The 117,601-nt window shown below is 32.3% G+C and overlaps 5 protein-coding genes across 15 annotated transcripts; 2 read left to right on the top strand and 3 right to left on the bottom strand.

Annotated features, from left to right (window-relative positions):
* The first annotated feature begins 10,554 nt into the window (after positions 1–10,554).
* Positions 10,555–34,341, top strand: NRPC2 (nuclear RNA polymerase C2). Of its 8 annotated transcripts, none has more exons than XM_020377118.3 (39): positions 10,555–10,713; positions 11,240–11,338; positions 11,425–11,542; positions 11,650–11,771; positions 11,997–12,089; positions 12,337–12,409; positions 12,490–12,580; positions 12,744–12,796; positions 13,117–13,181; positions 15,174–15,279; positions 15,379–15,489; positions 15,684–15,743; positions 17,258–17,296; positions 17,432–17,482; positions 17,697–17,795; positions 19,936–19,995; positions 20,104–20,196; positions 22,168–22,275; positions 22,424–22,534; positions 22,761–22,877; positions 24,918–25,034; positions 25,133–25,213; positions 25,507–25,611; positions 25,684–25,764; positions 25,864–25,995; positions 26,102–26,146; positions 27,783–27,860; positions 27,928–28,067; positions 28,172–28,262; positions 29,841–29,968; positions 30,075–30,204; positions 30,288–30,418; positions 30,984–31,109; positions 31,190–31,245; positions 31,874–31,944; positions 32,352–32,436; positions 32,705–32,808; positions 33,418–33,546; positions 34,050–34,341. In XM_020377118.3, exons 2-39 carry the CDS (start codon positions 11,313–11,315, stop codon positions 34,098–34,100), a joined length of 3,477 nt encoding a protein of 1,158 aa, XP_020232707.1. In that variant the 5' UTR covers positions 10,555–10,713; positions 11,240–11,312; the 3' UTR covers positions 34,101–34,341. The 8 variants fall into 8 exon arrangements, with proteins under 8 accessions (XP_020232707.1, XP_020232702.1, XP_029130145.1 ...); XM_020377113.3 differs by having other exon boundaries at positions 11,419–11,542; XM_029274312.2 differs by having other exon boundaries at positions 10,556–10,713; positions 11,256–11,338.
* Positions 34,342–43,966: 9,625 nt separating this feature from the next.
* On the bottom strand, positions 43,967–51,200 carry LOC109813016 (vacuolar protein sorting-associated protein 9A). Of its 2 annotated transcripts, XM_020377120.3 has the most exons (6): positions 51,034–51,200; positions 49,255–49,402; positions 46,753–46,923; positions 45,878–46,054; positions 45,011–45,311; positions 43,967–44,357 (listed from the first exon to the last, which is right to left on the bottom strand). In XM_020377120.3, the coding sequence occupies exons 1-6, from the start codon at positions 51,129–51,131 to the stop codon at positions 44,086–44,088; spliced, it is 1,167 nt and encodes a 388-aa protein (XP_020232709.1). In that variant the 5' UTR covers positions 51,132–51,200; the 3' UTR covers positions 43,967–44,085. The 2 variants fall into 2 exon arrangements, with proteins under 2 accessions (XP_020232709.1, XP_082921760.1); XM_083065634.1 differs by lacking the exon at positions 45,878–46,054.
* Positions 51,201–66,000: 14,800 nt separating this feature from the next.
* On the bottom strand, positions 66,001–85,896 carry LOC109813038 (Zincin-like metalloproteases family protein). 3 transcript variants are annotated; one of them, XM_020377144.3, is made up of 17 exons: positions 85,666–85,896; positions 85,513–85,594; positions 85,388–85,440; positions 84,026–84,080; positions 82,743–82,881; positions 82,585–82,639; positions 78,905–79,127; positions 78,303–78,398; positions 76,666–76,785; positions 76,434–76,559; positions 76,189–76,344; positions 73,012–73,128; positions 70,375–70,500; positions 68,366–68,433; positions 67,293–67,428; positions 67,021–67,186; positions 66,001–66,599 (listed from the first exon to the last, which is right to left on the bottom strand). In XM_020377144.3, the coding sequence occupies exons 1-17, from the start codon at positions 85,863–85,865 to the stop codon at positions 66,328–66,330; spliced, it is 2,190 nt and encodes a 729-aa protein (XP_020232733.2). In that variant the 5' UTR covers positions 85,866–85,896; the 3' UTR covers positions 66,001–66,327. The 3 variants fall into 3 exon arrangements, with proteins under 3 accessions (XP_020232733.2, XP_082921094.1, XP_020232734.1); XM_083064968.1 differs by having other exon boundaries at positions 85,388–85,405; positions 85,666–85,895; XM_020377145.3 differs by lacking the exons at positions 85,388–85,440; positions 85,513–85,594; positions 85,666–85,896 and adding an exon at positions 85,223–85,378.
* A 17,444-nt stretch (positions 85,897–103,340) lies between these two features.
* On the bottom strand, positions 103,341–105,717 carry LOC109813034 (GDSL esterase/lipase At5g45910). The gene is made up of 5 exons (XM_083065748.1): positions 105,263–105,717; positions 104,880–105,098; positions 104,650–104,795; positions 104,275–104,548; positions 103,341–104,164 (listed from the first exon to the last, which is right to left on the bottom strand). Exons 1-5 carry the CDS (start codon positions 105,462–105,464, stop codon positions 103,923–103,925), a joined length of 1,083 nt encoding a protein of 360 aa, XP_082921874.1. The 5' UTR covers positions 105,465–105,717; the 3' UTR covers positions 103,341–103,922.
* Positions 105,718–108,010: 2,293 nt separating this feature from the next.
* Positions 108,011–113,328, top strand: LOC109813014 (GDSL esterase/lipase At5g45910). Its single transcript, XM_083065689.1, has 5 exons — positions 108,011–109,507; positions 109,638–109,856; positions 109,941–110,086; positions 110,191–110,471; positions 110,537–113,328. The coding sequence occupies exons 1-5, from the start codon at positions 109,270–109,272 to the stop codon at positions 110,814–110,816; spliced, it is 1,164 nt and encodes a 387-aa protein (XP_082921815.1). The 5' UTR covers positions 108,011–109,269; the 3' UTR covers positions 110,817–113,328.
* The last annotated feature ends 4,273 nt before the right edge of the window (positions 113,329–117,601 follow it).

Raw genomic sequence — 117,601 nt, 5'->3', positions numbered from 1 at the left:
ACCAATACCCTCTCAAATAAGATGGGTACCATAGAATTTCTCAATGTTATGATTCAATTGCAAAATATGAAATTGAGTCTTACATCAGCAATATGATAATATGAAAGGCTTAAAGTATATTTTTGTTTCTTGTAAAATAAGTAAGTTTGAGTTTTGATCAATGTAAAAAAAAAAATTTCATTCTTCTAAAAATTAGAACAATGTTATGAATATTTAATAGTTATCTATTGTTATCGTTTATATTTCATTTTAATACTATTATCTTATATGTAATTATTTATGTCTATAAATAAACTATCTTATTATTGGATATAATACAAGAAATTCTTCATTCTCTCTATTGTTTTTTCTATTTTTTCTCTCCTTTCTCTTCATAGCTTCCATATTATAGTTTATATCTCTATGCTAATTTTTATAATACGTTATCAACACAATCTGGCCTTTTAACCTTTATAAATAATAAAAAAAATTAATTATTAAAATATTTTTTTTAAATAATTTATCAAAATAAATTGTTTTCGTCACATAGATAGCGACATAAATGAATAAAAGGAAAACGTTAGGAAAAATGATATTTTGTGGGGTGGCAAAATTTACATAGAAGTCGTCATGGGGTTGATGTCTTCTATATAAAATTTTTTACATAAAAAATGTTAAAATAGTTGACATTTTGTATAAAAATAATATGTTAAATAGGTTTGGTATTATTATTCAAAATTGTTTATTAATTCTTAGTAGGCTTAATAATTATATGGTCAGTTTCTCTCCTAAGTAAGCAAACTTAGTTGCTTACAATTTAGTTAAAGTGATTGAATTTTAAGTTGGCCTTGTTGACTTTGGCTTGATAGTTGACGTTTTATGTAAAAATAATTTGTTAATGTTTTTTTACTTGCGTTTTGAATATTTCCACTAATGGCTGCTGAAATGATTCGAGTATAAAATATATTTGAGAATAAAATAATTTTCACATTTTTATATTTTTATTTTTAAAAATAGAGTATGCAAATTTTCGTGATGTGTCTAAAATTATAATTTTTTATTCATTTTAACTTTTTTTTCAGTCACTTTCATAAAAATATTTTCATCATTAACCAAACATTTTTCAGTTCACGGGGCCGGTATAGAAGAAGTCAGATACCCTAACATTTTTCTGTGCTACGGGACGTTACAGAAGGCGTCAATGGTTTTGAGGTCTTTTGGCCATAATAAATAAATAAATATTGAAATAAATTAATTAAAAGATATTTTATAAAAAATAAATTATTTTGGACACATAAGATTACAGAAAGTGAAGAAAATGTCACACATTCAATACATGGATATAAACAACTTGAAAACGTCAAAATATTTGACGTTTTATGCATAGATTTTCAAAACTAAAAACGTCATTGTGGTTAACGTTTTCTTTATGATTTTACACTATGATTAGTAGATAAAAAAGGACAATGCACAAGTAAAAATCACTTGTAAAAAAGGATTAAAATCAGAATGGTTTAACACATATGGGTGTCAAAAAGATAAAATAAGTCAAGAAATGACATTACCTTCTCGATCAAAATGAATGTGGAGTAGGTGTCACCAAATAAATTTTGATACCAAATTATCTTCCCAAATTGTAAATCGAAAATGAAAAAGGTTAATCTCAAATCCTAAAACAAATTTGAAGAAGGTGGAATAGGAAGCGACAAAAAAAAATCCAAAAATGCGATTATCTTGTCAAACACTCAACTAGAATTGAAGAAGGTGGACTAGGTGACGGCAAAGAGATCCAAAACCACGATTATCTTTTTGAGTGCTAGCTTGACCAAAATAAAGAAGGTAGAGTAAGAGACAATAAAAGAAATTCAAAAATGCAAATTTATTAGATAATTTTATATTTTTATGATATTTTTTTTTGTAATAAGTACTTGGAAAAAAATTAGGTATTTTTATTATAATTATTTATATATTTTATTTTAATTATAATTGTGTTAGGAGAAATGTATTTATTTTATATAGTATATATTTGTTAATTATTAATTATTGTATTCTGTTATAATTATTTGGGTTAAAGGAAATATGTTTATTTGATATGTTAATTATTTATAAGTTTTAATATTTGAGGGAAAGGAAAAAAAGAACTATGGTTAAAATGTTTTACTAAAGGTAAAACGTGGGTTGAAAAGTTTTTAAAAGAGATGTTTTAAGAGTAGAGAGACGTCGATTTACATTTTACGCTCCTCATTTCCTCTTTATGCTTCATGCTCTAAAGAACAATAGGTCGTTAGAGATCACTCTAGAGACTGATGCCCTTCGCCTAACCTTCATCGTGATAAGGGAAAGTTAGTAATCTCACTTTGGACATGAGATATATGTGGGGTAGTAGGATTGATCCTCAATCTTGTCTTTGTTATCTATTTTATATGTGAAGGGTTTTCCCAAAACTTTGTTTTTGTCTTCTTTGTGATTCTTTAGTGCTCTATTTGATGTCATTGTTATGAATATGTATTGAATTTAGTATTTGATTTGACAATTGTGAATCTTGGGTTGTTTGTGGGGTCCTGCGGGAATCCTAAGGAAATGTATTTTGGTATTTGTATGAGTAAAGGGTATGAACACATGTAATTGATGGGTTAATAACGTGATTTTAGGATTTTAATCTATGATTCTATCTATTGATGATCAATTTTGATGATGAGATGAGTTATGGAGTTCAAGAATCAAAATTCATACATGTCATATTTCATCACGGGTGTGATCAGAGAGTCATGGCTATGACTGGTCAATTACGGGTGTGATCGATGTCATAAGCATGACCGATGAGTCATGACTGTGACATGTTCAAAATTTGGTCTCCTTTTGGTTTGTCGAGCCAATTACAAACGCGATCGACAAGTCACGGGCATGATCAAAGTCACAACTATGATTTGTGAGTCACATTTGTGACTCATGTTGATGCTCTATTTTCTCTCTTTTTGTTTCTTCCCTTCATCACGTCTATTGCTTAAGATGAGTTATACTTATGAGTTTAAGATAACTTGAGGATAAGATCTAGTAAGTATAAGGAAGTAATTGAGTTAATGTTCAAAAGATGCAAAGGTGAAGAATGTTCTTATAATAATTATAATAGGAATGCTTTAGTAGTGTGGCTCAAGATTATGATTCATAGTGTTAGTATGGAAGGGTTTACCCCTAGGTGTTTGATCTTACGAATGCTTTGAGGTATCTATATTAGTGCTTAGGAAAGAGAAATAATAAGAAGGGACAATTGGGAATAAGTTACGATATCAGATAATTTTTGACAACTTGAAATGTTTTGGTGATAACAATGCTTAAGGACTTAATGTGTGATAGTAATAAAGTTAAATTAGTTTAGCCATTGATTTAAGCTCTTAGTGACATTAATCTTTTAGTGACTATAGTCGAGTTGTTAACATATGATTAAACGATCTCATAATGATTTTTTCCTAAGGTGTATCAGATGATGATGTGTAATCATTATACTACTTAATATTGATAACTAGTTACAATATGTGAGTATGCCATTGATATGATATATTGTGAGTTATGTATGAATTGATTGATGTGCCTTGACATTTATACAATTGATGTGTATAGATCTTGCGAAGGCCATATGATGAGAAGTCTAAGCAAGGCTTAGCCATGATATGATATGATAAGACATGTGATATGTCAATTAATGAAATCATGTGAAATGTTATGCATAGCTCGAGTCTATTTGACATGTATCATATGCATAAAAGTGTTTTTAAGGACACAATATGAAATATACTGCTAGGAAAGGTCCCTTTGTATAAAAGATTAGGGATCACTCCTTGAGGATAATTTGGTTTGAAAGTCCTAGTCTCGCCATTTATGTGCATGAGATGTATCTTATGTGGCTCAATTATGCTGACTAGACTCTGATAGTATGTCCTCTTAGTGAGAGTATGTAGAGGGTGTTACTCGAAATGTACTCGTAGACTATTCTACATGTATTATTAACGATAATGCACAATGTAACATAGTAAGTTGGTTCAGGATTTAGGGGATGCTAGAGGGAAGAGTATATAAGACTTTCTTTGAGAATAGAGCCTCATAAGCTCATTCTTAGAGGAATTATAGAGAGAAGTTTTAGAGAGAAAGGCTCTAGGTTCGTGAGCTCATTTCTCTCCCAAATTCCTTTGTTTGATTCTTTTTCTTCTCTAGATCACTAATCCCTTCTATCTTTTCTTGGAATTCAGGCTAGGAAGCTAGTTTTTGGAGGATTGGAGTCTGCAGGTCAAGCTCCGGGAAATTTCTTCTTCTTCTCATTTCTTGGCTGTTCTGAGTCAACTTTTAGGTGAAGGAAGCTAGAATGTAGGTTATTTGGTTGCATGTGAGTTTAAAAACTCAATTAATGCATGAATTTTGAGAATCAATGGTTGAATTGAAGTAATTGCTTATTTTGGGGTTTTGGGCAAAAATGAGGTTTTTGGTGATTTTGAAGCATTGGGTGAGTGCTTGTTGACTCTGAGAATTTTTTTGAATTGTATGAAGTCTATGTATTTCATTTTATGGATTGCATATGGTTGGGATTTCCTGATTTTCAGGTTTTGATGCGATTTTTTAGGTTTTGGAGGTTGTTGTATGAATTTGCGTCGGCAACATGTTCTTGGCGCTAGGCGTGTATTCATCAGAGGCAGCCATTTCCTAATCACGCCAGGCGCAATTTGAGATGGGAGTCTCTGGATGTGTCATGCCGAGCGTAAGAAGAACCACGTCGGGCACGATATCAGATAGTTGCTTTGTTTGACATTTTACTAATATGGCACCGGGCGCAAGATGGGTGCGCCGGGCGTGGAGACCTTTGAAGGTCTTTGTTTGAATGACACCGGGCGTGGTAATTCCACGTTAGGCGTGGGAGAGTCTTAGAGCTCTCGGGTTGGGTTTAGGCCGGACGCAAACTGACTTGCGCCAGACGTGAGTGTGCTTGGCGTTATGTTTGAAAATGATGCTTTTGCATGTTTAAAGTTGAAGTTGGACCATATATGTATGATATATGATGTGTTGTGATGTATGATTCATATGTATGCTTGGTGATGATATATATATATGTGTGTGTGTGTGTGTGTGTGTGTGTGTGTGTGAATGTTTAACATGATTTGGCATGTATTTTCATATGAGAATGATATTGATCATGATGGTGGATTGACCATGTATGATGTATGATGTATGCTGCATTACTGCATGTGATGTCTTATGGCATGTGTCTAGCTTAGGACTTGAGGAGAGGGAAAATATTTTTGAACTGGAAAAGCTCACATAGAGTCTCTTGAGTGTGGTGCTTGGATAAGCTGCTAGTTTTGGGTGAGAGTGGTGCTTGGATAAGCCATTGGTTTGGGTGAGTCTCCTCTAAGTCCGTAGCTAGTCAGTGGGCGAACTCCACAAGTGATTTGGTGATGCATGCCAAGGTTGTGGTAAGCTTGTACCCAACTGTGCTATACCTGACGGTGGAACCAGACTTCCAAGTGTGTAAGTGACATCATCTGAGTAAATTCAAGTGGGGATTTGTATCTCGGTTAGCCTGTGACCGAGTAAGCGCATTGGATGTGAAAACGGTTGGGGTGATTACGGTAGGATGAGATGTTACTTATACTGCTCTATTGTTAGGGAGATCTCCTAGGTGAATGCGTGACGATGCATTAGATGGTTGATAAGCATTGATATTTGTCATGAGTTGCATTTATTGCATGATTGCTATTATGATGAAGTATATGGTGTTTGACTTCATGATTGATAGGTTGATGATTGATAGAGATGGAAGTCCCTTGGGACATGATTGGATAATTTTGTAGTATAGATTATTATTCTATACTTGTATGGTTATTTATTGAACTCTAGATTACCTTTCTGTTTCCATGTGGATGGATTGCGATGATCATACTATGTATGGGAGCATGTCAGGGTTAGGTTGGAGCTAGTTGCTGTGATCGCTGTGAGACGTGGAGTTTTGTCCTTATGTTAGAGTTATCATTTTGGGTAACTGTTTTGTCTGTGCTTGACCAGTACTAGGGCAATATTATTTTGGATGACTTTAAATACATAGTACTATATTTCGTATATAAATATTTGATTCCTTTTATCACTTCCTTTATGTATATACTCTGTTATCCAGCTTAATATTTTATCTTAGTTGATTAGTATCGTTAGCACGATTCCTCTAAGTGTAAGAACCATGACGGGTCATTACACACAAGTGTGATGTTTTACTAGTACCACGTGCAGGATAACATGTAGTTTGCATCCGTTGCATAATGTATCTTAATGTTATGTGGTATTTAGTTGTTACATTGTGAATGAATAGAATATGCTATATGATCAATATGCTTAAGTTATGTTGTTGATATATGTCTTGTTTGTGTTTGGCTGTTCGGCTACATCTTACGCCATGAATTAGAGTAATATGTTTCTCACTTCCCTTGTTTTGTGTTGTTCTTCTTGTATGTCATTGTAGGTAATCTTTAACATGATGTTGAGAATGTTGGTGATGATGCTTAGTCCTCATAGAAGGATTATGCTCTAATAAAATGTGACATCGAGACTTAGTTAGGGATTCTTTTTTTTTTGTCATGTTTTGAGTTAATTGTTAGTTTTCTTGTAATAGATTTTATTGGGATTTCAATTGGTTTTGTCTTGTAAAAAATGTGATACCTTCTATGTTGAACACATTAAATTTTTTTTTATGAAAGACTTTTTTATTCAATTTTATTTATTCGTGTATTTTGGTATGTAGGATAGGAGTTTTTTACTCAAATAATACTATTTAAAATTTTTTTTTTACCCAAATAGCAACTGTACAAATTTATTTTTCCAACTAGCACCATTTATTGTTCACGTTCGGAACGGGCCGTTCTGAAACCAGAACGGGCCGTTCTGGATTCAAAATTAGCACATAAAAAGTGGAACCAGAACGGGCCGTTATGAATCTGGAATGGGCCATTCTGGCCTATAAATAAATATTTTTTGTTTGATTTTCACTTATCAAATACAAAAACTCAGAAACTAACATCAAATAATTAAATTTATTGAATATTAACATTATAAATATAACTAAATAAATTTATTAAAATTCATTACAACAATAAAAATCAATAGTGGAGGAAACTGAATTCATTACCAATATTTGGGTATGTCTTCCTAGTGTGACCAGGGGTGTGACAATAGGAACAAATTTTTACACGATTATGTTGTTCTCTAATGTTCATCTTTGTTCTAATCTTGCTGGACTTTGGCCGACCCTTGAAAGTTCTCTTGAGTTATGGATTTGGCCACAAAGTTGAAAGAAATGCAACATCCGAGAGAAGTTTGACTTGTTCGGAGATTTACAGTAAGGTTAAATGAAATGTGGTATGATTGCGGCAAGTTCTAGAAAGTTCATATCTCTTGCTCGCATGACCCGCTGAGAGATTTACAATAAAGCTAAATGAAATGTAGTATGATGATGGCAAGTTCTAAAAAGTTCATATCCCTTACTCGCATGACCCGTTGAGAGATTTATAGTAAGACTAAATGTAATGTGGTGTGATTGCGGCAAGTTTCAGAAAGTTCATATCCCTTCGCATGGTCACACCCCTGATCACACTAGGAAGACATATTCAAATATTGGTCATGAATTCAGTTTCAGCCACCATTGATCTTTATTGTTGTATTAAATTTTAATAAATTTATTTAGTTATATTTATAATGTTAATATTCAATAAATTTAATTATTTGATGTTAGTTTCTGAGTTTTGGTATTTGATAAGTGAAAATCGAACAAAATTTTTTTTTTATAGGTCAGAACGGCCCGTTCCAGATTCAGAACGACCTGTTCTGGTTCCACTTTTTATGTACTAATTTTGAATCCGGAATGACCCATTCTAATCCATTCGTCATGTGTTATTTTTTAATCTGGAACGGCCCGTTCTGGTTTCAGAACGACCCATTCTGAACGTGAACAGTAAATAGTGCTAGTTGAGGAAATAAATTTATACAGTTGTTATTTGGGTAAATTTTTTTTAAAATAATATTATTTGAGTAAAAAACTTGCAGGATAGAGGGTGTCACTTGGAATGAGATGGATTAGCTAACCATTCTAGTTGTACCACATAACTAAAATGAAAGTGCAATAGAATTTGTCATAAGGTTTACCTTTCAACTCGATTCTTCTTTACCAATATGCTATATGAAAAAGTCAATTGGATTGGAAAATGTAATGACAAGGGAGTGTGGTTACAATAACAACTCTATTGTCCTGGTTTATCTAAATTTAAGGTGACCGTGTATAGTCTTTATTTTCACTTTCTTGTGACATCAAGCAAGTTGAAGAAGATGATTAATAATAGGGAATAAGAAAAATTAGGCTTTGAAATATTTTCCCATTCTTTTCTCATATTATTGTCACTTTTATGATATTGTGGTTTCTAAATTTTTCTTGTGCATTAAAGCATGCAAAAGTAATAGAGGTAAAGTGATAAAAATGTCATTTCATCATTATTCCGTGGTGATGTTATTAGCTTGTTCTTGTTTGCAATTTATATCATTTCACTCAGACTTTTTTAGCTTGGCCTTAATAGTGAACAATCGATTGATAGCTATTGACAACCTATTGACATGAATCAAATATAACATTTCTAATTATGACAACCTAGGGATGGCAAAATGAGCCGTGGCCCGCGGGCTGACCCGCTGGCCCGCAAAAAATTGGCAGGCAGGGCCCATTATTTCAGCCCGCCAACCCGCCAAGCCCGCCTTGTCAAGCCCGCCAACCCGGCGGGCCAAATAGCAGGCTGGCCCGTCCCAACCCGCCAAGCCTGCATAGGTGATTTACTGATTTAGTGATTGGGCTAGTATAAATAATAGGCTTAATATAAAAAAAAAAAAATCAGGCTTAATAGAGCCCATTTCCAGCCACCGAAGAGCCAAAAAAATCAGGCCCAACAGAGCCCATTTCACTACTTCCTGACCCCAATGTTATTTTGATGATTACCGTTAATTCACTAGTTGTCATTTTTAACATTTTTCTTAAGTAAATGAAATTAATATTGGTACATGTTGGTGAATGCATAAAATTAACTGTAGAATGCGGGCCACGTTGCACAACTAGATGCTCAAAGACACAGTACAAGAAACCGTGCTTGTTCTTCTGCAAAAAGTGTTGTGCCAAGTGCTTATGTGTGCCTCCCGGTACTTATGGTAACAAGCAATGATTCCTTTTTTTATAATTTTTTTCCATTTTTTTTTATTTAAACATAATATATATATATATATTTTTTTCATTTTTTTGCAAAATATTTTTTGGGTATACGGGCTGGCCTGCCGGCCCACCAACCCATCCTTAGGCGGGACGGGCCAACATTTTCAGCCCGTTTTTTATTGACGGGCCAGCTTAGCCCGGCCCGTTTTTGGCGGGCCATTAGCGGGGTGGGCCAAAACGGGGCGGGCTGGCCCGTTTTGCCACCCCTATGACAACTTATAGGTTTTATTTTATATCTAACATTTTAGCCTCTATGATATATAGGTTAAATATATATTATTATATAACTAAACATTATAACAAATTATATACACAAATAAATACTATGATATGATATGATTTGTAAAGCTATTTATACATCATATGATATAATTCGTAATATTCTTATACATATATTTTAGCACGTATATTTCACAAATTAAATATTTATTATATATAACTAAAATTTATAATAAATTATATATATATATATATAAATATTATGTTTAAATGTATAATACATATTTAAAATTTATATAAATAAATATTTTAAAGATATAAATTATATTTTAGATTTAAGATAAATAATTTATATTATAATATAAAATTATTTTTAATCATTGATAATTTATTTTAAGAATGTTATTCATAAATAATATGATAAGTAAAAAAGTTAAATTTTATAAGAAGTTAAAAAATTTTCTAAAAACGTTATTAGAATATCCTTTAAAAATATTATCGTTAGTATATAGGAGTTATTATGATATGATATGATTTGTATATGATATAATATGAAATAATCTTATCTAATTTTTATCATTTATAGTTACCTTTTTAATAATGATATTATATTATAAAAATATAATAATAATATTGTGATAATTAGTTGTGTATATTTTAAATATTTTTATTTTTTTAAAAATATTTATGATATTTATTGTAATATTATTTTACTATTTTTATTATTTATAATTCTCGTTTTTAAAATTGATAATTTTAAATTAAATACTAAGGCATTTTTTAGACATAGTTTTCTTTAAAATAGTTCTTTTGAAAGTATTGTTGGTACTTTCATATAGTAAAATAGTTCTTTTTATTATCATATTCGTATAATAAAATAGTTCTTTCATTATAATGTTGTTAACTCAAGGTGAAATTATTCAAAAAGTATTTGAATTTAATTTTCAGCGAATTTTTTATTATCAAATTTTACGTATCTTTATCTTATTAAATCAGATTAATTTAAAGATAAATCTTAAGATAAACAGTAACAAAAAAAAAGGTCGAAATAATATTTGTTTTATACGTTTATTTTGATACTTTGCATAAACCCTGACTGAAACGGTAAGTGAGGTGCAAAAACAAAAACCCTCGTGTAGTTTGCTCTTCGCTCACACCACTCTGTGTTCTTCGTCTTCGTGCATCACTTTATAGTTAGAGTCGGTTAACAATTTTGCCACAGCTGCATAATCATCAAGGTGCGTCTCATCTTCCTATGTGTTTTCCCTTTCTGTGTTTTTATGTGTAATTCCATTCCTGTACCTTATTCGCTCTTTTCCTGTTCGATCACTGCACACAACGTGTTTGTTCAAGTGCGTATGAAACACATTTGTCATTGTAATGGAATTTTCACGTTCGTTCAATTTGCTGTCATTGGACAAGTTCTCATGGACTTTGAGACACTAAGGGCCTGTTTGATTCCCTTGTTGCTTTTTGATTTTAAAAACTGTTTTTCTTTTTTTAAAACAATTTCACACTACTCAATATCAAGTTCATGATTATTTTGATGGAATGTGCCCCTGGCTGCTGCACTATTCTATTGCGGTGTTGCACCGGTGACGTAGAAATAATACCACTAAATTCTCATTGATCCTGAAGGTTTTCTGATTAGAGGCTTCAACATCTATATATTTCTGCTCTGTTATCATACTTGACTCATGGCAATGTGTTGGTTGTTTGCAATATCACTTAGGCATGAATCATGTTTAATTTCTTTTAGTTTAGCTATTATTTCTGATAGGTACTGACTCATCAGCGAGGTTTAGCATTGTGTGCAGAGTGCTACAACAGACCCATCATGGTTGTGGGTCTCAAACACGATCAGTGAGTACTTCTTTCTTCGTTTCTCTTACCAATGTTCTTAAAACCGGACCAAGGTTTAATTTTGGTTTTTATGACCTAAGGTTCAGTGGGGGCAACAAGGTACAGAGTGACCCTTTGGATGACTCTGGCTTTGACCAAAGGATCCTAACTGCTCCTATAAAATCTGCTGTTGACAAGTTCCAGCTTCTTCCCGAGTTCCTCAAGGTAACTCAATGTGTAGTATGAATTACAATTATATGATGGTTTGTTAGATAATAAAGCAATGAGTGATTGATGAAGCAATAACTTCTTGACACTTTGGAATTTGGTAGGTTAGGGGATTGGTGAAGCAACATTTGGATTCCTTTAACTATTTTGTTAGGACTGGGATAAGGAAAATTGTTCGGGCTAACAATCTTATGGTGGCAAGTAGGTACCAGCATATATATGTAAGGTACAGATGATTCTTTGCTTAGATCTTGTCTGATTTGGTATTCTGTATTTTTTTTATGCTATGAATTAAATTAAAGTATTCAAATGTGGGGTGGGTGGGGAATTGAGGAATGGGGTCAAGTTAATTCTGATAATTGATGGTGGTTAATTTGAAACATGTATTCTATGGTTCTTTAGTCCTTTCAAGCTTTACTGATTAGTGGATGTACAATGATCTGTTCTGCAGGTTTTCAAATGTCAGAATTGGTAAACCATCAAGAACAGTTGAGGGTATTACTGAGGAACTTACTCCACAAATGTGCCGCTTAAGTGACCAAACGTGAGATTCATTACCCTCAAAACATGTTCTATTTTTTTTAATGGATATTGCTTAAATACTGATAGAGTTTTGATTATTATGGAAATGTATTCTCTTAAATCAATTAAGTTCATTGCAATACAAATATTTTTTGGAGTACTTATAATTATTGAATGTTTTAGTTAGATCAAATGTGATACATTTTTTTGCTGTGCTGAATTTATGAATTATGATTTCTTTTTTTTTCTTTTGGTTGTCTAATAAAAAGGTATGCGGCTCCAATATATGTTGATGTTGAGTACACACAAGGAAGTCACGATAACCCAACAAAAGAAAGAAGGGTACTTGAACACAACTGTAATCTGAATTTGACAAAGATCTGTGTTGTTAACTAACTTTGGCTTTGTTTTTCTTTTCACAGCCTGGTGTTGTTATTGGAAGTATGCCTATTATGCTGCGGAGTTGTTGTTGTGTCTTGTATGGGAGAGATGAAGCTGAACTTGCTAAACTCGGTTCGTATGAATTTATATTTATATGGTTATATACCTAGACAGATATATATGTTTGTATTGTTCATTTTTCTCATTATCCCTCCCCCCTCCCCCCTCCCCCATTTTTTATTTTTTATTTTTTATACCTACAAAGTCTTACCTCCTTTATTTTTGCTTTCATTAGGTGAGTGCCCCCTTGATCCTGGAGGATATTTTGTAATCAAAGGGACTGAGAAGGTGATATTCTGACTTTATTTTCTCATTTGTCCAAGTTAGAGGCGCTGCCAATCATATAATCTTTTTGGTTGAGAGAATTAATTGTGTCGTTAAAGAAAGAGTGAAAAAATGAAAAAATTGATATTTTTACAAGGATAAATGGTTAAGCATTTTAAATTGACATATCCAACAAACTTGTCAGTTGTTTTAATTCTGGATCCTTGACAACAACTTTCATATTTTTTAAAAAAATAATCTCATCCAAACACATCTCCTTTTATTTCATCATGATGGTTTTTTGTTTTCTTTTAACAAATTATGATCTCACCAATCAATTTCAGGTGATTTTGATACAAGAGCAACTGTCAAAGAATAGAATAATTATAGACACTGACAAGAAAAAAAAGTAAGCAATTGTTCTTGGTACTTTGTGCCATTTTATTTGCCTTTTCATATGCAAGCATGTGTACCTGTCACTTGCGGCCACCTATTTTCCCATTTTTATCCTATTTGGTTGCCTTATTTTGCCTTTTCATATTTGCCTCTGCTTATACATGCAAGCATGTCTCCATGTCACTTGTGGCCATCTCATTCCTCATTTTTATCCTATTTGGTAGCCTTATAGTACAAATGCTCTTTAATTGAAATGTTTAATTACATACCAGGTAATTTGGTGTTGCCAAAGTGATAACAAGGTCTGATGAATGTTGTTTAATATAATTAGCCTCCTAAAGTTAGACACTTGCTGTATGCAAATCATTTGACTTTAATTCACTTAGTTATAATCCCTGTGATCAAAGGATATGATTGCAATTGTTTGTGTATAAAAATATACATCTAATATGACTTGTCCTTCAAGCAATTAATCTGCAAACAGTGTCCATGTTTTTTCAAGTAGGTTTATTCCTCTGGTATTCTACTCATCCTTTTAATTGACTTCAGCTCTAGGTTTGGGAGAATGTCCAGCCTGTTAGAAAATAATGAGATGGAGAATGGGTTAACTTTAGTCTCTTGTCAAAATCTATACTTATATATAAAGGGGATACATTAGTTTGTAATGGTTTTTTGTCTCCACATTTTTTGATGAGCTTACCCTCTAAATCTTTAGATAATTAAAAATAACATTGAAATTTATTTCTATTCTCACCAAAATTTATCACCTGTAACCACTCAAATCCCCAAATTGTTAACCACCTATTTTATCACTTAGCTTCAATTTTTTTATATTTTATTTTTAAATTCTTAAATAAAATATAGAGAGGCACGAAGTGTTTCGATTCTACTAGTCATCGTTTATGTTTCTGATTTTATTCACAATCTGAGACTATATGGTTAGTATTCTTATTTTGATAAAAACATGTCAGTCAAATGAATTCTATTAAGCACCCTAGTCCATATAAAAGGCTAGTCCTTAGAGGGGGCTTTGGATTCCAAAAGGGTTTTGTCATGAAGTGAAGTAGCTCTCCTTGAGCAAGTTGCGAGGAATTACAAAAAAGTTTTTTGCATGAAAATCCTCTACCAGTCTGTAAATGTGAAATCATATTGTATGCTTTATAGCATGAATCAATTGAAAGTATGAAGCTTTGGTGTACAAAAAATTTGATGGTAAATGCAGAATTTCTTAATTGAGATTTCTTTTGGCTAATTTTATCTTCCTGTATTTTATTCTCGGTGGATTTCTTCTTTCTTGTGCTTGGTGATCCATTCTATCTCTATGAGTTCGCTTCTTTTATCACCAAAAGAGAAGAATAGGTTTGACAAATAGTGGCATCTGTCAACTTGTTCATGTTCTCTGTTAAATTCATTTTTATGGGAGTTATAATAATTTTATATCCTTGTTTCTAGATTGAAACTGATTTTTTTCTTTAGGGTAAGGTCATAAGGCTTGGTTGTTGTTGGATGTTATCTGTTAGGCCTCACAAATTAGCTGGCTCGGTCCAACTCAGCCATGGGCCATGGGTCTGAAGTCATACAGCAGGAGGAATAAAAAATAATAGAAGTAGAAGGGTAAAGGGGAAATTATGCAGTGAGAGACGGGAAGTTAGTTATGCTTTTGTGTAATCCCATTTAGGGAGAGAGAAGGAATGGGAGTTGTAGGCAGTTTTGAGGAATTTTGTTAGTAGTGGGTCAGGAGCTGTGCTCTGTGAGTATTGCAGATTTTATCTCTGTAATACATTTCATCTTCTTCTATAATACAGTATCTTTCATTTCTTTTGGTTGGTCTGACATTATCTTATGCTTCCCCTAGCTGTATTTATTCTCTTTTTCCTTTGATGAGTTTTCTTTTGTTTATGAAAAACATAATTTTGTACGTTCATATCCTCTATATAGATTACCAATGATTCTGTTTTATGTTGTTTTAACTTTTAAAGTGTTTGGTTCCTATTTTGGCTTTCAGCATTACTGCATCTGTTACATGCAGCACGGAGAAAATAAAAACAAAAACTGTTATTGTGATGGAAAATGAGAAGCTGTGGTTACAATTGAATCAATTTCCTAAGAAGGTTTTACTTTTTGCTCATTTTAAATATGGATAATTTACCTTTAGCTCTCTCTTTCCATCAATTAGGCTTTTGTAATTTTCTTTTCCTGTAATACTATAGGTTCCTCTTATGGTAGTTATGAAAGCTATGGGGATGGAGAGTGATCAAGAAGTTATACAGATGGTTGGAAGAGATCCTCGTTACAGTTTGCTACTGTTGCCCTCTATTGAGGTAATTAATATCCATACTTGTTATGTCAAATGCGATGATGCTTCTATCAACAATAAATTATAAGAAATCGGAGAAACAAGGGACTTCTGTGATACATTACATGCTTTCTTGTTCATTCTTAGTTTATGTACAGTAAATTATATTATTACTTTTGCTATTAATTAACTGTGAAATATGTTGTGCCCCATAATCAGGAATGTACAAAATGTAAGGTATATACGCAAGAGCAAGCATTAGAATACCTTGATTCAAAGGTTTGTTTTTCTTTCTTATTTTTGTCTAATTGTCATTATTTGTTTCTTGTGTTGAGGTGGACCACTGATGTTAAATCATCAAGTTACATTTTGAAATTTGAACATCATTTTACTTTGTATTGATGCCACCAAAGACACCAAACTTTGTTTTTTCTTATTAATTTTTTTTATTATTATATTGTAGTCAATTAGATAATTTAGTTTCTCATCAGAAACAGTTAGTTTTATTGTACATCTCAAATTCTGTGGCTTTTGTATTATATTTTATTCGAACTTAGGAGGATAGACATAAATTCTTTTGGTGATGGTTCCCTGATATGAATGCGTTATTGTGGAATTGATCTTCCTTAAGTATATTTGTAGATATTCTTCCTTCCTTTATCCTTATTCCAGTTTTGTTTGAATTTTGTGTTGTCTTGGAAATTAATAGTGTGAGAGGGAGAATCTAAATGTAATACTTGATCTTTATTAGATGTCATTTTTTCTGTTAGAGATTGCTTTTCCACGGATGAAATATTTATTTTATGTAATCTCCTTTTGCTTGGACAGTTTTCTCTTCTAACTTTTAGTACATCATTTAAATTTTGATTACTAAAAAGATATTGCTGATCTGTCTATAGCAAACAATAGGAGAATACATAAAAAATATATTTCTTTTATATTTAGAAACTACAAACGTGTTAACTTTTATATTTTTCTGTCTTTTCATTCTAATGTCATCTAGAAATATGTATTTTATCGAGAAAATGCCAGAGGAAACTCCAAAATGGCAAATATGTATATGTTGTGATTTATTTTGTGCAATTCTAAGTTCTTTTTAAGAAGAGAAAAAGAGAGAATGAGGGAATCCCAGTGTTAGAGTTACATAATGGAGGCTCTATCATATAAACTTAACATAATTACAGGACTTGAATATTAGGAGATTTTGTTTTAGGGAAAAAAATCAGTGTATATTGTTATCTCCACTGATCTCTCTCTCTCTCTCTCTATATATATATATTTATATATATATATATATATATATATATATATATATATTAAATCTGAACAAAAGGAAATCAGATACAAAAGGAGCCTTTACTTGAAGGTCTATTTTTTAAATTTATGGAGGTCTATCTTTGTCATATGGAGCTAGTCTCTCCATTTACTTGAAGTTCAAGATATTTGTTTCAGTACCTTCCCTGGACAGGGAATGTTGGTTCCAATAGATTTATAAGAAATTGGAGATCTCTTTTTGAGCTAATGTTCCCGTTTATTTTTTTCTTCTAGGAGGATGGACTATATTATGGATTGTCTTCTTTCTCTTAGTGAATTATTCTCTTATGAAATAATAGATAAAAGCTGTTAAATACTCTTCAGAACAATTCATGCAGATACTTATTGAGTAATATAAGAAAAAGGACAATTTAACCGCAGTTTCTGATTTTGATTTATACACCTTTTTCAGCTTTTCTTATTTTAGATACATGCAAATAATAATTTTTTTTTCTGTATTTATTGATGATTCGCATCAGGTAAAACGTCCCATGTATTCAAACAATTCAGCTGAAAAGGTTTCATCTATCTCTGTCTCTCTTGCAAGGTTTTTTTTTTTTTTTTTTTACATTGTCATGCTTTGGATAAAATATTATATTAATCTCTGTTTTTCCTCTTCAATTTTGTGGTTGTCATTTGAACCTTTTACATAGGAAGGAAGAGCTTTTTCTGTCCTAAGAGATGTATTTCTTGCAAATGTGCCTGTAAGATTTCTTTGAATCTTAAGCATCTTTTGAATTTTTTTTTTTTTTGGGCAACTTGATTTCATTGTATTCAGTTCATGAGATTTAAGAGAAAGTACAAAAGAAATGAGACAAATTATTCTGAATATGCTTTAGTTCACTGTGTACTCATCAGAATTCATGTAATTTGCTTTGTGTTTGGTTTGGTCTGAGTTGCTTCCTCTGTTATCATTAGGTGGATCAAGATAATTTTCGGCAGAAATGTATATATGTTGCTGTTATGATGAGACGCATACTGGATGCAATTTTAAATCAAGATGCTATGGATGACAAGGTAGTATCTATTTCTCTCATTATTTTCTTTTATGAACAAAGAATTTATTATTAATTTTGAAGATAGAAGATAAATATACTAATGCAAGATGATAAAAGATTCACAAGAACTAACCAAAAAACCAAGATTATGAAAAAACATGCAACACGACTGTATTGATTTATGACACCCCCTAAAACAGTCATAAGCAGAGATGCATAATAGATGCAATTTTAAATAAAGATGCAATGAATAACAAAGTAGTATATTTCTTTCTTATTTTTTGTTTAATAAACATAGAATTAATCATTAATATAGAAGAGAAAGATACAAATGAAAGATGATAAGAAATTCCCAAGAACTAAGAAAAAAACTAAAAAAAGAATAGCATGCAACAACTAAAAACATCATAAGCAGAGCACCGCAAGGAAGCTAGAGAGACTACTCAATTGAGTCAAATTCCGAATGAACTCAATAGAGTACCATCACCCATAAAAGATTCTAGCATTTTATTTCAACCAAATACAACTGAGAACAACACCAAAGTTTTTTGGTCTCTATTATGAAAATCAATAAAGGAAGGCGGCACAAGCAAAGTAGTTTAAAAGTGTGGAAACCCCTTAAAATGTGAGACCTGCAATGGCAAGGGTCATGAAGAACAAGCTGCGCTGATTATAAAGTGTTTGCATCACCTGTAAAAGGGCATGAGAGTGTTATGGTTAGCAATTAAACAATCAAGCTTACCAAGGTAGGTTTGCATATCCATGCTTTCCAATTTGGTGTTTATCAAGCTATTGATGACACTGTAGAGACAGTGGACATCACTGGGTTAGACCTTCTTTGCTTTAGTTCGCACCTCATAGAAAGATGGATATGCCTGAAACTGCGCTTGGAGGTTGGGAGTAAGAGAAAACCATATAACACTACACAAAGAAGCATCAGCTTGCTGCCAACAAACTCGAACCATGGCAGGGACATCCTTGGTTTGGGTGGTCAAGTGAGTTGCATGACCTTGGCCTTGGAACCACAACTGGACAGTAGTGGCCCAAGTCTCGTTGTTGGCTGTCAATCAACTTTTCACATGGAATCAATGAAATTGTGGTAAAAGTTACAGCAGATCCACAATTGGAAGTGGACACAAAACAGCAGCAAAAAACAGTTGTGAAGGGTTGCCAGGATGGTGGAAGGCCAAAGAAAGGAGTACCAACCGTGCAAAAAATGCACGTTTGCGTTGGGTGTGTGAACAGTACACCAGAGACTGAAAAACAGTGGCAAAGGGGTCGTGGTCGTGGCTACTATTCATGCCTAGCCACTGGAGCAAAAAACAAAACCAGAAAAATAAAACCTTTATACTATTGATACCATGTAGAAATGCTGAGAAAATGCATGTACATTACCACACATGTAATCCTCTATTTATAATGAATAAGGATAATAAATAAGGAAATATGGAAATAAAAGATAATGGGTAATAATGAGTAGAATCCGTAATTTTTTCTATACAAGTTTCCCTAATTACAAAAGAATCAATCATATCAGATCATATATTTAACAAAAAGAATTGACTGGATACAAGAAAGTAACATTGTATATTCTAGAGTCATGTTTAGAGTGATTCCTCAACTTTATGTCCCTGTTTTTTTGTTTCTTTTTTTTTTTGGTGTCATTTAACACTTTCATGTTTTGTTAAATGATGAGATTGAGGGTTTTCTGGTGGTGGTGGAGGAGGATGGGTTGGAATTGGAGAGGCATGAATTGGTGGTGGTTGAGGAGGAGAGTTGAAGAAAGAGGGAGTTTCTTCAGTCATTGATCTTTAATCTCTTGATACCATGTTAATAAACTGGAGTAGAGGAAGAACACAAGTGCTCTGAACAACAGAAACCTAACTGTAAAAATCACTAACTGATATTAACTGGCAGTAACAAAGAACTAACTTGCTAGGTTAGGTCCATTAGGATACAGTGTCATGCACTGCATTGCAGTACATACAGCAGCAAGATCTTGTATCTCTAACATAGGTGTTTCCACTATATGACTTGGTATTAGCTTTGGATATTCACAATGAAGGAGAAGTGTTAGTGATCATCTGCTAATTTGCTTTTAATTTCTATAATGAAGGAGAAGAGTTAGTGATCATCTGCTATGTGCTTTTAACTTGTAGGATTATGTGGGAAACAAGCGGTTGGAGTTATCTGGCCAGTTAATATCTCTGCTTTTTGAGGTACTATCTTGTTTAATTTGATATTTTACTTTCTGGAGTTACCTCACTTCTTCAGATATATCTGCACATTTTTCATTGTATTAATTGATATTTTACTTTCTGTTGTAGGATCTCTTTAAGTCAATGACAACCGAGCTTAAGAATTTGACTGACAAATTGTTAGATAAACCAGACAAGGCTAAGAACATCGACATAAGTAAGGTACCAAAGAATCTCATCACCCAAAATGGGAAAGAAAAAACTGTATTATTCACTATCTGGACCAGAGACCCTGGTAGCATCCTTTAGAACATCAACAATGCTAATACCTTATGAGTATCTTATGTTTACACAACCGTGTCTTATTATTTAGTTTTTTCCATTGGAGTTGGCTTTCTTAACACAGAGTATCTTAAATTTAAGCTCTGTATCTTATATAAGATATTGTAGCTTATGGATAAAAAATTTATTTTTACACCATCAAACTGAGATAAAGAGAGAAAAAACTGGTAAATCTTACCTTGAAAAAGGTTTTGCTTAAAATTTTACCATTAGAGAAAAAATGTAGTGAGTTACGTATTGGTTGCTTAAATGATGTGACTCACCACATATAAATAGATATTTTTGAACATTAAATTATATTTTAGATTTATGATAGATAATTTATATTGTAGCACAAAATTATGCTTAATTATTGATAATTTATTTTCAAAGTATTAAAATTTAATTCAGAAATAAATATGTAAAATAAAAATTAAATTAGATAAGAAGTTAAAAAAGCTCCTGAAATTTCCCTCGTTGAAGAAGAGTCCCTAAAAATGCATTGGTTACGGAGAAGTCCCTAAAAACATCCTCATGCAAAATTGCTGTTTATGTTTAATACACTGGGGTAAGTTCCAGCCCTAGCAACCCACTCATGTGACTCACCACTTCTCTCCCTATATACCATGCCTAACTGCCTTAGTAGGTTATTCCACTAAGCAGTCAGTGCCTCTGTGGCTCTGCCACACCCTTTTTCTTTCCTAGATGTGATCTGATGCTTTGCACCCCTTCTTGTTGTGGTACACATTGAATTTTGGGCTTCTCTCTATTAAGGGCCATGAAGACATGTAAGGACTCTTTGATATGTTGAATCAAGCATCATGTGAATGGAATTAAACATTCTTGAATCAAACCGAATCTTGCTAAATCTTTCTTGAATCCTCTGGCTTGTCTTTAAAAAAATTGCTTTTATACAGTTCCCTATCCTCTTCCACTCTCTTAGCCATTGGCTTAGTGATGGGTCTCACATGAAGCTCCATGGATGGTCCTCCATCACCCTTTCCATCTTATTTTCTTCTTTATTTTTGGCTTGTCAGTCCAAGTTTATGCCTTCCCTTTTTGTTGTGTTAAAATTGCTCCTAACCTAAAATCCAGAAGTTTGTGACATAGTAGTCAATAGTATGCTGTAGCAGAGCAGAGCTTCCCTTTGCCGCAAAGGGATTCAAATAGGAGAGTGGTTTTCAATTGCTGTGCCATAGCAGCTTTTTCAGCTGCTATTGTGACAATACCATTATATAGGCTTCAAAAAACCATTTCTACTTCTAAAATAGTGTTGTTTAGGGGCATTTTTCTTTGGGTAAATTGTGATTTCACGCTCATTTTCTAATGCATTTTTTTTTTGTTAAAATGACAAGTTACTTATTATTTGTCACGAGTTCCTTAATTTTTTTTTAAGTATTTATGCGTAGTATAAATTGTTTACTTTGTATTAGAATATTTAAATTTGTGGCCATCCCGCTTTGTACTATCTTTCTATAGTGTTTTCTGAGTTGGCTGTTTGATGCTTCTATCCAGTATTGATCAACTGTGGTTAATGAAAATTTTGTGCCATAATTTTGATTCTCAACCTATTACAATCTGTTAGTTGTAAATGTACTGTTATTTGAGACAATGGCAGGAGCAATTTCTGCATGCTTTGAGCCTTTAACAAAAGAAGTTGACAAGTAGTCAACATCTGAATAGAATGTGATCTTTTGGCTAGTTTCTGATTTTTATGGAGTGATGGTTTGTTGGGAATGTGAAAGTTGAAATGTAGCTGAAACTTTCTTTATTCATGTGTCAACTCAATGTAAAATCTAAAATCTATTAACTTTGCTGATCTTAGTATGTCTGATTTTCTAATTAACATTTTTTCTTTGTGAATGTTCATAGAATCTTGTTCGTTTGGGGGATACCATCAGTCTTGGTCTGGAGAGGACTCTGTCCACTGGAAATTTTGAAATTAAGAGGTTTAGAATGGAAAGGAAAGGAATGACACAGGTTGTATATTGGTTCCCTTTCATGTATTTTCTTCCTATCTCTACTCTAGATACTTGCTATAACAGAGTCACCTTCTCTGGATCCGGTGCATGGGACTTGGAATTATCTAACACAAGACATTTCCTTTGATAAATTTCTCTCTTTACAGGTGTTGCAAAGGTTATCGTTTATTGGTGCTTTGGGCCACATGACAAGAGTCTCACCACAGTTTGAGAAGTCAAGGAAAGTAAGTGGACCTAGAGCTTTGCAGCCTAGTCAGGTGAGATGCAATCCAATGTGTATCTTTTTTGCTTTTTTGATGCATCATTCTCATTTTTGATGGGTTTTGGATAGAAAATGCTGGGATTGTGTGATCCTTGTACCTTACTGTGCTTGGTGGGAAGGAGTTTTGTTTTTTTTCTTATTTTACTCAGGCTTTTTATTCTTATAAAATCTTATCTACTTATGAAAATTTGCCTTATTTTCTGATGTTTTCCATTTGGTAGTGGGGCATGCTTTGTCCTTGTGATACCCCTGAAGGTGAGTCTTGTGGACTAGTGAAGAACTTGGCTTTGATGACTCATGTTACTACCGATGAAGAGGAAGCCCCCTTGATTTCTCTGGTATGTTTTGTGTGATGTTACAGATGATGAAAATTTCCTTTTCTGTTTATTAGTAATTTAGTATGACTGCTTTTGTACACTAATTAAAGATGTTATATGCGGGTAGTGGGATTTATGTTATCAAAATTTTTGTTAGGGTTAAAATTCAATACTAGATTGAATATCAATTTAATTGAACTAAAAATATAAGCCGCTAGGAGAAGGCTTCCAAAGAACAACCTTATAAGGTTTGTTTTTGCCTAATATGTGTAAAATGTTTGTATGTGAATATGATAGTGTCATTGATTACTATTTCCTAGCTAGCTAAATGTCATTCATTATGTTCCAATAAAAATAGTTTAGATAGTTCATTGGAAAGTTGTAGCCTGGTTAGAGACCCTATTACTTTTGGTAGCTAGTCATTAACTAAGTTTCTTTATGTCTATGGTTGATTTTGTTTCATTTCTTTGTCGATATCACAATCACAAATTTCAGATCTCAGGAGTCTTTTCCTTGGTAACTCTACTAGGCATAAAGGTTACAAATGTGTTTTCTGGGATGGTAAACTCTTCATATCCAAAGATGTGGTATTCAACGAATTTAGATTCCCATACAAAGATTTCTTTCCTTTTGTCTCAAGTTCTTCTCCTTCTCACTCTATGCTTCTAGCCACTATACCCTTGGTGGCCGCACATGTCACTATGCCCACTTTAGTATATTTTCAACTTGTCTCAAGTCATTTCTTTTCCTTTGTCATACCTTACCTTTAAAGTCTGTTTCTTCTTCCTTCTAAATTTCCTCTCATATGTCTTGTCCACCCTCTTTTCATCTTCTCAACACTCAGCATATACAAACACAAGCTAGATTAAGAAGGGGGGATTTAACATCACCTGACATTCAAGGTTGGAGGTTTGGAGTGTGGACTTTTCATGATGGACCTCATATACACCAATTTGAATATTGGAGAGGCTTTTATATCATGTTTGAAAATGACCAGAATCCCATACATCTAATGTGGGACTCAAGTCCTATACCTTGCTATTGGATCAATTAAAGTCGTAATAGGCAGAAAAACCGTTTCTTAAAGCACCACATATATATGTTTATATAGGCTTATTGTATTAATTACAAATAATTAGAGGATATTATGTTTCCTCTAAATCAGTGATTTTGTGGGTATAAACCTCTATACATTAAATGTAAATATTCTATCCTCATTTTCAATAGATCTTAACATCCTACCTCGCTTTGCTGCCTTGGTGCTCACTGCTCACATGAGCTCGTAGTGCTCTACACTGCAATGCAGCTGAGAGGCATGGTAATAGTGAGTCTTTGACTAGCCTTGGTGCCCACATGAGTCTTTGACTGGCACCACCACCTATGCTGCTCATTTGCATCTGAGAGACATGGTAGTAGAGATATAAGAGAAGTTGAGAGCGTATTTCTAAAATGTAAAATATGCATTCAACCCACCGAATAGAGAATACATGTAGTTTATATATAGACAACAGCTTCTAACAGGAGCTCTTGGGCCCATTAAAGAAAATAATAAATATGACTAACAGCATTAACTGACTAAATAATCAATAGAAAATAATAAAACAGAAAAATATAAGGTCCTACACTACTTCTGTACATTTAAGTAAAAAGTAAAACTATACTCCAATACATGGTAGAAGGATTTATATGAACCAACAAAAGCTAGGTATTATAGCAAGGTATATGACTTAGTGTTGGGGGAGATCCACGCGACAAAAGCTAGATATTATTACCCCGCACTAGAATCCCATACCTCCAATGTGGGACACAAGTCGTTCCTCCTCAAGCTAGAGTGCGTATGTAATTGGTTTCCAATTTAGGAGATACCTTGTCCTTTCCAATTTTTTTCTCCCTTTATTATGAGAGAAGTTTTTCTCTCAATTTTGTTTTATTGAAATAGTCATTGTGCTGCTATTTCAATTGTATTGTTTGATATAGATGTAAAATACTGTTGATTTCCATGTACTTAATTGTTTAATGTAGATTATTGCAATTTATAGTGTTTCATTATATTTGTGACAGTGCTATTATTTGGGTGTTGAAGACACGGGACGTCTCTCTGCCGAGGAGCTTCATACACCAGATTCCTTTCTTGTCATTTTTAATGGTTTGATTCTTGGCAAACATAGGAGGCCACAGGTATTTGTTTCTCTTTCATCAAATGTATAATTTGTAAAAGTACCGTTCATGATTGTATTCTTATTTATTGTTAAACTTAATATCGTTTTTTGTTCAAGCGTTTTGCTGCTGCAATTAGAAAGTTACGTAGAGCTGGTAAAATTGGCGAGTTTGTGAGCGTCTATGTCAACGATAAGCAGGTGAATAATTCGGTTGTAGTTGTGTTTCTTCCCCATTCCCCATCCCCTTTGTTTTTGTTATTTTCCTGTTTTATGCTTCAATTATTTTGTTTTTGCTTGATAAATTTGTGTAGTTCAAGAAAATACTATTTGGTTCTAATGTATTGTTTTACATTTTTAGGAGGTACATGTTTTCTCCAAACCATAATATTTATGATTTCAATTTAATTATTGTATATCAACAACTATTTTTTTTAATGTTTAAAGTATGTGAATGAATGCTGATCTTAAAGGAAAAAAAAACATGTTTACAGCAATGTGTCTACTTAGCTTCTGATGGTGGCAGAGTTTGCCGTCCCCTTGTCATTGCAGACAAGGGAATATCAAGAATCAAACAGCATCATATGAAAGAGTTAATGGTAAGCGTTTATATGCTTTATCCTTGAAACAAAGAAAGTATTTTGTGAAAAGTCAATTGTATGCCTTTTCAGGATGGAGTTCGCACATTTGATGATTTTTTACGAGATGGGTTGCTTGAGTATCTTGATGTTAATGAAGAAAACAATGCTTTGGTTTGTTCTGCTCTTATTGAATTTAGCTTCTTTCATCTATGAAATCTTATCTTATTCCTGATAACTGATAACCTCAGTTGCCTTTTTTCTTTGTTTTAGATTGCTTTATATGAAGGAGATGCCACGCCAGAAACTACTCACATTGAGATTGAGCCTTTTACTATATTGGGAGTTATTGCGGGGTTAATTCCATATCCTCATCATAATCAGTCACCTAGAAACACATATCAGGTTGTCTTCCCTTCTCCTTCCCCCTCTCTCTATGATTTTGCATTTCTATGAATGATGTTTGTTCATCTTCCAACCTGAAATTACTACTGTTTTGCTCACTGTGTAGTGTGCAATGGGGAAGCAAGCTATGGGAAATATAGCATTTAATCAGGTAAGTAAAGTTTTCTTGGTTATATGACTTGAGTTCCGCAATTGCCTGATCTTTGGATTAAATGAAATTAAAATCATCAAGTTTAGATTTTTTTTGAATGAATCAATTTTCAATAGCTTCACCTTAATGCATGCATGCAAATGCAAATAGTTACAAGCATATAAATTTGTGTCCACCTGGGTCTATTTTTTAAATTCTAAAGATTTGCACATGATTACATTTTTATGTCTCAACATGCCATAGAATATTCTCAAATATGAACCAAGATGTTGGAGAATCAGAATATTGCCTTTAAAATATATCTATATAACATGTGAATTAATCATATATTTTCCTTGTATTTCATTTTGTTAAAATTTCAGATCCCCATTAGTATTAAAAATGGGTTCTTTTAGGAAGGAAATTCCATGATTGAGTTACCTTTGGACTGTGGACTTGAATGTTTTTGGTACATACCTGCATGTGCCTGACACGTAAAGAGTACTGCACGTTCCTCATGACTTTAGGAGTAGCCATACTTAACCTCATCCTTATATAGTTGGGAACTAGGTTGGTTTAGTTACTGCTGGGCACAGTTGTATGGTTGACATAAGTTTTTAGGGGCGGCAAAATGGGCCAGCTTGGCCTGTTTTGGCTTGCCTTGCCATTGGTCTGCCAAAAATGGGGTGAGGCAGACTGGCCCGCTTGATAAAAGCAAGCTGAAAATCTTGGCCCGCCCACCAAAATTATAAAAAATATATTTTTTATTTTCCTATTAATTCAAATTGAAAAATTTAATTTTTTTTCCAGCAATTGACAAATTTAATCAAATGACTCATAACATAAATTTGTCTTTCAACTTCAAGACTACAATACAAAATAATAAATTAAAAATTAATAAAAGTAATTAAAAATTAATAAAAGTCTTTCTTTTTCAATCAAGATTACTACTAATAGTTTTTCAACAACACAAAATTATAATAGTCCTTAAAAATTATAACACAAGTGCTAATAGTTCTTCAATAATAAGACCATACTACAATAAAGAGGGACACACAAGTTCCGAAATAAATAAAAAAAATATTTAATTAACATTGCTTGCCATTTGGCCCAGTGATCTGACATGCTTGGTGGGGCGGGCTGAAATGTCCACCCCTGGACTGCCATTTTTTGGCAATTGGCTGACTGGCCTGTGGCCCACATTGCAATCTCTAAGCTATAACTCTACTCAACTGTAAGAAATATAGGTAATCTAACTTCATACCAGGAGAGTAACTCCTTGCCCAGTATCAAATAGAGAGCTGCAATGATGCAGGTATCATACATGCCCTCAAACTTTGAAGGGGTTGATCAAAGAGAACTGAGGAAAAGTCCCAAGTTTGTTGTGAAGATAGAGCTTTTGTGAAGTTACTTGCACATTGGTCCATAGCACGGACATGGCATACTCTGAGACTTTTATAGCTCCTTTTCTCTGATAAAATTAAGTCTAATTTCTTGTTTTGTTTTTGAGGTTGGGTAGTGTTTTTCCTGTTTGCATGTCGTGTGCTGAGTAACTATATTGCTTCACTCAACCTGTTAAGTAGAGCAGGGTCGGTCAGTGTAGAGGAAATTTCATACTCAATACGTAATTGATGAACTTATATCTTTCTATTTGTAGCTACGCCGGATGGATAGCTTGCTTTACCTACTGGTTTATCCTCAACGACCTTTGCTTACAACAAAGACAATTGAGCTGGTGAGTATAATTTCATTGTTTAATTTCTTGATAATTGAATGGATTTGATTAATCTATTTTATTTTAGGTTGGATATGATAAGCTTGGAGCTGGTCAAAATGCCACAGTAGCTGTAATGAGCTATAGTGGTTATGATATAGAAGATGCCATTGTCATGAACAAGGCATCTCTTGATCGTGGGTTTGGTCGTTGTATTGTTATGAAGAAGTATGAAATTTTATTTTGTGATTTTATGCATTAGGTCGCTGCATATTTTATTGTCTAAGCTTTTTAAGGTAGAAGTGTTGACTTTGATGTTCCCTGTTGCATAGGTATAGTGCCATCATTCAGAAACATTCCAATCGCACATCAGACCGAATACTTCGGCCCAATAGAGCTGCAGACACTGCAGGACGCATGCAGGTAATATGCCTTCATAATTCTTTGAACTTAATTTATTTCACAATACTTATTTTCCTAAGGTTTAGACTTCGTTTATCTTATAATCAGTTGGTTAAAATTGCATATTAGTTTCCTTTGCTGGATCAGTGTATTAGTGATATAGCTAAGTTTCATTTCAATGTAATTTGCATTTCATTTGTTCTGATTCGAAGTTAGTTGGTTTTGTAATAATTTGTTTGTCACAAATCTATTTTCTGATGTCTCTTTACCAAGTCATCCAGTCAGCTATGTATAACTGTCTCTTTTTGTATCCTGATTAGAGTTGAATGAATATTTTTCATAAGAGAATAATCTCTGCCTAAAAATCTCTCTCCATCTCTCTCCTTTATTTCACTTTTTCTATTATAGTGTCATTTCAATTTTTAATTTGGGCAATTAGGTCAGTTTGATCAGTAGCTGGGAAATGGTAATTGTCTTAGTGGAATGTGCCTATTTGACAATTATTATTTAGGTTGGCTTTAATTGAACGAGAGAGAAAAGGAAAATGATATTTCTGATTTTATTGAAATGAATTGGATGATTGAATTAGTTTACAAACTGGCATTTATACCAAAGGAAAATTAACTCAACAAGCTAGACCAGTCTTATACAAGAAGCTATTACAAAAATGAAAGTCAGCTGTCTTGTAGATAGGTGAGATGATTGAATCAGCTGTCTTGTTGCTCCCAAGCTTCATACTCAGAAATGAGAATCGCAACATTGTAATATGAAGAATGAAATGGGAGCAGAATATCTGGAACAACAACAAAATGATGAAAGGCGATGTGCCTTGATTACTAGTTCAACCTGTTGCTGCCATATAAGGAAGTTTTTGTCCTCAAGCTTTTCAGAGATAGAATGTGAGAGAGGGGCCATCAAGGATGGAAAACTCTAGTTACCATATTGATAAGAGAGAATTGAGAGAAATATAAAATAAAAAATCTGAATCTTAGTGATTGAATGAATTCTTTCAAAGATCTGTTTATGAAGGAGTATTTATACACGAGGATTCCTAATTGACTCATAACAAACTAACTGATTAGCTGAAATACAACAGGAGTCATACACTCACACAGTAGGGCTGCGATAAGGATCGGAAGCCATGAATTTAGCTTTCCAAGCTCTTTATATCGTGTTATAACTTATAAGCCAACAAGGAGAGAGAATGGAATACTGACAAAATATTTATAATTGAAATCTAAAATTAACTTATAGGAAAAGCACCTATATGTATGGTGCTGGAGTTGGTTAGACCTATCCAACTGTAAAAATGAAAGTGATAGATACAACTGTCAAGCTAACTGAAAGAGACTGTTCTATCTGTACACGCTAACATTTGTATATCTTTCTTGAAATATTGTAATTTATAGGATATTTGAAACAGTGTCTATCTATAGTTTTATAATTTACTTGTGTTTCTATTCATGTGTAAACCAAACTAGTACGGTAAACACACTGCATAATTCTTTGTTCTCTTTTACCTGTTATTAATTTGAATGATATAGTTGTCTGACATTGTTTCTTATGCCATTGGATGTTTTGTTTTTTTGCTTTCTGTAGATACTTGATAATGATGGTATTGCCGCTCCAGGGGAAATCCTTAGGCCAAATGACATCTATATCAATAAGGAATCACCTATTGATACACGTACTCCAATTACAGGATCTGCTGCAAATTTGCCTGATAGGTTTCTAGTGTTTTTATTTTTGGTTTAAATGTAGGCAGGTTATTGTTGTATAGTCAGTAAAGATGTTGGCTTGCATTTTTTTTTCTAATGTCTTCTTTTTATGCAGTGCATATCGGTCCAATGCACAATCATTCAAGGGTCATGGAGGGGAAGTAGTTGATAGGGTGGTTCTATGCCCTGATAAGGATAACAACATGTGTATCAAATTTCTTATTCGTCACACTCGTAGGCCTGAGGTAAAGTCTTATTTGGATTATTATGAATTAGTTTATTGGTTTTAAGTAGTGTACTCATTTCTAGTCTGAATATGTTCAATTAGCTTGGTGATAAATTTAGCAGCAGACATGGGCAAAAAGGTGTTTGTGGAACTATTGTCCCGCAAGAAGACTTTCCATTTTCTGAGAAAGGCATTTGTCCTGATCTGATTATGAATCCTCATGGTTTCCCAAGGTAACATAACTCATTTATGTGTTATTTTGTCTTCATGATGTATGGGGAACTTACTTATGCATGGAACTCTCATTCATATAGGCAAATAATTGAAATAATTTATTTTTAATAATTTTGGATTCTTCTCTGGTCCCTCAATGACATCATTTTAACCCAAATTTACTCCATACCTGAATAGCTTTATTACATGGTCAACATTTTCCACCTTTACGACTGGGAAAAATTTGTTTTTGTGGAAGACTGGGAGATTTTAAAAGTAAATATTATTTTTAACGAGTCAATGGTACAATAGTTAATTATAATATATAGATAATTAGATATAGACCAATTCTAGTGAAGCTAACCTTTGAATTACAGGAAAATAAAATGTGTACAACCATATCTGTCCCAAATGCAAGAAATTAGGGAAACAAATCTGTACAAAATAAAAGGAATTGTGCACTAATAATGGAACACAATCAGTTCAAAATATATATCTAGCATTAAAACAGTTTTATTTTTAAATAAATAAATATATCATATGCATGTTTCAATATGGGAACTTATTTTTATTATGGTATATTAGTCGAATGACTGTTGGAAAGATGATAGAGCTTCTTGGAGGGAAAGCAGGGGTTTCATGTGGCAGGTTTCACTATGGCAGTGCTTTTGGGGAAAGAAGTGGTCATGCTGACAAGGTTGAAACCATAAGGTATCTTGTTTGTCCCTTGTATATCACTAATTCCATGATTTATCTATATCCGTATTCTCATAGTTTTCTTGCTCTTGCAGTGAAACTCTTGTCAGTAAAGGATTCAACTACAGTGGGAAAGATTTCATTTATTCAGGTTATGATTTTCTTAGTTATCATTTCAGGTTGTAGATAAAACGACTTCTAAAATTTTTTGGAATAGTCTTTATTCTAGCACAGACTGTTTTTAGCAATAGGTTGAAATTTTTTCTTTGGTTAGATTGCCGTACATAGTTACTTTTTTGGTAGGGGATTTTAGATGGGTCTTCGAGCGAGTCAAGCACACCTATACATTAGTTCAAAATGCATATACGAGCTTTATTCGATAAGTTTTTTCGCCTCTCAAAAATATATTATTTATACCATACTTATAAGTTAACTTTTTTAAAAAAATATAATTTTTAGAAATTTAAAATAACTTTAAATGGTTAGACTTAATTGATCCAACCCAATCTATAACTTGTTCATGAATGGGTTGTTCAATTTGGGTTTGACAAAAATTAAACAAACCCAACTTAACATAACCCATAGTATTTTGATCTGGTTTGGTAACCAGTTTTGCCAAATTGACCCGTGAACATCTCTAATTTTGTGCCTATAAACTGGTATAAATAAATGCTAAATGTGATATATTGATTTTCAACACCAATAAATATGCAGGCAATGTTATTTACATTTTTCTATTTATCAATCTAAGGTGGCCTAATTCACTTTTTCTTTTTCAGGTATTACAGGTTGCCCACTGCAAGCATATATTTTTATGGGTCCAATTTACTACCAGAAATTAAAACATATGGTTAGTGAAGTCCTTCCAAAAAAATTGTCTTCTATTTCATTTGAGTAATAAAAGAGGCACTAGCATTTATGTGGTTGTCTATCTTTATTAAGACCAACCATAAATACTAATATATGTATTAGAATCAAATCAATTTAGGAATTGTGGTTGCACCCTCCACATGCGAGGTCTCATGCCTCAAAAAACTAGTGTTAGACATTCAGCAAGTTTCCAATATTTTTATAACCGTAGAGATCGATTTGTTACATTTTTTCATGTATGAAGGATAAAATTAAAAAAAAGCGAGTTATAGGGACCATATCTATAATTTAACCTATAGAATTGAAAGGGGAAAGTAATATTTTTTTTATGCCCTTTGTAACTTGCTTGTGTATAAGTTCACAAATAAAAGCTGTGGTGTTAATCAGGTGCTTGATAAGATGCATGCTCGTGGTAGTGGTCCTCGTGTCATGCTAACTAGACAGCCTACAGAAGGGAGAGCTAGAAATGGAGGTATTCAATTTTATTTCTTGTTAAATTTTATAATTTATTACATGTTAGTGAAAATTGTCACTGTGATCACTGCTCCTATTCCCCTACCTTACTATAACTGTATTTGGTTAAACTTAATATTTATTTTCTGCAATTCTCTTTATTTCCCAGTTTGAAGAATTTTGTGATTAAAATTTTCTTGCAGCTCTAATCTACTCGGTATTTTATCTATTTATTAGTTCATGTTAGTAGAGCTTCACATCATTCTTTTTCTTATAATTATTTTCAGGTCTTCGTGTTGGAGAAATGGAACGGGATTGCTTGATTGCGTATGGTGCTAGTATGTTAATTTATGAGCGACTCATGTTGTCTAGTGATCCTTTTGAAGTCCAGGTAACAGTACATGTCTGGGTTCTTGATTGCATTTCAACATTGGCACTCCATTAGAGGTTGAATGGTTTACAATATTATCAGCAAAGGGGAAGTGAGTGACCAAGAAAGACATTAGGATAGTTTTTAAAAGAAATCTTGTAGTGAATAATATGTCTTAGAATTTGGTCTTTAAAAGAGGCTAGTGACATCGTGTGATTCATGTTGTTGACCTCACTTTTTGGGATAAGGCTTTTGTTGTTGAATATAATAAAATATTCCCAATAATTGTATTTAACTATTTACATGATACACTGAACCAAGACAAAGTCGTATGGTGAGTGTTAGAAACATGTATGACTCTGTCTAGGTTGTTAAAAGATAATTAATCCAAGTATCTCTCAAAAGATTTGGTGTAAACACATACACAAATTAATCAATTTGAATTGAGAAAACTAGTCTAACATCTCAAGATTGGATCTTTTCTCTTGAGAAGTTACAATACACCTCAATGTGTCTGGTCTCTTTTAATATTCATGCCATGATTAAAAGTCGTTTGATTGATTTTGTGAAATATTGAAAGTATTGTTCTTTAAAATCAAAGTGAGTGATGATAATTTCCTTTTCACACAGGTGTGTACAGCGTGTGGATTGTTAGGGTATTATAACCACAAGCTGAAAACTGGTATTTGTTCATCTTGTAAGAATGGAGACAAGATTTCTACCATGAAGCTGCCATATGCATGCAAACTCATGATTCAGGTATAATATCTTATATATTTACCATAGGAAAATGTGTATCTATTAATGAATCTATTATGAGCAATCTTAGAGCCTATTTTAGGGTACATTCTTATGCTTTAAAATGAATCGTTGTAATTATTAGACACACAATCACATAATTGAGAGAGACCTTGTATTGGAATAAAGTTATGAGAAAGTTCTAAATAAATAGAGTTGCACTATTCACATCAACAACTTTTGGTATAGTGATAAGAACTTGATCCGACGTAAATTTTAAATTGTTCAATTTGTATTGAAACCATCCACATTCTATTAAATCATTGGGTTTTGATCAGTAGGCTGTGTTGATATGACAAGTACAAAATATAATGCATTTTTGTTATTACATTTAATGAATCGTTGTTTTAGTCGCCACTGTCTGGACATTTACTAATTTAGCTTATTCCTTGCAATATTTATTTTATTTTGTTTTTGTCTACCGTTTTCCCCTTTAACAATTTTACTTGATTCTCAATTTTTAGGAACTCCAATCAATGAATATTGTTCCTCGCTTAAAGCTGGCAGATGCGTGAGTTTGCGGAACCCAAATGCTTCTGTTTAGATGAATACTAGGCAGAAAAACTGTGATTGCCACTATTTGTAAATTTCTATTGATCCTTTGTATATATTAGCCTTTGCTCACTCCTCCCTCACCCCTCCTTTTTGACTCTTAAAAAAGTTGCAAAACTATTACATTTTGTTGCATGATGTAGAAAAACAAGAAAACATTTATTTAAATTTTTTTTTATACAAAAACTGAATTTGACGGTGTGACTTTGTTACTGTGGTGCCACTATGTCAGGGGGTAAAAATCAGTGATAGATACAAAACAAGCAAATTTAATGCCAAATAAAGACATTAGTAGATGGGATACAGATATACTCAACCCAGTTTTTAATAAATTTAACCCAATGTGATTGCAATCTTTTCCAAAATATATGGAAAAATGTTTGTTGTGTAAGCACAAATAGAAACAATTTTTGTTGTACAATGGAGAGGGTTTTTTTTACCAGACACATTGAAAACATTGTTTTGTTGTGTATTCTTTGGATATGTGCTCTTGTATTACAGACCACACAATATATATAACATGACAACACGAAATAAACCTAAGAAAAAAGTTGATAAAAGTTTATTTTTATGTTTATTCTATTGATAAACCTGAGGAAAAAGTTGATACAAAGTTTACTTGATATAGGTTTTTTTTTGATTAAGCTACTGATAAACCTAAGAAAAAAAGTTGGTACTTGATAGAGTTTATTTTTTTGTTTACGTTATGGTATCATCATAAAAGCTAAATGCAAATAATGTAGGATCTCATAATTGGATCTTTCCACAGAATATAGCTTAATAGGTCTAATGGTTTGATGTTTCACAAATTTGATGCCTTCATTCACTAATCCTAATTATTTTTAGAGTATCACACTAAAACTTGACTCCTTTTATAAGTATTTTATAACTTGACCATTGTAATGAACCAAAACAAATGTTGAACTCATATTTTTGTAAGGGATTTAGTAGAAATATTGAAGGATGAATGTTAGAATGATTAACAAAAGGTGTTTATTCTGGGAAAAACCATAGATCACTTAAAAGGGAATGATGGAGGTCACATCAATGAAATAAATAGTTTTGATTTTCTTTTATTAATTGTGTTCTATTGTAAAGGACAAATAGCATAATAATGCACTGACTCTTGAACATTCATACTTGAGTTCATTAGTATGTCATTAGTCCTTTATACTTGAATTCATTAGTATGTCATTAGTCCTTTGTGTAAAAATAAAGGAGATTGAGATTTACCAAAGAATATATAATTTAAAAATACTAATAGACTACCAAAGAAAAATTGAAGTATATAAAACTAATAGAAAACATCAAAATAAAAATACAAATAGAAATATAAAAATTTGTTGTGTTGATGGGACTTTTTCCTACTCTTGATAGGTATATCTCTTATATGTGTGTTTGTGCGGTCCTTAATACATGCTCCTTCAACTTATAACAAATGGCGTCTTTATTGACCATTCTCAAGTTCATACATGATGCATTATCTTTTATGATCATGTCAAAGTATGCATGCAAAAATAAATAATGAATTATTAATATGAATAATTGTTTATCGTTCAATAAACAACGAAAATATATAAATGGATAATTACCTGGTAATTATGGTGTTCGTTGCACGATAACTTTTACTAGTTGCCCCCAATATGCTACACAAGTGGCTATGGAGGGACTCATAATTGGGGAGTCATGTAAGGATATGAACATTCTTAGAACAAAGGGAGGTAGCTCCCACACAACTCTGCATAACACCTTGTGACATTGACGCTCCTATCGACAACAATGTCAATTTGATTTTTGTTTAATAGCGATTATTTGCTTTTAATTAAAATTTGATTTAATTATGAAATAATTTACTGTTTTTAATAATAATAAAGTTAATTATGATATAAATTCCCTATAATTTGTATAATAATTAATTCAATTAGTATCAAAAAGAGTAATTTATATAATAATTATTTCGTTTAGTTTTGAAAAGTTTTCTTCTTGTCTTACTTCACAGTTCAATATAAACATATTTTTGTAGTTTGACGCACAACAGAAACTTATTTTTGCTATGTCGTAGTGATGCTCGACTAGTGTTATCAAACTTGATTTGAACAGACTGATTTGTCCAACCAATATTATGAATAGGTTAAAACGAGTTGACTGGATGAATCGAAAATGTTATTAATGTATTGATGATGTTAACGAACTGACTTGAAATCGGATTAAATTGGTGAACTTGTTTTTGGCTGAATCAATAGTGAATAAAATTTCCACGTGGCTCATGTTGCTGACCAAAATGCACATGGCCCAAGGTGACCCTCACATGTTGCTTTGCATGATCCAAGTTCCAAGGTATGTGCTACCCAAGGTGATTCTAACTTGTGTAAAAATGGTATTGCATCATACTTATATGTTTTTATTAAGTATAAATAAAAATGTAAAATTGCAACTTGATGAAATTGAACCCTTGAATTAGAATTACCATTTGACCACCATAACTATTTTGTTAACACGTGACCTAAAATTTATATATTATTATATTTTAAATTTTAACTAAAATATTATATATATATATATATATATATATATATATATATATACCAATTCTAACAATTTAATTAATGATCCACTCGTTTGATTAATAATCTATCAATTTAGTACTTCGACAAGTAGATGATTGGTCTAGTCCTGATAACATTGTGTCTAACATTATTATATTAGGAACATTTTTTGTCATTTTTTTTTAAATAATAGGAATTTAAATAGTAAAGATGGATATCAATAGTAGTTCCCAATTATGTATACTTGCTTATGCATTATGAGTGTCGTCAATGTATAATGGATTAAACCTTTTGTACATATCCAAACATTGGTAGTGTGATACATTTATAGGTTTTATATTTAAGAAAAAAATGTTCTCTATTATAATAAATTATGAATTTGTACAAGATTGTTTTAATTAATGGTTTTAAGCTTAAATTTTAAATATACAAATACATTAAATATTTGAAGAAAAAACTTGTCACTCTTAGTAATCTTACGTAATTCGAGAATGGTTATCTCATTCAAAGATACCTATGACCTAAATAAAATAAAATAAAAAATTCAATTGTAAGTTTTGTTAATGTTTGGGATAAACTTTTCTCATCAAATAGCAATGTTATACTTTTAGGGTCCAACTAACCAGTGCCTTTAAGGCATTGGTTAAGGAATCAACATGTAGGAAGTTTTCATTTGTTTGAATACTAGATTGTATGAGGGAATATCATTTTGATGTATATTGTTAAAAATACATAATGTATAATTGGTACCTACTCTATGTACAAGAATCCTATTAATAATAGAGAGATAGGTTAAGACTTGTTATAATTGACTTGTTAACCAATTAAAATCATCCTAACAATAATAGAAAAACAAACAATATTGAGTTTACAACAGAAAAAATATTAAGATACCAAATACTAGGAAATTAAAATTGGGAAATGATATTCTCTTACACCGCTCACAAGCTCAATGGAGTTGAGGTGAAGATTGAAGTATAGTGACATTGAGCTAGGATTATAGATTTAAGAACTGAGATGAGGCCAATGACATGGTGAGGATGTATGTCTACCCACTGATCTTAGGTAGGGACATGAACAACAGAAAGTTATTTTGTAATAACCTTTTCTCGGACAAAGAAGAGATCGATCTCCATATGCTTGGTTTTTGCATGCAAAATTGGTTTGTGAGATAAAGAAATTGTGCTTTGATTTTCATAGAATATAATAAGGTGTGAAATAGGAACATTTAATTTTTGGAGCAATGTTTGAACCCAAAGTATTTCAAAAGTGTCTTGAGCTAGGCTGCGATATTATGCTTCAACATTGCTTTGAGCAACCACAAGTTGCTTCCATGACCACCATGAAACGATATTAGGCCAAGATAGACAATGACCCTTGAGGTGGATCTTCTAAAATCTTGGTCGTATGCCCAATCAATGTTACAAAAGGCTTGAAGAGAAAAAAGGTTTTCTTTAAACATCAGATAAAGATAGGCCAAAGTGAATGTTTTAAGTAGTGCATGATGTGTTTTATAACTGATAATTGTTGTTGAGAGGGTAAGCCATATATTGACACATTATTTTACTACAAAACTCAACTCTAGTCTAGTGATATAGTGATATACTAAAGTGTTCCCACCATAGAGCATAAAAAGTGGGATTTTGGACTTTTTTAGAAAGTTTGTTGTCACTAACCATGGTTGTTAAGATGGGTTTAGAATTTAACATTAAATGTTTTGTTGAGAAGATCACAAATGTATTTACTTTGGGTAAGTAAAAGAGATCCATCAGTTTGCTTCCTTAGTTCAATACTAGGTTTGGTCTTCCTTAGGAGACCAGAATCTAAGAGTATGTCAAAGGTGTATCAACGTTGACAAATGGTGATACCTAGTTTAGAACGAGCCACTTCCAACCCCAAGAAGTATTTCAAAATTTTAAAGTCCTTGATCTTTAATGTAACATCAAGTTGATGCTTAAAATGAGCAATGACTTTTAAATCATTACTAGCCAAAATGACATATCAATAAATCAACCAAGTTGACTCTTATTTTTGGAAGTTTGTATTATGTTGTTTCTTTTGAGTTGTTTGGTGGATTTTCAGATGAAAGAAATTAATGATGTTGAGTTGATGATACTTTATGACATGTGTTGACTTTTGAGAAATTTATGTTCTTATGCTTCTCTTATATTCAAGATGATGAGGTATATATGTATACATGCGATGTTGAGTTGAGATATGATGTACGTGGTATAAGAGAAATGTTGTTTGAGTGGAATATGAATGGTGCATGCTTCTTGTGTTGTGAAGTTGAACTTAAAACAAAAGAGGGTGAGTTGTTTCATGTGGTGAAAAATCCCATTGTGAGGATCTATGTTGTGGTGCTCTAGGAGGCCAATGATGAAAACCCTTAAGAAAGAGTTGACTCTTGAAGTGAACAATTGTTTTAAAAGCTGTCTCCTTTAAGTTCTTAGTTTATACAGTATGGGAATAGGGTTGAGCCATACTATTTTGTGAAGTGACCAATGAGTATGGCATAAGGTCAAAGGTCAAATGCCTTATTGACTGGTATTTGGAGGGTAGTTAGCAAGTTAATATCATATATGCTTAGTTGATTCATACTAATGTCGTGGTAGTCCCATATCAAAGTTGTTCTATTCTTGACAATAATATTGAACTTTTCTAGTTTAAGTGATGACATCCAAGAAACCATTTTTGAGTTAATTATGGCTTAATAGCCAAACCTGAGTTGTTTCGACCTACAAAAGAAGGGTTATGCTATGTATTTTTTAGTAAAGGTCAAGCTACTTAAACGACTCATGTGTGTTGTAGGAAATCTCCTTAAATAGTTGGAATGCATGGAGATGTTGTGTTGTTTATTATGTTGCTGAGTTATCTTATATGATGTTGACATTGTGGAGAAAAGATAAATACTTGAAAGGGGTTGAATAATGTGTATAAAAAACTCGCACATTTTTCGTAGTGAAGTAGTAACGCTAGTTAGATGAAGCACGAGAGCAGTCAGATGGAACATTGGATATTTTTATATTAGTTTGTCTCAACCATTGAGATTATGTTTAGTTCTTAATCCAACCAAATTGAGTTTCACTATCTTTAAAATAAAGATACAAGTATTCTTTTAACAAACCACTTTTGGCTCAACCCTAAATATTCTTTGAATTGCCTTTTCAAGCAATTACCCAAGTATTCTTTTAACAACAAGCCTCTCCAAGCTTAATAACCAAGTATTATTTTACAGTCAAGCCTCTTTAGGCTCAAAACAAATATTCTTTTTCAGACAAGTCTCTCTAAGCTTAACCTTATAATAATGGTTATGAAGGTTACATAAATTTTGTATGTCTCACTTAGAAATTATACAACTAGCATAAGGTAGTAAAATTTTTATAAGAAAGAATAGATTTATAGAGAATGTTTCTTTCTATACATCTTTTCTGTATATTGTGCGTGTCTCCTTTCTTGAGCTTTGAGTCTTCTAATATAGTAACTTAGAAAAGATGATCGTTGCAACACTTTGGGTCTAGCTCACGAGTTTGTTTTATTTGTCTTCATCATCATTTCTTATGATGACATATAGTCGTTGGACTCATTTAATGTAAACATTAAATGCATTTCATTAAATGATATCTCTTATCTAATCAAGAAGGCAACTTATCATCTTTCATATTAAAGAGAGCTTGTAGAAGTAATGTCAGCATAGTGTAGCAATAACAGTGACTTTATCTATTTTTCTCTGTGATTTTAAGAATCTTTGGCCTTGGTCTTGATGAAAAGAATGATTTTATTCTCTTTAACAAACTAATGAGTTCCAAGATAATCTTCTAGTTTGATCTTTTAAGGAGTGAATCATTCAAGAAGCTTTTGTTGTTAGTCTTATTAAATAATAAGAATTTAATGTATAGGAGACAAATTATATGTTTCGTTTGATTTACATTGTCTTATAGACGACTTGCGTCTTGCACTTCGTTTGATAAATATTTTCAAAGATATTTTTGAAGACATTTTCTTTTATAAAAAAATGTTTTGTTTGTTAGCATTGAAACACTAAACTCAAGAGATCCAAGATTGTCTTTTGACTTAACAGAGATGTATTCTTGCATTGATCAAATTGTATGCCTATGTTGCTAAGAAATTAAGTTGTTGTTGAGTTGTATAACTTAGTTGATGTATTGTATCTCTATGAAGTTTGTGTTGAAAGTTGTTATTGTGAAGTTGATGCAGATTGGTGTTGCTTCTATTACATATTTTGTTTATATTTAAACAAGCTTATGATAGCAAGTCAAGATTAGGTGGAGGGAAAACTTGTAGATGATGGTGTTTTATGGAGAAACTGTTAGGATATAGCTTGTTTTTAGAATGCTTGACTGAAACCTAGAGTTTTATGTTTTTAGTACATATATTTTTTTGTTGATGTATATATTTATATGTACAGGGATGAATATGAAACCGCTTAACGAGAATTATATTTTCAATTGATATTAACAAGACTATTTTATGTTTTTGAACCCTATACATATATTTATTGCATGAATATTTAGAAACTATTTGCATGATAACTCTAAGCTAGTTGATGTGTATGTTTCTTTATTTAGTAAATGTTCTATATCAAGTGTAGTGATATGACAAGTCGTTACACAAAGTAACAAAAAACACATTTTATTATAGTCAAAAGTCACACAAGGGAATAGAGTACCAAATTTTTGTAAGACTTGATGAGAAGGGTATCCCAATCTAAAATGCCATACATAAAACATAGGATTTATACAATGAACATTACAAATGTAATTGTCAAAAGGTGAACATTGAGTAATTGGTATCACTTGATTATCTAACACATATACTGTTGTGAACTCTAGCATACATATTCATCTTCAATGTAGGAAGTTCCTAAATCATACATGAATTCTTGTCAAGGGTTAATTGGTAGTTGAAAGAATTGTACAAATTATTAACAAAAATTAGATTGAATTGAAAATAATGAATAAAGAGAACATAATGTAACATAAAAGTGTTAGAAAACATAATATATGGTCCTTGAGAATCGAGAAACTGTAGTATAAACATTTGGCAACTTTATGTGAATAGGAGAAATAATATGATATGAAGAAAATAGGGAAATAGAATGACATACACGATCAATTTCACCGGTATCTAAAATCCAAAAATGTTTGGAATTAAATCGAGCACTTACATCAGTGGAGTTGTTTCGATTTTCAGAAATAATGTTGACTTGAGCTGCATAAAAAATGACTTTTCTCATAATTTTGAATCAAACTCATCAACTTCTAATAAATGTATAAAGTAATAAAAATTCCATAATTGAAATTTTCCTTTGGCATTGGTTTTGTTTGTTGTGAATTATCTTTTTCAACATTGTTAGTGGTGACATTGTTTAGAGGTGAAAAAGTTCCCTTACCTTTGAAACCTGGTGGAAATTCATGTTTCATATAACATGTTTCAATGGAATGTCGCATCCTTCCATAGTAACTTCACATCTTAACATTAGTATTGTTGGTCGTTCCTCATCCAAGGTTAAATCTACTACGCTTTCTCCCTCCTTGAGAAGAGCCTTTTCCCATTGAGTTTGAGGGTAGCATATTGTTACCAAAAAATAAAATTCCAAAGATATTCCTTATAATTTGTCTTTCTTGTTGCAAGACTAAAGAAACAACCTTGGTAATAGGTGGTAAAGGCTCCACTAATAAAATTTAGGCTCTCATAGTGCATTATTGATCACCAAATCCTTTCAAGAAACATATAAAATATTTTGAATCTATTTTCCTTTTGATGTCTTGGCTCAAGCTACATTTGAATTTCCTAGATAATTTTTAAATTTGGGAAGAATTTTGAAACATTTCTTTTACCTTGCCTAGTCGAGCGAATTTCTTGCAAAAGGTTTGAAATTCTCAAATGGTTTCCTTTTGAGAATAGTTCCCTAAGATCATTCCATAATTCCACGATGTTTTCAATGTACATCGTGCTTTTAGCAAAGAAAAGGTTATTGATATCTATGAAACTACTAAAACATTGCATCTTTCCCATATATCGCATAAAGAATTAAATTGCTAAGCATGTTCAATTTTACTGGTAACAAGCTTGAGTTTATTTTTTGACAATAAAACCCTCTTCATTTCCCAACTCCAAGAATGGTAATTGGTGCCATCCATCAAAGGTGATACAAGAACGACCCATGGGTTTTTTCCATGGTATAATTAATACAAACTAGAAAGATTTTGAGAAAGGTCAACATTGATTTGAGAATTAGAAGGATTTTTAGAAGGGTAAACATTGATTTGAGAACCACTTACAAATGTTTCCATAAATTAGAGAAAGAATTAAAGAATAAAGGAGATGATTGGGTATGTAGAACTTTTTCAGCTTTGATACTTTATGACAAAACTATACATAAAGGAAAAAGAAAAAAATTGTATTCATCAACTTCTTGGACACATTAGTTATATATATAGAGTATAAAAAAATAATCATTAACCAACAAACCCAAAAACAACTACGTGCACTCATATGTACAAATGTACACATAAGAATAAATAAATAAATTATTGAACAATTAATTATTGACTATATTTGATGCATCTATATCCCGTAAAACATGTCGCATTTTCATTAAAATTTATTAGGTTCTCATTTGTTTCTTCTACTATATCTCTAAAAGGGAGATATTTCAAAATTGATTTCACTAGTGATGTTTCATTGAATTGATTCTTAAAAATTGTTTAAATTCACCTTTAACATTCTTTGGAGCCTTTTCTCATCTCCCCTTCATAAATAACTCTCATAGTGTATTAGTTTTCTTCTCTAATGTAGTATTGAATAAAAAAGTTTGGATTACAATCTTTTCAATTCACTTATTTATGGATTTGGTTCATCTAGGATTCGAATTTTAGAATCCATGTCAAACTCAATAAGCCATCCATTTGTACATGTCCTTGTTGCATCCATTTTTACAAGTCTACCTCAAAAGGCACTTGAATCTACACATTCAATGGACCAAAAATGATTGTTTCACAACAAAAAACTTTGGATTACAATCCATAATCCTTTCGATTCACTTATTTATGAACTTTGGTGCATCTAGGATTCATTTTTTAGAATCCATGCCAAACTCAAATTCTTAGTGGAAAATGTATGTAACTTATTCCCATTATATTCAAATGTATAGAAACACTAAAGAAAGGGAAAACAAGTAAGATGGTGGTTAATAAAAATAATTGATATTTTAGTTTGATTGATATTTATTATACATATGTACTTGATATATTGTTGAGTTTTTGTCAGACAATTAAAATAATGTATTTTATCATTTAAAATGAGTTGTTTACTTTAGTGGAGTTGGATTCATTTACTACAAAAGTAATTATATATATATGAACATTCTAATTGTCAATTAATTATCTTGTTGTGGGTGTGGATCACATGTGTCTGTGTTGATCCCATGGTGTTGCAAAATCAGTGTTCCTGCTCCTTGCTTTTCTAAATGACGAAGAAGGGGTTCTCTCTCTGATGTTGAAAGGAAACTAATTGCTTTGCACAAGATTGTGTGCTTAGCAACTAAATCCTTGTAGTGATTTAATAATGTGTCCACGTCTCCAACGGTTAGCTCTTTGCTCTTTGCTTCCATGTAAGGATAGTTTGATCTATTATTCAAAACTTGAAAAACTGCAATGTGTTATTGTAATAATGTTAAGGGCTGAAAACAAAGGTACCAAACCAAATAATAAACAACTACTACTATGAAATAAGTGATTTATAGTCTATTTTTGAATACAAATTATAAACGTCTTTTTAGAAGTTCTCTTCTTAAAATAATTTTTTTTCTAGTAGAAATTTCTCAAAAATCTTGAGAAGCATAAGTTAATATAACTTGCAACAGAAAATATATTTATTTTACTTTCTTAGTTAATTTTATTATTTTCTCGTACAAAAGTTATGAAAAGTTCATCAAAATTGACACTTTTTGCATGTTTGGTATGGACTAATTTGAGAAAATAATTATATTTTTAAAAGATCTTTAAGAAAGATTGAAACAAAATTATTATTTATTTAAAATAAAACTTGGGAAAAATAGGATATACAATGATGATGTAAATGTATTTATACTATCATTCAATCAATAATCATTACGTAGAATAAGTTTGTTGACTTTGATAATAATTATCTTCTTGGTCATACTAAATATGATTTCTAACTAGTTGATAGTATAAATATTTTTACCATTATATTTTTTCCACTAATGGTAGATAACGGTTAAATTCATAAACTTAACTATACACATACAAAAGTAAGGGATTAAGAAAAATAATTAAACTAACCTCTAGGGTCATCAAGTTTGTTGTGCATTTTCATTGAACAACTACACTCGTTCTTCTCTTGTTGGTTCAGTTGACATGTAGAAGATGATTCACTGGTGACTTTATTGGTCAATTTGGCTGCTTGCATGTTCTCCTCAAATTTGATTTCATCCATTGAAAGAGATTTAGCATTTAAGTCAACTATAAATGACTTAGCTGACACAAGATTTGTGAAATAATATTCAGCTTCTGAGATGAGTTTTGCTTGCCTTCTATACAACTTGATAAATTTGAGGTTAGAATGCAACTTTGGAGGATTTGCCTGAAAGTGAAAAATTAAAAGGAAGAAATTAGTGTCAAAGGCTAGTGTAAAGTGGACCCTAGAGGACAAAAATCAATTAATGGAAAAGTTAATGTTTAACCAAAACAAGTTATAAACTCAAAACATGACAATGATGCCAAGGTAAATCATAATGAGGCCTTACAAGTTAGTCAAATTGAAATCAAATGATTTTGCAAACAAATAAAATACTATTACCCCAAACTCTTAAAATTTGGGGTTAGATCTACTTGCAATCTAAAAGCTAACTCATTGAGGATCTTTAAGTGGTTTAATAATGATTTAATAGCAAATGATCTTATAAGACTAGAATCATCGTAGAATTCGAATGTTGACTTAATGTAACTCAAAAAATTTAGTTTATACGGTGAGTATTGCTCTAAATTGATACATATAATTTTTGATTATATCACTAGTCAACGTAGGAAGTCCAACAAAAATCAAGCATAATCTATTCTCTTTATTATACAGTAAACAAAAGAGGGTTTCACTATGCAAAAAGTATATTAGACAATTAGTAAAATGTATTATTACCAAAGGGAGCTTGCCTTGATGGTGACATATATGAGCACAGGGAGAAACTCATCTGCCCCAGTTGGCACATGCTCAGACGTTGCAGCATTTAGCAACAAATTGTTGATGACCCTACAACAATTCATAATGCACATGACTTTCTCATGGGGAGCTTTGAAGGCATTCATTTTCAACAATTCTTTCTCTGCAAGCTGAATGGAAAAGGAAAATGATGCCAACATATTATTCATCATACCCATAATTTTTTTTTTTCAATTCTTCCTATAAATATATGGTTCTTATTTATACAAAAATTTGAATGCCCTTTATCTAACTCATTTGTACATATGTCTTGTTCTAATGTGATATCTTAATGGTGCTAATAATTTCTCAAGAACCAATTAATCCAGAACATTATGTTATTAAGTGAAGACACAAATAATTTTATAGAACATGCTCCTCGCACAAGGGCACTAACAATACACAAGCTCACTTATTCTACTATTTTTTTATTATTTTTATTATAAGTATGGGAGTTCCAAGATCAAACTCTAGATCACTTATTTAGGGGGTATTAAGAGAGGAAACAAATATTTCATAAGCTAAGTTATTAGATGAAAACAATAGAATCATTTTATGTTCATCTTTAACCCAATAAATATATACCATAAGTGAAGTAAGTTTGTTTCCCATGGCTTATGAGATAATTTTTTGTCCTTTCTTCTCTACTATGCTTCTACTACTGAAATAATAAAGTATTCCCCATAAACGTTTTTCCAAGCTTCAAAGCTGATAATAAAGAAACAGTTTCCTGTAATTCTTACATTTAAATATACTTATTGGAAATGAAATGCATGCCAAAGAGAAATGATTAACATTAAATTTAATATTGCATCCTATTGAGGCATACCAGCCATGAGGGTTCATTATGAAGACTTGGTGGTATATCCAAATGTTGAGGCTTCAGAAAAGTTTGGAGTAAGCATATTTTCTCTGAGATTTCATTGTCAATCTTTTCATCCTCAAGAGATGAAGAGAATGTTCGGGAGAACAATTTAGTCATTATATATTTCTCCAAACCCTACAGATCATGCATAATATAATTAGATGAATATGTTAGGCGAAATCAGGCAAAGTCAAAGGCATTTATGTTAGATACCATAATAACAAAATAATAACTTAACTACAGTAAGAAAAGAGAAAATAAGAACAAAATAAGACAATAGGCAAAAAGAGGAACTCCACTAATGAAAGTAATTACAACACTTCTCTCCATAAAATAAGAGAATATCACTACTAAGAAAAACTCTCAAAAAGTAAAAAAAAAAAGATATAGGAAAAGGAACAAAGATTTTGGTATGCTCTAAAAGGGACCACAAGGCTTTATTTATAGCTTGTGTGTGGGACCCCACAAAGTAAACCCACCAATGTGAGACTTTTAACATAACAATTCTCCCACATGAAGATTATGATTGAGCTAATCATATTTCACACCGCTCTTTATTCTTTAACATTCCATGTTGGTTATGTTTTCAATAGGCCACAAGTGGATCAACACCTTATAAACTTGTCAACATTGACCGCCTCTATCATCACATCTGCGAAGTTGTTTTAGGTATTACATATCCACATTTCCTTCCTCTACTGCTTATCGAGTAAAGTGGTATTGTATGTCTATGTGCTTTGTCCTAGAATGAAAGGTTGGATTCCTTACAAAGTGTAAGACACTTTGACTATCATAATACACAGTAATCTTTTGCTATTTGTGCCTAAGTTCCTTCATTAGCTTTTGAATCCAAATTGCTTCCTTGCATGCCTCGTTAGTTGCCATATATTCAATATTTGTAGTAGACAAAACCACAACAATTTGTAACTTAGAGATAACCCACTTACTGTCCCTCTAGCAAGTATAAACACATAACATGTAATAGACTTTTTCTTATCAAGATCACCCATAAAGTTTGAATAGACATAGTCTTCCAATCCTAAAAAAAATATGCAACTTCTAAAGTTCCTTTGATGTATCTGAGGATCCTCTTAACAACATTTCACTACTCTCTACCAGGATTTGCTATAAATCTACTAATTGCTCCCACTTCTTGTGCAATGTCTGCAGATATTGTACAAATCGTGACATACATAAGGCAATTCCCACCTTTGATGCACATGGTACTCGAGACATTTCCATCCTCTCTACTTCTTTGGTAGGACTCATACTTGAAGATAAGTTACAATAAAAAAAGAAGTGGGGTAGAAATTGGCTTATAATCTTACATGTCTTACAGTCTTTTAAGAAAGCCAAATCTTCTTATTTTTTCTATCTTGTTGAATTTGCATCCCTAAAATCTTGTTTATTGGTACCAAGCCCTTCATATCAAACTCCCTAGACAATTATGCCTTCACTTTCTAAATTTGATCTTTGTTGGGACGTTCCACCAACATGTCATCCACAAACAACAAAATGATAAAATTATTGTCATCAAACCTATTGTAATATGTACAATGGTCTAAACTTAGTATGTTTTAACCAAGGCTAATAATGAAGGAATCAAATTTCTTATACCAACATCCCGACACATATATGCTTTAGACCATACAAAGGTCAATCAACTTGCAAGCCATGTTTTATTTTCCTTATTCTTTAAAGCCTTCTAGTTAGAGCATATATAATTTCTCTTCAAGTTCTCCATGAAGAAAAGTAGCAGTTTCTTCAAGTTGCTCAAGATATAAATAAAAAATTTCCATTTAAGTTAACAAATGGTTGTAGGATTTGCTAACATACATCCACATATTTTTTTTAGAAGGATTATATTAATAGTTATGACTACAATATTTTTTAAAATGCAACGAAATATAACTTACTAACTTATTCCTTCTAAAAAAAACAAATGTATATAAGTTAGCAAATCCAAGTTATATATTACTATAAGTGAATTAGGACAAAAAAATTTAAGTATAATATTTAATATATAAATAAAAAAGCTAAATTCACATTATTCAATAAGTTTATTATTAGGCTAAATATAAAAAATATAACATCTCTGTTAGTATTTTATACAATATTATATTTATTACCTTATTTAGGAGGTAAGGTTTTCCACTTACTTAAAAAAACTTATTACAAATTAGGATTTAAATAATCTTTTGATCTTAGACTTAGATTAAGGAATCAAGTTTTACTTAATTTCCGACCCAATCAAATTAGTTTAAGACAAAATCTTGACACACTGGGATGAAATAAAAAAGATTAAGGAATCAAGTGAAACCCAAATCTCATAAAACATTAATTTTGTTTTAGATAAATTTTTCAACAAATACTTATGAAAAAACAAATTAATTTTTTCTCTATAAATTAAAATTAATTTTCTATATAAACTTATTTATAAAATATGTAATTATTTGGTGAACGTACCTCCAAGGCACAATCAATGTCTTCTTCAGAGGAAGTGGTCCACAGTGGATGATCTCTGATTGCAGCTTCCATTGAAAGAAAGAAGTCTTGAACTTTTTTCCCATCATTTTCAGGCTTCGGTTGGTAAAATGAAAATGATACTATAAAGCTGATAAAATAATTTTCCGTCAGAATTAAGAGAAGCATTCATAAAACAAAAGAAACAAAATTTAACATAAGAAAAATATATTATGCAGCATAGCTTGTCACATAATTATTTAATAAAATATAATGAAATAGAAAGCACGAGAGTGCCACAAATCAAGTATACTAGTGGTGCAACTTTTATAAAATAACTTGAAAAACGTGTGACAAGACGAGAATTAGCTACTAACATTTTTCAATATAAAGAAATACTTGCCAATAGAAATATATGGGAATATATATATAATAATAGTCTCTATACGATATCTTCATGTAAACAATATTGATCAACCGATCATACATGAAGCAGCAGGCTTAGTTTGGAGATTTGTACGTTAGATTCATAAGAAATTTGCAATTTTGTAATTTGATATTTTGTATGAGTAGATCTTGTACTTTATCGAGTATGATTTAATTAAAAAAATTTGTTTTGTTCTTTAAAAATATTCACAAGAAATTGATCAGTGCGATTGGCAGCTTATAGAGCAAAATTTTCTTAAAATAATTGGTTCGGTTTTGGAAAAGAAATACATATACAGGAATTACACCAAAGTTGATATATAATTAAATCTGAATAGTATTGCAGAGGCAGAACAAGATAAATGAGTTCAATTATTCAACACTATTTAATTTCCTACTTTGGAAACTGAAATCCCCTAACATTTTCTTGTTAGCATTCAATTCTTACTCTGCTTGGAAACCAATTTTAGAGGGGGATCAAAACATCGAAAGGCAACATATTCAAAATAATCATGAATCAACTGAAACTAGGCAAGACATATAAATCCTCGATCATAGTAACAACAGAAAATATCACTACAATTAATATTAAACTATCAAATTCTTATGATGATTATATATAAGATTGATTAAAATAGAGTATTTTTTTATATATATTTTGAGATATTTTAAAAAATTTAATTTATTCATAAAACTATTTTAAATTTAATTTAAATTTAAAATAATTATTTTATTAATTGATGATTTTTGAAGTCTCATTAATATTGATTTTGATGAGATATAATAATTTGATTATTAAAATTTTAATTAAATTAAATTATCAAATATTTTATAAATAATTATTTTTTAATTTTTGTGATTAATTATAATCATAACGTAAATTTAAATGTATTGAATATTGCTCTCTCTTCACTCTATTTTCTATCTTCCTCTATGTTATATTTTCTCTTTTTTTAGATTAAAAACTATGCAATTCAGCATCTTCATTCTAATATAGTTGGTGTTCTCAGTTTTCAAAGTAACATAGTATATTAGCATAGACAATTTTCATCTTCAAGCTTGTTTTGTAAAGTTAAGTCTATCATAGATCTATTTCAAAGATCATTCATATGTTCTAAGAGTGTAAAAATTGGAGTTATACAGCAGTTTTTATATGGTTAAGTCAATGTCAAATGGAAAATTAAATGCGATGAAATGGGCTGCCACGTAGTAATAATAATCATATATATATATATATAAAAGCTGGTTTGTATTTTCTCTTACAACTTAATTTGATTTTACGAACATATGAATGCATGACAAAGTGAGGCATCAACAATGAAAAATGAATTAAAAGAAAAGTGAAATGCGTGTTACCTCTTGATGGACCGAACGAGGTCGAGGGACGAAGGGTGTCGCATGCGATTGAGAAAATCATGGAAAGACGTTGATGTTTCCATGTCCATCATGTTCATGGAATCCCGATTTCGAGAAGAGTATGTTGAGACTTGAGAGGAATAAAGACTAAAACTGAATTAGAAGAAAGAGAAAAAAAAACATCTTCCAACATGACCAGTAGAAATACAAAGGAACATTAGGTATGACATATATATCACGTGATTCACATTTTATGCAACTACTACTAAAACTCATAGCTATTGGTCAAGTCTTCATATATACGACATGTTAGAATATAACAATTAAATCACTCATTGTTGTGATTATACAAACAAATTTCATATCGATAAAATAAGAGAAAAAATAACAATTTATAAAACATACACATATTCCAATGATTGAGACCTTTTGAGTGATGATTAGAAGCAAAATTGTGAGGCTTTAAGCCTAAAGCAAATAATATCTCATCAATAACTACATCATTGGTATTTAGAGTTAAGGTTACGACCTATAGAGATGAAAGTAGAAGCAAACTTTTCATAAATTTTTCTAGTGAAAATGGAGGCATACCTAGAAATTTTAGATCTCTCTGAAACTGTAAAAGAAAATTGTGATGTTTCCGCATTGCTAGATAATCCTATCATAACCCTCACTATTTAATCCTTTATCTCCTTTTGACTTACGTTAGTATATTAAACAAAGGATCAAATAGTTCAAGAAATGACAACTAGCTAGTAGCTTTCATCCAAAAAAAATATAGAACTTTTTATTTAGAGTAATAATTTATTTGTTGGGAATTTTTGTTAGTAGAATTTTAGTAATTGAAAGGATACAACTTTTTGGGAGTTATTGATATTTATGATGAAATTAAAAACAAGCATTGTGTAGTTGATAGCACTACTAAGGGAATAAAATATAGTATAAACTATAACATATAATGCTTTTATATGCAAAAGGTGTTGCAATGATTATTGTAGTTGCATTTCCTGAAGCTTTTTAGAGTACATGTGTTATTTACACATTAAACTCTACATTGAAAAACATGGGCAATAAAGAACATGAAAAAAGTGGTATGTTAGGATGAAAATAGCAGGATTACTCAAGATGTTATTGATATTTCTTTTTTTTAGGAACTTTATTATATGAAAAACTCCGCAAGATTTGCTATTTTCAATGTGTCTTACCTTTAAAATTGTTTGTTGTTGCTACAACACTATTGCATTCGTTGTAGGGATGTTGAAAAAATTAAACCTTTAAAGGTTTCTTTGCCGTCTTAAATATATTAGGGAAGATTGAATCTCTTACATAAAAGATGATGTGAACAACTCACCTTGTAAAAGATTTAATTTTGAATGATATATGATGGAACAAAATTGCATATATTTTTTATTTCGTTAGATCTATCTATACCACACTTAGATATATTATGATATAAATATATAGTTGCACATTTCATTTGGTTTGTAAGATGAGATATTATAATAAAAAAAGTGAAGGCATCTATATAAAAAGGACAAAATGATACATCAAAATTCTATAAAATTATTTATTCTATACTAATTAATGGGAGGACTAGAAGTTGTACCCCTCCCCCTTGCATGACTCACTCTGCTATGAATTTAAAAAAAAAAATAGCCTATCAAATATTTATATTTTCCAATTATTTCTTATAAACAAGAAGATAACTAATAAGTTATGAATGATTTATATGTATTTTAATGATGAATGACTCTAAATAAAATTCCCCTACATGAGTATGAAGATATATCTTTTGAGAGGAATAAGTGTTTAAACAAGTTTTTCAAAATTATTGCAAATAAGAAAAATGTTGCACTTGAATATGTTGATTTTTCATCAAAAGAAATTGCTTCTTTTAACTTGATTGAAAATTGGTGGACATTAATCCTAAATCTTGGTGAGTGATACATGGTTTTTCTGTTCTCTCATTCAATAGCTTTCTTTGAGGCTTTTTGTGCTGCCTAATTCCTCATCTTGTGGTGCAAAGAATTGGAGTACGATGTCCATATTCCTTCATACACTCAATGAACAGAAACAAATTGAATCCTAAAATAATAGAAGATTAGGTTTATATGCATACTACTTTGCAAATTTGTCTAAGAAAAGTGAATACATGGAAAGGATTACTCTAAGATGTGGGACATTGATGGAGATTCTTGGCTATTTAATGGTGTTAGAAATCTTGAATTGACATTATTATCTCGTGATGCACCAGAAATAGTTGTCCTATTTTTAATGATGCTGAAGGAAAAGATGAAATAGTTGGAAATCTTGAAATGAATTATTATCTCTTTCCAGTGGTTTTGGAATCAACTTGTTTTTGGGGCTTAAGCAAACTGGACACAAGATCAAATACACTGATCTGGTCCAATTTTTCGAAATATGGATTTTGGTATTAAGTAGGACAAGGAGTATGCAGAATGCCCACGAGTAAGAGATGACCGAGTAATGTTATAAAGGTAAAATTAAGAACCAAATCACATAACACTTTGCAAAGTATAGGCATCTTGGACCCATCTTATAAAGAGATAGGGAAACTGAAAGCAATGTCACACAGATGAAAGCATAAATTCTGATAGCAAAGTGACTATCAAAGAAAATTTCACTTTAAAGCAAGAAAGCTAGTGACGCTTTATAAGTAAATGTCTAATATGTAAGTTCCTACTATCGCAAAATGATAAGTGTGCTTAAGATGAGAGCATAGGGATGGATGAGTAGACAAGCACAAAGAAAATATAAGTTATATTAAATATGAAAATCACAAGGAGAAAAAGTAGTATCTAATCCATTCAAAAAATGAAGAAAACACATTTACGGTGACTTGTTCACATGACACAAAGAACAATTATAATGTGTTTGGATGGAAAATTTAAATAGGATGATTCATTTATTTGAAGAATTTTAAATTTTTTGAGATAAAATACTTTATTTGGATGAAGAATTTACAATGAATTTGAGTTCCAAGCATTCGTGAAATTTCTAAAAATAATAGAATTTCAAATTCTCCCAAAAAAAAGTAAGAATTTGAAATTTTTCATATTTATTTTTCTTATTTTACTTATATATTTTATCTTATCTCTTATCTTCATTATTTTAATTATTGAATATTCAAAAATATTTTTAAAATTATTAAATATTATCTAATATTAATTTTTAAAATTATTAATTTTTTTAAAATTAGTTAATATTTATTTTTATAAAATTTAATTTAAAAATCTCAATATATGAATATATTTTTAAAATTAATTTTATCATGATAGAATCAAACACTACAAGAAAAATGTAAATTTCCGACGGAAAATTTCCGACGGATATGGATCCGTCTGAAATTTCCGACGGATTTATATTTCCGTCGGAAATTTCCGACAGAATTTTCTGTCGAAAATTTTCCGTCGGAAATTTCCGACGGAAATATAAATCCGTCGGAAATTTCCGATAGAAACTTTCCGACGGAAAATTTCGTCGGAAATTTCCGATGGAAAAATAAATCCGTCGGAAATTTCTGCCGGAAAATTTCTGACGGAATTATTCCGTCGAAAATTTATTTTTAATTTATTTTTTTAATTTCTTATTTTTAATTTATTATTTTTAATTTCTTATATATATTTGTAGTATTAAAAATTTTATATATCTTTTAAAGGTATAAATATATATTATAATTATTTATTACAAGTTTTTTATATCTACGATTAGTATTAAAGATGAAAATAAATTAGGTTATACTATATTTTATTATAATTTACTTGGTTTAAACCTAACTTTCTTTAAAAATATATATTTTAAGTGTGACTTATTTATCTATCATAGATAATTTTTAAATATTTGGGTAGAACTACAATTATATAGACTTTTATTTTATAATAATTTAACACTATTAAAAATATAAAAATCTATATGTTAAATTTATAAAAATAAAGTTTAATTTATTTATGATATAAATCTGTTTTTAATATCTAATATATATTTTTAGATGATAATTTATTTTAAAATATATCTTATAATAACAATTCTAAATAGAATATAAATCTTATGATTTTTCTTATTTTGATTTTTTTAATCAATGTATACAATTTTACAATTTTGATTTTTTCAATCAACGTATATAATAAATAAAAAACACAAAAGAAAAACATGCATGCTACAAATTTTATTTTATCAAAAAATTATTTGTTTTAATATATTACATTATATATGTGAATATTAAGACATATATATATATATATACATATATATTATAATTAAACTTTTTTTAAAAATTAATTCATTATTAAGAAATTTTTTTTATCACATGAGAATTAATTTCCTTCAAAAATTTGACAGATATCAAATAAATAAACATTTTTTCTGAATCTATATATTTATTTTATTATAATATAATTTTTATTTTTTAAAATATATTATTTTTTTTAGATAAAAAATTATGTATATGTCAAATAGTAGTGAGGGCAAGTGCCTCACTATTCCAAACGTGCAGCTGTCGCTATATATATATGTATGTGTATATATATATATATATATATATATATATATATATATATATATATATATATATATATAATATAAGGGGTTATAATTATATCGGTGTAACTTTTACTAAGTATTATGCCGCTCTATAACTTTATATTAAATGTGAATTTTGTAAATCCAACCGTTAAATTGAAAGTTCATATCACTTTATACGTGTATATCAAGTTTTGTTAAAATTGAACAACAACTGGAAGATAATCCAAGTGTTCATATTTTAGTGTATTTTGAAATGAATATATTACATCAATTTTGTTTTATAAAAATGAAGTATCAAATCATCTTGGATTAATATAAAGTTTTGTATATATAATCTATAAGAGATATGAACTTTCAATCTAACAGTTGGATTTACCAAATTTACATTTAATATAAAGTTATTGAGCGGTGTAATACATTGTAAAAGTCGCATTTAATATATATATATATATATATATATATATATATATATATATATATATATATATATATATATATATATATATATATATATATATATGAGAGGGGTTATAATTACAATGGTATAAATTTTACTAAGTGTTACACCGCTCAATAACTTTATATTAAATGTGAATTTTGTAAATTCAACCGTTAAATTGAAAATATTTTACTCTTAAATCATATATATATATAGACACACACACACACACACACACACACATATATATATATATATATATATATATATATACATGAGGGGAGCTATAATTACAATGGTATTAATTTTACTAAGTGTTACACCGCTCAATAACTTTATATTAAATGTGAATTTTGTAAATTTAACCGTTCAATTGAAAATCTTTTACTCTTAAATCATATATACAAAATGTTATATTAATCGAAGATGATTTTTTATAAAATAAAATTAAATCTGTCGAAAAATTTATATTTTTGATGAGAAAATTTTTGTAAGAAAAGTTATATTATTGATAGAATATTTCAGACAAATTTATATTTGTCGAAAATGTAAGAACTGGTTTTAAATTTGATATGAAAATATTATGATATAATTAGATAAGATTTTAAGTTAGTATTTTATTAATGGTTGATAATTAAAAAATAAAACATGGATAAATACATTATTTGAATTTTATATGTTTGATTTAAGATAACTTACAAAATAACTCTTGGTAAAGTTATTCCGCTCAATAACTCATGGTGTGTTGAATTTCATCGATCCAATTAATTGTTAAATTAAAAGTTATTAAATTTTACTAATAATTAATATAAAAAATTAATTAGTTTTGGAATAAATTATTTGCTAATTAACAATATAATTGAAATATTAATTATTTTAAATTATTTAACTAAAATCTTATTGACAATTTACTATATGATCTTAATATTTTTGTATAACTAATATCTGGTTTTAAATTTGATATGAAAATATTATATATAATTAGATAAGATTTTAAGTTAGTATTTTATTAATAGTTGATAATTAGAAAAAAAAAAAGGATAAATACATTTTTTAAATTTTATATGTTTGATTTAAGGTAAATAAATATATTAAATTAATTAATAATTTATTTAAAATATTAAAATTTAATTTATAAGTATGTAATAAATAAATATTTATAATTTTATAAATTATATTATCATTATAAATTATAAAATTAAATAATTTAAATTATAATTTTAAATAAAAGTAAGTAGATGTTAATTATAAAAGTAAGTACATATAAATAAAGAATAATTAAATATATTATTATTATTATTATTATTATTATTCATAATATAAAATTATTATATATTATTATTATAGTACAAATATGAGATTGTATATTTGAGGATGACTTAAATGAATTAATTTGTACAAGTTATACTGACAACATACATAGACATTTCGGTAGCTTACTCATCAGAACTTCACAGTTAAGCGTGCTTGACCTGGAGTAGTACTGGGATGGGTGACCTTCTGGGAAGTCTCCCAGAAATTGCACAAGTAAGAATAAAACACGCTAAACAGTGAAATATTGTGAAATAGAACCCTTGAGAAGCCAAATACGGAATTTTCCGACGGATTTTTTTTCCGACGCCACTTTTTCCGACGGATTGAAATCCGTCGGAAATCCGTCGGAAAAAGCAAAATCCGTCGAAAATTTACCTATTTCCGTCGGAAATTTCCGTCGGAAATCAGCATTTTTCTTGTAGTGAAATTACCATATCCAAACTAAAAATTTAAATTTTAAAAAATTTGAAATTAATTTATCCAAAAAAAATATTTTTAGATGATAGAAATTGAAATCAATATAATTCAAATACCAAGAATTTTAAATTCCTTAAATTTTTAAAATTTGTCATCCAAATACACAATAAAAGATTATCAAAATGGAGATTTTTCAATCAAAAGGGTAGAGAAAGGCCTAAGAGACATTAACAGGAAGTGAAGAACCAATGAAAAGGCCTTGCCCCTTAATGTTTGGGATTTAAGATATTGCCAAATAACACCAACTAATCCATGAAGCCAACCCCACAATCCAGCAGTGGTTATAAATCATACCATTACTTTAAACATAGTTGAGTAATTTCAATGGCTAGCAAATTTGTTAATGCAACTTCGTGATATTAAAGTTTTGGAGAAGAAAATCTTCAATGTTCTGATGGCTTTGTCATTTACTATTTAGAATTTGAGAACCAGTTCTCTTTATGTGGTACAAGTTTACCGACAAATACCAAAATGGGGAAAACACAGTAGAAATATTAGGGATTCTCTTAGAATAGTGAATTTGAACCTAACTCAAGTTTACAAAATCAGCTTGTAAGGTGAGAGTAGTTTTCTACTTATATATTATATAATTTTCTAATCTCTAGTCGATGTGGTACTTGAGTTTTTTCCAATACACCTTTCATGACGTTCAGTACTATTGGGCTTGGTACGTGGATAAATGACGGGTGATTCTTTTTTAATGATCTAAGATTGTCGGGACTTGAGTTTTTCTTAATGCATCCCCTCATGCCTATTGTGCATGTATCAATGATAGATGACCCATTTAGAGTGGATCTAGATACCTCTATACTATCTTAAAATAGTAGATTTGTACCTAACTCAACCCTACAAAACTAGCTTATAAGGTGAGAGTTATTTTTCACTTATATACTATATAATTGCTTAAGTTCTAGTCAATGTAGGACTTGAATTTTTTTCACTACATCTCCTCACGTTCAGTATTATTGAGCTTGGTACATGGATAAATTACAGGTAAACATTTTTTAATAATCTGGGATTGACGATACTTCAGTTTTTTCAATAGATTCATAGCAAGCAAAAGTGTCACCGCAACTAATGCATAAATATCAGTTATAAACATACTCTCTGCATAGGTGAAAAATTTCAGCATTTAGCGTGCCCACTCGATGTTGTTTCTCTGCAAAACAAAGTGCATCACATAAGAAACATTTTAAAGAGAAAAAGTTCAATAGAACTTTTTTGTGAATATACCATGGAAGTATGAGTAATATAATTACCAGGGCAAAGATGAATTCCACCCCTTTCTAAGTTAACACGAAAACTTCTAAGTCCCCTTTGACCTTCCTCAGAAAGCATATGACATTCTTGCTTAGCTTTCTTCACCACATCATATAGATCATGATTTGTGTCCATATACTGTACGGATAAAAGAGAAAATAATAAGTGTAGGTGTTGGGGAAGACCTGAGTCAATTCAGTTTTATCACGAATTGATATATTATATATTGCCTGCATCTTAGTTATAGAACTATAGTGAAAAGTCCAGATCTTCGAATGTTAAGTTTAATCCCGTGTTCTTTTCAAATCACGATTGGTTTGCAGGTTTATTCAAATGCTATTACTTCTAAGTTGTGCAATGTCAAATGCTATTAATACCATGCTACTGCTTACATGGAATCCTTACATTAAACAAGCCTTTGATCCACTTTGATTCCCACAGTAATCCATCCAATAACCTAACGCAATGCCCTAGAAATAACATTTCCTTCCAATATTAAAAGAAACTTGCTTTTCCACAACTATATAGACAATGTTAGATAAATTAAAAAAGCAACATATGTCCTGAATCCTGATACTAAAGGAAATACTGTTGTTATTGTATTTCAACAATGCTAATAATTTATGTCCACAAAACAACAACATGAAACAATTAAAACATGATCCTTTCCTTCAAAGTTATGGGGCTAAAAAGTTCATGAAATGTTTCTTTCCCATTCTGTCAAATATGTAATATATATATATCTTAATTGCTTAATATATTCTTTTGAACATACATTTTAATACTTGTTGAAATTTATGAGAATTCACATAATTTTGTGGTTCTATCTTCTTATTTAACAACTCTCACTATTAATTTATAACTTTTAATAAATTTTAGAGTTTTTTTATCATACACAATTTTATATTATCAACTAATTAAATAACATTGATAATATGACTTTTATTTATTTATTATAAAAATTCATAAATTATAATAAATAATAGTTTGTGATTAGATAACTTAGTAAAATTATTTTACATTAATAATGTATCATCTATTTTTTTTCTAAATTTTAATCAATAGTAGAATGTCTATGAGAAAATATATTGTTAGCACTTTTGATATTATAAAATAAAATTATTTTCTCAAAATGTTTCAGTATCTTAGAAGTGGTTTCCATATTTCATTATTGTTTCTGAACCAATCATCTCCTTCGGCCGGTCAAGGGGTCGATCCTTTCCTTTGAAACGAAGACTTAAAATAGCTGAGCCCTCAGCCCGGCGGGAAGCCGAGACCCCTTTCAGTCCGAACTCATATCAAGAGATCCCATGCACAATTCTCGGCCTGACAAAAGGCCAAAACCCCATTCGGAATACACTCACGCCGAAAAGGGATTCCTCGCGCAGTCCTCGGCCTGAGGAGAAGCCGAGAACCCCTTCGGCCTAAACCCTTACCGAAAAGGTCCCTAGTGCAGTTTCCGGCTCGGGGAAAAACCGAGACCCCCTTCGACCATAAGCTTGGTCGAAGAGGGTGTTGTATAACATGGTTAACAAAAAAGTTTACTAAGTAATTAGCATTATGATTAACTAATGAATAATAATCACCAATTACCCATACCCCGAGGCATAAGGCCCACCAGGCCCAGACGCGTCTCTATAAATACAGGATCCACAGGACTAATGAGATAGGTATGATCATACAGGATCCACAGGACTAATGGGATAGGTATGATCATCTAGTATAAAAGCTTTTATCGCTTTATACCGAATACTTACTTGAGTAGCAGAGTGCCTTTGCAGGTACCCTCCCCACCTTTTGAGGATAGCATCCGGTCGGCACCGAAGACTTAGAAAATCAAGGAGGAAGAATAACAAGAGAAGTGTTTCTAAGCTGGAACAGTTTTCTTATTTAATTAGATTATTAGAATTATTATTAGTATAACATATTCGAACATGGAAGGAGCATATGCAGTCATGAACGCACACCAAAACAACACCACGTGATCTTTTCTTTTTATAAGGTTATGCTTTCGTTAGATGAATTAACGATAAACATAAAGAAAAGCAAGCATCTTACATATTGATATTCCCTCGTCAGGCTCCTCAACAACCTTCCTGATTTACCAAAACAGAAACATAACAACCTCAACTTCCGTGATAAGCATAAGAAAATCTGATAGCTAAAGATTTCATTAGTCACTTACAACACAAATGACAAGAATGTGAAATAATTAAAAAGAGAAACCAATTACGACTAGTGCATCCAATAATAATAATAATAATAATAATAATAATAATAATAATTATTATTATTATTATTATTATTATTATTATTATAACAAAATAATAAGAAGAAGAAGACTAAGAATAATAATAATAAATATAATATGATTACCCATTAATTTAAATTAATGTATAAAATATTTTTATGAATATCCATTAATTTAAATTAATGAAGCGAGTATTAAATGATTTTCAAATTTTTTAAAAATTTACAGATTTAATTATATATTAAGAACTTTAAATTCAATAGTTAGATCTTTGAGATTTAATATAGAATATGAATTATTGAACGAAATAAGTTTAGTTAGATTTACTCTTTGAGTAAATGGAACTCTTCAATATACATACATACATACATACATACATACATACATACATACATACATACATATATATATATAGGGGTTATAATTACACCGGTGTAACTTTTACTAAGTATTACACCGCTCAATAACTTCATGTTAAATGTAAATTTTGTAAATTCAACCGTTAGATTGAAAGTTCATATCACTTTATACGTGTATATCAAATTTTGTTAAAATTGAATAACAACTTGAAGGTAATCAAAGTGTTCATATTTTAGTGTATTTTGAAATGAATATATTACGTCAATTTTGTTTTATAAAAATGAAGTATCAAATCATCTTGGATTAATATAAAATTTTGTATATATGATCTAAAAGATATGAACTTTCAATATAACGGTTGGATTTACAAAATTCATATTTAACTTAAAGTTATTGAGCGGTGTAATACTTAGTAAAAGTTACACCGGTGTAATTAGTTATAACCCCCTCTATATATATATGATATGAAAGATATAAATTTTCAATCTAACGGTTGGATTTAAAAAATTCACTAATTATAACCCCCCTCATATATATATATATATATATATATATATATATATATATATATATTGAAGGAGGTTATAATTACACCAAAATATACTAAAATATGAACATTTTAATTACCTTCAAGTTGTTGTTTAATTTTAACAAAATTTGATATACACATATAAAGTAATATGAACTTTCAATCTAACGGTTGGATTTATAAAATTCATATTTAATATAAAGTTATTGAGCAGTATAATACTTAGTAAAAGTTACACTGGTATTATTATAACCCCTCATATATATTTATTAAAGACACTCAACAGAATGTCGACTTGCCTTGATGGTGACATATATGAGCATAGGGAGAAAGTCATCTGCCCCAACTGGTACATGCTTAGACATTGCAGCATCCAGCAGCAGATTGTTGATGACCCTGCAACAATTCATAATGCTCATCACTTTCTCATGAGGAGCGTTGAAGGCATTCATTTTCAGCAATTCTTTCTCTGCAAGCTGAATGAAAAAGAAAAATGATGCCAATTCATCGTACCCATCAACAAATTTTGTAATACTTCCTATTCATAGTTCTTATTTATACAAAATCTTATGTGCTTAAATTTAAAATAAAAAATAAATTCATGGTATTTGAATTACTTTGATTTCAATTTCTATCATTCTTAAAATATTTTGTTTGGATAAGTCGATTTAAATTTCTTAAATTTTAAATTATTAGGTTGAATATGATAATTTAATTCTACCATGGTAAAATTAATTTTAAAAATATATTTATATGTTAAGATTTTTAAATTGAATTTTATAAAAATAAATATTAGCTAATTTTTAAATATTTAATAATTTTAAAAAAATAATGTTAGATAATATTTAATAATTTTAAAAATATTTTTGAATATTCAATAATTAAAAATATGAAGAGATAAGAGATAAGATAAAATATATAAGTGAAATAAGAAAAAAGATATGAGAAATTTCAAATTTTTACTTTTTTGGAAGAATTTAAAATTCTACTATTTCAAGAAATTTCACAAATGTTTGAATTTCAAATTCTTTATAAATTCTCTATTAAAAAAAGGTATTTCACCTCAAAGAATTTAAAATTCTTCAAACAAATAAAGTATTTTATTTAAATTTTCTATCCAAACATACTATAAGGCCTTTTATCTATCTCCTGTTTAATTTCATATGCTCAACTATTTCAAAAGTTTAAGTTATTAAGGCATGAATAATTTTATACAAGATACTCCTTACACTAATTATAGGGTATATTAGGTGAGGAAATAAATATTTCATAAGCTTAAACTATCATAAGATGAAAACAGAAGAATAATTTTATGTTACAATACATCTCTATTCCTATTAATATGTGATGATCTATTGATAGTGTAAAATAATTTTATATTATTATTTCGTTATACATCATTATTTATAATAATTTATTGACTTTTATAATAAATTAGTAAAAGTCATACAAATAAATACATGACCTAAACTCTTAATATAAACAAGTAAAAGAGAGAAAAAAATTGTTTTCCAAGTCTTATTTATGAGATAAATTTTTATCCTTGTCTGATTTGCTAGTGTTCTATTGCTGAAAGAATAAGTATTCCCCATTAGCATTTTTCCAGGCTTAAAAGATGCTAATAAATACAGTTTCCTACAATTCTTGCATTTAAATATAATTTCATTAGTCATTACCATACTCGGTATATAAGAATAAGTGAATATAGATACATGCATGGTCATGTTGTTTTGAAAATAAATAAATATTTATATATATATATATATATATATATATATATATATATATATATATATATATATATATATATATTTTCAATTGTTTCCTCGTCATGTGGGTCTCTAATTTGGGACTACGAAAGTCACATGCAAATCAGCAATCTTATTCTCCTCGTCAAGCTCTTGGTCTTGGCAGGTCAAACTAATGTTTGGGAGTTAAAAAGAACAAAAAGGAGAAAGAGCATGAAAGGACGCGAAAAGCCAAATTCATGCTTGAGTTTGTGAATTCGTAGCCCTATGTATAATATTTCAAATCCAATTGGTCCACATCATTTTGAGCTTTGTGGAAATTTTTATGATTTTATTGGTGGGATTGCTTTATACAATGAATGTTAAACTATTTTGTTGAGTTAGTTTTAAATAATAACTTTATGAAAGAAAATACCCAAGTCGTGAACCCCGCGTCCACGCACTTCTTTTTCTATTTTAATATATGTGAAGGGTTTTGTTTAAACTCCAAAGAGGTAAATTCTAATTTTACCTACATTATGGTTTCGATAATGAAGTCTCCACCCGCTGAAAGTACTTGCAAAATAAGTTTGTCATAAAATACTTGCAAAATTATCCACCACTTAGTAGCAAATCGTTTGTAAAGTCTAAAGAAATGGATAATACTTGGTTTATATTTAGTGTTTGAGTAATGAATTCTTTTGGTATAAGAAATTAGTAACTCTTTGTTTAAATGGGAGTGAACTAATATAAATTGTATGTGTTCACTCCCTTTCCCCTACTCTTTAATTAAAAATTTGTTTCTACATTCATTTGGTTTAGCTAACTCACTTAACTAATGTAGTTAAAAAAAAATTTTGTAAAAGAAATAATCACATAATTCAACCTCTTCTTATGTGTTATTTGTGTATTTCAAATTTAGCAAAAAAATAAAAAGTAAACCTAATTTAAAACTTTGTTAACTAGAATATTATTAAACCCCAATATCAAGATGGTATCCTTCTAAGTTACATCAATTAGGGAAAGAGAAGAAATGGTACTTAATAATTTTGAGAGTACTTTTTTTACAATGATATTAACAAAAGTTTTTTCTTACTTGTCCAAAGATTAATCTCCCTTTGAATCTTCACTACATTAAGACTATTCTTCTTAGAGTCATTTTTTTTTTCAAACTCAAGAAAAAAACGACACTAGAAAATAACTTTAATGAAATCAAGATTTTGAAGAAGATTAATTCCTATCAAAGTTAGAGAATATTCTCACCAAAATCATGGTACCAAAAAATTAAAAAAAAAAATACTCATGATTTTAACCCATCACCCATGATTAGTTCTTAAAAAAGACTTTGCTTTGAGAACAAATTTTGATAATGTCATGAGAATCTAAGCAACGTTTAGATAAATATTTTTCTATAAATAAATGGAAAACTAAATGAACATCTTCCAAAATCTAACTTATATGTAAATCAACATTAACTTTCAAAGAAACTAATATATTTTTTTTAGAAATTAACATATACATAAACTAATTTTATCTATTTAAAAAAAATTATGTCATTTTTCCTTTTTATTTTACTATATTGTAAATCTTGTAAAAAAAATTATCCAAACAAAACCTATCTCAACGAATAAAAAATAAATAAAAAAAGAAGCCAGTGGCTTAATATGGCTAGGCCTAAATTAAGGCAACATACTCTTTTACTCTCAACTTGATCATTGTTCTTCCCTGCAACTACAACTTCTTTTATACTTTCCACGTACTTGTTGCACCATTTATTCTTTCTGTTATTACCATGTCTTTCTTTTAGAATCTTTATATATCTTTTCTGTTTTTCTATTTTTCATCCATCATCCCCTTTTTTTAACCTCTTTCTCTTCTCATTCTCTCTGTATATATACGTCTCATTATCAATAAAATGAGGTAGAATGGGATTGATTATTATTCTCATTTCTGTCTTATCGTGCTCTGTTTCTATGTTTATGTTTATTATTTACATTCATATTTTGATATTCTCTTTTTTATGATTTATTCTCGCTCAACGAATTTATGAATTGATGATTGATGAAGCTACAAATTAACCTTGATTCTTTAAGATATCTACAAGCATACAGTCCAGCGTGTTTTAGACAGTACTGTGTAGATATGTTCTTTCATTTCATTTCTTTGAATGTGAGTGCATGTGTAAATGACACGTGAAATTGTGCCTTGCACCAAAAATGGATCCTCTAAGTATTTCGTATGATAGGGACAGGGTCGTGTAAAGAGAGACAGATAGAGAACCTAAACAAATTCTAACAAAATTTATCAGCATAGTTTGAATGGTGTACTATTTGCTATGTGCCCACGTGCACAATATGGTGGGTGCTGTTTGCGTCAAGTCCTGTATCTTTAAAAATCACAACAAATGAACCTTCTGCTGATATTCTTCAACCAGTTTCATTTCATCACAAAGACTTGAAATATCAGGCATTATCCCTCCATCATAATACCTATATATCCCGTCTCCTGCTAGATCACTTAACAAAGTAGTTGGTTCTCTGGCTCCTCCATGCTGTAAGAATTTTTTTCTTAGAGCAAATCCTGTATCTGGTGAAAGTGGATCCTCCTGGCACAGCCTCTTCCATATGGTTGCAGCAAAACACTTGGCATACAAATAGCTATAATAACCTGCACAATAAAGGAATCAAGTATACCAAGTATACACCTAAACTTCAAATTTTCAATAAATGATGAAATTCAAGCTACAGTCAAACATGTTTTGGTGGCAACGATATGATAAGTATAACAATTAACAACAACAATTGTGTACAAAACTTCTGGCATTATTAGTTTTCGATTGGATTATTTAAAACGGAGTAAGGTGTTCCTTATTTTAAGTTAAAATTCAAAATATGCAGCCTTGTTGAAGCACAACACAGGAGTGCAGTTTATCTAAAGGAAATCAAGTACCTGCTAATTCAAATCTAATTAGTTGTCATTCTCGTAAGGCTAGCGTTTTTTCATATAAACAAACATGAATTTATTGAGATTTCAATTCTCAACATCATTGATCCAAGGAATTAAAGTATAGTTCGGACTTCAGACACACCTGCACCATAATTAAGTAGATGACTAAATCGGGTCTCCCAATGTGTGCCTTCCACATGTTCAAAATTGGTGTGCTCTCTTTTCAGTTCTGCAACAACAGAACTAATATCACTGTGAGGGAGTGGCTGCTCTCCAAAAAGTGTTTGGTCGACAATAGCATAGAAGATCTAAAAAAATGATAATTAAAGTGTTAAACTATCTCCTTCATAAACAGAAAAATTTATGTACCAATCAGGCATTAAAAAAAGGAAAAGAAAAGAGAAAAAATAAAACCTGACGTTGCAGTTCAGTTGCAGCAAACATATCTCTGGCACCCTTCATTGACTCAACCAACTTCGGAGGGATTTCTTCTCCAGTTGAATAGTGTCTAGCAAATTTTTTCAAAACTCGATGATCCCATGCATAGTATCTGCCATAAAACGTAAAACCTAGTCAATCACACTCCAGCAGGTCAATATCACAACATCAGCAATGAGTTAACTGAATTTATTCAGAAGAAAATCTTCCTGTTTTAAACCATTGAATGATAATATTTTAGTATAACTTAATCATATTAAATGCCAATGGTTTCCATTTAGTCCATCTATTAAATGCCATATGCCAACAAGGCCATTTCAGACAACAGAAGAGAACAAAAACAACTTGGTCCCTGAAATTTGAGTTCACTCACAATTTGGTCATTGAAAAAAAAAATGCTTTGTTAAGTCTCTATATAAATATAACTGTCAAGATCTCATTTAATGTCGAGGTGTAACAAATAATTCCTAAAAAAAATTATAAAATAATAACAGAATAATGCTCAACACACATTAGGGGAAAGAATTCACATCACATTGACATTTTTAAGAAGGTAAATTAGGTTGTATTAGTTATAAAACAACTTAAAATTTAAGTGTTCGATTTAGCTACAAATCAAATTGTAGTGAAATCTAAATATCAGGGTTGGGACTAAGAGTTAACATTTTTCAGTGAAAAAGGAAAATTATTCAGCACTACCCCAGCGCCACATGATCCCTTGTGTAAGACACTGTTTTCATCTGATTCTGGTACAGATGTCAGGGTTAAACTGAGAAAATTGAAATTTCAGGGTCACACGTGAAGATGATGTTAGATGTAAAGGATTAAATCACGGATTCATTAAAAAAAATAAGAGGCTAAGGTAATACAATATTGCATAACCGGGTTTATATTAGCTAATTCTGCAAAAAAAAATTACATGTTACAGAAAATTAGGCAGTGGCACAGCAGGTTCATCCATTTAAACAATTCAACCAAATCTTTTATATTTTAATTACCACCCTGATTTAAGGGTCAAGACTTAATAGTTCTTGCAGCACTCTACTCACTCAAAGAGGTTGGATGGTATTTCTGCAAAATCAAGAACAGCTCTGGTGCCTGAAAAATGCTGGTAGTCCTACAATGAGACATGACAGAATAACATGAAAAAATGACATCATCAGTAAACCTTTATCCAAAGGTTTCTATTATCAAGAAATGCTTCTAAAGGAATTTTCTTTCATTAAGTAACATGGTAAGACAATTCATATTATTACGATTTCGAAACTCATTAAAAAAATGTTATTAAAATTTAACTCAATTTTCTCAAATCATGTTCATATGTAACTCCATAATATTTGATGAGAAAGATATTTGACATCTGTAGATCGCACATGTTACCTAGAAATTGTTATTCTGTGGGTTATGCTTCAATGAGTCCAATATGCCAACTCATGAATGAAGAGCAAAAGAAATGACATTATTCATTCATTTGGAAGGTTTACTTAGACAGGTTTCCCATGAGGGATAACCTTGTCTAGAGAAAGATACAATTAGATCGCAACGTAAATAGCTGTATTTTATGCCATATGGCTGAAGAAACAGCATAGCATTTATTCATTTCATGCAAAGTGGTGCATTCTATGCGGTTAGCCTGCTTCAAGTGGTTCCCCAACTCTGACGGAATTCTTTTTACAATATCCATCATGCTTCATAAACAAAGATGCTATTTCTAGATACAAATTATTTCGTGTGCTTTAACATGGTCTGTTTGGAATACTAGAAATAATTGCCTTTTCAATAAGGCTGGTTTTGATAAAGAGGAACTGTGGAGAAAATTCATGAATACATCCTGGCGATGGCTAAAAGAAATATCAGGGGGGTTCTCATATTCAGCTATATAGTGGAATATTAATCCTTGTGCATGCTTCTGTAACTTGCAACTTCAAGAGCAATGAGGAAAAACACGTGTTTTATGCATGGGTGGCTTTTAATGTCGGAGAAAGTGGGTCACAAGCTGAAGAAAACAGGGAGGCCGTATACTCTTGTTAAAAGGTGGAATTTTTTACAAAGTATACTGTCACGGGTTCATTTTGTAATGAATGGTTATTAAATATTTATCACAATAAACATAAATGTCATAAACTTCGGAGGGTAGTGAACTAAAGATGAATGTATCATATTTTGTACATGGGTTTGGTACCCTTATACTGCTTATTGCTTAATCTAAGTAATCTCTTTGCTGATAAAAATAAACTAGGACAAGGGTATATCCTATATTATTATCTCTTATTCACACAATAAGATTGTTGATATTCCTCGTATATTGTAGACATTCATACTCATAACTACATAGGAAATATGTGATGTAAACAAATGATGAATCACCATATTTTTGGTGATAACTATAATTGAGGGATTTGATTCTATAACATTTAAATATATAAATAAATGAGCTGAGATAATTTCTCTCTAGCAATAATATTATTACTAATACACGTTTAATATATTCTTTAAGCAAATACAGCATGTCGTCAAAGAAATACTCATAATCTAAATATATCATATTAATAAACCCTGTACCCCAAACCCTAAACCTTGAAAAGCATATTTGACTGAGACCTTTAACCAGTGGAAGTAGTTTCCCTATGTAAACTTGCTCAAGACAGTTGTAGAGAATTTCTTTTTCCTATTTTGGTTTTCCCCAAGTAATCTCCCACCCAGTCGATAATCTAATTTCATGGGATATAGTCAAGAGCCGGAGGTAAGATAAACTATCCAAGTATCCAACAATTATTTTTCCATTCATAAGAATCCCACAGATGAACCTGGGATCACATTCTTAAGGGAGCTAAGATCATCCCACACGGACAATAAGTCTATAAAAGTTATTGAAGAGATATTTGAAAAGTAAAAGTAGTTAACTTTAAAAACTGACCATTTATTTATATTATAATCACTTAATTTGCATCATGAACCCAAATTCTACAAATGTATATCATCGATTCTACCATGTCATATAGATTTGTCCTCATTTAGTAAAGAAACATATTTCCTCATGTAAAGATCAAGAGAATACCGTTCTTGAAAGCAGTGAATGAAGAGCATGTCCAAACTCATGAAATAGAGTTTCTACTTCTGAATGACTAAGCCTTACAGCTGATGGATTCCGAGAACCCGAAAAGTTACAAACAAGAGCAACAATCTGCAAAAGTATCAAAATCAAGAATGAATCAGAAGAATAAGCGGTCTACCTCCCCTATGTTAAATACTAGTGATTTAGTCAGAAAAAAGTGCTTCCATGAGCATTTTGCATTGATATTTATTAAAAAAGGAATTTTTTTATTTTGGAAAAAAATAATATCAAACAATAACACGTCTAAGAAAACCTACAGTTCGTTCCTATTTCTTACAGACAGTTATCCAAACAAAAGTACACTCAACAAAAACCAAGGGGCAAAGTCATGAGATAAAAGAACAAGTAGCTTTTTAAAGAAATTCAAAAATAAACATTAAGTGAGCCAAGATGCTATCATTTACCCCCACACGAAAAGTGCTATATGATGCCAACAAAGAATGACATTTCTAATCAATTATTGTTATAATCTTGTTAGTGTGTTTATGATAGCTATGAGAATTAGATTATTTCAATAGTTGATTAATGATTATACATATAATCAATTATTGTTAGAATCAAGTTTTGCTTGACTAAGTTTGCTGAAAAATAATTTTAAGATATTTAGTTTAGTTTGGTTACAACAACAAAATCAATTTTTACATAATATATCAACTTTAGGAGAAAAAGAAGTTGAAAAATAAACATAAGTTTAAAATTTTCAGATGCATGAAAACAACTTATTTAAATAAATTAAAAAAAAAAAAAGGCTTCTACAAATTTCAATGTTTTCCCAAACATACAACTTATTTTGCAAACATGCTCTTAGTGTTTGATTTCACCATTATTTCTACAAATATACACTTGAGAAGAAAACTGAATAAACTTATGAAGAGATTCCCATGAATTTCATCAGTTTTTGCACCTAGCATACTGATATATTCATAATGGGTTAAACAAATAATCACAAGAATTATAAAGAATTGAGCTATTTCCTATATCCAAATGTTTCCAACATAAACTCCTATTGTTTTTGATAGCATGGGATCAGAATATGGGAAGAAGAGGAATGTTTTTGATAGGAACATCTGTCTCATAACCTGTATGTAAGGGATACAAGAACAGAGACAAGGAAAGAAAAAGTGAATACAGACTTGCTAGGTGCTTGATAGACCTGGGTTCTCCCTCCCAAATCCATTTTCCATTCTCCAACTTATAACCTCTTCCCCTTTTAGTTACATCTCAAGCAAATTAGTTGACAATGCAGATGTCATACGAACAAACTGCTGTTGCCAAATCATAGCAGTTACAAACTTATTCAATCCTGCCGATTTACTATTAGCTTCCAAAGTAATAATAACTACTGTGATCATTTCCAACATATGCCAAAAACATAGCTAAATAGTAACATTCCTTTAACTTCCATTCCAAAAGGAACCTGAACGATAAGAGTAATAAGATTCAGTCTATTATGATTTAGCTTCATTCTTCATGTTTTGCTTCCAATCAAGACAGGGGAATTTGGACCATTAGTATTTTAGAGTGTTCTTTTATAAGTCATGCTTCCAGTTTCTTACTCATTCTTCTAATAGGCATAAAGCAAAGATTTCTTGTACAAGTCCTGAAAATCAAAATTTGTATAAGGTCAAATTTTCATTTGAAGCGCAGAATGCAATGAAATTGTACAACATGACATTTTTCCAGGTATTTATGCCTTCAAAACCCATTCCTCATGTTTTATAAGAAATTGTGCTGTAGAAGAATGATTGATAATTGATTTTTTTAAGTTGATTAAACTAGTTTAATAACTTGAAGGTAGTTTTAGAAATGCAGTCAGAGATAATGTCCTTGGAGATTGTTCAGAGCACAGTTAGTTCATGCGAGCTGTGATATTGCCAACTCTTGGGAAGATATGGTTTATCGTGCCCCTCAAGGACCTGTGGTTTGAAGACTAGGGCATTTGTAAAATTAGAAGTATGAGATGAAAAGAAACAGAAGGTTGTGATTGACACTAAGAAGGTCAAAGACTTCCTAATGATGTCATATCCAGGAGATTATTTACTGTTTTGTTATTCAGGAAAAGAGCAAATTGCCTATGTTCTTTGTTGATTTTTTATTTTTTTTTCAGTGTTTTCTGTGTTTTATTGACAGGTTTAATATTTGTAACAAGCTGCATACCCAGTAAGCTTTCAACATGACAGGGAGCATTAAAGAATATAATATAGTATTCGGTAAAGTCATATGGGCTACAAAATTAGTTAACTTATAGTGCATCCCAAGTAAAGGATACTTGTCTTCAGGTGGTATAAATATCAGGGTATGAAAGTGTCATGCGATGAACTATTCCAATTAATTAGTGAAATAATGATTCAATTGTCCCACATCCCCACCATTTTCCTTTCTAAAACCATCTTGTTTTTCAGTTTTTTCCACCGGAGGATGTTCTCTTCTATTTTATCACTAATATAGCACCTTATGAAATTAATAAAATAAAATAACTTTCACATAAAAGGCACTGCATTTGGGAGACAGAAAGAGAATACTATATTTCTAGTATGCTTCAATCAGATTAAGGAATTGGGAATAGAAATTTTCACATACTGGAAGTTGGTATTCTGATTGAGAAATCCTGCGACCCCCTTTAATTGCAAAGTGAGCACAGCCAGGATACTTTCCCTTTCTAGAGTACAGATCGAGGTAGAGATATCCTAAGTCACCCTGAAATGATTTTGAGTCTCAGTGTGAGAACTGATTAATATATATATAAAAAAAAAATTATTGATACCAAGCATTGCTGACAATTTAAAAGACATGTGACGCATTAGATCTATGGCAGCATACATAAATTTAGTAAAGTCCAAAGATATAAAATCTTGGTACAAACAAAAAATTATTAGGACAACAGAAATACTTAATTAGAAAAGCAAGACAATTAGAGGAACTCAGAGAGAGAAGTACACCCAAAAAATGATCATTGTGTGCTTAAGCAGTGATTTGATAAATTACTGATCCTCCCTACCATAGTTTGATGCAGCACCAGATAAATAGAAGGTCAATCATCAATTTACACTGGAGTATGACAAAGTTGTATTTTAGTGACAAAGTGGGAGGAAATAAAAGATGATGAAGTGTTGTTGAAAATATAGATATTTAGGAGGTCAAAAATATCTCAATATCTTTAATTATTTGTTTCCTCATTTCCTTATTATTTTTATTTCCTTTTATAAGAAACCATTTATGTTATAAAAGGGAGATTAGTGGTGAATGCAAAAAAGATACAATTAATATGCAGCTTCTTTATTCAAGTTTCAACATAGTATTAGAGCTCTTGATCTTGAGAGTTCTGATTCCATTGCAACATTAGCGTTGTTGTCCACCATCATCCACTGCCTATGAAATCAATAGAGGTGTAACTTTCCCTTGCCAGCCAGACATTACAATTACTGCCTGTGTGTCTTGTTCATCAGGGAGGTACTGTTCACACGTACTGTTCATCAATATTGTTAGCATTCACTATTTAATATTTATCAGTACTAAATAATGACAGGATATTTTAACCTTAATAAGTAGGAGGTAGACCGTCTTCGAACCCAACATGATTCCATGATTAAATCCTTTAGATCACCTTCACGTGTCTTAACCATGAAGGGTAAGAGTTACTTTAATATTTTGGTTTTTTCCTTAAGCATATGGGTTCTTGATTTTGGGGCAATAGACCTACATGACTTTGTTCCCTACACACTTTACAACATATACTAGAGCACCTAGCAAGCAACTTACTTAGTTACTAATGGAGACCATGTTTACATTGTTAGATCTGGCAGCATCCACTCGAATCATCTCTACCCCTACACAATGTTCTTAATTTCCCTAAATTAACTAAGAATCTCATTTCTATTAAATGACATTTTTTCATTCTCATTGTGTCTTTCAAGACTTTGCCTTGAGAAAGACAATTTTAATTGTGGGGTAGTTGTACTTCTTGCAACATAAGACATGTAACAATATTGAAATAAATGTGTTGTAAATAATACAGTTCTTCTTTGTTATTATGTTGTAAGCTATTTTACTCTAGCTCTCACTCATATGGTCTCACTCATAAATAGCCTACTACATCTGGATCTTGCATCTTTTTTTGTCCTAATCTCATATCTTGGTGGTCCCAAAAACAAACCGCTGTAGCTCAGTCCAGCACTGAAGCTGAATATTGTAGTTTTGCTGCCATAGCAGCTGAAGTTCCATGGGTTCAAACCTTGTCAACAAAACTCAAAGTGCAAGTATAATCTCCTACTATCTAAATGTGGCTCTATCTTATAAACCTATTTTTCATGTTTGAACAAAGCATATGGAAACAGATATCTTCTTTCTCGGAGAAAAGGCTATCAACAAAAGCTTGAAGGTTTTACATATTGCCTCTGAAGAACAATGTGTTGATATATTGACAAAAGCTCTCTCTCTCACTCATTTTCAGTTTCGAAGAGACAAGCTACAGGAATCTTTTTAATGATGCTGCAGTCACCTCCAACTTGAGGGGGTATATTAGAGTATAATAAACGTGTCTGTGAGTGGTTGTGCAGGCTCCTACCGTGAGCATTGTTTTATTGTATCTGTTTAGTTAGTTTGTTACTTTCTGTTAAGTGTTCTATTAGACTATTACATCATCTACACCCCTTGTATCTCTCCTTTATATACCTTTGCTCAGTGCATCAATAATATGAGGATATATGTGAAATCATTGATGACTTTCTTTACCAATATTTTATATCTATATAAACTTTTCTATCAATTTTTATTAGCATATCTAGAACAAATTGTATCATAAATTTCAAAAAAAATTGTCATTTCATACACATGTCGTACTAAGTATTTGGGTATCAGCTCATAACCCATCATGCATGACAAAGTGAAACACAGAGATTGATAGACAATTCATCAAAGAGAAGTTAATTCATATACCTACGAGGCTTCAAGTAGCAAAGGTTTTCAGTTTTCACAAAGGGACTTCCTAGTGATTCCAAAATCTTATTGGCAAGTTGGGAATGAATGATACTCACTTACCAACTTGAAGGGGAGTGTTGTAAATATCATAGATATTTAGGAAGTCCAGAATATCTTTAGATATTTGTTATCTATTTCCTAATTATTGTTATTTTCTTTTTTAAGCAGTCATTTACCCTATAAAACGGGAGATTTGTGAATGTATAAAACATACAATGATACAATTAATATACAGTTTTCTTTTATCAACTAATTTAAAGAGAGAATCATAGTGTCTCTGTAATTTATGTAATTCATTTCACTGAATGAACTCCAAATGAATTTCTCGTATATATACATTTTCATCTGAGAAATAGAACGTAGGGTAGATGCTATGTTTGTTGCAATATACTTAACATACTCTTCTGTAGTAACAATTCTGATGACACAATTGACTTTTTTGTTATGTCTGATTGTGTATGTAAACATTAGATATATTCTCCAACATAGTATAAGTGAAAAACGGCAATGACATTGGTTTGTAGGGATGACATTCTTTTTCAAACAAAGGGTAGAGAATGTGCTGGTGGATCAACATACAAGTTTATTTGACTTTTCCTTAAAGAGAGCTTATTAATAAAATTTACTGAAATTTGGACCAAAAATCAATATTCAAAGGTATAAGTTGCATAAAAAAGTTAAGAAATAAAATTTTCATAGTTAAAAAAAATTCTTCACACCATTTGAGTGTAATCCAATGGATCCAAATTTATTTTCAGACAAAGTTTCCACACCAGATACCTCATCAGGATGATGAAGAGACAGTTTAAGCACTTGCGGATCCCAAGATTCACCAGGTGCTAAAGGGATGCTGTGAAAGGTTGCACCAAACAATGACTGCACCAGCACCTTCAAACCCTCAATACAGTTTGAGAGAGAAAAATATGAACCTACAATCTGCATACATGATTTTTACATTAACGTGAAAAAGACAAACATGGGTATGTATCAATAACAAACAAAACATGCAACTATACTATAATTACCGAAGAATCCAATTTATATGCAGAGGACTTCATCGTTGTCATGTAATAGGCCTCATCCCATGGCCTTAAATTTCCATCACTGTGACCACAATTCTCTCTCTTGAAGTTCATAAGTATCTTATGCTCCTGAGATCATAAGTAAAAGAGAAAATCCTTGCTTCAGTTACAAGCACAGGCCACTATAGTATGAAACCGTCATGCCCTAGAATGTATGACTTAAATGAATATATACCTCTATAATCTTAGCCTGGACCATCTTGTTCATTTCGAGTAGAAATGACATTACAACTTTTGGTGATGAAGCCATGTTAGGCTTTACAGAAAATTCAGCATAAGATCTACACCCCATTATCTGGATCAAATAATCAGTTGGTAAAATCATTGTGTTATGAAGTCAAAATAAAACAATCAGCTGTTAGTAAATATACTTACCAAAATTATCAAGCAAGGTAAATATGAATAACATAACATCTTATGCAGTTTTTCTTTGAAAATAAAATTTTGGTCTGAAAGAATTCAAACTTTATCCATAATTTTTGGAGCACATGATATTCTTTGCTGATTTCATTATTTTAGATTTTACTTGTGCAGATTAGTTTTCTGTAATTATGAAAGCAAGATTATAGCCTTTAAATATTAGGATTAGTTCCCCATATATAATCATGTAACCAACTTGTGCTCATTATCAGAAATTAATATACAGTTCTGAATTTTCTTTTCCAGTATAATTCATAAAACAAAATATTACACTAGTTTAGGGGTTACAGTCTTGTTCTCTTTTACTAGTATCTGTTCACTTTTCTTCTAATACTTATAAAAGAATTTGAGGGCTTGACTCTTTAGGTGTATTTACTAGTAAATTCTACATTCAGATCCTTACACATTCTCCTAATAGAGATATGTTTCTTTTGAAGTTTGAACACCATTTAAAAATCCAATGATACACCAGGAGTCCGATCATTTATTTGAATTTTGAACAGTGGTCCATAACAGGATTAGCACAGACCTCTCACTTCTTTGTCTCTCAATACAACCATTATCTGCTGTTATAGTTTGAAAACCAGGGCATGTCACATTTTGCACTGTCTGGCATCTACTTTTCTTTTTAATAAGCTATTTGGGACTTTGGGAGAATATTGGGTTTGTCCTATTGATTTGCATCATTTTCACTCAATGTCAGATTGATTGAAAGAAAACTGAATATTGCCTCACGTTATATTACTGAAGAGAAATGCTTTCAAGTAAATTTCTTCGACTATAAACTTCAGCGACAGTTATTTTTTTGGCCACTCTTTGGTGTTCAGCTCCTGGTGTATCCAGAGCAGTTTCTTTTTCAGACAAGCAGGGAGATTGGCATGCTTTGTTACATATTCCAAATTTCAATCTCTTATGTTAAAGTTCTTTCCTGTTTTCTTTTTTTGAAATTATTTCTTATCCTCTTTCTACAAACATTTCTCTTCCTGAATAAAATTCTTTCTCTATCCAAAAAGGAGAAAAGAAATGAAAGAATCAAATGTGATCCCCAAGTTATAATCATATACTCATATTATACAAATGCATAGGGATCTAGAAATCATGTGCACCAAAGAGCAATATAAAATATAATAGAAGGCACTAAAGTTATGGCACTTATGTTTCTCTTCTTCCTGAACAAAATTATTTTTCTATCCAAAAGGGAAAAAGAAATGAAAGTATCAAATGTGTGCCCCAAGTTATAGTCATATACACTCATATCCATTATACAAATGCATGATAGGGATCTAGAAATCATGTGCATCAGACAGTAATATAGAACGAGAGAATGCATCTATGTTATGGCCCCTAACAAAGGGCTCAAAAAGAATTAGAGTGCCTCAAGATGATACAGACCTGAGCTAATTCATGTCGGGCAGATATAAGCCTCCTGAGGACATCAACATTTGCATGTGGCACAGAATTTCCTTGAATATATACCATTTTCCTAACCTTAAAATACAGAGAGAGGAGATGACAGATACTCATTAGTTAATTAAATCAATTGGTTATTTAGGTTAGCTGATTGAAGAAATTAGCATGTTGCAATATTCTTTGTAATTGGGTTTTATCCCTATTTCTTTTGGGTAGAGGAGATGACAGATACTCTTTGAAAGGTGCAGACCCCATAAGTTCAGCAATATTCTTTGTAATTGGGTTTTCTCCCTAATTCTTCTAACAAAATACCAGGTTTCTATTAGAAGAGCATAAAATTAATTTTTCAAAATGGGAGGCAAGAAAAACTACAAGTTCCTTACTTTGGATCATTTGAGTGCCAGCAAAATTCATTAGTACTCTAGAGTCAGAATAATAGATTGCTTAGAATGTTAGACATGATCGCAAATGCTTTTTCAGGTCACATGAACTTACTGCACAGTCCTTAATAGGACTTAAGGGTAATCCTTACTAATAACATAAATATGTCAGGGTAAACTTCGAAATCATTGAATAGAAACTACCTCATCATCTGATGAAAATTGTAGTAGAGAACTAAGAGTTTGTGGATCTGTCGTAATCCGAAATCCTCTCTCTTTAACGGTGTCCCTGGACCCCGATAAACCCTTGGTTATTAAAGATTCTGAACGATAGATAGGCTTTACAAGATAATGCAAATTCTTGGGGATGCGAGATGATGGATATATATCAACAGCTCCTGGGTCCATGACAATATTTTCACAGTACCTAACCAAACCAAGAAATTACAAAGTGATCAAGACCACAGCAAAAGTAGGCCTAATTCAAACATGCAACAGTCAACTTTGAGATAGAATAAGTAGTGAAGCAAAGACTGAATCGACATTACAAATGAAACCATTTCACGAGCACGATTAACTCCAGTCATATACAATTTATAGCAATTATGCCACAAAGTTCTCCCTCTAGGAATAAAAAATATTGGCAGAGTACATACAAGTCAAAATGACCACAAACGCAAGGATAGGAAGGGCATAATAACTATGATACAGATCTTTAAATCTCTACAGCATGTGAATTATGAACTGGATATTCATAACAGCCACTGTCTGTTCTAGAGTTGCTCAATCTAATTTGATTTACCTTGTTATCAGTAAAATATAGCATGTGACACGTACACATTAGTTTTTGCACATGTGACTATTTATGATTTGATTATAATTAGCATTTATTAGGAATTTAGGGTATCATTGTACAATAGCTCAGGGTTTGATCTAGCCAACCTTAACCCCTTTTTTCCACAGCTTAGGTGCCACAGATGGCCCTGGATCTCACATTTATGGCAACCACCCACACCCCTTTTCGCTGCTGTGCCCTCACCATCCTATAGATAAAATAAACCAACAGATCTCCAGTCCTCACTGCTAACGAGGTCTCCATGCACATCATTCATCTCTGCATGTTCACCTCATGCACCTGCCACTTCCCAGCATGTGAGCACCCTTACATTGATACCCCTCGCCAGAGCCTCTTCCAATAACCTCCCTATCCTCCTACAACTTCAGCCATATACTTACCCCGGCCTAAGAACAGCATGACATCCGCTACTGTCTACCAGGTCTGATCCAATTGCAAGTTTGCTACAGCCATTAGTTTCACTGTCATATCCTATTCCCTGTGACAAACACACCATATCTGCGAATTATGTCATCTGAGCTGCCACTGTCCAGCTTTGGTTCAAGGGACAAGGTCATTGCAATCCATGAAGCCTGAATACTTAGTATGACATAGATAAAATGATACGACAATTTTTTAAATTTAGTGTTGGAACTTGGAAATAAGAATAGGAGATAGGAACTCCTTTAATGTTTATTATTCCAAGTTGCTTGGATACTTTGTATAACTAGATTAAATATCAATAGGAAGTAGTGGTATCTTGATTGTTCTCTTGTAAATTATTTTGGCATTAATATGTAATTCTCTAGTATATAAATTAAATCCATTTTGTTGGGTGGAGATATCACCCAAGCAAATTCAGAAAATATTTGTTTCTCTCTTTTTAATATAGTTTCAGAGCGTATCCTTGCAAGTGTTGATGGGCTTATCAGATCACCTGTTAGCAAACCACCCTTGTATGTCTAGTTCTACAAACTTCACGCTCAAGATGTCTAATCCTCAGTATGAGAAAGTGTGTTGAAGATCTCATATCAACTAATAAGGTCAAAATAAAGTATATAAGTGGGGGAGCAGTCTTTACCTTACAATCCAATTTTATAGAATTGAGTTAGGCCCAAACGATTTTCTATGATGGTATCAAAGTTATCTTGATATCATCATAAGGGACACCCACCATTTAAAAGGCACCAAGCTCAATAGTTTATGACAGTATCAGAATCTACTTTAGTGAGTGTTGATGTGCATATCAAGCCACCCGTTGTCAAGCTATTATCGAACCACCAATAGATGTCTAATCTTACAAACTTCATACTCAAGGTCAAATCCTAGGCATAAAGGTGCACAAAAGATCTCACATCAATTAGTGATATGGCCAAAATAGAATATGAGGAGCAAAAGGGTGGTTGTTAAGGGTTTCACTCAAACCTATAGGATAGATTACTCAGAGATCTTTGCTCCAATTGTAAAGATGAATAAATTTGGGTAATATTGTTTCTTGCTGCAAATTATGGCTATGAATTTGATGTTAAAAATGGTTCTTTTGATGGGGAGCTTAGGGAAGAAATCTATTTGAGGTCCCCCCAGGATATGAAGTTGCTGCCATTTCTGTTTACAGGTTGAAAAAGGCTTTGTATGATTAAAACAATCCACCCAGACATGGTTTGATAGATTTACCAAGGTCATGTTAGCCTTAGGATACAAACAAAGTGAAAGAGACCATAAAAAAATGAAATACTCAATTTCAAGGCATGTGCCAATATTGTATGTGGATGATATTATCATTACTAGTGATGATTGGAAGCAACAAGTATTTAGTCAACATTCCAAGAAAGGCATTTTCATATATCAGCAAAAATATGTCACAGATTTACTCAAGGAGACATGTAAGGCAGCTTGTAAACTTGTAGTTAGTCTCATTGATTCATACATTAAATGGGGTAATGCAGATGATAGTGAAGTGGTGGATAAGATGTATTAGCATTTGGTTGGAAAATTAATCTATTTGTCTTACACTAGGCCAGATATTACATTTATTGTAATTTTTGTAAGTCAATTTATGCCCTGAAAGAACTCCAGGAAGACGAATTTTATTTAAAACAAATGGGAACATTTCTTGAGTTACTGATAGTAGATTCACTTCTGGATATTCTACCTTTCTAAGAGGAAATTTAGTAACTTGGAGAAGTAAACATCAAAAAGTTGTGGCTCAGTCTAGTGTTGAAGCTGTGTTTTGTGCTATGGCACAAGATATTTGTGACCCACTTTGGGAAAATTATTTTAGAAAACTTGAAATCCATTGTAAACAAAATATAAGTTCCTACTATAGCAAAATGATAAGTGTGCTGAAGATGAGAGCATAAGGATGGATGAGTACACAAGCACAAAGAAAATATAAGTTACATTAAAAATGAAAGTTACAAGGCGAAAGAGTAGCATCTAATCCATTGTAAAGATAAAGGAAACACATTTATGGTGGTTTGGTCAGATGACAGGAAGAACAATAAAGGCTCTACTAAGCAAAGATTATCAAATGGAAATTTTCCAATCAAAAGGGGTAGAGAAAGACCTAAGAGACATTAGCAGGAAGTGAGGAACCAATGAAAAGGCCTTGTTCTTAACGCTTTAACTAAACAGTAAATATAACCAAATAACACCAACTAATCCATGAAGCCAAGCAAACCCGCAATCCACAGCTTGAAAAGGCTTCATGGCTGCACCACTGCAGTGCTTATTAGTCATACAATTACTCTAAACATAGTTGAGTAATTTCAATGTCTAGCAAATTTGTCAGTGCAACTTCGTGATATTAAAGTTTTGGAGAACAAAATTTTCAATGTTGTGATGGCTTTGTCATTTACTATTTAGGATTTAAGAACCAGCTCTCTTTATGTTGGTACCTGTGTAACAACAAATACAAAAAAAGGGGAAAACACAGTAGAAATATAAACTTATGCTTGGGGAGCAGACTGCTTCCACTAAAAAACATCATTTCTCATAGCAAGCAAAAGTGTCACTGCAACCAATGCATAAATATCAGTTATAAACATACTCTCTGCATAGGTGAGAAATTTCAATATTTAGCGTGTTCATTCGATCTAGTTTCTCTGCAAACAAAGTGCATCCCATAAGAAACATTTATTTTAAAGAGAAAAAGTTCCATAGAACTTTTTTGAGAATATAACATGGAAGCATGAGTAATATAATTACCAGGGAAAAGATGAATTCCACCCCTTTCAAAGTCAACACGTAAATTTCTAAGTCCCCTTTGACCTTCCTCAGAAAGCATATGGCATTCTTGCTCAGCTTTCTTCACCGCAACATATAGATCATGATTTGTGTTCAGATGCTGTACAGAATAAAGAGAAAATACTAAGTGTAGGTATTGGGTTTAGAACTGTGTCAATTCAGTTTTATCACGTGTTAATAAATTATATGTTTTCTGCATCTTATTTATAGAACCACAGTGAAAGTCCAGATTTTAAAATGTTAAGTTTAACCCTGTGTTCTTTTCAAATCACGATTGGTTTGCAAGTTTAATCAAATGTTATTACTTCTAAGTTGTGTAATGTCAAATGGTAGCTAAACGTGAAGTCTACACTCATCTCTGTCTTGATTAAAAATTTAAATTTACTTATCTTCAATTTATATTTATAGTGCTTCTTCAGGTCTTGAGGTTAGACATAACTACTGTGTAACTTCAGCATTCCAACCAAGAATAATTTTGCCCTTAATGCCATGCTACCACTTAAATTTTGCCTTACATTAAACAAGCGTTTGATCCACATTGATTCGCACAGTAATCCATCCAACAACCTAACCCAATGCTCTAGAAATCATATTTCCTTCCTGTATTGAAAGAAATTTTCTTTTCCACAACTATATAGACAATATTAGATAAATTAAAAAAGTAACATAGATTTCCTGAATCCTGATACCAAAGGAAATACTGTTGTTAGTGTACTTGACCATGCTACTACTTTATGTCTAAAGACAACAACATAGAAAAATTAAAAAATGGTCTTTTCCTTCACAATTGTGGGACTAAAAAGTTCAAGAAATGCTTAGCATTTTCTTTTGAGCACACAATTTTATGGGTCTTCCTTCTTATTTAACAAGTCTCATTAATAATTTGTAGTTTTTAATATATTTTAACCAATTGTGAAAAGTATATAAGAAAATATGTTGCTATCACTTCTCATCTTATAAAATATCATTATTTTCTTATAATGTTTGAGTATCTTAGAAGTGGTTTCCATATTTCATTATTATTTCCTTATTTAATTGGATTATTAGATTATTAGAATTATTATTAGTATAACATGTGCGAACATGTAAGGAGCATATGCAATCGTGTCCATGAACACACCTAAAATTTTAGCACTTAACACAACAAAACAACAGCACGTGATCTTTTCTTTTTATTAGGCTTTGTTTTCGTTACATGAATTAACAATAAACATAAAGAAAAGCAAGCATCCCAGTAACCTCACATGTAGATATTCATTAATTCTCATTGATGCCTCGTTTGCCTCCTCAACAAACTCCCTGATTAACCAAAAAAAAAAAAAAAAACACACAAACATAACAACCTCAACTTACGTGAGAAGCATAAGAACTAATAGCTAAAGATTTCATCAGTCACTTACCACACAAATGACAAGAAGGAGAATTACTTAAAAAAATAAACCAATTACAACTACTACAGATAATAATAATAATAATCTACCGGAGAGTAGAACTCTCGTTTTCTGGATTACGGATTATCAATATTCTCTCATGGATGGGAAAAAAAATTGTACCAGTACTAATAAAACATTGTAAATGAATACTGCTTAGTAATGGGATGGACAAAAATAGTATGATACACATACTCTCACTTTAATATTAAAATATTTTTAATTATACATATAAAGTAATTTGGTTTAGCTTATTTTTACCATCAATATATGTGTCGTGATTATTTATTTTTAGTACAAAAATATGCTACAAAATTATTTTTTTTAATATAAATATATGTTTTAAAATTATTTGTTTTTAGTTTTATTTTATTTCTCATCTTTTTATTTTAAATTTAACATTTTAACAAATATCTCTAGTGGTGGTGGGGGCTTGAGGTATAGTCAGGTACTGGCTTTGTAATTCCGATGAATAAAAAAAAATATTTTACAAATACATACAGAAACCTATGAATACGAGCACATATATATATACATATATATATACATATATATATATAAGGCTTAAATATGTTTTTAATCCCTCAAATTTAAGACAAATTTGTTTTTAGTCCTTCAAATTTAAAATTATTGTTTTTAGTCCCTGTAATTTTTAAAAATCTTGTTTTAGTCCCTTAGATCACTAATAACATATTTAAAAGTGACTAATTAAGACAGTTATACAGTATTAATCAAATTTAATGTGATATTTTCACTAATAAAAATACCAATAGATAGATTTTATGCAATAATATTTAATAAATTTCTTAACAAAATTTGAATATAATGACTAAAATAAGATTTTTTGAAATTACAGAGACTAAAAACAACAATTTTAAATTTGAGAGACCAAAAACAGATTTATCCTAATCTAAATTTGAGGGACTAAAAACATATTTAAGCCTATATATAATATCATCAATACATGTTACATGAATAAGCTTGTGACAAGAAGTTACTACACACCCCTACCTTTGTCATCTCTACACCAAACCCTTCAATTTGGCCAAAATTTCTCTCTTAATCACCTCAAACTACTCGTTCTTAACCATCTCTTCTGGTATATTTTCTTTAATCCCTGTCCCCAAGTTGACTTGCAATAATTCTTTTAAAAAATAATCGTAAGAAGAATAGAACCTGTCAGGGTGGGTGTTCCTACACAATTCAGCAGAGTCAACAACAGAGCAGACCTGAGAGATGAAACGAGTGATTTTGAGAGTGAAAGAGTAAAATAAAGAATGGTTGTGATTAAAAGGACTTACAGTGTCAGAAATCTCATCCATTGCTCGCATTATTTCAGCAGGAGGAGGCTGCGTACGAATGAAACTAACGAGTTCTGCAGACCTATCAACCATGGCATTGTTATTGGTTGCAGTAGAAGTAATCGTGTGTGGAATACTAATACGATACGATACCTTTGAATGGCTTCATCAGCGAATGGTTGAAAACCTTTTGCGGTTTTCAAATGGGGAAAGCCATAGAGACCGGTGGGAGTGGAGAAGGTTCGGATAGGGATAGTGAGGGGCAGAGGAATGCGTTTATTGAGACGGAAAATCTCCGCACCGCTTCTTCTGCTCAAAAAGCTCCACATCGTTGAGCTCGTTGAATGATGCATACAAAACCTGCACCTGCTCTGCTCCTGCTTAAATGTATTAACCACAGCAACGCGCTACAACCAAATCATCCGACCCGGGCCCCGAACTTGGGCTTTTTTGCGACCCACAAAAAGAGGAAATTTTGCAAACAAATATTGAGGGAGCAACTATTTTCTACATTTCCTCATAATATTGTGGTAAGAATATTTATCTTATCTTACTCTTACTAATAACTTTTTTTTTACATGCATATTTATTATGTATAATTAAATTTATAATAAATTATATGTATAAATAAATATTATATTTAAATATATAAATTTTGTGTAAATAAATATTTTAAATATATAAATTATATTTTAAATTTATGATAAATAATTTATATTATAGTATAAAATTACTTTTATTCATTAATAATTTATTTTTAAATAAGCATAAAAAGTTAAAGAAAAATTACAAACTTTCTCATAAAAAAACCCTCTAAAAACGAATATGAATCCCCTCCCGTGTCAAACAATTGGAGTGTCCGGTTAACGAAAAATTAGCCATTAAATTATACTAATGGATTAGATCTTATAGACTCTAACAGTTAAATTGAAATAACTAACATAAAAAATGAGAAGGAAAAGAAAACCTCATTCATAATTCTTCATATTTGAATGAGCTACAGAAAGTTTCTTTGAAGCAAAACACTAACAGAAATAAAACAACTGTAGAATTCACTCCATCCACGTGGAGGGTCCAGTAGAAAAGGAAAAATAAACGCCCTTAAACTAACAGTATTCATTGACCCATGTTGGGGCTAATTGTTGTCTCTTGGGCCTTTCATTAGAATAAGGTTGGGCCTCAATTACGTTACTATCATTGTTTGGGGGAAGAAAATAGGTCTTCTCCACAATGTCAAAAAAATGAGCCTTAAGCACTCAGATTGTGCTTCTTTAGGATGGTGAAGATTGTAAATTGGTGTAGGATGAACTATTAATGGAGAATCTTTGGAAGTGGCATCTGACACGAAAGTGGGTGGTGTCTTGTTGAGGTATATGGGGTTAGGTGGGGTGAGTAAATATGGATTTGAATTTGATCGTTGGATGATATTGGGATGTAGGAGAGATGTTGGAGTGACAAAATTAGAAGTGTTCCTGTTAGAAAGACTCTAACTATTCTTCATGATGACTGGTCTTCAAGGTCCGATGTACTGACCAAGCTCTTGCTCCAAGTGGTGGGGAGTGTTAAGTCAGACGAAGACAAAAGCAATTCCCGGCAAAGGTTTTGAATGAGACAAATATAATACATGTTGTTATTACTAACAAGGGTGTTAGTATTTCAGATATAAGTACAGGTAAGCTGAAGAATATAAAATATGCATCTATACCAGAATCAAGAGATATGAGTCAAGCATTAGATAAAGGCTGAGCAAACTAAGGGAATACATCAGACGAAGACACCTACACGAAGGACAAAAGCTAACAAGACATCAGATCATGGGCAAGGACAAAACATCCTAGACGGAGTTGAAAAGCTTATGCAGCCGACCATACGGAGACTCGAACACACAGACGAAGATCAGGAATGTTGGACCGTGTCTAAAAAACACAATACAACAAACTACCTAACATCCACACTCTCAGAAAAACATATGAAGTCATCAAAGTGTAAGGAGAAAGAAAAGAAAAATAGACTAGCACATATCCACAAATCAAAATTGCGTGTGTCAGAGCTAGTACACCTACCAGTCAGCAAAGGATAACACCTCTGTATCAGGAAAGTACAGAGATATCCTAATACCAAATATAGAAGCAATCAAATGGTACCAAAGACCTCGTAGAATGCAGATTCAACAAGTAAACATTTAATGCAAGATCAAAGGCATTAAATACAAGAATCCACAAAGCCTGCACAAAATAAACAAGATTCAGATGATGGCCAGTCAAACATCAAAATTACGATGGAACACGGACGGAAGAACATTCAACAAACACAGGATTGAAGCATCAGATGAAAAGCCAAAGTAGACTAACTCAAGCACAAGACAAAAGAAGGTTAAACATCAGACAAAGCTCATGTAACTTTCAGATGAAGAGTAATCGAGGCAAGGCACGTCATAAGAACCAGACAAGTCGAGGAAAATAGCAGATGAAGCAAATGATAGAGGAAATTGGGCGTCAATAGATAAATGGATGGAACACGAATGTGCGCCAGATGATCATAAAAGTCTAAATATTTAGACAAAGTTGTATCAAGTGCAATTTCTCTAAAGCGCAAATTGGACAAGGCATATGTTTAAGGTCAAAAAGAAAGCTAACTATGCATCAGACGAAAGACAATATAGATTGAGAGACGCTCTAAATGGGAACAAAGTTTTGTCTATTCACATTGTTAATCAGATCAAAGAAAAGTCAAAGTACTAAGCTTAGACGGAGAAGAAAAAGTCAAGATTGACATACGTAGGACCAACAGACGAAGATGAAGACTGCCATAAAGAATCATGTCTTAAGAAACAAGCCGAGATATCATCTATAGACACACCAAAGACTTCAATATATAAAATGTGTGATCTAAATGAAGAAACAAAGAAGAAGAGAAGCACGCAAAAATAGAGCATGCATGTGTCAGAAAAAGTGCATTACTTTTTCAGAAAAAGGACAATGGCTATATTGTTGTATGACTAGAAAAAGACAAATAATTTATTGGTCTCAGATAAAGTCAAACACTGCTGTAAAAGGACAGAGAAGAACACACGCAATTTCTAAGAACAGGAAGCAACATTTAATGCAAGGCCAAATGCATTAAATGAAAGGATCAAGCTAGTCGTGAACGACTATATCAGCTTTCAACGGACATATGCAACGGGAAGCTCTGTGTCAACGGACATATTCAAAATCAACTAACGGGCAGATGCTACAAGAATATGTATATATATCACTATCTCAAACCTTAAGAGAGGAGCTTTTTCAATTGGAAGAAAAAGAGTGATATCAAGCCCACAAGACAGAGACTAGAGATTAGCATACATAGTCATATGTACAATGTAATATTGTATTTTTATCTCTGTAGACTAAGTTGTTCAAAATGTCAGTAATGGACTAAACCTTAGTGAGTGTTGTAAACCTATGTATCATCTCCATGAGAGTAACCCAAACACTCAAACACAAGTCTCTGTAAGACTAAGGTAGAAAACCTTAGAGAGTGTAGATCCTATATGTATCCTCTCTGTGAGAGTAACCAAAACACTCAAACCTGATTATACATCTATCATTTGTAAAGCCTGAAGAGGCTAGGAAAAGAATACTTGTAAATCCCGGAGGGGGCTTGTTAAAGAATACTCACTGCAAGCTAGAAGTGGCTGATAAGAAAATACTAGTGTTGGTGAGTGAAGCCGACGAGCCAGGAGTGGTCGAGAATACTTGGAGAATCAGAAGTGGTTTAAGAATACTAGCGTTGATGAGTGAAGCCGATGGGCCAGAAGTGGTCGAGAATACTTGAACTAAAAGTAGTTAAGAATACTAGCGTTGGTAAGTGAAGCTAACGGGCTAGGAGTGGTCGAGAATACTTGGGCCAGGAGTGGTCGAGAATACTCGGGCCAAAAGTGGTCAATAATACTTGTGTACTTCATTTCATATCAAGTGAAACCCTTCAAATTGAAGGAGACTAGACGTAGCTCAATTGAGCGAACCAGTATAAAAATGATTGCACTACTCTGTCTATACTTCAGACCTAGATTATTTTCAATTGCCAAATCATAATTAATCTTCGTCTACTGTCTATTCTTCATTAAAACCTTTTTAGACGAAGACGCAAATTCTGTTTAATAAACATATTAAACTGAAAAGTTTTATCCTCTACTTGTCTTCAAATGAAACTATCTTGAAAAGGAAAATGTTAGAACTTCAATAATTACCATTATAAAACATCTTCCTTAGCCGACGATAAAAACCTTCAGACGCATTGACTTTATGTTAAACAAATTTTGCATAACAGTCTGACATTTAAAAGTGCATTGGACAAAGAACATTACTCTTGAGAAAATGATTTGAAAAATTCCTTCGTACACACATACACATATTCAACCCCCCCTTCTATGTGTTTTTCGGCTAACTTCAGGGAGGGTACCTACAAAGGCACTTCGACACTCAAATAATATTCGGTACATAGCAATAAAGGCTACAGTATTAAATGATCATCATACATGTTCCTATCCCATCATATGTGTATTTATAGTGATGTATTTGGGCCTGGTGGGCCTTTTGTCTCAGAATATGGGTAATTAAGATTTCTAGACCTTAATTTAACCTTAATGTTGGTTTGACGTGGCCATTACTGTTCAATTTCCTCTCCTAATAGTTTTTGTTCGGTTCTTAAGGTGTCGAGTACCCTTCCGGTTGACCTCTTAACCAGAAGGGTATCCGGTTTGGCTCTTGACCGGGTACTTGTTAACATTCATTGGAGTGTCTTGGCTTGTTTCGTTTAGGTTACCCCTTTGGCCTCCATTAAGGTCGAGTCAGGGTGTTTGGATCTGATGGTGTCATCTTTCTTTCAATTTCCCTCGACCTATGATAAGGCCGAAAGGGCATATTTGGTTTTGGTGGTGGCTCACCTTTGTTTTGGTTACCCTTCGGCTAATGCTAAGGTTGAAGGGGGTACCCAATTTTGGTGGTGTTTGAGGGGTAAGGCGTATGCCTTTCCAGTACACTGCCCCCCAAGCCCGAGGATGCAAGACGAAGGGGTTTGGAAAGTTAGATTATGACAATGTTCTTTTGGGTTGGGTGATGTTAATTTATCCAGTTGTCTTCAAAACTGAAGGGGTTTTCCTCTTATCCGAATGGGTTGTCATGTCGAGGGTTCGGTCGATGGTTAACACATGATGTTTTTCTTTGGGAGTCGTGTCACTTTAGGATTTGATGTGACTGTTCAGGATTGTGCCGCCCTAGGGTTTCGTGCCTAGATATTGGTTTGTGTGGCATTATATAAAAAACTTGATTACAATTTTTAAGCATACATCACACATAAGTTAGTTTGCCTTATCTTAGAGCAATATCATGAAAATCCTCATTCCTTTTAGCATAACATTCGCTTACGGTTTCCTTGGAAATGTTTCTTCAAATGCCAATCTTATCCCATATAAAGCCATTTTCAACTTTGGTGACACTATAAGTGACACTAGGAATGTTGTTTCTCACCATCAACTATGCCTAGCTATAGTCCTTGTAGACCCCTAAAATTGTCCGGGTCGGAAATAAAGCTCAAAGACTCTCAAAGACCGAAGGAAAGTCAGCCGGAAGGACTCCTGGAAGACCCTAGGATGATTCTTTGTAGGTCTAGAAGTCTTAGAGTAGCTTAGAATAAGGGTGTGTGAGGATTGGAGCCCAATACGCCCTCCCAGAGGTTCAGTACGGCCGTACTGAGCTATTTGAACTACAATACGGCCATACTGAAACCAATACGGCCGTATTGAAGTTTTTGAACTTCAATACGGCCGTATTGAATTCAATACGGTCGTACTGTAGTTCAAAAACCCAGTACGGGCCGTATTGACCTCCCAGGCCGTATTGCGCCTCAATCCTATAAATATGACGTCATTTGCACGTCATTCCACACTTTTTCCACACTTCTGGACCCTCGTGCTGAGTATTCTTGGGTTTTTGAGCTATTCTCTGCCCTAGAAGTCTCTCCGAGAGCCAATCCGATGAAGTTCTTGAGTCATGAGCCATTAGCTTGAGACTCGAACAAGTCGAAGGGAAATCTCTTTGATTTCCATAGTAAAAATTATCTTTAGGGAAAGGAGCGAGCAGACGTGTAGTGGGAAGGAGCGCCAAAAAGCCTCCTAAACTTCGTTTTGAATATATAAAAGCCCACTTCGAAGGTTTCTTTCCAAATCCCTTCTTTTACCGCTTTTATTTATTGCTTTTTGATTGTTGCATTGCATGTTTAGAGTTTTCATCATGTAAATATTTTACTCATAATCGTTTCTAATAAATAGGGGTAATTTAGTAACTTTACACTATTATTTATGAAATAATCCGTCATAGGGAACCCGAAAGGGGCGTTGTGGGGTGCTAACACCTTCCTCGCACGTAACCGACTCCCTTACCCGACTCTGGTTGTAATGGCCAAAGTTGATTTGTGAAAATCAATTGCCTTATATCTTTTTCCAATGTTTTGAGTAAAACATTGGTGGCGACTCCAAGAACCCCTTCTTTTTGCGAAAACCACTAATCCATGGAGGGTCCCGCTTGGGATTAACATGGATTGGTGAGAGCCATTTAAACAAAATTGTTAGCTCGATGAGGTCTCAGTTTGAGAATAAGTCATTCTAACAATCCATCATCTTTCAAAACTTAAAAAGAGTCCAACCATCGTCGCGAATGCCAAGGTCCGTTTCGGCGGGTGGCGACAGATGGCGACTCCGCTGGGGAAATTCGAGAGTCAGTCCCATTTAGTGATGGATTATTTCTAAAATAATAGTTTAAAATTACTTCGTTACCCCTCGCTTGTATGATAACATGTTTTACCTAGTTGGCTTTAATAACTGTTGGATGTTTAAATTTCCGCAATCGTTTGAAATATAAACTGCACACGAACCTTTGCACACAACAGTTCCCTCTATACCCGGGGGCATGAGTGGAAAGCCATAGGGAGTGGATGTTAGTACGGCCGGTTGTCGAATGGGTCTATAGGTGCCCGTAGACCGTTGTCGGAAAACATCACTCAAGGTGAAAACCATGAACTCGAGTCCGACAGTGCGTTGGAGCTTTCCATCGACTTACGACGAGAGGAATTGGGTCCCTATAATGGGGGCACCTTGGGGGCCTTGGACCGGTGAGAATAGTTAGAACCTCCTTGAATATGCACTTGTCTGCAGGATACCCCTACCTCGTGATTCGCTCGTGACTGTTCGTGGATGAGTGAATTGTTTGTGCATTGTTTATGTGACATTGTTTGAGCATACATTGCATTCTTTAAACATACAACATTCCCCTTTTAGAATAAGAATAAATAGGAATAATAATCTTCAATTACATGGTGTTAACATCTACCTTCATCACATTCATGTAGGTAGTTTCCATTTTCACCCAAAAAATACAAAAAACAAAATACCCAAAAAAAAAAAAAATTATTTATCCAAACCAAGCAATATCATGCATCATCTTAGGAGCATCCTGAAAACATGATAATGCTTAGTTGAATAAACACAATGCATGCATATTCAACGCCATCATCTCATATCATGCATTCTTATCGAAGATCATGGAGGGATCTAGGGGAGTGCATTGCATACATCTCTCCTAGTAATTCATTAATAAACATTAATAAAAAGAAAGAATTAACCGATGCGTATGTTCAGAATGGATCGCACGCCGTTTGTTATTAAGTGTAAGCCAACAACCACGCCAAGCGAACGCACATCAACTCCGTTGTTGGTAATTAAGACGAATAAAGGGGAAGGTCCGACACCGTTAAGGATCACTGCTCCAAGACCTTTTCCCTACGAATCGAATAAGGCTGTGCCATGGATATATGACATCCATTCTTCTGTCGACAGCGATATCTCTAACATCGCTGGACTTGGGGGCATGACTAGGAGTGGCAGGATCTACACTCCCGAAGATCTTCATGATAAAGCTCCCAAGAATAAAGGAAAAGAAAAAGAAAAAGAAAAAAACGAGGAAAATAAGGAATCCGAGGAGGAGACTGATGAGCTGTTAAAATATATCTGACAGAGCGAGTACTCCATCGTGGATCAACTTCATAGGACGCCAGCAAAGATTACTCTGTTGTCGTTGATCCTAAGCTCCGAACCGCATCGACAAGCTCTGTTGAAAGTCTTGAACGAGGCATACGTGTCGCACACTATCTCCCAAGACAAGTTTGAGGGGATTGTTAGTCACATCACGGCTAATGATCACCTCATTTTCACCGATGAAGAAATCCCCGCTGAGGGACCGAATCACAACAAGTCCTTGCACATCTCTGTAAAGTGCAAGGAATACCTCATCGCTAAAGTCTTGGTGGATAACGGATCTTCCTTGAATGTGATGCCAAAAAGAACGTTCGATCAAATGGCAATCAAGGGAATCCAAATGTGCCCGAGCAACATGATCGTCCGAGCTTTCGACGGTTCTAAAAGAGAAGTGGTGGGAGAAATCAATCTTCCAATCCAAATTGGACCCACCATCTTTAATGTCGAATTTCAAGTGATGGACATTACTCCTGCATACAGCTGTCTCCTCGGCCGACCTTGGATTCATGATGCGAAAGCTGTTCCCTCTACGCTCCACCAGAAAGTCAAATTCATAGTGGGTGACAAGCTGGTGACCGTACAAGCTGAAGATGACATACTCATCAGCAAGCCATCTGCCATACCTTACGTGGATGCAGCAGAGGAAGCTCTAGAGACCGCCTTCCAAGCATTGGAGATCGCCAATGTCGAAACGTTTCCCCGAGAAATGAAGAAGGTAGCCTACATGCTCACCAAGAACGGATACTTGCCTGGACAAGGACTTGGCAAGGATTCCCAAGGAATTCCCGAGCTACCCATTATTAAGGATAATCCGGGGAAACAAGGGTTAGGATACAACCCTAATAAAGATCAAAGGACGAAGAGGAACCAAGATCCTTCTCGACATTCATTAAGCCAGATCTTTAGGAAGGCCGGTTCACAAGCGTCAAGGCCGGTCGTCGTCATCAAGTGCTCTTCTCCTTCCGATAGCGATGTATAGACCTGATGACTATTAGAGATTACTCCTCGGGGACAGCCCGACCCCCGAGCCTCGATAGGGCACATGTTTCCGCTATAATTATAATAAAATCGTTCTTTATTATTTCTTATTGCTTCTTTTCTTGCTTGCAATAAATTTCTAGACCACATTATTTTAACCCTGTTTGAATAAGCATGAATGAGGTTAAAATTGTCTTAATAACAATAAACCCGCATCATTTTTATGTGGAAGTGTGTATGACAACTTGGAGCACCATTCCTTGGCCTCGACAAGTGCCATCATGGATAAAAAAGAAATCCTTTAAAAACAAAAATCATAAAAACAAAAAAAGCTCGGCAGGAAACCCAAAAAGGGGGCTGCGCAAAAATAAGAGCAAAGAACCCGCTAGGAATCCCACGAAATGGTGACCTAGGCAAAAATTAGGGTTGCAAAAATAAACAAAAACAAAGGTCCGCTGAGACGCCACAAAAGGGTGTTTTAGGCAAAAAAATAAAGGACAATCAAAAAGCAAAAGAAATCCGTGATGGTACCATGAGCTGAATTCAAAAAGAAAGGTTCAAGGGAAACTATCTAAGTTGTCGAATCACAACAAGACTTTCTTAACTTCATAAGTGTTTAATCAAACAAGCCTAAACACATGAGCCTACCTTGGCCAGCCATTCTTACAAAAACCATTTTCAAAAATAATCCCCTCTAAAACACAAACTTCTGAACAAAAATATCTTTCCCTTCTTTTCTCTTGTCCGAAACGATTTTAGAATAATCTAGTGGAAACATGGAGATATAGTGATCAATAGGAGGGTTGATACGTCTTCTAAAGGAAGGGAAGGATCACTGGGTTGATGACACCAATCTCGATATAACACGCATCATTCCTCGGTTACAAAAATCGGCAGCGCACAGTCCGTCTAGAGGAATGGCAAAAATCCAAGCAAAGAAACACATCGGTTAATTCTTTTGAAAAATAAATCAAATAGAATTAGGTGCATCATACCGCATACATGCATACAGATGATAGGTGTACTGGAAGATCACTTATTCTCTGTTTATTATAAAATAAAAAATCAAAAAATCAAAAAAAAAATCAAAAAATCAAATCAATACGGGCGTACCATGTTCAGTACGCCCGTACTCAAATTAGGGTTAGGAATACATTTTCAACCCAATACGGGCGTACTGAATTGAATACGCCCGTATTGGCCATAACGGTCACACCAATACGGGCATATTGAATTCAATACGGCCCGTATTGGCCCCTCCTTTTGTACATTAACGGGAAGGTCAGTACGGCCGTATTAAATTCAATACGGGCCGTACTGACCTACTTTTTTCTATAAATACGTCCCTTCCCCCTCTCATTCTTCACAGCATTCTCATCCCTCTGCATACTTTGTCTGTGAGTGTGTCTGAGATCCCCCCAATTCCGAGAAATGGCCGAGTCATCAAGAAAGAGACAGAGGGTCCCCGCGCAACTCGAAATGATCGCGCGACATCAAGAGAGGCTGGAGTTCCTCGAGTCGTTCATCTTCCATTCGTCGAGGGTGCTCGACTTCAACATCCTCCGAGAAATGGAATGGGAGGATGAGGTCAGAGGCTACATCGCCGCTATAGGATGGGGGTTCCTCCTTGATCCCCACCCTAAGATCTATCCGACTGCGACGAAGGAGTTTCTGGCTACCGTCGGCGTCACAGAGTCGACGAACAGTTATGGCACGACGGTCTACTCGGTGGACTTCTGGATGAAGGGAGGATACCGCTCCCTGACACTGGACGAATTCAACGTCCAGGCTGGCTTCTTTCAGCGAGCCGATCAGCTGGAATATCGGGACGCCGTCTGTGAGTGCCCCGATAATCTGACCCCGACCGAGATGTGGAGAGAGGTCACGGGTCAGATGGATTACCACGCTGGAGTGAAGGGTACTCGGCTCCCGACTGCGCTCCGGATTTTCCACAAGCTGATCACCGGCTCCATCTATGCCAGACTGAAGAGTCCAGAGTCAGTGACGCGGCAGGATCTGCTGGCTCTTTACTGCATGGCCACCGGACAGAGGGCCAACCCCGGATTCTTTTTCCTCGAGCATATAAAGAATCTGGGGGCAAGAGAGGGTAGCGACGCTCGGCGAGGATACATTATGGTCTCCACGCTCCTTTCACGACTCGCCGAGACTTGGGGGTGCCCCGATGGCGTAGATGCGAGGGAGTTGGTGCCCAAGCCCATCAATGCTGCCACCCTGCTCAACATGAAGATCATTGCCAGGGCAGGGAGGCAATATGTACGAGCGACCACCCACGACACCTTCAGCGAGCTCTTCGAGAACATCGAGCTCCCGGGTGATGGGGACCCGCAGCCAGAGGCCGACACCTCGCAGCAGGACAGGGCCTACTTTGATGCTCGTTTCGACGCGTTGCAGCAGAGCATCGACGCTCGATTCGACACTGCTCAGCACAGCATAGACGCCCTGAGACAGGATTTTGACAGCCTGTCAGTCTGGCTGCATCGTCGCTTCCCAGACCCTCCACAGGATCCGCCGGCAGAGGAGTGAAGACCGGCTATTTTTCTTGCTTTTTGTTTATTTGATTGATCGGGCTGTGCCCCACTCTTTTCATTACCATTGTACAAATTTCATTCCATTTAATAAATGAAATTTTCCACTTTTGAATCCAAAATTCTTTAGCACTTTAATTTCTGTACAGAAAAAGCTGAAAATCGACAAAAAAGGCAAAAATTCAGAAAATCTGACAATCGTACAGAATAACTGAGCCTGGAGAGGCTTGCCGAAATAATACTCCCCAGAGACATCTCAGCTTGCACTCTTGGGCCGAATTCCCAGTGAAAGCTATCAGAGCAAGATCAGCAAGATTCCCCAATGGAAGCATGATCATCCAAACAAAATATCTGAGTCAAAGGACTTAGACTTCCTCAGTGGAAGATAGCTTTCCAACTCGAGCGACGAGTGAAGCTAAGCCTGAAGAGGCTTTCTAAATAATACTCTGGGATACACAAGATCCTCAATCCCCATTCGCCTACTCAGAGGCACTCCTCCAAAAAAGGAAAATCCAAAAAGATCAATAACCGTTCCCCAAGCGGAATTCGAACGTCAAGATAATCCGCCTAACAGAAGAGGCCAATCAAGATCAATACGACAGAATCCCCCAGCGGATAACAGCCTACGCAGAGGCAACAAAACCAGAAAATCAAAAGAGTCACCCGAATAAGGATAACCGGGATACTCCACCAACGTCGAAAGGACGTCAGCCAATCATAAGGCATCGCTCACCTCAGAAAGAGCATCTTTGTGTCTGCATCCCCAAGGAATCAGAATTTCCCAGTGGACACCAACTACGCAATGGAAAGTTGGGACACAAGAACCTATGAGTAACTGCACATCCCCTAGACGGATCCCTGCGCTATCCAGCCCTCAGCGGCACCAAAATCAAAAACAACCGTCGAAGCAGCATCGTGAACTGTGGAGACAAAATCATCACAAATCCCTGGAGAGGGCAAACTCACGCTACCAAAGTGACCAGAAGCACGGAGGTATGCAACCCTGGGGAGGGCAAACCGCAGACCCTGGAGAGGGCAAACTCACGCTACCGAGGTTGTCAGAAACACCGAGGTATGCAACGAGCCTGGAGAGGCGACGACTAATACTCAGCTACCCCGTCGTCAGAAACACGGAGGTATGCAGCTACCGAGGTTGTCAGAAACACCGAGGTATGCAACGAGCCTGGAGAGGCGACGACTAATACTCAGCTACCCCGTCGTCAGAAACACGGAGGTATGCAGCTACCGAGGTTGTCAGAAACACCGAGGTATGCAACGAGCCTGGAGAGGCGACGACCAATACTCAGCTACCCCGTCGTCAGAAACACGGAGGTATGCAGCTACCGAGGTTGTCAGAAACACCGAGGTATGCACGAGCCTGGAGAGGCGACGACTAATACTCAGCTACCCCGTCGTCAGAAACACGGAGGTATGTAGCTACCGAGGTTGTCAGAAACACCGAGGTATGCACGAGCCTGGAGAGGCGACGACCAATACTCAGCTACCGACGTCGTCAGAAACACGGAGGTATGCAGCTGCCAACGTCGTCAGAAACACGGAGGCATGCAGACCCTGGAGAGGGCAAACTCACGCTACCGAGGTTGTCAGAAACACCGAGGTATGCACGAGCCTGGAGAGGCGACGACTAATACTCAACCTGGAGAGGCCACTCAACAATTTTCCCACCAGAAGACACTACAAGTCGGAAGGATGGCTTACTCCCCGGACAATTGGGTCAACTCCTTTACTTGTCAACCGGTACACCAAAAAGCCGTTCGACTAAGTAAAGGGGGGCAGCTGTAGACCCCTAAAATTGTCCGGGTCGGAAATAAAGCTCAAAGACTCTCAAAGACCGAAGGAAAGTCAGCCGGAAGGACTCCTGGAAGACCCTAGGATGATTCTTTGTAGGTCTAGAAGTCTTAGAGTAGCTTAGAATAAGGGTGTGTGAGGATTGGAGCCCAATACGCCCTCCTAGAGGTTCAGTACGGCCGTACTGAGCTATTTGAACTACAATACGGCCATACTGAAACCAATACGGCCGTATTGAAGTTTTTGAACTTCAATACGGCCGTATTGAATTCAATACGGCCGTACTGTAGTTCAAAAACCCAGTACGGGCCGTATTGACCTCCCAGGCCGTATTGCGCCTCAATCCTATAAATAGGACGTCATTTGCATGTCATTCCACACGTTTTCCACACTTCTGGACCCTCGTGCTGAGTATTCTTGGGTTTTTGAGCTATTCTCTGCCCTAGAAGTCTCTCCGAGAGCCAATCCGATGAAGTTCTTGAGTCATGAGCCATTAGCTTGAGACTCGAACAAGTTGAAGGGAAATCTCTTTGATTTCCATAGTAAAAATTATATTTAGGGAAAGGAGCGAGCGGACGTGTAGTGGGAAGGAGCGCCAAAAAGCCTCCTAAACTTCGTTTTGAATATATAAAAGCCCACTTCGAAGGTTTCTTTCCAAATCCCTTCTTTTACCGCTTTTATTTATTGCTTTTTGATTGTTGCATTGCATGTTTAGAGTTTTCATCATGTAAATATTTTACTCATAATCGTTTCTAATAAATAGGGGTAATTTAGTAACTTTACACTATTATTTATGAAATAATCCGTCATAGGGAACCCGAAAGGGGCGTTGTGGGGTGCTAACACCTTCCTCGCACGTAACCGACTCCCTTACCCGACTCTGGTTGTAATGGCCAAAGTTGATTTGTGAAAATCAATTGCCTTATATCTTTTTCCAATGTTTTGAGTAAAACATTGGTGGCGACTCCAAGAACCCCTTCTTTTTGCGAAAACCACTAATCCATGGAGGGTCCCACTTGGGATTAACATGGATTGGTGAGAGCCATTTAAACAAAATTGTTAGCTCGATGAGGTCTCAGTTTGAGAATAAGTCGTTCTAACAATCCATCATCTTTCAAAACTTAAAAAGAGTCCAACCATCGTCGCGAATGCCAAGGTCCGTTTCGGCGGGTGGCGACAGTCCTTATGGTTCAACATACTTTAAACATCCATCTAGCTAGGCATATTTTGGACTTTATATTTTGGATGATACTAATAATATCTCAAGACTTTTCTTTAGAGAGGTTGTTAGGTTGCATGAGTTATACAAATCAATTGTGTCTAATAGAGATGCTAAGTACCTTAGTCACTTCTGGAGATTTCTTAGGGGGAGACTACAAATGGAACTTATATTATCTACTACCAATCACCCACAAACTGATGGAAAAATAAAAGTAGTTAATATATCTTTATCCACTATGTTGATGGTACTTTTAAAAGACAACCATAAGTCTTGGGATGAGTATTTGCCTTTCACATAGTGGAAGTGATTCTAGTTTACCATCAAACCTTTCAAAAATCATGATTGAACTAAAATTACTTAAACTATGGAGACAAGATGAAATGATAGTAAAAGAAAAAGAGAGAATACAGAGAGAAACGATCATAGCTCAATTAGAAGAATAAATACAAAAGGTGAGAGAAAAAAAGAAGTTGATAAATGAAAACTATAAAAAGAAACATGGTAGTGGATCTTCAAGTAGCTCATATAAGTGCAAGAGTTATAAGGTGATAGTCTCAACATGACTGAAGATAAAAGGCCTAAGTTCCTTTTGAGCTACAGGTTAATCTTTTAGTCCACATCTTCTTTGTATATATTTTCCTTGTAAATATTTTCTTGTTTTTGACTTTGTATATTTAGGTCAAATAGTGTAGGAGTTTATTTCTTAGTAAATTTCCTTTATAGGGGTGTATTTAGTAATTTTAAAAGGTATAACTAGTATTTGGAGGTGTGCTTATTGAGCTTGTTTGAACCACGAAATGGTGGGGTTTGTAGTCCAACAAATTATCTCATTAGATCAAACAAAGCCAAAGTTACATGTTTCGCACACTAGTCACACTTTTGGCATGTTTGCTTCTACTAACATACCTCTCATCACACCTTTTGTGTCTTGCCATGTGGCAACCTATTAGGGGCTCTTTTAGCTATAGGATAGTGACATTTTTATGAGGTACATTCAAATTCAAATTTTAACTAGAGTTATTTGAATTGAGTACAAGATAACCTGATCTAAGTTACATGTAACCTTGGTAAGCTTTACTTGTACCGCAAGCTATTAAACTCTATAAATTCACATCCCCATGTACTCGTCATTTTTTTATGATATATGAGAATTTCATTTTCAATTTCTCTTCAAAAGCTCTAGTTTTCTTATTAGAGAACTCTCTCCTAAGAACTTTTATCAAGGACTTCATCCTTATGGAAAGTTCCTTACTCTTGCTTATCCTTCTCTTAAAGGTGGTGCGCCATTCCTATAACTTATCCATTATTTTGTTTGGTTATCTTGGAGCTTGAATTTAAAGATGAAGATTGGAGGAGAAATGAAACAAGTTGAGAGGATTTAAATGTCTTTTACTCCACTAGATTCATAACCTCATTTTTTTTAAAATTTGTGTTTCTAATGTTCAATCTTTTTGAAATGTTTGTTTATTATGTTATTAATTGATTACTACATGTTGCAAGTTAAAAAATGTTAAAATATAAAGATGATATATGATGTGGTTTAAGATGAAACGTGGATAAAGTTGAAGACATAATTTGATAAGATGATGAATATTGTATATATGGTGTTGAGTTGGGGTGTACTGTGTTATCTAAGTTGATTATGCATGATATATGATTTTTGTGATGTGAGTTAAACTTTTGAACCAGAGGAAAAATAGTTGTTTTTTGTGTTGAAAGATCCCATTGTGAGGATTTGAATTGTGGTGCTTTGAGAGCCCAATAATGAAAACCTTTCAATGAGAGAGTTGGCTCTTAAATTGGAATGTTATTTTAAAAAGTTAATTCCTTTAGGTTTTTAGTTTATATAGTATAGGGGCAATGTTGAACCATACTTGTTAAGAAGTGACCAATAGTGTAAGGCAAGTTCCTTACTCTTCAAAAGCTCTAGTTTTCTCCTTGGACAACTTTCTCCTTACGAACTTTTATCAAGGACTTCCTCCTTATGGCAAGTTCCTCACTATTGCTTATCCTTCTCCTGAAGGTGTCGTGCCATTTGTATACCTTCTCCACTATTTTCGTTTGGTTATCTTGAAGCTTGAATCTATAGATGAAGATTGGAGGAGCAATAAAGCTTGTTGAATGGATCCAAATGTGTTCTACTCCATTAGATTCATCGCCTTATTTTTTTTAATATGTGTTTCTAATGTTAAATCTTGTTAAGATGTTTGGTTTATTATGTTATTGATTGATTATTACGTGTTGCAAGTTAAAAAATGTTAAAATATAGAGATGTTATATTATATTGCTTAAGATGAAACGTGGATAAAGTTGAAGAGATAATTTTATAAGATGATGAACAATGTATATATGATGTTGGGTTAGGTGTACTATGTTCTCTAAGTTGATTATGCATGATCCATGTTATATGTCATGTGAGTTAAATTTTTAAACTAGAGGAAAAAAATGTTGTATTTAATGTTGAAAGATCCCATTATGAGAATCTAAATTGTTCTGCTCTAAGAACCTAATGATGAAATCCCTTTAACAAGAGAGTTGGCTCTTAAAGTAGAAAGTTGTTTGTAAAAGTTTTTTCCTTTAGTTTCTAGCTAATATAATGTGGGGGTAATGTCAAACCGTACTTGTTAAGAAGTGACAAATAAAATAAGGCACAGAGTTAGGGGCCAAACTCCCTAATCGAGTGCTACAAGGAGACTAATATTTGGAGGTTAGGCGACTAGCTAATCCCATATAAGCTTGGTTGATACATGCTAATGTCGTGGTTGGCTCACACCCATGTTTTATTCTTAATAGGAATATTGGACCTTCTTAGTTTACGTGGAAAAATTTGAGAAATCATTTATATATTGATTATGACTTTTAAGCCAAACTTGTGTTGTTATGACCCATAGAAGAAAGGTGTTTCTGTGTTGTTAGTTTAGTAGGCTAAGCCACTTAAACTACTTACCTGTCTTGTAGAAAATCTCCTAAGCTGAAATGTCAGACGATGCATAAAGATGTTGAGTTTTTTTTTATTGTGTTGCTAAGTTGTTTATCGAGTTGCTTATCTAATATGAAGTTGTTGAGTTGTATAGTTGTATCGTAAGTTGTATATCTCATTTGAGACATTGTATCTTTATGTTTATGTTAAAATTACTATGTGTTGAAAAGTTGTTCATGATGATATAGATAATTATTGCTTTCTATTTTATATATGTTATTTTCTGTTATAGAAGTTTATTCTTGTATTTCCTTGTGTTGGACTTTTATGGGAATAGATAAGAATTAAGTTGAGGACAAGCTTGCTGCAAATGATTATGTAAAATTTAAGGTGAATACATAAATAAATATATTTTTATTAAAAAATTAAAAATTCCATCAAACTTGTTATTATTATAAAGTAATAATGTATAGATCAAGTTTATAGCATACCAATATAATGAAATTTAGGTTAAATGTCTTAAAAATATCAATTATTCCATCTAATTATTATTATTATTATTATTATTGTTGTTGCTGTTGTTATTTATTTATTTATTTATTTATTATTATTATATTATTATTATTATTATTTATTTCTCATTTTTCTTGAGCAAGAGCAATTACATGCAATTGTAACTTCTATATTATACCAAAACATACAAAATTATAATTATTTAATAGTTAATAACTTATTGTCCTTTGAGGAATACACAGTCATTGTTGTAGCTTTTCTTGTTTGTGTCATCCATGGATACACAAACATGTGTAAAATGTATGGAGAAATCTTATTCTTAGTAATTTTTTCTGAAAGCTTGTTTCAATTCTAAGTTATCTTGAAAGGAGGGGATTTTAGAGAAGGATTAGCAAAAGGACCCTCAACTACACCCTTTGCTATTAGCCTATATGTTGCTTCCGTAAAATGGGGTCCATCCCAATTTATATATTTTGAAGGATCTGAGCAAACTGTTGCAGCAGAACTTCCACAATATATTTGAGCACTAAAACCGTAAGGTTCTCCTTTTCCACAACATGCTTTGAAAGTCTGAATCTTACCAGAAGAAAATCCTACAACACATAAATTAATGAATATGATAAAAATAAATCATAGAAAAATTAGCAATCACATGCAACTGCGTGTTATTCATTTAATAAAAGAAATTAAAATCACAGCCCACCATATTGTTGTGGTGCTTGAAATAAACGTTTGGTAGCACCATAGTAATCAAAATATGTTATCTTAACATGCGGGTTCTTTTGTCTTAATGTCTCTATAGCCTTTTTGAGTTGCTTATTATAGTACTCGATAAAACCATTATAAGCTATTAAACAGCCAAATTGATCATAGTCGCCTTCCTTTTCACTGTTCATGATTGCCAAAACAGCAGAATTGCACCCAATTGGGAAGTTCCCTGGTACCACTAGCTCTACAGCTCCTTCTTCTATTAATTGCTAGCAAAAAAAAATGAAAATTCAATTTCTAAACAAGTGTATTTCAAACCCAAGTTAAATTAAACTATACAATTTTTAGACACAAATTTGATATAACATACGATGGTGGTATTACTAATTGCTTCCACAATTAGTGGAGCTAGCTCCCGAAGTTTTGTTATATTTTTATATGGGATAATTGCATTAATGTCATTCCCACCAATCTCTCCCACCAGAAATAATGAGTTTTTGAAGTAACTATCACACTCTGTCATAGAAAGGAATAAAATTTAATCATCTTGAAACTTTTTCAAATGTTTGGCAAAAAATGACTTAAGAGTTTTGGTAAAACCTTCTTCGCTTTTACAAATAGTGGGTTTAAGCTTCTTAAACCAATCAAGTTGAGTACTCAATGAATAAGCAGCTGCCTCAACATTCATGGATTTTTGTTTCAAAATATTCTGATCAAGCGCAGTTGAACCAGCATATGCAAAATTCACTCCTTTCTTAATGTCTTGCGCTTTGGTGAGACTCAAATAGGGTGGCAACATTGGTAACCCATATGCCTCAGCTACAATTAAAAAGATCATAGGTTAGTGTAATAAACAATTTGTGATTTTTAAGATATAATGTTTCATATACTCTTTTCATACAAGTAAATTGTATTTAAGCTATGTAAAAAATAATAGTACATAATACCTATGAAATCTATGATTAGTCGCCCGTTTGACATACGCCCAGATGGATGCTTAAAGTATGTTGAACCATAAGGACTATTGCTAGGCATAGCTGGATGCTGAGAAGCAGCATTCCCAGTGTCACTTATAGAGTCACCAAAGTTGAAAATGGCTTCATATGGGAGAGGATTGGCATTTGAAACGACATTTCTAAGAAAACCACAAGTGAAGGTTATGCTAAAGAGAATGAAGATTTTCATGATGTTGCCCTAAGACAGGGTATACCAACTTATGTTGATGTTGTGTGCTTAAAAATTGTAATCAAGTACTTTATATAAGGTCAAACCAACCAACTCGATGTTTTTGTCGTGTAACTATCGTTCTAATTTTAAAATGGTTATAAATATTAGATTCTAAAAATAATGAGTCATGAGTTGTAATCCAAGATATATTTTAACCAAAACATGTCCTGGGTTATGAGATTGTCACTCTTTAATTTTATTTTTTATAATTGTTTTGACATTGTTATCTTTGATTATCATGAATATAAATAAATTTATATAATAAGATCTATACATTGTAAACACAAACTGTAAAAATTTGTATGATTTATTAAATTTTTTACTTGTTGTAATTTTATTTTTTTTCAAATAGTTATTACAACATATGCACACACATATAACTCGATTTATGTCACTTTAAAATAAAGGGTGGAGCTTTTCTAACTTATAAAATATCATAACATAACCTTTATCTTAATTATTGTTTGAAGGATGAACAATGATGACACTAAAATTAAAGAAGGCATTGGTTTGAGTAGTGTTGGACTCAGTCACATTAAATAAAGTCTTGGATTTGAGTCTTGTGTATGAGAAAAAATGTGACTACGAGTTTACTCATCGAAAATGTCAATAGACACTTAATGTCGATGACATGGTTATATAAAAATGATGCTAAAAAGGGTAGATCTAAATATTCAAAATTTCAAAGAACTTAAGTTTAGAAAAATTACTCATGTTAACTAGTGCACTTGCATGGTCACAAATATTAAAATAATATTCTAAAAAAATAATTTTGTTTTATTTTTTTTATCTTTATTTTCTTTAGAAAAAGTTAAGATCATTCTAAAGTTAATAGAATGCAGATTGCTTTTTATTATGGATTCACTGATCTGATCGTCATCCAATGTGTTGGAAATAAAGACATTGAATTCAAGGAGTATTTAATAGATTGATTTAGGCTACGAGGCTAGGACATCTACTTAGCACCTTATTTGAATGAGTAAATACTTGTATCATATTTTTTTTTTAGTTTAAAGTAACTAAACTATCTAACATTATAACAAAATGTAGGGCTCATTGGCAACAAGTTGTTATAATTTTGAGACATTTTCAAGTGTTCATTTCACACAGAAACTAATGAGTTACTTATTAGATAACTTATTCACTCGTAAATATTTAATTTGAATACATATTATTTTTTATAATTTCATTAAAAAAATAATAATTTCATTCTTAAATTATTTTCAATTTATCATTCATTATCATAAGTCTTTGGATGAAAGCTTGATCTTGCGGGGGCCTCTTCTAGAAGCTCGAAAGAAACTTCAATATATTGTCCCAAAAGTAAGTCAAATGTAAATCTAATACTTATAGTTGGAATCAAATATATTGTAACTATATTTTATATTCACTAAATTGTAATGTCTACATCAACCATGAAATCATAAGTGCAATTATGACGTTATAAAGCACATGTTCACCATTATTACCAGCAACATTAAGGAATTGGGGAGGGAGCTAAAATATATATAAATCAATTTACTTACTTTAATTAATTATATAGTTGTTTACTCATCGAATAATGTTTAACTTTACTCTATTTTGAAATTGTGCGCATTCAAAAATCCAACTCCATTTGACATGAAGAGTCAGAGGATATCTAGAAACAATGGGCATTGATTTGTCTAGAGTTTCTTTGATGGCTAGTATTCTATGTAAATTGTATAGATATTTAACATTATTCAAGTATTTTTTACTTTAGATTGATGTATGATTATTTTTCTTTATTAATTGATAGTAATATATTATTAATTGTTATTAATTGGTGATAGTATTTGTTTACTTTAGCTTGATTGTTAATTCTCTTTAATGACCAACTTATTTTGTACGTTGTTTGATTGTTAATTTTAGAGATATTGTGTATTATATAGGACTATATTGAATTGAACAACCCTATACTATATTGAATTGCTTGGAAATTATATATTTTTTTATGTAAAGGTTTTGGAAAAATTTTAAAAATGAACAAATAAATTCAAAACAACTTCACATTTTTAGGAGACTGTGACCTTACCTATCATAGAAAGTGCACATTCTATGATGGGTGTGACCATATCCATCATAGAATGTGTACTTTCTATGATGGATAAAATCACTACCATCATAGAATGTGTACTTTTTTTATGATAGGTAAGGTTACACTTGACATAGAATGTGGTTAAAGTACTATATTTGGCATCCATAATAAGACGAACATTGACCACCCACCATAGAAAGATAGAAACTGAAATTTCTATGTCGAGTGTTGATCCATCATAAAATACGTGAACATTCTATGTCGTCGAATTTGTGACAGGTCCTTAATCGACATAAAATGTTGAAAACACTTGTCATAAAAGTTTTGTGCATAGTAGTGTATAATTACATGTTTACAAAAAGAAATGTGGAGTTAAACACATTATTTGTTAACATTGCCAAAGTTATTAAAAGATAATGGTATTTAAGAAATGTTATTAATATACTCCTTTTGAAACATATTTTATTATTGAATTAAATTTATTTAAAAATATTTTTTTAGACTCATATCTTATCCACCCATCATAATATTTTTGCATTTCAATAAATTTTAAACTAAAGATTATTTTAGAGAGTATTGTGCTCACTAAAGCTATCTATTTATTTATTTCTATAGTTGTTAAATATGCTAATAAATAAATAATAATAAATAGTTTTCAATTGATTTATAATTATTTTCAAAAACACAAAAACCAAGTTGTTTATGCATTCAAATTTGGAAAGTCTTAACATTTTTACTTTTTTGCATCTTTTGTGTTTTATATGCACATTTTGCACATGTTATAATTTTCAATTTTAAAAATACATGCTCTTTTATTTAGTTAACTATATTTAAATTATAATTTTAAAATATCTATGATTGTATAAAGGAAAAGTATTTTGTTGACTTTAAAAGGATCTTAACTTTTTCTAAAGAAAATAAAGATAAAAACATAAAACTTAAAATTATTATTTTAATATATGTGACCTATGAAGCTACACAAGTTAACATATGAGTAATTTTTCTAAACTTAAGTTTCTTGAAATTTTGAATATTTAAATCTATTCTTTTTAGCGTCAATTTTACATAACCATGTCATCGACATTAAGTGTTTATTGACTTTGTCGACGAGTAAACTCATAGTCATTTTTTTCATACACAAGACTCAAACTCAATACTTTGTAATGACTTCTTTATTTTTAGTGTCATCATTGTTCACCCTTCAAACAATAATTAAGATAAAAGTTTTGCTATGATATTATATAAGTTCGAAAAGCTCAACCCTTTCTTTTAAAGTGACATAAATCGAGTTATATATGTGTGCATTTGTTGTAATAACTATATTCGAAAACAAAATTACAAGTCAAAAAATTTAATAAGGCATACAAATTTTTACAGTTTATGTTTAAAAGTTATAGATCTTATTATAGAAATTTATTTATATTCATGACAATCAAAGATAACAATGTCAAAACAATAACACAAAATAAAATTAAAGAGTAACAAACTCATACCCAAGGACATGTTTTGGTTAAAATATATCTTGGATTACAACTCATGACTCACTATTTTTAGAATCTAATATTTATAACCATTTTAAAATTAGAACGATAGTTACACGACAAAAACATCGAGTTGGTTGGTGTGACCTTATATAAAGTACTTGATTACAATTTTTAAGCACACAACATCAACATAAGTTGGTCTACCCTGTCTTTGAGCAACATCATGAAAATCTTCATTCTCTTTAGCATAACCTTCGCTTGTGGTTTCCTTAGCAATGTCGTTTCAAATGCCAATCCTCTCCCATATGAAGCCATTTTCAACTTTGGTGACTCTATAAGTGACACTGGAAATGCTGCTTCTCAGCATCCAGCTATGCCTAGCAATAGTCCTTATGGTTCAACATACTTTAAGCATCCATCTGGGCGTATGTCAAACGGGCGACTAATCATAGATTTCATTGGTATTATGTACTCTTATTTTTTCTAGACAACTTAAATACAATTTACTTGTATGAAGGGGTTATATGAAACATTATATCTTAAAAATCACAAATTGTTTATTACACTAACCTATGATATTTTTAATTGTAGCTGAGGCATATGGGTTACCAGTGTTGCCACCTTATTTGAGTATCACCAAAGGGCAAGACATTAAGAAAGGAGTGAACTTTGCATATGCTGGTTCAACTGCACTTGATCAGAATGTTTTCAAACAAAAATCAATGAATGTAGAGGCAGCTGCTTATTCATTGAGTACTCAACTTGATTGGTTTAAGAAGTTTAAACCCACCATTTGTAAAAGCAAAGAAGGTTTTACCAAAACTCTTAAGTCATTTTTTTCCAAATATTTGAAATTTTTTCAATTTGATTAAATCTTATTCCTTTCTATGACAGAGTGTGACAGTTACTTCAAAAACTCATTGTTTCTAGTGGGAGAGATTGGTGGGAATGACATCAATGCAATTATCCCACACAAAAATATAACAAAACTTCGGGAGCTAGCTCCGCTTATTGTGGAAGCAATTAGTAATACCACCATCGTATGTTATATCAAATTTGTATCTACTTCAAATTTAATAGTTTAATTTAACTTGGATTTAAAATACGCTTGATTAGAAATTGAATTTTCTTTTCCTTTTGCTAGCAATTAATAGAAGAAGGAGCTGTAGAGCTAGTGGTACCAGGGAACTTTCCAATTGGGTGCAATTCTGCTGTTTTGGCAATCGTGAATAGTGATAAGGAATGCGACTATGACCAATTTGGGTGTTTAATAGCTTATAATGGTTTTATTGAGTACTATAATGAGCAACTCAAAAATGCTATAGAGACATTAAGACAAAAGAATCTGCATGTTAAGATAACATATTTTGATTACTATGGTGCTACCAGACGTTTATTTCAAGCACCACAACAATATGGTGGGCTGTGATTTTAATTTCTTTTATTAAATTAATGACACGTAGTTCAATGTGATTGCTAATTTTTCTAAGATTTATTTTTATCATATTCATTAATTTATGTGTTGCAGGATTTTCTTCTGGTAAGATTCAGACTTTCAAAGCATGTTGTGGAAAAGGAGAACCTTACGGTTTTAGTGCTCAAATATATTGTGGAAGTTCTGCTGCAACAGTTTGCTCAGATCCTTCAAAATATATAAACTGGGATGGACCCCATTTTACAGAAGCAACATATAGGCTAATAGCAAAGGGTGTAGTTGAGGGTCCTTTTGCTAATCCTTCTCTAAAATCCCCTCCTTTCAAGATTGCTTAGAATTAAAACAAGCTTTCAAGAAAAATTACTAAGAATAAGATTATTTTTTACATGTTTTTGTATCCATGGATGACACAAACAAAAAAAGCTAGAACAAGGATTTTGTATTCCTCAAATGACAATAAGTTATTAACTATTGAATAATTATAATTTTGTATGTTTTTATATAATATAGAAGATATGATTGCATGTAATTGCTATTGTTCAAGAAAAAAAGAAAAAATAATAATAATAATAATAATAACAACAATAACAACAAAAATAATTATAATTATCATTTTTATTAGATGGAATAACAACAACAATTGCTCTTGCTCAAGAAAAATGAGAAATAAATATTAATAATAATTATAACAACAACTAAAATTATTATTATATTTATTAGATGGAATAATTGATATTTTTAAGACATTTAACCTAAATTTCTTTATATTGGTATGCTATAAACATGATCTATACATTATTGCTTTGTAATGATAACAAGTTTGATGGAATTTTTAATTTTTTAATAAAAATATATTTATTTATGTATTCACCTTAAATTTTACATAATCATTTGCAGCAAGCTTGTCCTCAACTTAATTCTTATCTATTCCCATAAAAGTCCAACATAAGAAAAAACTAGTGTAAACTTCTATAACAGAAAACAACATATATAAAATTGAAAGCAATAATTATCTATATCATCATGAACAACTTTTCAACACATTGTAACCTCAACATAAATATAAAGATACAATGCCTTAAACTAGATATACAAGTCACGATACAACTATACAACTTAACAACTTCATATTAGATAAGCAACTCAATAAACAACTTGGCAACACAATAAAAAAACTCAATATCTTTATGCATCATCCCACATTTTAGCTTAGGAGATCTTTTACAAGACAGGTAAGTAGTTTAAGTGGCTTAACCTACTAAACTAACAACACAAAGACCTTTCTTATATGGGTCATAACAACACATGTTTGGCTTACAAGTCGTAATCAATATATTAATAATTTTTCAAATTTTGCCACTTAAAATAAGAAGGTCTGGTACTACTATTAAGAATAAAACATGGGTGTGAGCCAACCACGACATTAGCATTTATAAACCAAGCCTATATGGGATTAGCCATTCGCCTACCCTCCAAATATAGGTCTCCTTGTAGCACTCGATTAAGGATTTTGGCCCCCAACTTCGTGCCTTATTCTATTGGTCACTTCTGAACAAATATGGTTTGACACTATCTCCACACTGTATTAGCTAGAACCTAAAGGAAAAAACTTTTAAAATGAACTTTTTACTTCAAGAGCCAACTCTCTTGTTAAAGGGATTTCATCAGTAGGCTCTTAGAGCCCCACCGTTCAAATTCTCACAATGGGATCTTTCAACATAAAATACAACATTTTTTCCTCTAGTTCAAAAGTTTAACTCACATAGCAAAAAGCATGGATCATAGATAATCAACATAGACAACATAGTACACCTAACTCAACATCATATATACATCGTTCATCATCTTATAAAATTATCTCTTCAACTTTATCCACGTTTCATCTTAAAAATTCTAATATCACATCTTTATATTATAACATTTTTTAACTTGCCACATGTAATAATCAATTAATAACATAATAGACCAAAAATCTCGACATGATTCAACATTAGAAACACAACTTAAAAAAAATAGGGTAATGAAACTAGTGGAGTAAAAGACATTTGGATCCATTCAACTATCTTCATTGCTTCTCCAATCTTCATCTACAAATTAAAGCTTCAACATAACCAAATGAAAATAGTGGAGAAGGTATACAAATGGCACAACACTTTCAAGAGAAGGATAAGTAAGACTGAGGAACTTGTCATAAGGAGGAAGTCCTTGATAAAAGTTTTAAGGAGAAAGTTGCCCAAGGAGAAAACTAGAGCATTTGAAGAGTAAGGAACTTGCCTTACTCTATTGGTCACTTCTTAACAAGTATGGTTCAACATTGCCCCTACACTATATAAACTAAAATCTAAAGGAAATAACTTTTTAAAACACATTCCAATTTAGGAGCCAAATCTCTCATTGAAAGGTTTTCATCATTAGGCTTTCAAAGCACAACCATTCAAATCCTCACGATGGGATCTTTCAACACAAAAAACAACTTTTTTTCCTCTAATTCAAAAGTTTAACTCACATCACAAAAAGCATGGATCATGCATAATCAACATAGATAACATAGTACACCCGAACTTAACATCATATATACATCATTCATCATCTTATAAAATTATCTTCAAATTTATCCACAATTCATCTTAAACAACATAATATATCATCTTTATATTTTAACATTTTTTAACTTGCAACATGTAATAATCAATTAATAAAAACATCAACAAGATTCAACATTAGAAACACAACTTTAAACAAAAATCAAGTGATGAATCTAGTGGAGTAAAAAACATTTGAATCCACTCAACTAGTTCCATTTCTTCTCCAATCTTCATCTACAAATTTAATCTTCAAGATAACCAAACAAAATGGTGGATAAGGTATAGGAATGGCGCACCACCTTTAAGAGAAGGATAAGCAAGAGTAAGGAAGTTTTGGTAAGGAGGAAGTCCTTGATAAAAGTTCTTAGGAGAGTGTTCTCTAATAAGAGAACTAGAGCTTTTGAAAGGAAAATTTGAAAATGAAATTCTCATGTATCATAAAAAATGACGAGTACACGAGGATGTGAATTTATAGAGTTTAATAACTTGTGGTGAAAGTTAAGCTAAACAAGATTACATGTAACTTAGATTAGGTTAACTTGTACTTAATTCAACTAACTCTAGTTAAAATTTGAATTTGAATTTACCTCATAAAAATGTCACTATCCTATATCTAAAAGAGTCATTAATAGGTTGCCACATGGAAAAACACAAAAGGTGTGATGAGAGGTATGTTAGTAGAAGTAAACATGTCAAAAGTGTGACTAGTGTGCGAGACATGTAACTTTGGCTTTGTTTGATCTAATGAGATAATGTGTTTGACTACAGACACCACTCTTTCGTGGTTCAAAAAGTTCAATAAGCACACCTCCAAATACTATTTGTACCATTTTTAATTACTAAATGCACCCTATAAAAGAAAATTACTAAGAAATAAACTCCTACGTTATTTGACACAAAAATACAAAGTCAAAAATAGGAAAAATATTTACAAGGAAAATATATACAAAGAAGATGTGCACTAAATGATTAAACTGTAGCTTAAAAGGAACTTAGGCCTTCTATCTTCATTCATGTTGAAACTATCACCTTATAACTCTTGCTCTTATATGACTTACTTGAAGATCCACTACCATGTTTCTTTTTATAGTTTTCGTTTATCAACTTCTTTTTTCTCTCAACTTTTGTATTTATTCTTCTAATTGAGCTATGATCATTTCTCTCTCTATTCTCTCTTTTTCTTTTGCTATCATTTCCTCTTCTCTCCATAATTTAAGTGATTTTAGTTCAACCATGATTTTTTAAAGGTTTGATGGTAAACAAGAATCACTTCCACTATGTGAAAGGAAAATACTCATCCTAAGACTTATGGTTGTCTTTGAAAAGTACCATCAACATAGTGGATAAAGATCTATTAACTACTTTTATTCTCCCATCAGTCTGTGGGTGATTAGTAGTAGATAATACAAGTTCCATTCATAGTCTCCCCCTGAGAAATCTCCATAAATGATTAAGCTACATAGTATCTCTATTAGACACAATTGATTTGTATAACTCATGCAACCTAACAATCTCTCTAGAGAAAAGTCTAAAGATGTTATTAGTATCATCCAAAATAAGCCCAGATGGATGATTAAGTTGAACCATAAGGACTATAGCTAGGCATAGTTGGATGGTGAGAAATAACATTCCTTATGTCACTTATAGAGTCACCAAAGTTGAAAATGGCTTTATATGGGATAAGATTGGCATTTGAAAAGACATTTTCAAGGAAATCATAAGCGAATGTTATGCTAAGGGAATGAAGATTTTCATGATGTTGCTCTAAGACAGGGCAGACTAACTTATGTGTGATATATGCTTAAAAATTATAATCAAGTGTTTTATATAATGTAACACCAACCAACTCGATGTTTTTATTGTATGATTTTCATTTTAATTTTCACATGGTTATAAATATTTTGATTCTAAAAAGGTGACTCGTGAGTTGTAATCCAAGACATATTTGTTAGAAAAGATAGCTTTATCCAAGAAGGGGTGAATTGGATATTTGAAATTTTTATTTTCAAGATCTTTAATTTTCAAAAACTTTTCTAAAATCTTTCCAAAAATGTCTGTTGATTTTGATAGTATATGATGGAATGTTGAGATTGATTTCCAAATTTAAGAACAAATTATAAGTTCAATCCTATATGATATGCAAGATTTAAACATATGAGATTTTACACATTAAATCAATGTTAGGAAGAATTCAAATTAAGAGTGTAGGGATAAAGAGAAATGACACAAGGATTTATATTGGTTCAGTCACTACCACTGTGATCTACATTCAGTCTCCAATCAACCCAATTGAGATTTTTCACTATCTTTTGATTTAGAGTATTACAATCACACACACATGCAATAAAATCCTAGAATCCTAAAGATAAACCCATTTCTTGAACCCCAAGAAATGTCCTTTATAAGTCACCCACTACAAAATCTATAATCTTGAGAAACATACACAAGAATAACGATAAAGAGAGTTTTAGAACGAATTCACCTAGATACATAATCTATCAAAGAGGTGAACCAAATTCAAAGTAGCATAGTATTTATCTCTAGTTGGATGATAATGGTTCTTGAACTCTTTCTTGAATTTACCCACAAAGGATCAAAGGATTTTTTCATCAAGAATTTTAGAGAGCCTTATTCACAAGAGATTTCACAAAGTTACAAGTATTTTAGATTAATAAGTTCTAAGTTTGAAAATTGGTATTTATAGAACTCTTTGACTAAACTAATCAATTATTGTCATAGATAATTGATTATTTAATTTTTTCTAGGTGAATCTAGAAACCAATCAAGATTATTTTAATCGATTAGTTACTTGAATAATCAATTAATATAGAGAATTGACTCCAAAATAATCGTTTATTGCATAGTGATAATCGATTACTATACCGAGCTTCTCACAATGAAAAAATACAATGTAAATAATTGATTATTACAAGTGGATAATTGATTAGTTTGAGTGATAGACTCAAATTCTTGATCTTTCACGTTTAAAACCAGTTTAAATATCTTTTCATCATCAAACATCATCTAACAAGAAATATATGACTAAGTTACTCATAATGCACAAAGCAAACATGCTTAACAAGCCATAAAGACACATCAATTCAATTTGCACTCTTTTAAACATGAGAGACACTCTTTGTAATCATCAAAACATAAACATAAACTAAGTCTTCATCTTGAGCTTGGTCAACAATATTTTAACCAAAACATGTCCTCAGGTATGAGTTTATTACTCATAAATTTTATTTTTTATTATTTTTTTTTACTTTATTATCTTTGATTATCAAGCATACAAATAAATTTATGTAATAAGATCTATACATTGCAAGCACAAATTGTAAAAAATTGTATGCCTCATTGTCGCCACCCGCCGAAACGGACATTGGCATTCGCGACGATGGTTGGACTCTTTTTTTTGTTTTGAAAAATGATGGATTGTTAGAACGACTTATTCTCAAACTGAGACCTCATCGAACTAACAATTTTGTTAAATGATTCTCACCAATCCGTGTTAATCCCAAACGGGACCCTCCATGGATTAGTGGTTTTCGCAAAAAGGGGTTCTTGGAGTCGCCACCAATGTTTTACTCAAAACATTGGAAAAAGACATAAGGCAATTGATTTTCGCAAATCAACTTTGGCCATTACAACCAGAGTTGGGTAAGGGAGTCGATTACGTGTGGGGAAGGTGTTAGCACCCCACAACGCCCCTTTCGGGTTCCCTATGACGGATTATTTCATAAATAATAACGTAAAATTACTAAACTACCCCTATTTATTAGAACGATTATAAGTAAACTATCTACATGATGAAAGCTTTAAACGTGCAATGCAACAATCAAAAAGCGATAAATGAAAGCGGTAAAAGAAAGGATTTGGAAAGAAACCTTCGAAGCGGGCTTTTATATATTCAAAAAGGAGTTAGGAGGCTTTTTGGCGCTCCTTCCCACTACACGTTCGCTCGCTCCTTTCCCTAAAAATAAATATTAACTATGGAAATCAAAGAGATTTCCCTTCGACTTGTTCGAGTCTCAAGCTAAAGGCTCGTGAACTCAAGAACTTAGTCGGATCAGCTCTCGAAGAGATTTCTAGGGCAGAGAATAGCTCAAAAACCCAAGAATACTCAGCCAGAGGGTGGAGAAATGCTCCAAATGTGTGGAAGGACGAGCCAATGACGTCCTATTTATAGGATTGAGGCGCAGTACGACCTAAGGAGTCAATATGGCCCGTACTGAGTTTTTGAACTACAGTACGGCCGTACTGAATTCAGTACGGCCGTACTGAAGTTCAAAAACTTCAGTACGGCCGTATTGATTTCATTATGGCCGTATTGTAGTTCAAATGGCTCAGTACGGCCGTACTGAACCTCTAGGAGGGCGTATTGAGCTCCAATCCTCACACACCCTTATTCTAAGCTACTCTAAGACTTCTAGACCTATAAAGAATCATCCTAGGGTCTTCCAGGAGTCCTTCCGGCTGACTTTCCTTCGGTCTTCGAGAGTCTTTGAGTCTTATTTCCGAGCCGGACAATTTTA

Source organism: Cajanus cajan, chromosome 10 (assembly GCF_000230855.2).
Source record: "Cajanus cajan strain Asha chromosome 10, NIPB_CcT2T_4, whole genome shotgun sequence".
In the NCBI taxonomy this organism is placed as follows: Eukaryota; Viridiplantae; Streptophyta; class Magnoliopsida; order Fabales; family Fabaceae; genus Cajanus; species Cajanus cajan.
This window is presented reverse-complemented; position numbering and strand designations above follow the sequence as displayed.

Bases quoted from the DNA above. Each gene is read 5' to 3' on its own strand.
- NRPC2 (XM_020377113.3), top strand. From the start codon at position 11,313: ATGGTTGTGGGTCTCAAACACGATCA. The intron at 15,744-17,257 runs GTTTGTTTTTCT...GATTCGCATCAG, and splicing joins TAGAATACCTTGATTCAAAG to GTAAAACGTCCCATGTATTC. The intron at 25,612-25,683 runs GTAAGCGTTTAT...ATGCCTTTTCAG, and splicing joins ATCATATGAAAGAGTTAATG to GATGGAGTTCGCACATTTGA.
- LOC109813016 (XM_020377120.3), bottom strand. From the start codon at position 51,131: ATGAACATGATGGACATGGAAACATCAACGTCTTTCCATGATTTTCTC. The intron at 45,312-45,877 runs GCAAGCTCCCTT...TTTCACTTTCAG, and splicing joins TCATATATGTCACCATCAAG to GCAAATCCTCCAAAGTTGCA. The intron at 44,358-45,010 runs GTTAGTTTAATT...AACACATTGCAG, and splicing joins CAAACTTGATGACCCTAGAG to TTTTTCAAGTTTTGAATAAT.
- LOC109813038 (XM_020377144.3), bottom strand. From the start codon at position 85,865: ATGCATCATTCAACGAGCTCAACGATGTGGAGCTTTTTGAGCAGAAGA. The intron at 85,441-85,512 runs GTAAGTCCTTTT...TTCATCTCTCAG, and splicing joins TGGATGAGATTTCTGACACT to GTCTGCTCTGTTGTTGACTC. The intron at 68,434-70,374 runs GTATTCTCTTGA...GTCTCATTGTAG, and splicing joins ATTCACTGCTTTCAAGAACG to GACTACCAGCATTTTTCAGG.
- LOC109813034 (XM_083065748.1), bottom strand. From the start codon at position 105,464: ATGAAAATCTTCATTCTCTTTAGCATAACCTTCACTTGTGGTTTTCTT. The intron at 104,549-104,649 runs GTATGTTATATC...TTTTTTTGCTAG, and splicing joins CAATTAGTAATACCACCATC to CAATTAATAGAAGAAGGAGC. The intron at 104,165-104,274 runs GTGGGCTGTGAT...TATGTGTTGTAG, and splicing joins TCAAGCACCACAACAATATG to GATTTTCTTCTGGTAAGATT.
- LOC109813014 (XM_083065689.1), top strand. From the start codon at position 109,270: ATGAAAATCTTCATTCTCTTTAGCATAACCTTCGCTTGTGGTTTCCTT. The intron at 109,508-109,637 runs GTATTATGTACT...TTTTAATTGTAG, and splicing joins ACTAATCATAGATTTCATTG to CTGAGGCATATGGGTTACCA. The intron at 110,472-110,536 runs GTGATTTTAATT...AATTTTTCTAAG, and splicing joins CCACAACAATATGGTGGGCT to ATTTATTTTTATCATATTCA.